The sequence below is a fragment of the Ruditapes philippinarum genome, unplaced genomic scaffold (assembly GCF_026571515.1).
Source record: "Ruditapes philippinarum isolate M1 unplaced genomic scaffold, ASM2657151v2 ctg1682_1_1_1_1, whole genome shotgun sequence".
NCBI classification, from domain to species: domain Eukaryota; kingdom Metazoa; phylum Mollusca; class Bivalvia; order Venerida; family Veneridae; genus Ruditapes; species Ruditapes philippinarum.
Window position 1 is genome coordinate 172989 of NW_026863983.1, and position 125655 is coordinate 298643.

Sequence of the window (125655 nt, forward strand, 5' to 3'; positions counted from 1 at the left end):
ATGTTTAACTGGGCAGTAGTTTTTATTATTCCCTGCGGTCTGGAGACCGCAGGGTATTGGTACGCGTTTAACTTTTGAGGCATGGAGGAGCACGTGACCTGTTTTCGGTACATGGAGGAGCATGTGATCTGTAAACCGTACATGATTGGTTAATTGACCTTTTCGAAAACCTGGCTAAATACCGTTTGCCGGTACGTTACGGATAATCCTCTAGGGAATAAGTCAGAATTACACCTAATTAAGAACAAAAAACTATTACGTGATATTTTTAATTTTCTATAATTATAATACCGTTTAAGGTGGAAAAACTTGAATGATGTGTTTGAAAATTATCAATGTTTCTTTAATATGTATCTCAAAATGTTACAAACAATAAATTGTTTATACTGAAAATCTACAAAATTAAAATATTCGTAGTGGCATCTGCCATAATAAATAGAGATGTTTTCTGCGAAAACTTGTGTGTTTGCTTTTTTTTTTGCTCGGAATTATTCATAAAATGGTAGGCCTATTTTCTTTAAAAGAAATAATTGTTTTATGTTCGACCTTCTCCGGTCATTAACGGTCACCAGTTTCCAAAGACCTTCTTCTATATTGATCGAGTATTGTCAACTATATTCCAGATACAAACGTTTATTTATCCACCCACCCAAACAATGTTAAAGATAGTTAAATGAAATATCTTTATATCATCAAAAATATTCCCCGCAGGAAACCATTTTACTTGTATGTTTAACTGGTCAGCAGTTTCTCGCACGACGTTGAATTTGATGACCATATAAAATAAGAAGGAAATTGTGGCAAAAATTATTTAAGCATTTTCTACTATATTTTTTTTCGGGAGATGTAGAATCTGCTTTATTTACTTATATTAAAACGTAATAAACAATTCACGACAACGCGCCATATTGCTTTATAACCTTAAATTGCAGTAATAATATCTACATCTACATGTTACTCCCGAACAATCAATTCTGACTATGACTGGGAGGCGCTTGTCAGGAAAACTGTGTTAAAAGAATTAGTGCATACTAAAACATGAATACTAGTAGTGCAAGATTAAAAACATACTCATTACTGTGGAGGGGACTAGGTGACTGTCACCAGCCTATCCTTGAAGGTATCTAGGCTGGGACTGGATTTGACCTGATATGGAAGGCTATTCCAATACCTGAGAGTTCTAGGGAAGTAGGAATTTAGATGATATTGGGTACGGGACTGGGGGATCAGGAAGTTCAGATTTCTAGTTGGGGTCAGATGGTTATGTTCAACATATACAAGTTTGTATTGGATTTTATAGAACACTACTAGAGAGGACTGGAGTCTGCGGCTTTCTAGGGAAGGCCACCCAAGTTCATTTAGCATTTGGGTTGAACTACTTTCGAAATTATAATTATTACAGACATATCTGGCCGCAGCTCGTTGGACACTTTCAATCTTATGACTTAGATGTTTCTGCCAGGGGTGCCATATGGTGGAACAATATTATAGTTGTGGTCGGACATAAGTAACATAGGCTGATGTTTTGAGTTGCCTGTTTTGGGTTTTAACGTTTCTCTGGATGAATCTTAGAGAATTTTTGGCCTTGGAGGTGATGTTATTTATGTGCTGTGTCCAGTTTAGATCTTTAGATATAGTTACTCCAAGGTATTTTGCAGATTCTGCTGATTTAAGAGTTTTATTATGAAGGGTGTATGGAAAGATGGTGGGGTTCTTTTTACGGGTGATCCTCAGCACCTCACACTTGTCTGGGTTGAACTCCATAGCCCAGTCCCGTTCCCAAACTTCAAGTTTATATAGGTCGTCCTGTAGTCTGTCAGCGTCAGTCTGGTCTTTAATTGTCAAGTAGACTATAGTGTCATCCGCAAATAACCTGGTTTTACTTTTGACAGTTTCTGGCAAATCATTGATATATGCCAGGAACAGACAGGGTCCTAGGACTGAGCCCTGAGGGACACCGGATAACACTGGTAGCTGGTCGGAGATTTGACCTTCCACTGCAACCCTTTGGCTACGGTGGCGAAGAAATGACCTGACCCAGGTGGATACCTTATGCTTATAACTACATGTATGATAATAAATTATTTTACATTTTAGAAGTATCATTATTTAAAATTCACGAAGTTGACCTCATCACGGATTTCCCGTAACCTCATACATCTTATTAGTATGTTCATTTTTAAACATAAAATATTGATACAACAAGTGCAAATAATACTGCAAAGACGGCAAAGGGAAAGCTCCGCAAAAAAACATTGCTTTTATATTTATTGCTATGTATATGATATTAGATTTTATGATAATCATTGTGATGTTAAAATAGCATTATTATACATGGAAAATGAAAGCAGACATTATATTGCGCGATGAATGTTAAAGGACAACAGAATGGCCATTATGTTCACCTTTAATCATACGAAAGGTTTTGTGACGTTAAAATAATTTATAAAGTATTGTTTTTTATATATATTTAAAGAAAACACAGACATATTAAATAGAAATGATTCCAATTTTTGACATGTATATACTTGTGACGGTGGGTGGACAGTATTGGAACTAAAATCCTCACAATATGAATAATACATCATATGATCAGTTCAGAATAAAATTAACGCATTTTCCTGTTGATGTTAATTGCAAAATTATTTTAGTGTCTTTTTTGCTTCAGTGTATTTAATCAAGTGAAAATGTTTTCCGACGACAGGAAACAAGCTCGATGGAGCAGACGACACTGTATTATATTTTTTAACTTTAAGGAAACAGTCGATTGACTTCGGAATAAATGTAATGTATTCTTTGAATTAAGTAAAAAAAAAGGGCCATAGATCTAGAGTACAAAACATTTTAAGCAGAGGTCAATATAAAGGCACTGGACATGACTTTGTGTGAGAAGAAAGGTAACTTCCATGTAAGCTGTCAAAAAATATTTAATGGTACAGTACATATATTTTCTTGTAGAAATTCAAAACATTAAATATAATATGAACTTTATATCCAAATTGAAATTAACAGTTAATTTTAAGAAGCTATTGAAACCCAAACCATATAAATCATTGAGTTACTATAAATCTCTGGTAGAGTGCACACACAAAATGCTCTCTGTATATTATTCTTTCATACTTTAATTTATTATTCTTGCATTTGGAGACAAGTGCGTTTCTGTTTCATAAATTTTTTGTTTGTAAACGACAATAATACTGATTTTCATATGCCGAAGGTGCATAGCACTGCAAGACGCCCGTATCAAATTCCCCCAAAATCAACAATGGACTATTCCAAAATGAAATCAGGACAATGCCATTATTAAAATTTAGGTATGTCGGTGAAAAAGAATTGACATTTCATGCATCGTTGCAAGCACTTTTCTTTAAAGGACAATTTTTTTACCACTGAATAAATTCCACTAGAATATCGCATTTCAATCTCGTATATTAAAAAAAAGGTTTTCACTTGTTATATGCCTACTTCCTGGCAATTTAGGTGGGCATACTCGATATGTTCAGATTCTCTCTAAATCTTGGATACGTTTGACTTCATGCATTATTTATACAACGTTTATATTTCTATAGAAGTGCTTAATAAATAACATGTCCATGACTTAATTTGACATTATATAACTAAGGGAAGGGCTACGAGAAATAATAGAACAATATTATATATGAGAAAATTGCAATTTAGTTATGTAATGTAATGTATTAAGGAAGATTAATACACCTATCAGTATTGTAAATAAAATGAAGTGGGTTAACTTTTAATTTATCTCTGAAATCTGACCAATCCCCTGCAATAAATTAATCAATGATAAAGCATCATACCCTTACTGCTCAATTTTATTATTTTCCATACTGAAATCCCTTACTCTACTAATGGACTATTCCAAAATTAAAGAACAGAACAGAACAGAAACTTTATTTTCAGACTTGTACAAAATACATCGTCTACACAATACAAACAATTAAATATATTTAAGTATAAGTCACATTACATAATACTATCATAGTCAAATGTTAGCAAAGCATATGTTTTTATTGCTTAATTTATAATTCCGTTAATACAAAACATATCAAAATATTATCAAAGCAAAATGTAATCTATATTTTAAGTTAGACATTATGCAATCAATACTTATTTATCTACGCTATGTTACACAGAGGATTAACCGTGAATTCGACGATGTGTAACTGATATTCTCATAGCCAATGCTTCTCGTATATAACAAGCAAGGTTACGTAAAATAATCTTATTATCACTATTTAATAATTCTAAGAATTTATACATACTAGGTCTAACGTAGTAAAATTTCTTAATATATTTCTTTCTAAGGTCATTGTAACAAGTGCAAACCAAAACAAAGTGGTACTCATCTTCAATATCATGTAAGCTACAGTATATACAAAAACGTTCATTTCTTGGTATCCTATTTGAACCATAACGACCAGACTGTATAAGTAACGGATGTGCTGATAATCTTATTCTACTAATATAATGCCTAAGGCTACTAGGTAATAAATCCAGATATTTTTCATACTGGAACACATTTTTTATATCCTTGTATAACAATAAAACAGGACTATTTACAATATCAGCATGCCAGCTTTGTACAAAGGAATCAATTAAACGCTGCTTGAATTCTAATAAAAACAATTTACTACATAAAACCCCTTGATTATGCCATACATACATAAAACCATACGACGATAATAAATCTTTAACACTTGAAAGCCAATTTTTCTTACCATTTATACAGTCTTCATAAGATATATTATAAATTTCTTTAAGAATGATATTGTCTGTTTGTAATAATTTAAGCCAAAACTTTACTATCCGTAAATATCTTGTAATGTATAAAGGATAACGAGCCAGCTCACCATAAACTGCTGCATTACATGTATTCATTTTAACATTAAGTATTCTTTTACAAAACTTAAGATGAATTCTTTCAATTTCTTTTGACTTACTATTTCCCCAAATTTCCGAGGCATAACAAAGAATGGATCCGACAAACGCATCAAATAACTGACATAATATTTTGGGATTAAGTTTATGCTTTTTAAAATTTATAAGTAGAACATTTAATGCTTTTAAGGCTTTTCCTATTATCTGTTCCTGATTTAAAACAAACGTACCCGTGTAATTAAAAACAACTCCAAGGTAATTAAAATTACTAACAATTTCGAGTTTTTCACCATTATACAAAAATTCCTCATTAGATAACAACCCACCACGTTTTCTAAAAACCATTGCTTTAAATTAGTTTTATCAATATTAACATTCAGACTCCATTTTTCACAATATGAATAGAGAAGATTTAAACTTTTGTTAATCTGTTCTGGTGAATCACCCAAAATTACCATGTCATCAGCAAAAAGTAGAAGCATAAGTATAATATCATTTAATTGAAGTCCACTGTTTATATCCTGCTCTAAGAATAACTCGACGTCATCAATAAACAGAGAAAACATTATCGGTGAAATTACCTCCCCTTGACGGAGACCTACAGCATATTCAAAAAAATCAGAATAACAATTACAATGTTTTATACAAGATTTAACCTTATCGTACATATCTCTAACAATACGTAGCAATTTACCTCTAATACCAATATTATATAACTTGAGCCATAGGGCATTTCTGTAAATACTATCAAAGGCCTTTTTGAAATCCACAAATACACAGTATAGACGCTTTTTCTCATTTAGGTATTTTTGAATAACAGACAATAAAATATACAGGGCATCTACAGTTGAATTCCCTTTCCGAAAACCAAACTGTGCATCAGACAACAAGTTATTTTGTTCACAATAATCCATAATCCTTTTATTTAAAATCGTTGTAAATAATTTAGACAAGCAACTAACTAGTGTAATACCTCTATAGTTATTAACATTATTTACGTCTCCCTTTTTATGCAGTGGGATAATAACACCCTCAGTCCAGGATTCGGGGAAAAAACCACTATCTAATATACAATTAAAAATATCGCAAATATGACACCCTAATATATCAATAGATTCAATGAAGTATTCATTTAAAAGAAAATCATTCCCAGGAGATTTATTCCTTTTCAATGTTTTAACAGCCGCTGTAATTTCTTCAATAGTAAAATGCCTATCTAAAATTTCATCACCATTGTCAGTATTATTAAAATCATACATTGTTTCAAAATTTTCAGATTCATCATTTGTTGACTGAAAAATGTCGTTTCCAATAGACGAAAAGTATTCAAAAAATTCATCCACTGAAATATTATTCTTCGAACTAGTGTTATGTTTAAAATATTTCCAAAATTCTCTAGGATTGGAAAAACGTAACTTTTCGATTTCACGCTCCTTTAAAGCAATATGACGTCGACGCTTTAATCTAACAGTATGTTTATAATTGCTTTTTAAAAGACAAAGCTCATCCCTATTTTCATAACTTTTTACTCTGTTAAAGTTACGTAAAGCATTTAAATATGCATGTTTTGCCTGCACACATTCTTGGTCAAACCAAACCTTATTTTTATCATTAAATGTATTACAAAAATCAACACTATTATTTACACAATAAGATTTACAAAACAAAGGGCTAGCTACATCTTGTATCAGACAGGTAAAATCAGAAACTAGCGCATTAATAGATAATTTACTACAAATATCTACATTATTTAACAACGTATTAAAAACCGGCAGTTTAGTTATTAACTTTGCTTTGAATTCCTCCCGTAGGTTATTTGACCAAACATATTTGCAAAAATTTTCCTTGCATTGGTTTTTTTAGCTCACCTGTCACAAAGTGACAGGGTGAGCTTTTGTGATCGCTTTTCGTCCGGCGTCCGTCCGTCGTCCGTCCGTAAACTTTTACTTTAAATGACATCTCCTCATAAACCACCAAGCCAATTTCATCCAAACTTCACAGGAATGTTCCTTTGGTGGTCACCTTTAAAAATTGTTCAAAGAATTTAATTCCATGCAGAACTCTGGTTGCCATGGCAACCGAAAGAAAAAACTTTAAATATCTTCTTTTAAAAAACCCAAAGAGCTAGAGCTTAGATATTTGGCATATAACATCTTCTAGTGAGTGTCTACCAAGTTTGTTCAAATAAATGCCCTGGGGTCAAAATTGGCCCCGCCCCAGGGGGTCATTGATTTTCCCTATATGCATATAGTAAAAACTTAAAAAATCTTCTTTTAAAGAACCCAAAGAGCTAGAGCTAAGATATTTAGCATGAAACATCTTCTAGTGAGTGTCTACCAAGTTTGTTCAAATAAAAGCCCTGGAGTCAAAATTGGCCCCGCCCCAGGGGGTCATTGATTTTCCCTATATGCACATAGTAAAAACTTAAAAATCTTTTTTTAAAGAACCCAAAGAGCTAGAGCTAAGATATTTAGCATGAAACATCTTCTCATGAGTGTCTACCAAGGTTGTTCAAATAAAAGCCCTGGGGTCAAAATTGGCCCCGCCCCAGAGGGTCATTGATTTTCCCTATATGCATATAGTAAAAACTTAACAAAATCTTCTTTTAAAGAACTCAAAGAGCTAGAGCTAAGATATTTAGCATGAAACATGTTCTGATGGGTGTCTACCAAGTTTGTTCAAATAAAAGCCCTGGGGTCAATATTGGCTCCGCCCCGGGGGTCATTGATTTTCCTTATATGTGTATAGCAAAAACTTAAAAAATCTTCTTTGAAAAAACGAAAATAGCTACAGTTTAGATATTAAGCATGAAACATCTTCTAGTGAGTGTCTACAAAGTTTGTTCAAATAAAAGCCCTAGGGTCAAAATTGGCCCCGCCCCGGGGGTCATTGATTTTCCTTATATGTGTATAGCAAAAACTTAAAAATCTTCTTTGAAAAAACCCAAATAGCTAGAGTTTAGATATTAAGCATGAAACATCTTCTACTAAGTGTCTACAAAGTTTGTTCAAATAAAAGCCCTGGGGTCAAAACTGGCCCCGCCCCAGGGGTGTCATTGTTTTTAACTATATGTGTATAGTAAAAAATTAAAAAATCTTCTTTTAAAAAACCCAATGAGCTAGAGCTTAGATGTTAAGCATGAAACATCTTCTTATAGGTGTCTACCAAGTTTGTTCAAATAAAAGCCCTTGGGTTAAAATTAGCCCTGCCAGGGGGGGGGGGGTCATTGTTTTTCATTATATCTATAGTAAAAACTTAACATCATGAAACATCTTCTAATGGGTGTCTTCCAAGTTTGTTCAAATAAAAGCCCTTGGGTTTAAACTGGCCTCGCTCCGGGGGCCTATATACAGGTGAGCGACCTCAGGGCCATCATGGCCCTCTTGTTCAATATTTTGTGATTTATTACAAAATAAATTAAAAGAAATAGGGCAGTGGTCACTCCATACCGTATAATCATGAACTGTAAAATTACTAATTCTGGAAAAATTACAATTCAAAGTAAGTAAGTAGTCAATACTGTCTCGAAATAAACGTAAAATTACCGTTACGATCGTGATCTATTCGACCGTTAATAATAAAGCAAGACAAGTCCATTACACAAATTCAGGATATCGTCAAGGATGATATTTTACTTACATTTTAGCAGATTTGTTAGTCAATTATTTATTGTAAAGATTACAACATAAATAGCGGAAACATAATTTGGTTTAGCTCAATTATGATGAAAACTTGGGATGTTAATTGAACCATTCTCGAAATAGATTCTTGGAACTAACCCGTGTTTGTGTCATAGGACAACCTTACCCAAGTAAGGTTGAAATCTACAAGCTAGGATTGAGAGGCAATCTCCACCACAACCCAACATGACAAAAATGGCTAGCAGAGAAAATTGCTTCGAAAAATTCACGTTGCAGGGTTATTAAGTAATTACCTTTCTGTCAATGTTACCACGACTGCTGTCATTGTTATCACAATTGCATTTAAACATTTTTGAAGCAAAAGGTTTCGTATTATGTTAAGCTTATAGACGGTAACTGCAGTGCAGGGAAACAATAAATTCAGTTACTTTCAACCCTTAACCTGCTAGAACAGAAAGTGATTAGCCTACGACACCAATATAGAGCCAGGCCAGCATGCACATCAATGCTGCAGTCTGGATTAACCTTTGACACCAGTATGCATGTGAGGCCATGCCAAGCTGTCTGACTAAGCTCTTTATTGCTGGTAGCTCTGTTTTTGCATTTTGGTACTTATATCCCATAAACTTTGGAAGGACAGTTCCAAAGTCAAACAGGGCTAATCAATGTCAGAAAATCTGCAGTTAAATTACAGACTATCAAACTGCATACAAGAATGTCAGTTATCTATATTGGTTTATATAACTGTTTATATGATAATTTTAATGGAATTTATTGCCTAGTAGCAAAAAAACTAGGATGAACTGTAAATGTAACTGCATCATGTCATGAGTATATAAACTATTTTAACCTATTTATGAGGCAAGATCAATAATATAGGGGTGTAACACTTAACTGAAAAAGCAATATAGTAAATACACTGTCCTCCAAAACATATAAAGTTGTTTAAATAAAATGTGATTGAACTTTAAATATTTGACATTACAAGTATATTGAAATCACTCTTCATCAGATATATTCAAGTTGCTTTTTTTTCATTTATTTATTTTTTATATTTTTTTTGTAAATGAAAGTATCTACCCATGCCCCATCCACTTTCTATTTGTTACAGCAATGTAAAATAATTATCAAACCATTCCCCTCCCACTTTCTTTTCTGTCATTGCAAGACTTACCCAAGCCATATTAAACACTATATATATTTAATAAAAGTGAGCTTTTCCATGACAAAACCAAGGTAATGCGTTTGCGACCAGCATGGATCCACACAAGCCTGTGCATCCGCGCAGTCTGATCAGGATCCATGATGTTCGCTATAAGTTTCTCAACTTGTTTTAGTGTTTGTAAGGGAACAGTATGGATCCTGATCAAACTGCGCAGATGCAGACTGGTCTGGACCCATGCTGGTTGCAAACACATTATGTTGGTTTTGTCATGGCTTGGCTCAAATAATTCTTTCCCATAAATTCTATAAATTACAGTACATTTAAAAAACAAGCAAATAAAATGATAAACAAGACATCGTGACATATAATAAATTCTGTTTAATTCCTCTGTTATAAAACAACATTATAAATAATATTATTATAACTAACAACGATTTTGTAAGTAAATAGAATCACTGGTGGAATTATAAACGTTAAATAATACATTCTGTTAAGTGATTTGTTACTGATAAGTTAGAAAAATAATTTGAATCATGCAGATCCCTAAAAAATATAATCTAAATTTAATGGTTTGACCGTTTCATACATATGCTTTATCAATGTCAACCTAATTTCACAATTTTAATGTTTAATTTTACTAACAGATCTGTCCTGTGTTGGGTTTTTTCCATCCTTAATCATAAATATTAAAGGTTAGACAAATACATTCTGGGAAGTAATTTGTTACTGGTAAGTTAGAAAATAATTTTTTATTGTGCATGCAATTCTCCAGAATATAATTTCAATTTATCAGTTTCATACATATGCTATGTTAATGTTGACAAAATTTCATTATTTCACTGTCGCTTTAATGTCACTAACAACTCTTTCATTGTGTTCTTTTTTCAACAAAGTTTGTATGTCCTTAAATCATAAATATTTAATGTAACACAATACATTTTAATAACATTAAATGTTAGACAATACGTTCTGATAAGTTATTTCTTACTTGAAAGTTAATAATTTGTTATTTAGTATGCCATTCCCCAGAACATAATTTGAAATCTAACAGCTTCATACATATGCTTTTCCAATGTTAACCAAAATTTCACTATTTCAATGTCTTTTTAATTTCACTAACAATTCTTTCCTATTTTTTCCGCCATCAGTTTGTATGTCCTACTCAAAGTAAGGTTTATCCTTGCTCCACAGCTCTTCAATTATGTTATCAACATCAGTGTTGGGGAATCTATCCACCCAGGATTGGATCAGACCCCCTGGACTGGCCTCGTAACTCGCCAGGCTGATGCTGCCATCTAAAATTATATAGGAAACATAACATATTACATACATTCATTAAAGCCGCGTCACGACAAAACCAACATAGTGCGTTTGCGACCAGCATGGATCCAGACCAGCCTGCGCATCCGTGCAGTCTGATCAGGATCCATGCTGTTCGCTTACCAACTCTATTACAAGTAGAGAAACTGATAGCGTACAGCATGGATCCTGATCAGACTGTGCAGATGCGCAGGCTGGTCTGGATCCATGCTGGTCGCAAACGCATTACGTTGGTTTTGTCATAACGCGGCTCATTTTATGGTTTATTTTCTAAATAGTTTTCAAATAAGCCACAATTTTCACAACTAAGCATTCTGTGTAATATAATGTAAAATGATGTTATCAGGAACTTGGCAATTGTGGGTTTTTCCTAGCTAATCTGTTGGTCCCGACAGGGACTTTGGATTCTTTCATGTGAGGAAGCTATCCAGCTAGCTTACCGAACGTTGGTGGTTCTACTCAGGTACCCATTGGTGCCTGAAATAATGCAGGGAAGGGCATCTGAGGTCTTCCTCCACCAGTAAAGCTGGAACATCGCAATATGACCTATACTGTGTCGGTGTGATGTAAAAACCAAATTAAACAAACAAACAAACAATCTGTAAGTACAAACAAACTTTTACCATTATAGCTTCACGGTGCACTTCCCGTCAAGATTATTCAGCCTGTCGCACTTATTTTTAAAGCTGTAACTGTAAAAGATTGTTTGTACCTATCCATTAGCTGGGAAAAACCCAAATATTCTAAATTCAGGAGTTGGTCTTCTGTAAACCTTGTTCTGTGAGTAATATACATTGTTAATTCAAACTATCTGAATAGTTGCAGCAGTGTTAAAATGTATTCCCTGTAAGAAGAACCCTATTACCAACATTTCATTTTTTTTTGCTCTGGTTTTTAGTTACAAAACACTTTCAAGGCAAATTTAACAGAAATGAGGTCAATTTTTCTTCTTTAGAAAGGGCAAACATGTGTCTTATTATGGTGTAATAAAGGATTTAGAGCATGTTAGATGTTTATCACCTTAATAAATTAGTGCTAAATGTGAAATAATTTACCGTAAAAATAGCAAAATGTAATTTAAGTGGTAAATTAACTTCCAAACCAAAAACTGAATCACTATAATGGTACTGATAACCAAAAAGCAATTGTATTTCAATGAAACAAATCTTGAAATGCCGTTGGCGATTTTACACAAACAAGATATGTTTGTAAAACATGTATGCCCCCTATCGGCAGCCAATTAGTCATGTGATCAGGTTATTATGCATGACTTCTGACCCAGTGAACAAACAATTAATAAGGGTTATCTAGTATCTACTGGTCATGACTAGTCACAAGGTAATAATTATTGTGACCCCATGGAGGTTGTGTGCAGCAATTTAAGTTATTACAAATCTTACCAAATGATATATGCATAAATTTTATGAATCATGTAGGCCTCATTAATGACAGCCAAGTTGTTATATTACATTAGACCTTCAAATGTGTATACCAATAGCATTTTTAGTTTAATATAAAAATATCAACCAAGGCAACTTGAGTTGTTGAGTTATTGGTCAGAAACCTTCATTAAGTACAATGTCAATATGACATTGACCCCTTGACCCAAAAATCAATAGGGGTCATCTACTGATCATGACCAATCACCATACCAAGTTAGAAGTTCCTAGGCCTAAGGGTTCTTTAGTTATTGATCGGAAACCGTTTTTGCTTACAAGGTCAATGTGACCTTGACCTTTGACCCCAAAATCATTAGGGGTCATCTACTGGTCATGACCAATGACCATACCAAGTTTGAAGTTCCTAGGCCTAAGGGTTCTTTAGTTATCACTCGGAGACCATTTGGTCTACAGACCAACGGACCGACAAGTGCAAAGCAATATACCCCCTCTTCTTCGAAGTGGGGGCATAAATATTACTGAACAGCAATAGCATACCTCAATTTGTCTTTTTTATTAAAGAATCATGGAATAAAATGAGTATAAAAACAACATGTGTTTTGGAAGAAGGTAGGAAAAAACAAAGGTAAAAGAAAATGCACTGAGAAAGCAAAAACTTCTTTAAAACACTTTTAATGTCCCACTGTGACATAATCAATATTACTGTGACAATTTCAAGGTCATTGTGAAGTTTCAAGTTCACTTTAACGGTCCCTTTGGAAGTTTCAAGGTCAACATTGCACTATCAAGGTCACAGTGACAATTTCAAGGTAACTGTAACCATGACAACCAAAATAAACAAACCTCCACATAATGATGTGTTGTGCTGCACAAACATTTTTCTAGGCTGCTTTCTGGCTAGAACTATTTCTCGGAGGGATATAAAATGTGGTTCATCACTATCATGTACATCAGAGTATCTGTCATACATTTCCTTGCCATTTTTAACGTCTGCTGTTGCTTTGTATACCTGTATAATTTATAAATGAGACATCATTGTTTTTTTTTATATAACAATACTTTAAAAGCCTTAGAAAAAATTTATTTTGATTCAATATAGACTATAAGCGATAAGTGTTACAAAGCAAATTCAAAAATTACCATTAAAGTAATGAAAACCGGAATGAGAAAGACCAAGTGGCTATGTAAATAATAAGGACATCATTATTTCTCCTGCTTTTTTCTCAGCGTTATCTATTCAAGCTTAAAATCAACATTTGCTAAATTCGTGAATATGGATAAAATATGTTGACACCTGTCAAAAAAGTAAAATTCATGATTTTCAGGTCCTACAAAATAGTGCTAAAAACTCACACAACTTATCCCCTGATTTTCATGAATCTTTTTGGTAGAAGCATTGACATAAAGTGAATCAAGAGAACAATACTACACACAAAGTTGGTAACAGTTGAGAAAAGTGTTATTTGTATAGAGATCTATGTACTTCATTTGAAGAAAATCCATTCAGTATAAAAGATGACATTCACAAAAAGAATCTAAATGGGGCTATTTTTTTGTTACTTTCAACCCTACATTTCAACCAAAAGACACATGGGTTTGCCACCCTGCGAAAGTACATTACAAATGTGATCCCAAGTAAGACAGCAAACAAAAAAACAATCAATTACAGAGTATAGGTACTCAGTATTACATTTAGTATATACCTACCTGCAGTTTTCTAAGGAAGTCACCAATTGCGGGTTTACCCACAGAGATGATCTTTGACCTATCTAAGGTTATACGAATGTCTGGATTACCATCTTCACCTTTTATCTTCTCAACTTTCACGAGGTCTTCACCGGCTTCCAACAGCACACGAAGTATCACAAACCTGTAACAGGTAATTTTGTTTGTCAGCTTACCCTTCTAAATTTATATAATGGATTTGCCCTGCTATGATTTGAAAGAGTATAATGCTAAGTAAACCCATAACCTGCTGAATATCTTAAATGGACTTGTCCAGCTTACATTTTTGCAATTGTCAATTATCAATTTTGGGGATATTAAGATGAAAATTTGAAGTTTGGCAGTAATGCATGAACGTGTAGGCTGGCCTGGATCTATACAGGTGGCAAAGGCTAATCCAGGATGGACAGAGTTATGGAAAGTAGTATATTATTACTAAATTTGTGTAAGAAATTTAATGGCCCAACAGAATTTATATACATGCTGGTTCTGCTTTTCTATTCTGTACTAATGCTTAAAAAGTTTAGTTTAAGATTTTATATTTCTTTAAACTCAAAAGTTAAACGAATAATTGTAACTTATAATTAACTCTTTTGAGTCTGTTTTTACAAGACCAAAAATGTTTCTGAGTCAGCAAAATTTAACAACCATGAAAATCATGGTAGAAATCAAAATATCATATGAAATCAAATATTACTGGGTTAGCAATATTTTACAACCATGACAATGAGACATTTCACATTAAAATGATTATTATCAACGGTTATTCACATATTATTAATATTATGATGAGTTGGCATGGCCAAGTAGTGAACATGTTATACCAGAAATCTTTGATTAACTAGATGCATTGGTTCAAACCCCATTAGTACAAGTCATTGTTTCCTTGATTCAGAATCTTTACACTCATTGCCTCCAACTATTTAATTTATACAAATTTATTTTAGTTTGATTGTGTTGGAAACTACATGTATAAGTTTATAGAAACACTCTAGAGTTAGTCCATGCCTGGAACCAACCCATACTAAGAAAAATGAATGTAAAGTTTCTAGCTCAAGAATACAATAGCTTGCCCCCAACTATTTTATCACTCTCATTAAAATCTTACCTCGCATTCATATGAGCTTGCCTCCATGCACGAGTCTCGGGAGAATAGAATTCCAGGGCTAGAAGTCCAGCACGTACCATGTTTAACCAGTTTATATAGACAATGTCATCCCCATCATCATCTTCATGACCAAATATCCTGTAATAAATAAAAGAAGAATGTTGGTGCAAAACATGTTGATGTATATTTTATGTTTCAGACAACCAAAGGCTTCAAACATCTTTCATCCAATTAAAGATTAAACATCTTAGCCTATATTATAAAGCATTGAAATATTAAACTTGGTCTTGATCTTATATTCTAAATGAACCTTTGTCCTATCGCTGTATGAAGAGATTACATGAAGAAAGTACATAGTTAACCTAACATGCTGCAGAGAAATCTGATTATGAATATTTAACTTAAATTAAATCTATAGCTTAAATCTTTATTGTAGAAAGTAAAAGCACAGTATACAAATATTTGCACCAAAAAATTTCTTTCATATTTTCATGCATCCATAAAACTAAAAGTTAAGATATTTTCCTTCTAATGTGTTTCATTGGAAAATGTAAGTGAATTTAATGCAAGAAACCCTATATTGCTCCCCTTAGTAAATGGCAAAGTATAATAAAAGTTTCTAAGAGCAAGGCCATCTTAGACCAACAGCATAATTAATACAGATTTGAAAAGGAGCCATGCCTACTAGATAAAGCCACATATCGTACATCTTAGCTTATGTTTAAGAAGAGAATACATGTAATTAAAAACATTCTTACTCCTATGTAAGTCTTCGTAACAACTGTTACCCAAGAACTTGATTACACATACTAATATTAACTTATATATTAAATAAAATGTTTAGAGCCTTTATTTTTATTACTCCACATAAATTGTGACCCCTAGGTAACAGACATTTTTCACCCCATGATTTACATAACTTGGAGATAACCACTTTGATTGCTTGATGCCTAACATCTGAGCACTAGGCAATAGAAAAGATTTTAATGTTTACTTTTATTTACATATCAAATCAATAAAAAATCAAACCTCCAAGGTGGGCTATTTTTGACAATAGGGTGGAATGATTAATATAAAACTTTGTTGAGGACCACTAAGCAATGATACATACTTAATACTTAAGATCTTGACCTTATATTTTCTGACAAGATTTTATTTGATCTTTAAATATATATCTTAGTTTCCATTAACAACTTATGTATAAGTCTTACACCATTTTATTAACTTTTGTACAGGATCATCTAGCAAGCATTCCTGAAAACACTGGTCAAAATCTACTACAATGTCTGGGAAAAGATGTTGTTTAAAGAAATTAAGAATACATGTTTCAACATGCAACTGACAAAATATTATCACAACAGCAGACTTGTGGGCACCTCATACTCGAGTGTACTACAAAAGGAACAAACAACAACAACAACAACACAAGAAATACCGCAGAGCTTCTGTAGCCAAGCACAAATAAATTCCAACACACTCAGCTCTGCATTCCTCATATGTGGGAGCAATAGTGGAAAACTGGCTTTCCCAAGTCTCGCCAGCCTTGTACCATTTATCTATCTGTGAAATATAAAGTATCAAAATTACCTCAGCGCATCTGTAGACAGACATAAATACAGTCCGACACATTCAGCCCTACACTCCTCATATGTCGACGCCACAGTAGAAAATTTACTGTCCCATGTTTCACCTGACTTGTACCAACTAGTAACCTGTGGTATTAGTGGCACATATGAGAAAATGTTGCAGAAATGAACATAACAACTTAATGGTCAGGTTGTTATATGCAAGTGTCCTAACAGTGTTTTGCAATGGTTCTATCCTGTTTTTTATTTAACAAGAAATTTAAGTACAAAAGGAATACAAATATAACAGCATTAAAAAACGTTGTATGGGTTGTTGTTTTTCTCCTCAAAATTACTCTAGCTTTGCAAAAAGACTGATCATGTAAGACCAGATGATTTTAGATGAATTTGTCCATCTAACAATCAAAACAAAACCATTCATTCATTTTTTTTCAGGAAAATTTCAAAATATGTACTGACTAAAAAGTGAACAGTGCTGACTGATTTTCAGTTGGGTAATGGCTAAAATGATCTCATCAGTGATGAGTGTTGTTGTATTTTTCTGGTCCTTTGGGATCATTGATTTGTTGAAATCTGAGTACCACTCAAGCCGTTGCTAGGGGCGTGAGCGATGCTGCACTCTTTCATTATACCTCATGTACAGACTCAAACCAAGTTTACAACGTCCAGAATTTTGAATGTTAATCGTAACTAGAAATAAACATTAAATAGTTACAAACCTTTCCACCTGTCTCTGTATGTGTCACTGAGTTAATGTCAAAATTAAACTTCCCATTCTCATCCTAAAATAACACAAATGATACTTCTGCCACTTTTCCATTTAAGAAATTATCTTTTAAAAAATACTGTTCTCATTAAAGTGTATGAAAGAATCTAATTTGCTAAGTTTTGCTTAAGTTCTTTCATGATTTAATATTTCAATATTTCAATCTCATTTGGCTTTAAGAAAAATTAGTAAAACATGTAAATTTTGGAGAAAGACCATTGAAAAGAAAATAGGAGTGGTCTTTACTGACAGGTAGACTCTAGTATAAAATTTAAGTCTGCACTATATTCAATCAAAAGATGTAAAATTTAGAATTTGATATCTTGCAATTTATAATCATAAAATGTGTATTGTTAAATTTTTACTTCTTGTGCATTTCATTGTTAACACTATATTGCTTTATTTGATATTTGTTGACCCAAAGCCTTTCACTGCAATAAATTTAAAAGTTTTTATCAACAAAACATCATTGCAATATGTTTTTTTTCTCTACAAAAATTAAACACGGAAAAGAGTTACTCAGCCAAAGATGTCTATGATAAAAAAAAGTACCTGATGAAAAAGTTTTCCACTTCCATGTCCCAGTAACTCGTGTAGTCCCACTTGAACTTCAAATGATGGTATCTTCAACTTGGTATACAACTCCTATATAAACAAAATGATATCCAGTTTAACGAGGGGTGATCAATAAATAATGAAAATACCTTATCTCTGATGTTTATTGTCTAATATTTACAAGACTATTTACATTATATACTGAACATCCCTGATAATAGAAGATGTAAGAATAAACTTACACTTGTTTTTTCTTTCAGTGACCATAAAATGCAACTAATGTAATAAAAATTTTGCCTTATTTTTTTTTTCGAGAGGGTAGAAAAGAGTGACAATGCTGTTCAGGTCATATATAGCAACTCTGTTTAATTCCAAAAACAAAATAATCATATTGTTTTCAAAGAATATTTAAAAAAAAAACCCACAAAAAACAACATTATTTAAACTACACAAGTATCATAAATTAACAGAATAAAACATTACTGTATGTAATATTCCATTGGTGTTATTTTAAGCAGTGTTTGTCAGTGATTCAATATATACATGTCATTCACTGTCACATAAAATTACAAACATTATTCTTAAATTATAGGTACTCTGGCATGATTCTTGCGTTATTTCTGGCACAAGCAGGTATATGAGTAGAACCAATGACTTTCCAAATTCCAAATGCTACCTTAATAGCTCTCATATGAAACAACAATCACTATGATACCCACCTTGTCAGCATCAGAGAGGAATGTAACTTTTGTATCCTTATAACCAGCTGTTAGTACATTTCCCAGAGATACATTCTTGAACCCTTCATCTTGACGAATTTCATTATCTGCAAGCAAGATAAAGTCATTCAGATTCTATTCTTATCATATGTAAAACTTTGTACCATCTCTACAAAACTCGTTTTAACTACTACATGCATATGGTCTAACTAGACTGCTTTGACAGATATCAAAAGCATTAAGAGTAGTCTTTTTGTAAACAATAATTAAGTGTTTGAAGCTTGTAATTTTTGGTATAGATAAATCTAATTTACCCATGGCATATTGCTTTTAATCATTACTTGTAAAACAGATGTTAGCTTACAAATGTTGGTATATCAATAAATCTTCAATCTTTTAAAATTTTAATAATTATTTGACAAAAAAAAATACAAGGGGAGTCACGTTTATCTGTTTAAATGGGTTTAGTTGGTTTATAACCAAAAACCAGTTAGAAAATTCAATAACCAATATTTGAGGTTAGTATAAGACAGCCAAAGAAGTTTAAAAAGTTTTATATATTACCTTTGTTTTACTATGATAAGATCAGACATTTTGTTTTTAATTAAGATGTACAGACATGTGTTTTCATTGTGTATGGTAAAGTCCTAGTGGAAAATAATTACTCTTTTGTAATCTTGATGAGCACAATAAAATCAGAACTAAATGTCATATCTTGTCATAAAGAAACAAAGTTAAAATGTTGTTTGTGTACGGTTAGTTTACCGTTTAAAATGGCTATTAGGTTCCATTTAAATGGTTAGCATTTTTGCTAACCTTGACACCTCTAAATTTATCTCAGAATTGTCACTGTTTAAACTATTAGCATTTTTGCTAACCTTGACACCCGTACATTAAACTTACAATTTGGTATGTTGATACCAGCTGGAATTCCTGATCCACCAAATGTTAGCACTTCCAAAGATGTAAAATCTGGTCTGAGAAACTTGTCTTTCTCGTAGGACTGTGGCCATGGTAACTTGGCCAGTAGATGTTCAGCATTTTCTACCAGTGCACCAAATTTCGCACTCATTTCCTTGTTCACAACAGCAACAAAGCCTGTAGAAAATATAGTTGTATTTATCTAACATTTAATAAGGTCAAAGGTCATAATTTATTTCTACAAGGTTGGAAGTCCTAACTTGGGATGGAATTTAGAAGTTAATAAACCAAAGTCCTCACTAAGGATGGCAGTGTGGCATCTACAAAAAAAATCCTGTCCATGCTAATATTTCTTGAACATTATCAAATTTAAGCATATAAACTTTACAAAATACTGCATTTTGTTGTTGTTGTTTTTTTTCTTTAATTTTTTAGCTTACTTGATCCAAGTCATATAACAACTTTTTAACTAGTGGTAGACAAGCATAGGTGACAACACACTTTATTTAGAAACATACAGGTTCCAGAGTAAAACCAAACAAGAGCCACCGCCGGGCGGGGGCAACGCTCGACTTTTTACTTTTTCTAAACGCAAACATAGAAAGGTTTGAACATATATTAACGTTTCCTTTTTATAAATTTAGTTTGTCTGTCTTGTCACATTAGTTTTCTTTATATATTTTGTATATATATGAATAGAAACATTAAGCATATTTCTAAAAATAGCAACAGTACGCAATTTCTTAAAATAGCAACATGACGCAATTTCTCAATATAGAAAAAATGACGCAATTTCTAAAAATACAAAAAATGACATAATTTCTAAAAATAAAAAAGTGATGCAATTTCTAAAAATAGCAACAATGATGCAATTTCTAAAAATAGAAAAATTGACGCAATTTCTAAAAATAGAAAAAATGAAGCAATTTCTAAAAAAAGAAAAAAATGACGCAATTTCTAGATATACTAAAATAGAAATTATGACGCAATATCTAAAAATAGAAATTATGACGCAATTTCTAAAAGTAGAAAAAATGACGCAATTTCTAAAAATAGCACCAATGACGCAATTTCTAAAAATAGAAATGATGACGCAATTTCTAAAAATAGAAATTATGACGCAATTTCTAAAAAATGACGCAATTTCTAAAAATAGCACCAATGACGCAATTTCTAAAAATAGAAAAAATGACGCAATTTCTAAAAATAGAAATTATGACGCAATTTCTAAAAATAGAAAAAATGACGCAATTTCTAAAAATAGCACCAATGACGCAATTTCTAAAAATAGAAATTATGACGCAATTTCTAAAAATAGAAAAAATGACGCAATTTCTAAAAATAGAAAAAATGACGCAATTTCTAAAAATAGAAATTATGACGCAATTTCTAAAAATAGAAATTATGACGCAATTTCTAAAAATAGAAAAAATGACACAATCTCTAAAATTAGAAACAATGACGCATTTTCTAAAAATAGCAACAATGACGCAAATTCTAAAAATAGCACCAATGATGCAATTTCTAAAAACAGAAATTATGACGCAATTTCTAAAAATAGCAAAAATGATGCAATCTCTAAAAATACTAAAAATAGAAATTATGACGCAATTTCTAAAAATAGAAAAAATGACGCAATATCTAAAAATAGCACCAATGACGCAATTTCTAAAAATAGAAATTACGACGCAATTTATAAAAATAGAAATTATGACACAGTTTCTAAAAATAGCACCAATGATGCAATTTCTAAAAATAGAAATTATGACGCAATTTCTAAAAATAGAAAAAATGATGCAATCTCTAAAAATACTAAAAATAGAAATTATGACGCAATTTCTAAAAATAGAAAAAATGACGCAATATCTAAAAATAGCACCAATGACGCAATTTCTAAAAATAGAAATTATGACGCAATTTCTAAAAATAGAAAAAATGACGCAATTTCTAAAAATAGCACCAATGACGCAATTTCTAAAAATAGAAATTATGACGCAATTTCTAAAAATAGAAATTATGACACAATTTCTAAAAATAGAAAAAATGATGCAATCTCTAAAAATACTAAAAATAGAAATTATGACGCAATATCTAAAAATAGAAAAAAATGATGCAATTTCTAAAAATAGAAATTATGATGCAATTTCTAAAAATAGAAAAAATGATGCAATCTCTAAAAATAGAAACAATGACGCATTTCTATAAAAAAACCCCAAAAAAACAATGACCCAATTTCTCTAAATAGAAACAATGACGCAATTCTATAAATAGAAACAATGACGCAATTCTATAAATAGAAACAATGACACAATTTTAGTTATTGTTGTTGTTGTTGTAAATATATATATATAGACACACACACACCAATAAATATTTAAATATGGTCATTTACTGCACAAATCTGAGAAAATTCAGTAATTTAACCTTCAAGGTCAAGGTCATTTAAGAGCCCAAGCAAAGTTGGGTTTGATAAACAACAAGGTCTGGTCCTTAAGAATGTTCTCTTATAATATGAAGTTGATCCCTTCAATAATAGCAAAGTTACAGTCAGTGACTGCCAAAACAATGAAAATTTCAATAATTTGACCTTCAAAGACAATGTCATTAATGTGTGAAGGTCAAGGTCTTTCGGTATATCTTTAACAGAAATCTTTGAAGATTATTATGTTCAAGTTTCAGGACAATCCATTCAAAAATAACAAACTTACAGCCAAAAAAAGCCAAAAAAATGAAAATTTCAATAATTTGACCTTCAAAGTCAAGGTCATTTATGAGTGAAGGTCAAGGTCTGGCTGGTTATTTTTAAGGGATATCCTTAAAGATTATTATGTTCAAGTTTGAAGACATTCCATTCAAAAATAACAAAGTTACAGCCAATAACAGCATGAACAAGCAAAAATTGGACTTTTAACCTTGAAGGTCAATGTCATTTATGGATGAAGGTCAAGGTTAGTGTGGTCTACTGAAAGGTCTTGTCCCAAGGGTTGTTGTGGCCAAGTATGAAGACAATACACAAAGAAATAAAAAAGTTATGATCCAGGTACAAGTTTTCAGACGGCAACGGCAACGGCAACGGCAACGCCGACCTGACTGTAGCAATACCTCTATTTTTTTTTCAAAAAAAAAAGTCGAGCTAAAAAACATCTGTTATATAGATTTTTGACATAACATAATTCAATGCTACTGTTAGGATGAAAACTCATAGACAGTGAGGGGAAATAAATCTGACATCAGAAAAGATGTAATAATTATACCTTCAAACTCTCCTCTCACACCAAAGGGATCTCTGTATGATTCAATAAAGCCAATGTACCTAAATATGACCCAAAAAAAAACAGTTATACTAAAATCAATACAAACAAAATCTTAAAACTCAAACATGGTTAAATATGCAAATTAAAAGTATTGTACACCTAACAGAAACTACCTTAAACTAGAACTATCACTAAATGTGATTAATACCCCCACAAGTCTGCTTCGGAAATGAGGATGTTGCTAGTAACAGAATACCTTGTAAAAGAATTGAAACATAGAGTTATGGTTGTGGGCAATTAAAGATAATTGTGGTTTATGTATGTTGCATTTCCTTTCAATGTGGTTGGCCATTGATGAAGTTTAATTGAATTACTCTGTAATAAGTCCAGAAAGACAAAGAAAAAGAACAAAGGGCAATAACTCTATAAATACTGAAGATAGAGTTATAGTTCTTGTGCACTGCACTTCCTCTTATTGTGCTTGACCATTGTATGAAGTTGTTTTGAATTCCAACCAGTACGTTTTAAGTTATGCTCCGGACAAGGAAAAGTATCAAAGGGCAGTAACTCTGTATTTTGTCAAAATGGAGTTATGGCTCTTGTGCACTGCACTTCCTTTGAATGTCCTTGACAACTGTATGAAGTTGTACTGAATTCCAAACAGTAGTTTTCAAGTTATGCTCTGGACAAGGAAAAGTAACAAAGGGCAATAACTCTGTAATTAGTCAAGATGAAGTTATGGTTCTTGTGCATTGCACTTCCCCTTATTGTGCTTGACCATTGTATGAAGTTGTTTTGAATTCCAACCAGTAGTTTTCAAGTCATGCTCTGGACAAGGTAAAGTAACAAAGGGCAGTTACTCTGTAATTAGTCAAGATGGAGTTATGGTTCTTATGCACTGCACTTTCTCTCAATGTGCTTGACCATTGTATGAAGTTATAATGAATTCCAACTATACGTCTTCAAGTTATGGTCCGGACAAAAGAAAGCAATGGAAAAGTAACACAGGGCAATAACTCTGTAATTAGTCAAGATGGAGTTATGGTTCTTGTGCACTGCAGTTCCCCTTATTGTGCTTGACCATTGTATGAAGTTGTTTTAAATTCCAACCAGTAGCTTTAAAGTCATGCTCTGGACAAGGAAAAGAAACAAAGGGCAGTAACTCTGTAATAAGTCAAAATGGAGTTATGGTTCTTGTGCACTGCACTTCCTCTCAATGTGCTGGACCATTGTATGAAGTTATAATGAATTCCAACAATTAGTCTTCAAGTTATGGTCCGGACAAAAGAAAGCAATGGAAAAGTAATAAAGGGCAATAACTCTGTAATTACTTTAGATAGAGTTATGGTTCTTATGCACTGCACTTCCTCTCAATGTGCTTGACCATTGTATGTAGTTATATTGAATTCCAACCATTAGTCTTCAAGTTATGCTCCGGACAAAAAAAAGAAGGCAATTGAAAAGCAACAAAGGGCAATAACTCTGTAATTACTTTAGATAGAGTTATGGTTCTTGTGCAATGCACTTCCCCTTATTGTGTTTGACAATTGTATGAAGTTGTTTTGAATTCCAACCAGTAGTTTTCAAGTTATGCCACGGACAAGGAAAAGTAACAAAGGGCAATAACTCTGTAATTAGTCAAGATAGAGTTATGTTTCTTACGCACTGCACTTCCTCTCAATGTGCTTGACCATTGTATGTAGTTATATTGAATTCCAACCATTAGTCTTCAAGTTATGCTCCGGACAAGGAAAATGCAACGGACAAAAAAAAAAGCAATGGAAAAGCAACAAAGGGCAATAACTCTGTAATTACTTAAGATAGAGTTATGGTTCTTGTGCAATGCACTTCCCCTTATTGTGTTTGACAATTGTATGAAGTTGTTTTGAATTCCAACCAGTAGTTTTCAAGTTATGCCCCGGACAAGGAAAAGTAACAAAGGGCAATAACTCTGTAATTAGTCAAGATAGAGTTATGGTTCTTGTGCACTGCACTTCCTCTCAATGTGCTTGACCATTGTATGTAGTTATATTGAATTCCAACCATTAGTTTTCAAGTTATGCTCTGGACAAGGAAAATGCAACGGACGCCTGGACCGACCGACCGACCGACCGCCCGACAGACAGACCACCGGGTGACTCCTATATACCCCCCCAAACTTCGTTTTTGGGGGTATAAAGAGTGTTGGCTATGATTTATTTTAGTTTTACAGGTAAGACAAGCAAATATGTTTTGCAACTCTTAATATGCCAACTTTTCAGCTTTGGAGGATGACCATCAGTTACCACTTCTTTTATGAACCATCAACCTTATGTAAGCAAACTAGATAGCTTCCTCCAATAGTTTTCAAAGACACTGACTGACAAGATTATAACTGACAGCATTGAGAGGAAAGTGATTTAAAGTCAGCAATGTTTACCCATGAACTCTTCCTCTTAAATGATTGATTGATATATCTTATCATAATGAAAACTAATATACTTACGTTTCGACTACAGGGCCTGTATTTCTAATCCAGTACCTTGAACCATCTTTGTGGGCAGGTATTGACCCCGTTTTAAAACTCTTTATATACTCTTCCAACATTTTTACCTCATTATCATTGGCAGCAGCACTCTAAAAATACATTATTTATATCACCTTTACACTATAGTTGATTTTTAATATTGCCTTTATGCTATTGATATGAAATAGCGAATATTATCTATCATTCGCTTTCTGTAAATTCATTTTAATACTGCACATTTGTAACATCAATTTAAAATGGATAACTGTGACCATTTTATCATTTATATGAATACTACACTCAATTTCTTTTAATCATCAAAAAAAGTTATTTCAAGACAAATTACCTTTGCTTTTTCCAAAGCTTGAGCTACATGGGCCATCAGTTTAGAGTAATCTCCCCTTGTAACATTGAATGTCACAGGAGTGGACCAGCCTTTTGGTGTAAACTTGTGACTGCCCAACATACCATCTGGACAACCAGGAAGGGGTCCATCTGTAAAATATATCCAAATAAATTACCTATAAAAGTTTATCAAGATTTAACATTATATCACAGGTTTTATTTTATATTTTGAAAATATTAAATATGAAGCCATGTTGTATCAATGCAAAAGTGGCCGCCTGCAGAGCATTTAACTCTTTACATGATCTTTCATATAGGGGCATGGCCAAGTGGTTAAGGCGTCAGACTAGTAATCTAATGATGGCTAGCCGCATGGGTTCAAACCCTATAAAGTAAAGGGCAGGACATTGTTTCCTTTACACTCATTGCTCAGTACTGGTTGGTTCCAGGAACGGATTTGAAAGTGTGTCTATAAGCTTAAAGCTTCCTACACAATCAAACTAAAATAAATTCTGTATAAACCAAACTCTTTACAACAACAGTACTGATTCTTCCTCAATTAAGATTTAACAGTAAATTCAACTTTTTTAGAGAAACATCTCCCAACTATAACAAATCTATGGTATGCAGAGGTTTTGACTAATTTCAAATGAGAAACAACATTGTTGATGATATCATATTCTTAGAATTAAGATTCTTTAGTAGCTTTCAGGTTGAGGTTATTTTATAAAAACATCTCATGTCTGTATTTTTTATAACTGTCTATGTTCTGCATGCTACGCTATTCTCAGTGCTTGATAGTGGAATAAGAGCAGGTTAAAGTAAAAAAGGAGGTAAATTTATGTAACCTTAACTACTAGTGGATATAAAAGTATTAAACCTTAAGTTTCATATCAATACCTCAATGGAGTCAGTGAAAAAGGTGCAATAGAAAAAATATAACTAAAGTGTTATGTTGATGTAAACACTGATGTCACAGTGACAGAGAGAAGAATAGCCCTTCCCTTTCTTTAGAAAATCAAGTGAATGGTGACTCCTTAAAAATGACTAAGCCAAAACTAACTATTCACTCATATACTTACTTTCTGTCTCTACTGAAGCCAGCCTAACTTCATATTCAACAGGGCCTGATCCCTGTGCACACTTTTTGAACAGTCTGGTATTATAGGCACTGAGATTCTTGGCAGTAAGGAATTCTTGAGCTACTTCTGCATCTTGTAAGTCACAGTTGCTTGAGAAATATGTGGTAGTTCCCTGTGAATAAACATTAATAATTCAGACGTATGTAATGATGAATAATACTCAATCAAGGTCATAAATGTACACTAACTGGACAATCTGAAGATATTTGTGAAGATGTATTTTTTAAAGATAATAAGAATTTAATACTATATTCAAATATTCACTTTCAAAGGTAATTTCAAAGAAAAATTCAATATAAACTAAAAGAAATTGGTATGATAAATCCATTTAGAGGAAAATATCAAATCCTATCGGAATATTAACAAAATTGGCTTTTTAAAGTAAGCTCAAGTTTTTACAATCACACAATTTTTTTTTAATTCTTCAAAAAAAAGCACAAAAATTACTGTTAAAGAACCTCGTTAAAATGACGTTATTTCGGAGCATTTTAGAATGGAACTATGTGCTAAGGATGACGTCATTTTGCTGTTGTTATTAAAGTTGTAAATTCATACACTACTGTAAGAAAATAGTTATGAATGAAATGAAATAAATTTCCATGAACAAATTATCTTATTGAGGTAAACTATTCTAAATATGAAAGAATATGGCAGAATAGGCACACAAAAAAATATCAGGCATATGTCTGTGATTCAGATCAGGAGATATCTGTCCCTCACATACCTGCCAATTGAGCATTAACAAGGCTTGCCAAATATTTCGATCCAAACCGTAACATATGACAGATATTATTAAATTCAAAATCACCTTTTCTCCAAGTCCAAGTTCTCTCTGCCTATTTTCCAAGGAATACAATCTATCAGATACAGCATTCCATAGCGCCTTCATCTTGTCTGGGTCAGATTTGCATGCAGCACTGCCAAGGACAACAGCTTCAAATTTTTCCTACACAAAGTTGTCAAATTTATATACAAAATGTATAGATTTTGTTTGTTTGTTTGTTTCATTTTACGCCTTTTCCCACAAAATGTATAGAAATAAATATTAAAAATATTTTATACTTTATCCAAAAAAGAAAAGAAAAAAAAGCTGTTTACTAGTACAAAAAAGTAAAGTTCAAGCTATGCAGCATGTTTTTTCATAGTAAAATTTTACGTCGCTCATCAATATTCTAGAATCAATTATCAAAGCAATTCTAAACCATAAACTTCTAAATAGGTTATACATGTTATCTTATTTCATGGCAGTATCATCACTTCATACCGTCAATACAATAGTTGTTAAGTGCTAATGAGTTTAAAACAATATACCTTTGGTAGATTAGGAATGAATTTGCTGTCACCAAATGACTTGTAGTTTCCCATATTAGCGTAGAAACCTGATGCATAGATTAAAATGGCCTGAAATAGGAAAAGGAACATGTTTATACATATTTAACTGTTAAATATCACAAAGCCATCTGGTTAGCTCAATAGGTAGTGTGTTGGACTATGAATCTGGCGGCCCAGGTTTGAATGACAGATAGTACAGGTCACTTTCGTTGTGACTGATCATGAAGTCCTTTCTATAGTCATTCCCACTGTAATTCTGCTCAGGCATGTACAGAAGTTTCAGTTCCTTGTGAAAGTAAAAGCAATCAGTACTAGCAAACTGCTTGACAGCTTGCCCATGAACAAAAAGGTGGCTGGTAAATTCAATGTGGACTACTGCCGTGATCCGGAGTGAAAACTACCAACACCACCACCACATCACAGAATAGGACCATGCTATTTCTTTTGGAGTGAGACTAAAAACAGGATTGGAGCACGACACTAAATACCGTGTTCCGGTATATACCGGGCAAGGCGCTTGAATCGTAAAATGCCAAAATCTTGCTTTTTCACGCAACGGAATGAACTTTAATAGGTCTAATTCATCTTTTCACACCGATTTAAGTATGATAACGAATGAAAAATGTAAAAATCAGCGAAAAAAACGATATTTGTCTATTTTGTGATCATGATTTCTGCAAGCGTCTAGAGGTACTGCTCCAATCCTGTATTGAGTTAAATCCTTTCTTTTGTACATTTATTATGATTCAATGAAAATCATAGATTGACTACTGATATTTTGTTATTAAAATCTGACTACCAGTTAGAGACAAAGTGCAGATGGCTCTATTAATTCTACAAGCAAACCAATTTGGATTATGAAAGTTTGATGTCCATCAAGTTACCTAAAAATGAGACAAAAACTGGAAAATAACAAAAGGTGACCAAATTTAAAATTGCCACCAAAATCAGATATTTTCAAAGACATTATAATACATTTTGTAAACATTTGGTTTTAGATTTATCAATTATTCTAAATAAAAGTCTCACATAACCCCCATTTCCTTACATCATTTTTATATATTTCACATATTTCAATTGCTAGATATTGCAGGAATTATTAATAAATTTTAAATCATTTATCATCATTAGACTAAAACTCACATCAAACTCTTCAGGTGAGAGCCCAAGTTCAGTTGTTGCCAATGTTTTAAGCTCATCTACAGACTGAGCTCTGAACATTTTCTGCAGAAGAAGGAATATGCCAGGTGACTCGGGGGATGTCTGAAATAAAATTGAAATTATAAAAACAAAATATTTATCACAGATATTTATGTTTTTAATGGACCATTTGGCATTCAGTTCAGCAAATATTCATCTTTGAAACATGTATTGTGCTTAATTACAAAAATCTAATTTCAATTTAGAATCTGGAAAAAAAAAACATTGATATAAAAAAAACTAAAATTGAATGCCAGCATGAGAAAACAACACTTTAATAACGCCATTCGCTATATTCTTTTTAAATTGACATTTTGAGCTCTTTAAGTTATTCTATTCTTTAGCTCATAAATTTTTTTTTTAAACTTCTGAAATTTGCTTATCATTACCTTTTTATATCTATTTTTAACATTTCAAGGGTAATTCACTTTTTTATTTTTAACGTCTTTGACAATGTTAATGTCTTTTGACGTCATTTTGGCATTCATTATTATTTTATTTTGATAAATATGAATCATCCTGAGTGTGGATTGTAATTGTAAAAGTATGACTAAACCATTACCTGTACAAGTACAATAAGTCCCCCATACCATGCTGCCTGTGACACATGATGGGCATATCTCTTCTCTTGGTCTGTGAGATTCTTGAATGCTGTCATACAGTCTAACAGACAAACATCTGTACTGTTTGGTAGTGTGTACTGAGACAAGTCTGCCATTTTTGCTGAAAGATATTAATCACATGTTTAATGTTTATTTTTTAAAAAAAAGAGAACATACCTGTTGTTAAAAAACAACAACAACAAGAACTGTCACCAAAGTGATGAATGCCCCCGAAAAGGTTTCTTAAGCATGCAGGTATTATGAAAAGAAAAGAGAATGAAAGTAACTAATTGCTTAATATTGTTCTTTGTATTATTGTACCTGTAATCTCTAATTGTGATAGAGTGAACCTTCAAAATATAAGTGTGACCTTGACCTTTGAAGAAGGGACGTGGTTCCTGGACACGACAGAATGTTGTTAAGAGATAGACATTTGTGCAAAGTTATTTCAAAATCCCTCAATGCATGACAAAGCTACAATCTGGACATGATTGTTGTGTAAGTCACTAGTGGAGACACACGGATGGACAGACGGACATAAGCCTTAGACACACTGTCTTGATGTGGTAGACATTTGTGCCAAGTTATTTTAAAATCCTTCCATGCATGACAAAGTTACAGTCCGGACATGAATGTGTATTTTCAAACTCTTCTCGAGAGAATAAGTACCTTCAAACTATAAGTGTGACCTTGACCTTGAAGGTAGGGATATGGGTCTTAGTCGTGACATGTTGCCTTGATGTGGTAGACATTTATGCCTAGTTATTTTAAAATCCTTCAATGCATGACAAAGTTACAGTCCGGACACGGATGTGTGTACCTATAAACTCTAATTGTGATAAAGTGAACTTCAAAATGGCAGTGTGACCTTGACCATTGAGGAAGGTATGTGATTATTGGACGTGACACATTGTCTTGATGTGGCTGACATTTATGCCAAGTTATTCTAAAATCCTTCAATGTATGACGAAGTTACAATCCGGACACAAATATATGTACCTATAAACTCTAATTGTGATAAAGTGAAACTTCAAAATGTTAGTGTGACCTTGACCTTTGAGGAATGGTTGTAATTCTTGGACACGACACATCCTTTTGATGTGGTAGACATTTATGCCTAGTTATTTTAAAATCATTCAATGCATGACAAAGTGACAGTCCGGACACGAATGTGTGTACCATTTTACTCTTATTGGGATAATGTGAAACTTCAAAATGATAGTGTGACCTTGACCTTTGAAGTAGGGACAAGGTTCTTAGATGCTACACATTGTCTTGATGTGGTTGACATATGTGCCAAGTTATTTCAAAATCCCTCAATGTATGACAAAGTTACAGTCCGGATACGAATGAAGTGGGGACGCACAGACGATTAGTTCTAACAGGAGAGTAATAATGTGGCTACTCTATTGTTCATTTTAGCCACACAAAAGAAAATAGCCACATAAAAGCATTACGGAATGAATGACATCAAAGAGAAAGAACAGTTACCTATTGTCCCTCTGGCCACATAATTACTGTCCTGTGAGTGCGGACAGACAGACAGACATGTTCTAACAGGACAGTAATAATGTGGCTACTCTATAGACCCTTTCATTTAAGACCATATTCAAGTTGTCGCCCTTGGATGACGTCATTGGGGGATACGGTGGACAATGCCGATACGATAAAGTACAATAATAGAGGGATATAAAGATCTTAATCATTTCTCTTGTAAGGTTGGCAGATTGAAATTGCCAAAATTTGTGTAATTGAATAAGATATTACATAAAAAGGATGGTGAAATGAATAAAAATGTTTACTTTAATAAGGTTAACGATTTGTTTTAATAGTAGACCATATTGCTGGGTAACTGACCATTTTCGTTAGATTCTTAATAATGAAAATTTTTCCAGGCAATTAATCGTACTAACTTTTCCAGAGATATAGATAATGTATCTATGTCTCTGCTAATATACAATACCCAAAAGAGTTTCAAAAATGTAAGGATTCTGTGGTTTCGAAAAACGGCTGCGTAATACTTAAATGCAAGATACTGGTTTATTAAAAATCATTTTGATTCAAGCATGACTTAGACAAAGAAAAACAACAATATTATTTTTTGTAATTTAAAAAAAAAAATCAAAAGGCATAAAAATTAAAAATTCTTTTGAATGTACATGACTGTATACTATTTGTGTCGGCAAAAAATGCACTCTAAAAAATCGTACATCCCACCAATATATTTAAGCTGCTAAAGTGATATTTTCAAATTGATACTTTTTAATTCATATTCTGCTTATCAAATATTCAAAAAAATAATAATAATTTTACGTATTTTTGACTGTGCCAGTTGGTAGGACTCTGGATCGAGTGTCAAATCGGTAAGGCATGACCTATAAAGTCCCTAGGATGATCCATAACAAAACTCGGACTATAAAAATTTTGACAACTAACAAAAGTGACGTAATCTGATGTAATGTTATAACTCTAAAAAATGCACCCTGGTGATTTATGATATCACAGGCAAGTGCCGCTTGTATATACAACATATGCACCCTTTTAATTAATATGTTACGGCCCAGTGGCGCTTATATATACACATCTATATATCTATGAAATAAGTTACTAGGAAAAGGTCTTTATTTTTATAACCATAAGAATAATTTTTAATATCAAAATTATCTTATTATCGTCTGTTGCGAATCTAAAATTATAAAAGTCAATGCCTCATGGTTTTCGTTCTTCCCAGACTATTTATAAAATTATATCCTTCACTGGTTCTTTGAAATATTTTTATACGGCATAGGCCTAATGAAAAAGAATCAGTAACTATCGACAGAATGAATTCTGTTGTTGTTCTATTAAAGCTTGAAAAACAGGACATTGGCAATCTTATTTTCATGTTTGTCACAAATACGCCAGAATTTTCTAAATGGCAGAAAATATCACAGAAAACTAGAAAATGGCCATTTAAATTTATAATAGGCAATTTCAGTGCGTATGGGTGTTTATAAAATATCAAAATTTGTTTTAGTTACTAGCTTTTTATCCTGGCATTAGAGAAAATCTAGATCTTATTAATAAATATACTGTATTCACTATGAAATTTCACTGTTTCACTCCGTAGCGAGAATTAATCTCAATCTTTGTTTTTGTATTTTTTTTCTATTGTCTTGATATTGAATATATGTATGCATGCGTAAATTTTTACATGTTATAATCATAATTGAACGATCAGTATTTACGCATTTAACTTTTCAATAAGCTAACATTCTATGCGGCCTGCATAGTTTTATCCCCCATTTACGTCACATCCGGTAAGGGAAGTGACTCTTCCCTGACTGTTATCGCTTAAATGAAAGGGTCTATTGTTCTCTCTATTTTTCTTTTTAGCCACAGAAAAGAAAATAGCCACATAAAAGCATTACGGAATGAATGACATCAAAGAGAAAGAACAGTTACCTTATGTCCCTCTAGCCACATTATTACTGTCCCGTGAGAGCGGACAGACGGATGAACAGACAGAGAGTGCGATTTTAATATGCCTCCCTTCTGGGGCATAAAAACACAGAATTTGAGCATGTCATAGTTAGATTTTAATGTACTCTTGTTAAGTTCCTCTACAATCTTTTGATTATAAACATGTACATATGTATGATGGAGAGAAAATCTGTAGACAGAGAGCTGTCTCTAACTATCCAAACTGATGTAAACATAAATTAAGGTGTAATGACAGTAGAACTGAGTATTCTGGTCAAACAAAACAGTTATTTGATTAATGTTTAACCTTTACTGTACTTAATATCTTAACGGACTTGTCCATCTTCCATTCTTGACTTAAACCATTTTAAGGATAATTTTCAAAATATGGTTAGCCTGAAAAGCGAACAGTTTAGAATGTGATCTGATGGCACAGCTGTTGGCAGTTGATCTTAGTCTGTTCTGGTTGAATGCACAGAAACAGGTGCCAAAGCAAGTGTTCAAATTATCAATTTATAGACTCATAGGATCATCTTAATGATATTTGTGACTATGGGAAGTATGCTTTGAAATACTTTTTTGTCGAGTTTAAAGTCAGGCCAACTATGTCATGTCTGATAATTACTTTCTTAAATTAATGTTGGAAAAAGATTTAAGTCATTTGGTGGATTATTGTCAGCATAACAGACATGGCACCATTGGTAGAACCACTGACCTTACATACATGTAGCTAGATAATTTGATAGCATCTCCAAAAGAAAAGATTCCAAATCCAGTGCAATAATCAAGCCCACAGTGTAAGTTGCAACTGGTTAAAAATCAGTGATCTTTACTATTCTTAATCATACAGCTAAAAAGGTCCACCAGATAAAAAAATGTTAACAAATTAATATCTATATAGTATAATTATTTACTTGTTTATTTAACTATTGTCATAGTTTGCGGATAAAAAAACAATGATATCAGACAGGAGCACTACATGCTGTGTCAACGCTTATTTGTTAAAGGCAACAACTATCAAAAACCAATTTTCTAAAATATTAAAGTTAAAAAAGGACATGAAAAGGTCAGTATTTACAAATAATAAAATCTTTGTACTGTTAGTTACAATGTAGTAACGTTTTCTTTCTGTTACATAAAAATAGTAAGACATAAAGCTCAGCTGATATCTAGGTCCCCTAAAAGGGGTTTTGACAGTTTGGCAGTTGTATATATGCTCTACACATTTTTAATGTTTAAATGTATCATAACTGACAGAAATGTAATGTTATGGGCTTTGTTAAGGAATTAAAACCAAAGAGAAATTCAGGTCATAAAACATGAATAACAATATGTACTTAAATTGTACATTAGTAAGTAATAAGACGTTTAGAACAGTAAAAAGATAGATATGATGTAAAAAGATTCAAGTAATAATTTACATGTGTGCGATTAATGACTTACTGCAGTATTTATCACCAAATTTCTAATGCGTGACTAACGAAGTAAAGGCTATTTTTCACATATTTTGACTTTTGTAGTTATTTATGTGGATTGTAACTGCAATGTGTAAACTGGGACATAGTTATCTTATGTCCCAGGTGTAAATTACTTCCTTTGATTACTTCACTTATGCAAAGAATAGCCTTTACTTTTAAATATATTCTCGGAATACCATTCCAGTTTCCACAGCTCTACTGACTGAGCCATTTGGCCACTTACACATTTTTCTCCCTGTAAAAGTGAACAGTTCTGAACTGTGACACTACTTTAATGTTCTGATACCCGGTCTGGTTTTTCCATGTTATAGTGGGGAAATTCTAAATTTTGAAAGAGAAACTGTTAACAAAATCACACTCATTCTGGTATTGTTGCATGATTTACTTGGTTTCAAAATAAAACGGACATCAACTTAATCAAATAACATATTAAAACAAGTTCAAATATGTGTGAAAATAAAAAAGAGAATGATTAAATTTAATAATGAAAGTAATTGTTTACCAGCTTATACTTTTTGTTTTCCTTGCCCGGCGTATCAGCAAGACGCTTGTGTTGATGCGTCGAAATCCAAGCGTCTATAGTCACACTGGTTTCCGTTTTCTTAGAAAGAAGTATATTAGACACCGGGAATAAGTCGAGATAAATAACATTTGTACATGTTCTGATATTTCCATTGACGTGGTACATTACAAAACATGTTGAATGTCAAAACTCATATTTTCGAGAATGTTTATGAGGGGTCAGTATGGTGACATGACAGCATGAGCAATCCATCAAGCATTTGATATGAAAGTTATTCTGCCAGCTAAATTTTCACAAACCGTAATCAGTTTTTGCAACATATTCCATGTGATGCAATTTTGTAAAAACTGCTGTTGACTGGTTGACTGTCCTGTTTGATGAACTTTACATTTACTACAGAAAAACCTGTTTGTCAGGTGGCTTATTTTTTTTGTGAAATTTTGATTTGAACTTTTCAAAGTTTATCATAACCAGCAAAATGTATGTAACACTTTTATCAAAAGGGTTCTATCGTTCAGGGGTGACATGTTACAGTTTCAAACAAGGACTGATTCTTCAAACAAAGGCATGTTTGAGGGAATCCTTATTTAAAAGAAACTTTGTGACAACACGCTCTAGATTTTGCAAAAATGGGGAAAGAGCTAAAACTGATACAAAGTCTACAAAAAGTGTCCCAAAAGTTTCTGAATTGAGAAGATTATTCAAAGCTGCATATCCAGAACGATGGAAAATAGCAGGTACATATAATTTGGATCTGATATATGCGCACATATGTTAAATTTTATGATGGATAATGCATTATTTCATTGCGGTTATATATGTTATGTATTCATTCAAAGGTAATGGCATAAGATAAACAATTAATAATGCTTTGCAAAAACAATATTGAAAGTTATTTATGATACAGTACTGTCATTTCCACACCATATTAGGATTAAAAATCATGTAACTTGGGTTTGAATTATATATCATATGGCTGCTTTTGCACTCTCACATTACTGCAGCTAGATGAAGGAGCAAAACTTAGATATAATGTTTTCTGTTAAAAACATTATATATATTTCATCAGCTGGTAGTCCAACTGATTGGAATATGCGATGAGATATTGTGCTATTTTGTGTATCCATGGGCAATATTTCCTCTGTAGAAGCGAGAACAAAAATATCTCAGAATCTAGTTTTGGCATGTCAAAATATTTTGACTATTCAGCTGGATGGTTAGCCTTGTTCATGATTTTTGCCTTTAAATGCCTGGCAGTATTAAGTCTTCAAATTCTATTTTGATTGCTTTGAAAAACATATTTGTTTTATTTATAATCTTTAGGGTGCAACAATAATATGCCCTTAATGTATTATGCAATACAAGGACCAGGGTTAAAATGTTAATTTGGATAGCATATTTTAACACAGCTTTAATTACAAAGCAGTGCTTTGAAGGATGGCTTACTAATTTTTGAACTTAATTAGATAAATATAGTTAACCTAATTATATTGCAAATTATGATTATCTTACACAGGTGCTGTTGGTTTTCTGGTGATCTCAAGTTCTGTAACTCTTGCAGTTCCATTCTGTATGGGTAAAGTGATAGACGTAATAAACACATCAGCAAAGGATGGAACTATAATGGAGAAACTGACATCTATTTGTTCTGTTCTGTTAGTTGTGTTTGTGATAGGAGGTCTAGCAAATTTTGGAAGATTTTATTTGATGCAAATATCAGGTATAATAGAATATGATATAACTTTGTTAAATCTTTATAAATCATGAATGTTACATTCTTATTTCTTGCTATATTTCCTTTTGAAAATAACCATTAATTTACATCATGAATATAAGCATGCTTCATTAAGAAATTCTTATCTCTCACTTCATTGTCTTATTCATTTCCACATTTTTCAATCTAGCATGCTGGATGTCCATTATTTCATTTAAGCCCATCTCACACAAAACACGGGTGGGCACACGGTTCCCATACGGTATACTCGGTTATACACGGATTGACTGGTACGAGTATTTAGCTCCAACCGTGCCTGGGGATTAGTTGGTAGGAGTTAGACTCGAATGAAGCACGAGCACGTACGAATAAAGGACGGATATACTCGGTCAAGCAAGGTTTGAACACGATTTGCATACGAATACATACGATTGTTGCACGGTTCCAAGTACGGTCTAGTACGGCCTGGTACGATTAAACACGACTTTACTCGATTTACTCGACTTTCACAGGGTTTACATAGGGTCCCGCCGACTTTTGTTCGAGTTATGCTCGAATTATCACATATTTGTGTATGTTTTGATATAAATTGACCCATTCTGATGGCTTGGCTTCATAAATTTTCGAACTTTCAACGAAGAACACCTATATATGTGAATATTGGTTATATAAAACAATGCCAGATGCAACAGATGACAGGATAAGGGAATTAGAAATCATGATAAGACTGATAGACATTGGTGGGTCCCCCTGCTCATCAGGCTCGGCAGGGTCAGAAGGTTGGAGTGGTCGGCGGGCCTGGATGGCCCTTCTTGCATTCCTTCTGTGCGTGGGAACCTTCTTCTTTGGATACATTCTAGTATGATGCAGCAAGTACTCTGGGTAGATCTAGCAATTGAGGGTGGCAGCAGGTAGTTGTGGTTTTCGTTGTTAAGTTAATATTGAGGTAGAGGCTGTGTAAGACCGTAAGAGGCCGTGTGAGACCGTGTTTACCCGTACTATACCGTGTCTGCCATGTATGATTCGTACTTAAACCATATTGGTCGTATGGCGATCGTATGAAACCGTGTGTGCACTCGAGTGAATCGTTCCGGTATCGTGTGACATTCGGGTGTTAATCGGGTGTTGGATGTAGGACTTGGGGACGGTCTCGTACGATTCCATACGATTTATATACGATTTTGGCACGGCCAGGCTCACTCGTGGAGTGTTCTTCAAATACGGTCGTATATACGGTCTCATACGGTCTCACACGGTCTCTTACGGTCTTGTACGGTCGTTTATACGATCTTACACGGACATTACATCCGTACCAGTTTTTTAAAAGTTTTAAAAATCATACACGGCTTACACGGATACACTCGAATGGCCCGAGTGTAACTCGGTTAAACTCACGGTTAGTTCGGTTGTATGTACGGTTTACACGGGTGGCCAACCGTATAAGCCGTGTGTCCTGTGTGAGATGGGCTTAAGGAAAGTTTATTATTATCTATTTGCCCCCCTCTGACAGTTAAGCTGAAATTTCTCCATATGGCAATAGCAGTGGCATTGTGAGTTAAAACCCAAATACTTGGTCTTGTTGATTTATTTCAAAGAACTCTGTTTTTAAAAGCCTTGTTGACAAGAGAAAATATTGATTATGTTGATTAAGTGAAACCTCTTTGGACAATTTATCATATGTATATAATGCATCTCTTTCATAATTATCTTTTTTTTTTCTGTTTTAAGAACAGAGAATAGTTCTGCAGATTAGGGAAAAACTATTTTCGTCCATCATGAAACAAGAAATAGGATTTTTTGATAAGACTAAAACAGGGGAGATAATAAGTCGTCTGTCGTCTGATGCTACAATGATAGGTAACTCTGTAACTTTCAACATATCTGATGGTCTGAGAGCTTTTGCACAGGCTGGAGGTTCTATAGGAATGATGGTAAGACATTGAAAATATTAGATCTCATAATGTATTCTAAAGTTGCCATGGATATATACTATAGGGGTTCTCTTTAGCCAAGAGTTTAAGGAAATTTATTTAGAATCATTCACCACTGTGAGTTTGATTTCAGTTAGGATCACAAATCCTTTATGTGCGGAACTGAGCTTGCAGACGGGCTTTCGTTCTACAAAGGTGTTCAGCTGAAATGATTCATACAGTGTGCTGTTAGTAACAATGTATAATACATGCTCTGCCTATATATTATTATTAACCAGGTTTTCCGAAGGAAAAAACTGGTTATTAGATTGAGGTATGTCGGCGGGCGGGCGGATGGGCGGACGGGCGGGCGTAAACAATTTCTTCTGTGCGCAACTCCTCCTACATTTCTCAACGGATTTTGACCAAACTTTCACAGAAGCTTTGTCATCAAGTGCCCTGGCGCATATTGTCAGGGTTTTGCGATTAGATAATATTTGACCTAATTATGGCCCTTTGTTTTTTTTCCTTATATAAAATATATAGTGAACAATTTCTTCTGTGCGCAACTCCTCCTACATTTCTCAACGGATTTTGACCAAACTTTCTCAGAAGCTTTGTCATCAAGTGCCCTGTCACAGATTGCCAGGGTTTTGCATATGGTATATATTTGACCTAATTATGGCCCTTTGTTTTTTTTCCTTATATAGAATATATAGTGAACAATTTCTTCTGTGCGCAACTCCTCCTACATTTCTCAACGGATTTTGACCAAACTTTCTTAGAAGCTTTGTTATCAAGTGCCTGGCACATATTGTCGGGGTTTTGTGATTGGATAATATTTGACCGAATTATGGCCCTTTGTATATTTTTTCCTTATACAGAATATATAGAGAACAATTTCTTCTGTGCTCAACTCCTCCTACATTTCTCAACGGATTTTGACCAAACTTTCTTAGAAGCTTTGTTATCAAGTGCCTGGCACATATTGTCGGGGTTTTGTGATTGGATAATATTTGACCGAATTATGGCCCTTTGTATATTTTTTCCTTATACAGAATATATAGTGAACAATTTCTACAGTGCGCAACTTCTCCTACATTTCTCAATGGATTTTGACCAAACTTTCACAGAAGCTTTGTCATCAAGTGCCCAGGCGCTCACTAAATTCCCATGTTTCTTCCAAGACATCATTCAAGTATTTTTTTAAAATTGTGAACATACTTTTCTTGATATCGCACAAAACACCACACGCCAATATTGTTGACAAAAGAAAATGACAAGAGACGCAAAAATGCAAAAATTAAGCAAAAATAAAGTACTGTTTACCTTTCTAAAATATTTGGGGAAAAAAGGCGAATAGACAACATAAAATTTCTCAATCATTTTTGTTTGAGGAATATTAAAAAAGCCATAATTCCTCCTAAAAGTTCAATTAAAAACAAATGCCCCTTCATGACAAAGCTTCTGTGAAATATTTTGCTGAAAACCTGGTTGCATCGCATTGCGATGTTCCTTGTTATATATATTATTGGAAATAAGCTTTTAGCTTAATGGGCAATCCTAGGGTTACATAGAACATACTCATTAATTAATCTTATAATTATTTTTGTTGCATTTATGTGTGTGTTTTTATATATATGCAAGTTGATATATGAGATAACATTGTATGTGTATATGTCTATTCCCTGAATAAATCGATACGATATGTTACTGTACATTTATATATACATGTACATGTATATTGCACATGCTCAGTAACATGTCTAGCCAGTGTTTGATGTTAAGGATTTTAGGAAAATTAATTTTCATCTTGTAGAGTATTCACATGTATTAAATCAATATTTTATGAAGTCTACTTGATTAATATATGATAATTTCCAATAACAAAATAATTTTCTTTTGATTTCAGTTATATGTTTCCCCAAAGCTTGCAATGGTTGCCTTAGGGATAGTACCACCTATTGCTGTGATGTCTATTATTTATGGAAGATATGTTAAAAAAATTACAAGAAAAGTGCAAGATTCCTTGGCAGGTGCTACCTCTGTAAGTCACAGTCTTCTTACAACATTATGATTCCAGGGTAACAATATACAAGTCATAAGTTTATATACTTTACTTTTTCATTCTTGATATTTGTAAAAATAGTATCAAACTTTATGTGAGTAAATGATTTAAAAACTTTTTTTTCTTTGACTTTTCTAATATGTTTTGATTTTAAGACATGATATACATTGTACTTTCACCATAAATCTTAATCAATAATATGGCCATTTAAGACAATTGGAAAAAATACCTTCATATATTTTTATAATTTATGATATATGTATAATTATAGAATATTATGTACTTTTATGTAGTCAAGTATGTAAAGGGAGATAATATTATCAAGAATAAACTCTTTATATTCTTGGTATCTTACAAGAAGTACAGTTCCGTAAGCATCTAGGGGAGTTTTCAAATATTTCTGCTTTATGAAATGACTAAGAATATATTAATATTTATTTTTTTTGTTGTTTTAAAGAAAAATCATTGAAAATCATAACTCACAATACATATTGTTGAAGTCTTGACATGTTATATTATAAGATCATCAAAATCTGAACAATAGGATACAATATTTATTATGTTTGTCAGACAATATGAGACAGAAATCAAATTTTCACAAAGAGCTCTTGAAGAAATAAATGTATTCTAACTGTTTACCTCATAGTCGGGCAAATTTATGATACGTAACATGGTATTTTCTTTATTTTTATGAACATACAGGTTGCAGAAGAGAAGATAAGCAATATTCGAACTGTGAGATCTTTCACAAAGGAAGATTTGGAGATAGCTACTTACAATAGTTCCCTAGATAAAGTTCTACAGTTGGCATATAAACAGGCTCTAGCTGGGGCTGTGTTCTGGGGATCTGTAAGTTTATTATTGAGTTATCTAAAAGGACTGATAAGAGATTAATACACAGCAGAGTGGGGCCTGAGGGTGATAATCCGCCCAAAAAATGAATAATGGACCCAATGGCTTCAGTCGAGGGCATTATTCATTTCAGGACTGATTATCACCGCAAACTCATGATCGGTCATGTGAAACTCATAATCAGTTGAAATGATAAGCAATTTTGTTACTAGATATAGAAACAAGTGTATTAAATAACTTTACAAGTTTGATTTACAATAGCTATTTAACTCTGAATGTAAAAAGCAATAATAATTTTCCTGTCCCACGGATATATTTAGTAAAGGCAACCTGCTTTCCTGTGCAGTCTAACCAGACTCTATATTTTTGCCTGATCAATTTTTGGGTTTTTGATATTTGAACCCCTTCATATGATAATGGATAGTTCAAAATTTGAAGCAGGGGAAAGTCCATAATGCAAGTTAGCATGGGTTGAATTGGTATTTACTTTACATTAGCGATTTTCTTCAAGGCATTTATTAGAATGTTAAATCAAACTTTCTTAGATTTTGTATTTTCACTTATCTTTATCCCACAAATAACAAGCCATTCGCCTCCATGGTCGAGGGGTTAGAGTCGATGGCTTCTAATCCAGTTACCTCTCTGGCGTGGGTTCGATCCCCGGGAGATGCTTCGGCAGTTAAGCACGGAGGAAGGTACTCTAGTACTTGTGTAACTCTCCAGGAACGATGGTTAGGAAACTACCCGCCTATATGACTGAAATACCGTTAGGAAAAGGCGTAAAATGAAACAAACAAACAAACAAACATTCAAAATTATGAAAAAAGATTGAAAATCTGTATTACGATTGTTTGTGAAGTATATACATGTATAAGTGGTATTTTTAATTTCGAGTTGTAATAAAATGATTTCTGTCATTTTTTAGACTGGTTTATCAGGAAATGTGATTGTATTATCTGTGTTCTATGGAGGAGGATATATGATGAGCCAGTCTATGTTAACTATTGGCGACTTGTCCGCATTTATTCTCTATGCAGCTTATGTTGGTGTTGCCATGGGAGGTAACTCTATTTTATAAATATGTTGTTTTTTTGTTGTTTTTTTGGGGGGGTTAAAGAAAATTATGTGTTTAAAAAGTCAAAATATAAATTGTTTGTGTGTAAAGTCAATGAATGTTTAGGATATGTTGCAGGATTGTGGTTCAATATTTAATTTAAGTTTAATTTTGAAGTAAAAAAGACAGTGGTATAAATAAAGGGAAAAAAAGTTATATTCATTGACTTTCATTGACTTTTAATCAATATGTAAGATTCAGCTCACAAATGAAAAGCTTGTAAAAGTAAATATTATTTAACTACTAAGCCATGTTTTATAAGGTGTATTCTTATCATTTACACTATTTAGTTAGTTAATAAAGTTAGTGCCATGATTTCTAAACAATGTTATATCTGCTAAGATTAAATTAAAGGTAAAACTTTTTGTATTCATATTCGCAAATAAAGGAAAAAGAATATCTTAAGGTGAAATATATTCATGAAAGCACTTTGTAATATACAGTTTTGTGTATGTTTTGTGTGTGTTGTTCATGTTATTTCTCTGTTATATCTTAAGGTATGACATCATTTTACTCTGAATTAATGAAAGGACTTGGTGCATCAACAAGAATTTGGGAACTGACCGATAGAACCCCTCTAGTGCCGTTCTCAGGTAAACTTCAAACTGTGTAGTAATACAAGTTATTGAAAGGGCTTCCCATAGCTAAGTATATAAGGACTTGACTTCAAATCTCTTAATCCTGACAGCCTGCTCAGGTACAATGTGGGTGGTGAACTGCGCTGTGGTAAATTCAGTGTGGCTTTCTGCCATGATCCAGAGGTTAAACTACCAACACCACCAACTCTTTCCCTCCAGCTATTGGAATCAAAACCAACCAGTATAATTAGAAATTAACTGTAAGAGCAATAGATTTTGGGGACAAAAAGTAAAAAAAAAAGAAGAAATTTGGGCAATTGTGAGTTTATACATGAAAATAATGAAACCATGCAGTTGTCATTTATTAGTTTGAAACAATGAATAATTTTTGAAACATTTTTGATTAATAGTATTCTACAGAAGTTATCTTTGTCATTTTAGCGTGAAAGGTCAAGTATATTTTGAATGTTTCATACGATGTCATTATCTGGAGGAAGTTTAGGTAGAAATTGCTTTATCTTGAAAGATTGATATTTCTTGATATTTCTTGATAGTTAAGTCTATGTTTTATTTACATCCAGGTGGTTTAAAACCACAGAGCCCTGTTCAAGGTGAGATTGAATTTCGAGATGTAAATTTCAACTACCCCACCAGACAAGAAGCAAAGGTGCTGTCAGGTTTGAACCTCAGTATACCAGCAGGTACAGTGACAGCTGTGGTTGGTTCTAGTGGCTCAGGGAAGTCAACCATTGGTACCCTGCTCTTAAGGTTTTATGATCCAGATGCTGGTAAGTAAAATAAGTTGGTAAGTGACAGTCAACATGTAGAAATGTGTCAGTATTAGGGCACATTACTCATATACTGCAAAATCATTTTTATTCATGGGGCACTAATTTTTGCGGTTTTTGTGCATAGGTCAATCCATGAATTCTAGATCAAACAAAATTGTATTGCATGCCATATGATTATTGTTATAATAGTATTTGCATGATTTAGTTTGTACAAAAACAGAAAATCCACAAATTTAAGAACCGGCAGAAATGATGATTATGTCCATTTTGACAAAACCATGAAATTCCATGCACACAAAATTAAGTGAATTGACGGTACCTTCCAATACAAGAACAGAAGTAACAATTACATTGCTATCAGTATACTGCCAGGCATTTATCTTTTGTGAGCAAGGTTATGTTTTGTAAATGTCTGTTTCAAATGATAAAAAGTTAAATTAAGGAACTGTAATGTTTTGTCCAGTAACCTTTACTGAATTATCTCTAAGCAACCATTAGTTTTGTGTGCTTTACTCTGTGATGGTTCGGATAACTAACAATTGAGAAAGTTTAAATGATGGAAAAAAAAATTAGATCAAAATCTCATGCTCATAGGGCATTACATTGAAATATCTTATTTTATACTAAAGATTAATGTTATGATTTCAGGGTCAGTATATTTGGATGGACAGGATATTAAAAGTATAGATCCAGGCTGGCTCAGAAATCAGATAGGAGTGGTTAGTCAGGTAAATAAAATCAAAATTTCATTTGATTATGTCTACATACAGTTCTCGTGTATGTAAAATTTCATTTGATTATGTCTACATACAGTTCTCGTATATGTAAAATTTCATTTGATTATGTTTACATACCGTTCTTGTGTATGTAAAATTTCATTTGATTATGTCTACATACAGTTCTTATGTATATAAAATCTCATCAGATTATGTCTACATACAGTACTCATGTACTTTGCTAAAAGTTTTCACTTGAAACTTGTCTTTAGGATCATTATCAGGTTTCTTGTTGTAGGCCCATATTTTGACTGAATTATAACCTTTTGTGAACACAGAAAATTATTGGTTAAAGTTTTACATGAATTATTAATCTTCAAAAGAACTGAAGGTATCCAATATGTTTTTGAGATCATTATTACTGCAAGTAAAAAAATACTGAATAATCATCATAGTTATAACATTGTCTAATGGGTGTCTTAAAGTTGAATGATACCAAAAAATGTTTTACAAACCTAATAGGAATCTTTTGTCATCTGCAGGAACCAGCCTTATTTTCATGTTCAATAGCAGACAACATTAAATACGGAGCCAGTGATCCTAGCACAGTTACCATGGAGATGATAGAAGATGCTGCACGGAAAGCTAATGCCTATATGTTTATCAGAAACTTTCCTCAACAATTTGACACACTTGTTGGTGAACGAGGACTTTCATTGTCAGGTATGATAACTTGTATAAACTATCAATATCATTTAATGCATTTTAAATCATTGAATTACAAGTGCTTGGTAATAATGATTCTTCATTTTTGTCAAAGAATATAAGTGTATGCTAGAGAACTATTTGAAAAATACATGTCCAATACTGTTTTTAACGTTTTTATGTTTGTAAGATTTTATAGAACATACATTATTAAATGAAAGTTTTAGAGCAAAATTTTGTGACTGGTTGGGTTTCTTGTACTGGAGTAGATAATATGCCATATTTGAATGAATTGCTATTTCTGATCCTCCTCCAATGAAGCCTGTTATCAAGCATGCCTAGCTTCAATACCTACTGCATTTACAAATCTAGTTATATAACTTGCAGTTACATTGTATATTCTATGATGTAAACCATAATTATATTTTCCAGGAGGGCAAAAACAAAGGATAGCCTTAGCTAGAGCTATCATAAAGGTAAGTTATATATTTTATTTATACTTTCTGAAATTTTCTTATAAATCCCCAAGTAAGTGGTTGGCCATTCCATCCTTCTGTCGGACTTAGTCTTCTCTCATAGTAGTTTTATCATTGCAGTTTTTAGCTCGACTATACAAAGTATATGGAGAGCTGTCCTACTCGCCCCGGCGTCGGCGTCCAGATTTTAGATTAAAGTTTTGGTGCAGTAAAATATTTTTCACTATAACTTTGTCATTTCTAAAGGTATCAACTTCAAACTTCAAATATATGTTCCTTATCATCAACCACATCTTATGTGACAAGGTTCATAACTCTAGCACCAATATTTTCAGATTTATCTCCCCTTGAACTTAGAATTTTTCTTAAAATATACTATTTTTTAATGTTACTTCTTTATTTCTTTGGGGATCAACCTCATACTTCAAATATATGTACCTTATCATCATCCCCATCTTATGTGACAAGGTTCATAACTCTAGCACCAATATTTTCAGATTTATTTCCCCTTGAACTTAGAATTTTCCTCAAAAAGTACTATTTCTTACTGTTTCTTCTTTATTATACCCCCACCACAAAATGTGGGGGGGGCTATAATGGATTTGCTTTGTCGCGTCGGTCGGTCGGTCGGTCCGTCCGTCGGTCGGTCGGTCCGTCCGTCCGTCTCCACTTTCGTGTCCGCTCTATAACTCCTATACCAATTGAAGGATTTTCTTCAAACTTGGCTCAAATGTTCACCTCAACAAGGGGATGTGCAGAACCCATATTGCCCATGTGTCAGTTCAAGGTCAAGGTCACAATTGAAGGTCAAATATCAAACACTATCAAATATTACACAGTATGTCGTGTCCGCTCTGTAAGTCCTACACTACTTGAAAGATTTTCTTTAAACTTGGCTCAAATGTTTACCTCAACAAGGGGATGTGCAGAACCCATGTTGCCCATGTGCCAGCTCAAGGTCAAGGTCACAAGGTCAAATATCAAACACTATCAAATATTTCACAGTATGTTGTGTCCGCTCTGTAAGTCCTACACTACTTGAAAGATTTTCTTCAAACTTGGCTCAAATGTTCACCTCAACAAGGGGATGTGCAGAACCCATGTCGCCCATGTGTCAGCTCAAGGTCAAGGTCACAATTGAAGGTCAAATATCAAACAATTAAATATTACACAGTATGTCATGTCCGCTCTGTAAGTCCTACACTTCTTGAAAGATTTTCTTCAAACTTGGCTCAAATGTTCACCTCAACAAGGGGATGTGCAGAACCCATGTTGCCTATGTGCCAGTTCAAGGTCAAGGTCACAATTGAAGGTCAAATATCAAACACTATCAAATATTACACAGTATGTCGTGTCCGCTCTGTAAGACCTACACTAATTGAAAGATTTTCTTCCAACTTGGCTCAAATATTCACCTCAACAAGGGGATGTGCAGAATCCATGTTGCCCATGTGTCAGCTCATGGTCAAGGTCACAATTGAAGGTCAAATATCAAACAATCTAATATTACACAGTATGTCATGTCCGCTCTGTAAGTCCTACATTAATTGAAAGATTTTCTTCAATCTTGGCTCAAATGTTCATCTCAACCAAGGGATGTGCAGAACTTATGTCACTCTTTTGCTGGCTTAAGGTCAAGGTCACACTTTAAGGTTTAAAAATTGACTTAGAAAATATTCTTAAATTTTAACATTTATTTGAATATTTCTAAATCTAGATATTTTTGAGGGGTCACAATTCCGATATGCTGTACGTTCAAGTTTCATAACTCTGTATTGCATTTTACCAAAGTTACGCCCCTTTTTAAGTCTTCAAATTTACATACAATTAAATATTAGACAATATGTTGTGTCTGCATTATAAATCCTATACTAATGGAAGAATTTTCTTCAAACTTTACTCAAATTTTCACCTCAACAAGGTTATGTGCAGAATCCATGTCACCTTTGTGCCGGCTAAATATCAAGGTCACACTTGAAAGTCAAAAATTGACTTAGAAAATGTTCTTAAATTTTAACATGTACTTGAATAATTCTGAAACTAGCGCAGGCATTTGCTTGAAACTTAAAAGATATATGAGGTGTGGCAAATAAGATATGCAGGTCAAGTTTCATTATTCTGTATTGCATTTTGACAAAGTTATGCCCCTTTTTAAGTCTTCAAATTTACATACAACCAATACTAGACAATATATTGTGTCTACTCTATAAATTCTATACTATTGGAAGGATTTTCTTCAAACTTTGTCTTTACTCAAATGTTCAACCAAACTGGGTGATGTGCAAAACCCATCTTACCCTTGTGCCAGATTAAGGTCAAGGCCACACTTGAAGGTCAAAAATTGACTTATAAATAAAATGTTTAATACATTGGGAAAATGAAAGGTTATTTGTAACTGTTTCGAACATGATTTGATAATATATATTTATACTATTACCTGTACAATTGGTCTTTTTTTCACCAGAGATAATTTCTTTTTATGTATTTGTGCCACATAAGTTATTCCCTTAACCACCTTTCCAAGTGGTCTTCTGTCAAGGACATTGGTGGGGGTATGAATCGCATTCAGCGATAGTTCTAGTTTCTTAAGGGATCAACCTCATACTTCAAATATATTTATGTTATCATCATCCCCATCTTATGTGACAAGGTTCATAACTCTAGCACCAATATTTTCAGATTTATCTCCCTTTGAACTTAGAATTTTCCATAAAAAATATTATTTTTTACTGTTACTTATTTATTTCTAAAGGGATCAACTTCATACTTCAAATATATTTACGTTATCATCATCCACATCTTATGTGACAAGGTTCATAACTCTAGCACCAATATTGCAAGAATTATCTCCCCATAAACTTAGATTTTTTTACTAGAAAAATGTTATTTTTTATTATAACTTTTTTATTTTTAAAGGTATCTACCTCAAACTTCAAATACTTATTCCTTATCATCAATTACATTTTATGTGACAATGTTCATAACTCTTGAAGCAATATTTACACATTTATCTCTCTTTGAACTTAGGATTTTCTTTAAGAAATATAATAACTTCTTTACTTTTTAAGGTATCTACTTCAAACTTCAAATATATATTTCTTATCATTACACAAATGTTGTGTGACAAGGTCAAAAACTCTAGCATGACTATTTCTAGAATTATTCCCCTTGATCTTGGAATTTATGTTAACAAATATAATTTTTTACTATAACTTAATACATAATTATACATAATTGATTTTTCTTTCATAGTTTTGTCCTCCTTACTGCGTCCAGTATTTTATTAGTCGAGCTTGGCTGTCTCCTGTGACAGCTCTTGTTAACCAGGTTTTCCGAAGGAAAAATCTGGTTATTAGATTGAGGTATGTCGGCGGGCGGGCGGATGGGCGGATGGGCGGGCGTAAACAATTTCTTCTGTGCGCAACTCCTCCTACGTTTCTCAACGGATTTTGACCAAACTTTCACAGAAGCTTTGTCATCAAGTGCCCTGGTGCATATTGTCAGGGTTTTGTGATTGAATAATATTTGACCTAATTATGGCCCTTTGTTTTTTTCCCTTATAAAGAATATATAGTGAACAATTTCTTCTGTGCGCAACTTCTTCTAAATTTCTCAAAGGATTTTGTTCAAACTTTTACAGAAGCTTTGTCATAAAGTGTCCTGATGCATACTGTTGGGGTTTTGTGATTGGATAATTTTTGACCTAATTATGGCCCTTTGTGTTTTTTCTTATACAGAATATATAGTGAACAATTTCTTCTGTTGCCCAACTGCTTCTACATTCTCAAAGGATTTTATTCAAATTTTCACAGATTAGCTTTATCTCCAAGTGCCCTGATGTGTATTGTCAGGGTTTTATGATTAGTTTTTACCTTATTTTGGCCCTTTGTTTTGCCATAAAATTTAATTATTAGTGTAATATATCTAATTGATTACAACAAACTTTATTTAGTTATAAAACAGAAACTTATAATCTAGGTTGTTGCATGCCTGCCAGCTCATCTGCCTGTTTTTGGGTCCTGTAGAGTCAAGGTCATTGTTGCTAAAAATAGAAAATCTGTTTCCAGTCAGGTCACTGTTACTAAAAATAGAAAATAGGTTTCCGGTCAATAACTAGTTTGGAATAAGATATTTTTATGAAATTTGGTATAAAGCAAGTTTCTATGAAGACCTCACTTGGGATGGCGTTTTGGCCTCCTAGGGTCAAGGTTACAGTTACTAAAAATAGAAAATTCATTATTCATGATTTACATTGCACATAGTTACATTGTTTGTTGCTTGTATTTGTATTTCAGCTACTACATATTTATCTACAATGGTGATAATTGAAAACCTGGTTTCGTGGCATTGCCATGTTTCTTGTATCATAATTGTTTTATCATAGCAGTTTTGTTTATAGATGGATATCTTAAATATTTGTTTTTGGGTACATTCTGTGGACCTCTACAATTAAATTGTGCTAAGGTTGATAGGTTGTATTTTTAGCCGTATTTTTAGAGAAAATCGAAAGTAATAGTCACTGTGAATTTACTGAGGTTATTTTATTAATGCCTCTATTTTTTTTTATTAATGCCTCTGGTTTTGTGCGAGTAAGGGAATTTGTATTTTAAGATTATTTGTTATCTGTTTTCAGGACCCCAAAATTTTATTGCTGGATGAAGCAACAAGGTAAGTTAATTAACCTAATTAACCGACCATCCTATATATCTTAAATGGACTTTTCCATATATCAATCTGGACAAAACCATTAATCATTTTAGGGAAAATTTCAAAATAAGTACTTACTGAACAGGGAACAGTGCAGACAATGATCAGACACTGATGAGCTGGCTGATCGTGGTCTGCACTGGTCACATAAGTAGAAACTGTTGATTCCAGCAGGCTACAATTTTAACGTAATCTCAACATTACTTATACAAATTTTAAGGTTAACATCCTGATGTTATATGACATGCATGCAAATCATCTAGATCGAGATTGTATATTGAAAAACTTAATCTATATGGCATCGTCATATTTTCCAGTTTGATAATAACAGTGCAGAATTACATGTCTGTTGAGACCACAGCTCTAAATGTATGTGTGTCTACACAACTTGTTTTGTTCTTGAAACTAATAGTTAATAAAGATAATAGTAATTACTAAAATTGCAAGAATTTAAGCTAATGTTAGGTTATTTTCCTTATTTAGTGCACTAGATTCGGAGAGTGAATATTATGTAAAGGAAGCCTTGAATCGACTTATGGTCGGCAGAACTGTTATAACAATAGCACATCGACTGTCAACAATCAAAACGGCCAATCAGATCGCAGTACTCGACCATGGACGTGTTCTTGAACTCGGATCTTATGAACAGCTTGCAGCAATGGATGATGGCATTTTTAGAAAACTTGTAGAAAAGCAGACTATAATGTCTTGATGTTAATAAACGGGTATAAATATTGGCATTATACACAGCTGTTTTATTTAAATTACTTTCATAATCAAAATTTAAAGATCATTCCATTTTGTTCAAGTTATGAGCCAGTAACAGTGGTGCTACTTCTGGTGAAATGAATGACTGATATTGTGTATGTGCCATTTGTTTCATTTCAAGCATTTCATACATGATGCCATACTTAAAATTTAAGTAAAACGTAATTGTTGATATTGAAAAATTAAGGGTGTAATATTTAATGACATTAGATTAAATTTGTTTTGAAAGAGGAGTAGGAACATAATTATTAAAGTGTCTGTCTTTCAACACAGGGCTAGTTCAATAATTTAATTGGGTTCACAACTATATTTCCACATTTTATGCAAGTCCATGAATTAGACAATAATTATTATCAGAGTTTCATATTTGAACTTAAGGGTTGTAAAGTTATACTCGACTGATTTGTATTGTGAGGAGAAAGTAATAATTACCTAGATGTCTTTCATGCTATTAATTGTAAATATGGTGGTAGTATGAATTATTGTTTTTAATTATGTGTATAATTTAATATTTGGGTTCTTTCATGTGAGGAAGCTATAGAGCTAGCTTACAGGTGGGTGGTTCTACTTAAAGGCTCACTCCTGCCTGAATTATTGTACAAAGGGGCACCAGAGGTCTTGCTCCACCATTAAAGCTGGAAAGTTACCATATGAACGTATGGTGTTGGTGCAACTTAAAACCCAATTAAGGAAAAACTATCATAGATTTAAGTTGCATAGTATCTTACATGCATAGTTTAAGATGAATTATTGGAAAGGTGAACAGAGGTTGTAAAGCAAGTCGAAAGAGGATCTTTTTTTCAGGAGAACCTGTTAAAAATTTAAGTTAATTGTACTTTGTGTAATGTGGCATTATTTAACAATCTTGATATTAAATTAGCAGTACATGTGTATATACATGTACATGTATGATTCACACAATGTTAAGGGTTGTTGGTCTTTTTTTCAGCTTGGTTATTCGAGGGCCATCTTATTCACTTCTTACCTGGAGTGACACTTGCCTTTAAGGTTTTGTGAATAACTTCATATCTCACTAACAACTTGATTTAATAAATACACAAATGTTCTTTGAATTGGATTAATTGCCTTTGTAAACTTAAAAAGATCCTGTTCATTGTAAAAGTTCTTGTTTCACTATCAAGCATTTAATATAGTTGAAAGCATTGGTTTTCTTGCTGTTCTTGTATAGTACTAAATATGATATACTATCACAAGTCAATTTAGACTATACGTGTTGAGAATTTAGCTGTGTGAACCAGTTTGAATAATTTTATATAATGGTTCATAATTATAAATAAGTGACTTGGTGTAAGATTTGTTAATTTTCATACAGGTAGCTTAGCTAATGACTGCCAAAACATCTTTAGATATACATTTTAATGTTACATATGATAAAGTTGATGTTTTTCGAAATTTTATATTTTGATTTCATGACTTGTAAAAATAAAATGGATGAATTATATTATGTTTTAATATGTTTCAATTTTCCTTACAATCCTTGGCTAGAAATTAATAAAATCAAATAAAACAAAAGATAATTAGAACCAAGTCTCGTTTTATCATTTTTAATTTTTATCAATTTTTATTTGCTTATTACCATCAAGTTATGACCTCCATGTTTACTAGAGTTATGGGTATTACCTGTCTGCTCACTGAAGCACTTTTCTTTTACATTGCACTTTTGCTCTTCTTGACATCAAAAGACCAGCAGTAAATTTAAGTCTTAATAAAAGATTATTATGTATCAAAGCTTGTTGTTTATATAGTTTAAACATTTATTGCTTTGTACAAAATAGACTTGCTTTGCTATGAGCTTGGAAATTCCAGTAGTATTGGTTAAGGATTTGGTATCGAAACTGAGCAGTCAATAGTATATTCTGGTTGGACTGCAAAGGTGAACAAGCTGCTTGTGGCACAGGTAAGTTGTTAAAATTGCTAGCTGTTGGTGCAGAAGAAGACTAATTTTAGAAATATAAGTGACAAAGCAATCTGTCGTATGTGCTATGGGTGACGACATAAATTTCATGAACAACTAAAGTAAATCCCTTAAGTTATCAAAAAGGTAGGGAAAAATGATACAAGAGAAACCAGAGTTACAAACCTTGAGTTAGACTTAAGGAACAGCTACATAAAGTTAAATTCTGTAGAAATAAAGAAGAAACAGTAAAAATTTGTAAAATATTTTACTATACATAATCATAAATCTGGAAGCGGATGTCATGGTGAGTAAGACAACACTCATATACTTTGTATAGCTGCTGAACAATATGATACCATACTGCATAAAAACTTCATCTACAAGTATGAACGAAGACACAGACACTGACGTGGGGATGTGGACAGGTCTCCATTTTATAGAACCAAGCCAATAAGTCACAGACTGTCTATCATTCCTCTGGGAGAGGATCAAAGCCAACCGGGCTATGGGAACAGTGTTTATTTAATATAGCAAGAAATTTAAATCTTTCTCCCATCTGTTCAGGATTTGTTAACATGTTGAAGGCAGACAAGAGATCTTTCTTTCCATCCGCATCAGCTTTCTCGTACAACATCTGAAGAAGATAGAAAATTATATACTATTATATTTTATGGAGTTTTAAAGTGACATTATGCCCATCCAAGGATATTTAGTGACAGAACAGGTGAGAGTGAAAATAACTTGGCATTTTGCCATAATTCCTTTTAATTTTATAAATTATTTTGCATCGATGATAAATAACTTGGGTGGCCAAAATAATTTTTTGTAAATATCCATTGAAATTTACCTGTAAAGTTCAATTTATAAAAAGAGCAGGGCAGTCTTTTTATATTTTAGGCAGATATATACTTTTTCCTCCAGATGTAACTGCTGGTCAATCATCATTATAACTGTCAATCTTTTCAAATATACATGAGCCACGTCACTACAAAACCAACATAATGGGTTTGTGACCAGCATCCGCGCAGTCTGATCAGGATCTATGCTGTTCGCTTACCAACTCTATTACAAGTAGAGAAACTGATAGCAAACAGCATGGATCCTGATCAGACTGCGCGGATGCGCAGGCTGGTCTGGATCCATGCTGGTCGCAAACGCACTATGTTGGCTTTGTCATGACGCGGCTCAGTCATGTGTACACAGTCAATTCTACCAAACTTCACAATGAGAATAATGTAACTTAAAGTCACTGTCACATGACCTTCCAGTAGAACTATCAGAAAATCAAGTCTATATCACTACCATATATTGTTTGATTTCCCACATAAATTTATTCAACAACTGAGTTTCAAAGCTTTGCTTCTTAAAACTGTTTTTCCTTCAACAATATGAGTTCATTTTTGGACAATGAGTGCCATTTACACAACAAACACAAAATAATGCCTCATCTAGAGATAAATTAAATTGTTGATCAAAGCTTTTTGTACTACATATGGTATCATTGACATGATTGTTTCCAACCAATCCAGTATCAATGCAGGTGAAATTATACAATTTCAAGTAAACAATTAGCAACCTATTCAAAGGAAGAAATGGTGACCTTTTAATATTTATTAATATTTACTTATACAAAGAAAACTGAAAAATAGCAGCTCATTAAGTCTTAAAAGACATGTATATTACCTTTAATCTGTAGGCTATACCCATATTTTGTAAGAAATGTGATTGTGTTACAGGTCCAAATGATTTAACTGAAACAAAAAGAAATCTTGTGTTAACTGATTCTGCCAAAAAAATAAAAATAATAGTTAGAGTAAGATTTATTTTGTTTTAATATAGCAAAAACAAAGTTATTTGCTATTCAACAATGGCCATAAATATAGATCTACAATCCGAACAATTTGACAGACAAGCTAGTTTCATCATCCAATGCTAGAATGTTTCTGGAATAGGTAATATTGCAAGTATCAAAGATACAAGGTCCTGTTATTGCAAGATCTGATCAGTAATGATAGTAATAGCTCTTTCTCAATAAAGTATGTAATGTATTATTCAAAGATCTTGTACAGAAGGTAAGCATATAACTGTCCTATCATTTAAAATTACTTGTATCAATGTGCAAAATGGTATGTTTCGTAAAAAAAAAAAATCAAACTCACCCCTATCCCCTGCTTGTTTTTTGATGTATGAAAAGTCAACATCTGCTGTTAGATCTGCAGTTCCTGGGTCTTCCAGCACGTCATGTAACTCATGATTACGAAAACCCTAAAAGTTGTACAAGAACCTTCATTCAGTAAACATCTAATAATCTGAAGCTGTTGAACTTTATGTTTGTTACTTGTTTGATATGGTCAGTGGTCACCTATGAAGCAGATGCAAGAGTCCTTTACTAAGGCAAAGTTATAGACAAATAAATTGAAATCAAAAATTCAATTTCAGCAAAATGATTTGACCAATGCAGGAGGGAAAAGTTTGGCTCAAAGGCCATGACTAATTAAAATATGACCTAAAACACTAGGCTTTGTTGCATGGAAAATTATCAAGTGCTTCCTATGTATATTTATGAAATAGAAAATCAACTCTTAATTTGGACACCCTGTCCATGATTTCAGCACATCTGTTACAGGCTCACTAGGTCATATTTGTAATAAAATCGAGTTGAATATTAGTTATAATCAAGGATATGGGTTTAATATTACATGTAGTGTTACCAAAAGGGTCACTTGCTTTTATAATAAAGATTTGCACACGAAATAAACTTCAGTTTTTTATACCTTAAAACTTTGCATATATTGGATATACAAGTTACTCACCCTAAAAGTATCTTCTTTTGTGCCATCATGCCCATAGTCTATAAGTAACGCAGATCCACCATGATTGTCTAATACATCAACTATATGTTGAACTGTTACACCAGTACCAGGACTAACTTCAATATGCTCTCTCTTATCATCTGCTGATACCTGATACAATATAAGTATATAGTTCATCTTTAATTACAAGACTATTGGTCAACATTGAATTTTCAGTTCTGACAAGCTTGCACTGCTTTCATAAAAAATTTCAGTATATTTTCAAGCATAACATTATTAACTTTTTTTTAGAGATCTAAATTCACATTAAGGAACGTGCCTTTGCAAAGAACATACAAAACAACTACTACCGTATAAGTGGTTTTTTCTGCGGGCTCCAAATTCTGCGGTTTTTCCAAATTTTGGCATGTTTTTATTTCTGCGGACTTTATTTCTGCGGCACTTTCTTTGGACAAAACGTGATTAAAATTCTGCGACTCGTCTTATCAAGAGACTATGAGACTATAATAAAGAATAAATATATATCAAAGTCTAAGGCACATTACCCTATCTATTATATTTGCATGTACACGTTCGCATTTGTTTATTGTCGTCACCGCAAAACTGTATAGTAATTACAAACAATTATATTGTTTGCTTGCAAACAAAGATAATGCACAACAATAGAAAGGTATACATCTTTGATCAGCGTGAAGTGACGTGTGAAAAATATACCCCGGTAGTATCTTTAATTTAATAAAATTGAAATAAATTAACCGTGAATCAGATGACAATTAAAGTATACAACGATTATTTAGCAGTATAAGGGTTGAAATCGTTTGAAATATTTTCATTCTTAGATTAGCATAATTAGCAATAAGTACATTCTTACAAACACAGATTACATACTTAGCCGTCAGCAATTTTATACAATTCGAAAACCCGCTAACCGTTATAATCTGTTAGTCGTTATTACTTTAGACGAAACAGGTCACAATGTAGGATACATATCGTAGCAGGTAAGAGAAATATTCTGCGGTTTTTATTTCTGCGGTGCCGAAACTGACCGCAGAAAACGCAGAAATAAAGTCACCGCAGAAAAAACCACTTATACGGTATGTCATATACTGTTCCATAAATGGGTGTTTTTAAAGATAAGTACAGAAATCTATTAATACCAATAGTGATAACATATCCAGAGACCTAAAGGGGTCATATACCTTATGTCATTATGTGGCTGATCAAATTGATAAATTATAAGGCTTTAGGTCATGAAACTGGACAAAAGAAACTAATTTTTACATAGTCCCACCCTGACAGATCAATAGACTGGGCAAATACAATGTCTCTCCAAGAAAGATGGATATACATACACTTGTAATAAACTAACCTTGAGATAAACTTTAGAAGCAGCAGTTTCACCAGGAGCTAACACATACCTCAGTTTGTTGTCTGCGGCTGGATCTATATCAACTAGAATTTCCCGCCATCCTTTGTCTACTTTCTGAAATAAGAATATACATGTACTTAAGTTGATGAAACCCTAAGGAGTATGTGCTAAAATAAATTGCATGTAAAATTTGCAGTTCATATCAGGAAGTAGGAGTAACAAAAATATATTTGTAATGACACTAAATATAACTATGATGTATTTCTGTGTATTGTACACTAGAAGAATATATAACTTCGGCTATGTTAGTAGCATTTCTCTAATTTATACATGTATATAAATCATACTTTTTGTTGATTTCAAAACAAATTCAAAATAAAACAAAACGAATCATTAGATTTTACAATTATCTTGATTGTAAATTTTACCTCCAATTACTTGTTTAACTTTAATTTATATTCTTAAATATGCTTTGTAATCTTTAACTAATATATAACCCTTGTAAATTAAAGCACCTTCTTATACATGTGTATTAATAAATATTTTCACAAGTATGAAAATGATCTATTGTGAAAATAATATACTAAAATAATATAGAGGCCAGGCTTACTTACTTGAAATTTATGTATAGGTAAAGCATCAAAGAATTCATGTGCCACAAACATAGTATACCCCGCTGGAATCTCACTTATATCTCTATACCAGTAAACATTAGGACCATGTTTTGATTTACAACTTTTATAGTGGGGATCATTTTCAGAACAAGCAATAGTTGAATTATCTCCACCAGCTGACAACTTCTCCTCTTGCATTTCACTTAATTTTTCACTTATCTCCACCAAATGTAATGACAGGGCTTTTTTCAGTTCAGGAAAATTTGAAAATGCCTGAAAGAAAAACAAAAAGCAACATTTTAACATGTATAACTGGTAAAAGAACATTTTTTTTTAATTAAAAACATTTCATTCTAACACGACCCACATTTTTCCCTATTGAACATTGAAAGACCAAAAGTGTGTGTTATTATGCAACAAAATCACTGTTGACATTCTATATTTAGACATGTGACGTAACCATTTGACATAATGAAGTAACCATTAAAAATGTGATGCACTGAAAATATGTACCGAAACAAATCAGAGGCAATGCAGATTTATATCAGGTTTGGCAGCAGTTTTTTGTTAATATCGTGTTAGAATCGAAATAATATATCCAAATCAGTGATTTTATCGATTGATATAATGATGCATATCTGAACGACAAACAATGATTTATTTAGCGATAGATAAAATCACTGTTTGGGACATATTATTTCTTAAATATATATTACTTGCATTTGAGAATTTCTGAAGTAAATACATTTCAAAATTTTAATAAACATTTGCTAGTTAAATAAATAACAGAGATGAAATTTTGGATACAACGCAATTTCCGACATATATAAAATGTATTTATTCACCATAGCTATAAATTCACAAGAAAGTTGATTTGCAAATATTAGTGAAAAAAAAAAATCTAACATGTATAAAACCAGTTCAAAAGTATAAAAACATCTTTAACAATTCCATACCCTTAACATATCATCAGCCATGGTTCCACGTCCTGGGCCAAGTTCTACTAGCTTGATATCTTCTGGGGAACCAGCCATCATCCATTCATTAACAAACCATAATGCAACAAGCTGAAGTGTAGAAACTACAAGTATAACCAATAATGAATAACTGTTGCAAATACATACTTATTCTTATGACAAGCTACCATATTTAAAAAGGCATAGCTGGTAACTCCGAACTGGTATACAGTGAAACATTGCAAATATTTTCAAAACATAGTAACAGTTTTAGAAATCCTCTTATCAGGTGTAGAATATACTTGTGGCCCTGGCTTAGTGGACTTCTCTCAGAGCCTTTGTTTATTAAAGGTTTTTGTTATGTAGATACATGTATCATATAGACACGGATCTCTACACTTACGCGGCATTTGAGGTAACTATGGTCAAAGGTCAACAAGCTTAAAATGTGATTTCTACCTTCTTATAAACTAAAGCTATGATAGCATCAAATAACACCAAATCATTGATTGCCATTACTGTGATGTCATGTAACCATCAAACTCCATACTAACCTCTCCAAACATCTGACTGATCTCTGGTGAAGTTGTAAAATCTCCATCTTTTCCAAATACATCTCTGTGTATATAATAACCCTGCATGATAAAAGTTCATTATTATCATAGCCAAGAATGAATTACTTAAAACAAAATAAACAAGAGATGTCAGTTTATGCTCTACCCCCATAATGTTCAAAGGTGAAATTGAGCTAAAAATAGGACCTTATAAAATCGTTATTTGAACAAAGAACATAGAACCAAGTTTAAGGAGACTTACTTATAGTTGAAGTGATGTTCATATTAAAGTACAAAAGAAGGTTTTTATTAACCCCTAACCAGCTAGAATTTAGCTTTTGCCATTAGCATAGAGCCAGGCCATCTGGAAGCTTAACTTTTTTATTTTTAATATTGAAATCTCTTAAACTTTGAACACACTCTTCCTTATTCAAAGCAGGTCACATCCATTACATAAATTTAGCAGGTAATGGTTCAACAATGGATAAATGGTATTGTACCTCTGTGCAATTTGTTAATGCTTCTTTCATATAATCTGCTACAGTTAAAGGCCCATTGAATTTAATCTTAGCCTGCAGCTGTGACATCAACTGTCCTGAATATTCTCTTGAACAAAGTCTATGCTGACTGTTTGTCAAATTTCCTGTAAATAAATGAATATTTCATATTTTGAATGTGATTTATAAAATATCAAAAGACAGAATATTTGTAGAAGTGTATAATGGAGACTCTCCATTATATATTACAATTAGTTTATATTAATTTAATAACAGTCTAAATGACATGATGTTTATTATAATAATTTTTTAACATTTGAATACAGTTTTTGAATACAGTTGTCACAGTTCAGAACTGTTCACTATTTAGAGGAGAAGATGTGTAAGGGGTCAGATACATGTAGCTCAGTTGGTAGAGCCACAGTATTCCGTGGGTCCTAGGTTTGAGTCCCAGTCAGGCTGCACATTTTTCTCACCCTAATTGTACTACATTGAGATATTACGTTATTTTGTGTATGACCAATATCTTTCCTCTAAAGCCAGATTCTGACCAAATACAAAAATATTTCAGAATCTTGCTTTGACACATTAAAACATTTTGACTAAGATATTATAAGCATAATTACATCGTTTTTGGTCCAGCAAAGATGATTTCATAATTCCAAGGCAGATTATTGAAACGATTTATATCTAAATTATTTTACATACTATGTTATTACGGAAAGTTAAAAGACCTAACTTGGTCCTCCTGCAATTCTGTGGTCTCTTTGAGGGGACAGACTATTTTTGTACTGTGGTACGAATCGCTTTGAGGACGAAAATCTTGCAATGAATATCTTATCATTTCGACTTCTAACGTTGCTTTATACAATAATTATTATCAAGTGCAAACATAAAATATTCTTACTATGCTTCAAAGCATCAAATATCTGACGCCTGCAAAACTGTCGCAAAACATTCATCCCTTTCGCCTCTCCTTTAGTGAATATCACATGCGTGTTATTTTTACGCTGCAGCTTGTGAATTCGCTCTAGTAGCTATTCGAAACATAACGTTTCGTCCCAGTTAAAAAACGTCCTTCTCACTAAAACAAGTTGTCGATAGGTCGGCATGCTCTTCTATCTTCAGTGCATGTGGTAAATAAGAGCCTGGATAATGTTGAATTTTCTTAGGTTAAAAAGGGCCATAATTCTGTCAAAATCCATGTTAGAGTTTTGGGCCTAAGGCAGTGACACACTATAAATATTCTACCAAATAAGTGTGTCAAGTTTCAACCCTTTCCTTTCTGTAGCTATGGAGATACCAGCTAACATGTGAAACTTCAACCAATAATTTGTAAGTAAAAAAAGAAGCATAAATATGCAAAAATGCAAATCAGAGTTATGGGACTTATATCAATAATGTTAGATGTTCACAGAGAATAAGCGTGCAAATTTTCAATCCATTCCCATCAGTAGTAATGAAGATACCAGCTAACATGTGAAACTTCAACCAATAATTTGTAAGTCAAAAAAGAAGCATAAATATGCACAAAAGCAAACCAGAGTTATCGGACTTAAGTCAATCATGTGAGATAATCACAGAGGACAACCATGTGAAGTTTCAACTCATTCCCTTCAGAACTTTTGGAGATACCACCTTGTATGCAACCAAATTGTGACACAGACAGGCATCTTTTACACTTAATTCAGTTTGACATTCGGCTTTCTTTTTCTTTTTTACCAAATGGGTAACATATAAACCAAGCAAGAGTCTTTTAATACATGAAGTATATGATTTGTCAGCATCAAAAAATGATTCAAACATAATTCAACTGTTTCAAACTTGTGTTGTTCATAGAACAGTGGTGCAATAAAAAAGAAGGCGATACTGTATTTATTTTCTATATTATATATTGTGATGCAAAGACAGTAACATAAACAAAGTTAACATGTAACACATTCAATGTACTATACATTTTTAAGATTCATTTGAAAAACTTTCATAACATACTCCACTACAAATCACAGTTCATACACAAAAGCTGAAGATTTATAAAAATAAAAATGCCATAATGCTATTTTATTGCTCAAATCATGTACTTTAAATTTAATTCAAAATGTTTCGATCTGACCTAATTAATGCTATGCTATATGTAAAACATAAGATCTGATCTTTAATCAAACTTGTTTTGTTTAATATTCTTGAGAAACATGAGTTGCAGTTTGCTTTATTCAAAGACTTGTCAAAAAGATTATTCCTCGACTTCTTGAGTTGTCAATTGAGTTATCCATGAAGAGAAAAAAATATGCCAAGTGTGGCCAAAATTTAATAGTATTTTACAGAATAATAACATTTTATTTCTTTATCTGTTTCTTTTAAAGCATGATCAGTATAATAAATAACAAGAAACATGGCAATGCCACGAAACCAGGTTTTCAATTATCACCATTGTAGATAAGTATGTTATAGTTGAAATACAAATAAAAGCAACAAACAATGTAACTATGTGCAATGTAAATCATGAATAATGAATTTTCCATTTTAATAATTGTAACCTTGACCCTGAAGGCCCAAAAGCCATCCCAAGTGAGGTCTTTATAAAAACTTGCTTTACACCAAATTTCATAAAAATATCTTATTCCAAACTAGTTATTGACTGGAAACCTATTTTCTATTTTTATTAACAGTGACCTGACTGGAAACAGATATTCTATTTTTAGCAACAATGACCTTGACTCTACAGGACCCAAAAGCAGGCAGATGAGCTGACATTGAGAAATGTAGAAGGAGTTGCCCACAAGAAATTGTTCACGCCCGCCGGCCGACATACCTCAATCTAATAACCAGTTTTTCCTTCGGAAAACCTGGTTAAATTTAGTAAATTTGTTGATATAATAGTTTTAAATCTCTATGAATAGGTTTGCTTCCAAAAACATACTTCCATTGAAATGGTCTTTAAGAGGGCAATAAGGTTCCATCAATGTCTTTGCTTCAAATTTTGCAACATGATTAATAATAAGATGAAAATTCATTCAATTCCAATCAACCCGAAGGTAACTGACACCATAACATAATAAAGCTGTGTAAGTCACTAGCTCAAAGTGAAGATGTGATTTCCTTACAGAACATCTTAGATAAATTAATAGCCTTATAGAACGTCATAAAATGTGATAACATGACAGCCTTAAAGAACATCTTAAAACAGGATATCCTTCATATAGAAAGTATTAAAACGTGAAAACATGATAGCCTTAATGAACTTTTCAACTTATAGATTATCTAGCAATGCGATAACATGATAGGCGTGATACAATGAGAGCCTTATAGAACAAGAGCTGTCCGTAAGACAGCGCGCTCGACTTTTTTATTGCTTGCCAATAAAAAAAGTTTTTGCAGTAAAAGGCAATACAAGAATCTCTGTATTTTTAAAGTGAACAATGGCCATGAGCATTAAGATATTTAGTGAAGAATTATTATGAACCAAGAATACACTTTTATCAAACTGTCAAACTAGATTATCTTGTCTAATGAGTATATAACAGTATTAAGTGCCATTTAGGGTACGAAATACAAGTACAATGAGAGCCCCTTTTATAGAAATACTTATAAATGTGATAACATGATTTCCTTACAGAATATCATACAACATGATAGCCTTAATATAGAAAGTCTTAAAATGTGATAACATGATAATCTTATAGAACATCTTAGAAAACACACTTTCCTATTACAACATCTTAAGACATGATAACATGATGGCCACAAAGAGCATCTTAAAACATGATGACCTTATAGAACATCTTAAAATGTGATAACATGATAGCCTAACACAACATGATAGCCTTATTGAACAACTTAGGATGTGAAAACATGTAAGCCTTATTAACTAAAGACATGATAACATGACGATATTGAAGGCCTAAAAACAGTTGTGTTTGTATTTGTAAAAACTGCATAGCACACTTAACAAAAAAAAAACCCAGAAACTATGTATAGTCATAGGCTTAACAATTATATTTTTTACTTGATCTGGGACTATACATTGTTTATAGACTTTTAATAGTACCGATTCAATACCATAAAAGACAACTGCCCGTAAAACAGCATGCTCAACTATTGTCAGTGCTTGACAATAAGAAAAGGGGCATAACTCTGAGCTAAGGTAACTCAGAGTCAAAGGACATGTGCCCATCTTGTTAGATAATTACAAGAGAACAAGTTTGTGAGTTTTCAATCTATCTACTGCAGCAGTTTTGGACATACAACTTGCAGGTAAAAACTTAACCAAAGTGTGATGGGTTAGTACAACAGCTATTGCTATGCTTTCAATAATAAATCTACAAATGTAAAAGTGAATGGTCCAAGGACTGACTTTCTAAGTTTCTAGTAAAAATTTCTTGTAACTTCCAATAATAGTTCATTTTTTTTTATAGTAAATTACATAAAGCAAATATAACAACAAATAACATCTTGAATGTGTCGACATATCGTCACCCAAGTGCAGTAACAGGTTAAGTCCTTCTAAATTTAATAGGAGTTAAGCAGTTATTGCATTAAGGTGACAATATCAAATGTTTAATATCATGCTGGGTACAACATGATCTTTCTCATATAATAATAATTGAGCCGCGTCACGACAAAACCAACATAATGGGTTTGCGACCAGCATGGATCCAGACCAGCCTGCGCATCCGCGCAGTCTGATCAGGATCCATGCTGTTCGCTATCAGTTTCTCTACATGTTATAGGGTTTGTAAGCAAACAGAATGGATCCTGATCAGACTGCGCTATGTTGGTTTTGTCGTGATGCGGCTCATAATATAATGCCCTATAACTTCAATGACTTGGTATACTCAAGTCTTAAATAGGGGTACAGCAAAGCGCTTATTTGATCACAAGAAAATTTTTTACATTCATTGCAGCAGGGTTTAAAGGTTAATGCATACTATAATACATTGTAATTGAGAATACATAACATAGATCAGTAATTAAATCAACAAAAAAATAGCACATTCACTGCAACAGGACTAAAAATTTAGGTTGGTATGTAAATTAATGTAGACTACATGTACCTTAATTCATTTAACCGGTTGTGCTGAAATCATTACAAGATCATTTTTACTGTCTGTAAATTATAATTAAATTGACACCATCAAAATTTATGATAATATGGTTCATACCTTTAACAAGAAATTTAGTGATTCAGAGGGTATTGTTTGGTTGATAGAATACACAACATCCAATGTAACATCATCACCTGAGTGCAATAACTGTTTAACTCCTATTAAATCTAGAATTAACCTGTTACTGCACTAAGGTGACAATATGACACATTAAAAGAAACTGTAATAGTTTACAGTTAAAAAATTACTATCATGCAACAAGACCTACACTTAAGTGACTATGACCGAACATAAACACATGTCATGACTTGAAGTACATTTGAATTGATGTGTAGGCCAGCCTGGTTCTATGCCGTTGGCATTGACAAGTCATTATAGCCACTGGTGTTCAAACTTTCAAAAAAATCATTTTGTATATTTAATCCGATAAAGGAAATAAATGTATCAAGCTATTCAAGATGTAGAATTAATTACCCCTGAGCCTAAAGGTAACAGCAGATTCTACCCATAGGACCAGTGCATAATAAGATCCGCCTGCATGTCCCTGGCATACTATTCAGTCATTACATATTTTGTAATTTCCCTAAAATGACAATTGGTTTTGTCCAGATTGGAAGATGGACAAGTTCATTTCCAGATATTTAACATGGTAAGGGGAAATTAAGAACTATACAGTGTATTTATTTTACTTTCTTGGGAAATTTTGTTTAAATATTAGATTGAGTATACTTAAAAGCTGTTTAAAAAAAGCTGTTAAAAAAAAAGAAGAAGAAGCTCATTTGTAGACAGTGACATGCAGTTCTTCAAATTGTACAAAACATATGACAAGTACAAATTTTAATGGTCAATGAAAGTTTTAACACAGTAATGTTATAGCTACAAATATTGTCTATTTCACACTTTCTTTCTTAACAATGAAAAGAAACAGCTGGGAAGTATCTTCAAAAGAAGGATATCACTTTAACTTATTTAATTAAAATCCACTAAAACATGCATATTTTAGTGAAGTATTCATTTCTTAAACCTCGCAAGCAAAATTAATTAATCATTTACAAGTATTTTACGTACTTCATTTCTATTTTAAACAAGGTCATGCCACATTCAATTTAAAAGAGTTCACATGGTATAGTGAGATATTAAAAAAAAAACAGGAATGTATACCCGTTGCTAGTGATTTTATTAAATTTTCCAAATCTTTTCATTGTGCACTTCTTATTAATGGTACAAATAGTGATTTTCAATTAAAATGTGTGAAAAATAAATATGTTATATGTATAGTTGAGGTAACAAATGGTCACAAATGTGTTATCTTATCATTAAAATAACATGCACATTTCATAAAATATCTTTTTTAAAATGATCATTTAATACCTTTTGAGAGAAAATCACAATCAGGGGCAACAACTCAGTTCATGCTATGTTGATTAATAATTGTTAATCTTTAGTCAAAACAAGCACCTAAATTAGGCTTCAAAAGAATGGAAATTATCTTTTTTTTTCTCTCGATAAGTTAAAAATTACACAAACAGTGATAATGTTGTTTTACTGGAGGAGAAAGACTCCAATGCATGTTTGTGCATTGGTTTGATTTATACCGATTTTTTGTTTGTTCTACGATAAGGAAGCTGTAACCTTTCTAGACTCACACTCTAGTATATTCCTGAAACCAACCACTTTGAAGCAATGAGATTAAAGTTCTTTGGTCAAGGATATAATGGGCTTCCCCCTCACATGGTTTGAACACACATACAGCCAGCAACATGCATTAGTTTGTTTATGGTTGGCCACCTACATAGAGCCAGAATGAGAATTGATTTACTATGCTATAAATGTAGTGAATAACATGCTTATTTATACTTCATACATGGGGGGGATTAAATGTTAAAATGGAAAAGTTAATGGCTTGAAACAATTTAGACACAATTTTATGACTGTAAACTGCTTGAAATAACAATAAAAACACACACATATCCATCACACTGAATACTAGAAACTTATAACATGCACTTAGTGCAAAACTTTTATATCTTAATAGCAATAATATATTAAAATTAGATATTTTCAATTTTCCAGAACTTTAAGCATCCATTCATTCTTATAATGTTTGACAAGATACATTGTTCTAGATCTTAGTATGGCATTTAAACAAAAACTCTCCACTCAAATCAAATTAAAATTAGGGGCTTTTGTACACTAACTAAGGGGCCTTTGTTTGTGTTGCAATTTCTATTGAGGGGCTTTTGGGTGTTATTTTTGGGGGGGTTTTTTTTTTCAATAAATTAACTGAAAGGCTTTTGAAAATTTTTCAACAAATAAAATGAGGGTTTTTTAGTCAAAGGAGATGTCCTATACTCATTCTTAATACCTAAAAATAACGATATTCAATGGCTGACGAGCCCTATTTCAATATAAAACTAAAAAGAATTAGTACCAAGCGGAAGAATATGATGCCTAATAAATGTAACAAAATTACTTCACAATTCGTAAGAGTAAATGAACTTACATAACCATTTTTACTAACTTATCTTTCATTTTGTTCAATAATAGAAGTTAACCCTTAACCTGCTGAATTTTTGTAATGAAATTGCCCCGTTTTTTAATTGGGAACAGTCCATTCAAAGTTTAAGGGATATCAGTATCGAAACTGAATTACCAAAAATATACTGACCAGACTGCATGGCTGTGACTAATGACCTGTCCTGACTCTATTCAAGTGACATAGAATTATCGCTTTTGGTACCAGCAGGTTGTTTAATACTTATAAATAATATAGCTTTTATAAAACTATCTTCTTTACAGGGATTAAAGAAAGCACAGCCATTAGCATTGCAAAAAAGTGTCAATAAAAGAGACATAAACAATAAACCTTGAAAAAAACTTTTAATTCATGCACATTTAGCCAGAAAAAAAAAACAACATAAGATAGCACTGTAATGCACAGAAGACAATGTTATCTATAACAAATAAAATGTACAGTAAAACAATATGATCATATCAGTCTATTAAACTATTCTATGAGTTATACATGGTCAAAGCTGAAGGAATGCAATTAATCTTACATAATAAGTTACAATGTTGCAATGATCTGCCATTTTTTCTATATACTTAATTTGATTTACAGAATATTAAGATTTTATTTAGAACATTAATATTATCCTTTACAGATGCCTTAAGCATCTCGAATATCTACAATTCCTAAAAGAAAAGCAGAAATCTTTCTTAAGTACTGGATATAAAGAGAAAATAGAGGCTAACCTGAGCAAAACTACTATAAGCATTACATTTGTCGACTTTATCATGCATGACCATTTTGTTACCATTTAATAACCATAGTTTTATGCAATCCTAGCTATTCTTTTTTATTTTAACTCAGAGCAGGATAACTTGTTTCGCTGCAACAAATTCAAGACTTATCTAACCACAGGGTCAATTAACTGTACTGCATTATATATGTGGCAGAAGACATTAACAGACATACTATAAAACTCTACTCCATTAACAAGGCTAAAATAATAATAAAATCACGACCAATGAATTCAGCACAAGAATCATCTAACAATACTGTTTAAATTGCATCTGACACTCCTTCATCTACAACATGATCAGCTCTCTAAAATTATGCATCTTCATAATATTAAACTTGTCAAAACCCAACAATAACCAGAATATATTCAAATTGTACCTTACACCTGAAATGTATAACTTATAAAATCTCAACTCTCTAAATATCCCAGACTTTATTCATTATTTGGCCTTCTTGCAACTCAATAAACAGTTACATAAAACGCTGTCGAGATAGAATCGTTTACAACCCCTTTGTGGACAATGCACAGTGATAATGATAAAACCTAATTTACATTACGTTCCATTACCGGTACATTTATTATTTCATTTATTACTCTAGAAGACAAAATATTTTCTATAAAGCAAAATCAGCAGAATACAATGTATATATTACAGATCAAAAACTCTTATGAGCAAAGATGTAATAAAGATAGAATCACTCTCAATAAAATGCTTGCATCCAAAACAAACCTCTAGAAAACAAAATTTTATATAACTGACAATTAACCAGTTCTCAAATTGATGTTTTTCAAAACATTCTTTCTCCAATCTTTTATTCATCAAAAAATATATAATTCTTCATTCATACTACTATTAGTACAAATGTACCTATTTTCTTCACTTTCAAACAAACATTATTTGAGCCGCGTCATGACAAAACCAACATAGTGCATTTGCGACCAGCATGGATCAAGACCAGCCTGCGCATCCGCGCAGTCTGATCAAGATCCATGCCGTTCGCTATCAGTTTCTCTACTTGTAAGCAAACAGCATGGATCCTGACCAGTCTGCGCGGATGCACAGGCTGGTTTGGATCCATGCTGATCGCAAATGCATTACGTTGGTTTTGTCGTGACGCGGCTCATTTTTCTTTTTATTTATAAATCTATGTAAAACAACATCGCTTTCATCTCCAGCCTGACTCATTAAATACTGAAGCCTACAAGCAAAAAGCATGAGAAACATTCATTAATAGTACTTAGTCTGAAATCAAGCTGCATTTCAGTGAAATAGTTAAGCCAAAGTGTGTAACTGGAACTTTAATTTCTACTTAGAACTATGGTGAATTTGTATATTATTTATGCTAATATAGCACTTGAATTTTCACCTTATCAAAACAAGGTATACTAAGCATAATGTTACAAAATATAGTCCCTAAAGTACTTTATATCAGATAAAAAATCTAATTCACAAAAGTTTGAATCTTTCTAAAATGCGGGTGACCATGGAATTCACAATAGCCTGTCATTCATGTATATGTACCTGTATAAGCAAATCGTCATTAACGCTTCACGGTTTGGTCATTATATATCTATACATGTAAGTATTTACATGAAATCCAGACATTGTAAAAGCCACAGTACATGTATTTCACTGTTACTAATACATAATTTCTATAACATTAAAGAAATATAGTATATCTAAATTTTAGATATAAAACACTAACAACAGTAATGGATAAAGAACATCTACTGATTTCCATAATAATGCCAGTTGTGTTTTAAGATATTAAACTATTTCAAACTATATATCTTAACGCAGATTTTTAATGAAATTTACTGGTACAGTAAACTCTTCAGTAAAAGCCAGCAACTTCAAACTTGAGAAGTATTGATAAATGCTAGGCGTAGAATTCATTAAAAGGGTTATTCTAATAGAAACATGTAAAGTCTAATCATCATCATCAAGGTTAAAGGTTGGTAGTTGTAGTGTACAGTATCCTACTCCAGTCAAACTACGTGGTAGTCCACCTATAGTCTCCCATATACCACTATACACATCGTACCGGGACACCAATTTCTGCCCCGTTTTGGTTTGAACGTTATATCCACCAAGCACATAAATTTGATCATTGTATACAACACACGATGCCTCTTTGTGCGATATCGACAATGGTGCTATGATTGTCCACTGATCAGCCTCCGGATCGTAGCATTCCGACTGCACAACAGGCTGTGCCTGCTGATTTACATTCAGATTGCATCCCCCGAATACGAACAACTTATCCTGTGCCGTGCACATAACATGCCAGCCCCTAGGGGTCAGCATTGGTGCCATATCCTCCCATTGGTTTGTGTCGGGATCATAGCGCTGCATGTCTGGCGTGAAATGATTATTGCTATACCCTCCGGAGACAAATATGTGACCAGCATATACGGCTCCTGCATGCGCGTGATAAGACATCGGCATATTTGCAATATGATCCCATGTATTTTCTGCTGGATCGTACACTTCAGCCGTAGCTAAGCTACCATCTTTAAACTTTCCACCCACAGCATATATTTTATTGTTCAACACACCAGCAAAGAAATACGCTCTTTTATTCATCATTGAGGCAACCTGAAACCAGGCATCAAACCTTGGATCGTAACGTAGCACTGAGTTAACAGCAGATTCTCCATGTGCACACTGTGTGGTACAACCGCCTAGCACATAGAGGAAATTGTTAAATACTACTACTTGCATATGACTTAAAGCACTTGGTAAAGTCGCTACTTCACTTCTATTTAATAAACTATTTGCTGTAATTTTACTGTCAAATACTAGAATCTCATCATGTAGGCAAGGATTTGGGTGAATTTCCCTACCTCCTACACTGATCAACCTTACAGTGAAGGAACGTAACTGCGTGGAGAGATTATTTAACAAAGGTTGTGAATGGGGCACAACATGATAATTCAGGGCTGACAGCACCATTTCCCGTAACTCTGGTAGCGTCATCATCGCCTCTACTTGCTGGACTTGCTGCACGAGATCTCGAGGGTTAATCAGCGGGAATCTGATAAGTTTCATAAGAAACACGCCATGCTCTTCACGAAACACATCTTGTTTAAGCCAGTCCCAGGTAATTTTGAAAATGTCTATCTCACGAATACATAGTTTATCATTCTTCAAACAGTTTATCATTTGATCGTAAGTCAAAAGTGAAAGGGTTCCGTCTTTCGATATCTGCATCAGGTTTTTAGCAATAAATACATCAATTTGTTTAAGAGCATTGTTCATACTATACAACTTAGCTGTATTGATGAAGTCATAGAAATTAGTGGTTGTCATCCCACTTAAAAAGTTTCTCTCACAAAATTCTATCACAGGTGTCACTTGGAGGTGTGTTGCCGCGGCAATGACGTCAAATATATCATCACCCTCTAGTGTCGTAGTTGATGTGTAGATGATTTCAAGGACCTTTTCAAGGCCCTTGCTTGTAATGCCTTTCAACTCTATCTCACGCTGGTGACTCTCTCTCATACCGGATGTAAACATGGATCTAAAATAATCCGAGGCCGATACCAGGATAACTCTGTGTGCCTCAAACTTTTTACCTGTAAGTATAATATCACTGTTAAAATATGTGAAAATACATAATTATACATTATAATTCAAAAGCTATATTAATGAACATTTTTTTTAGTTTAATATTTCAAGACAATGGTATAAGTGAAACAGATGTTATCCTGAACTTGGCCAATGTGGGTTTTTCCAAACTAATCCCCAGGTACAAACTTTTACCTTTATAACTTCACAATGTACTACTGGTCACAATAGATTAAATCAACCTGTTGTGCTAATTTTCGAAGCTGTCACTGTAAAAGTTTGTTTATACCCCTTGCATTAGCTGGGAAAAAACCTAAAATATTCCAGAGTAAGCCTATTACTGTATTAGTGTAGAGGTTAACATTAAATTTTGCAACACTTTGCATTTCGTCATTTAACAATTTATGGAGTGTGCAATCAAAGATCATGATTATATACTATATATTTGGATTCCAAAATCTAAACACTTACACAAATAAACCTAAAACCATTTCTATATTTAAGAATTGATGAACCCTGTAATTTATTACTTTTTTCTGTAACTAGAAGGAAAACTGGCAAAAGAAAAGAATAAAATTTATTCTAAAGTAATTAAGACACTCTAAGTTCTAACACAAATCTATAGCAACTTTCTACATTGCATTCAAAAAGAAATAAGATTCTAGAAACTCTTCTTTGCATTATTTTGGACTCAAACAGGCAACTGAGTGTATTACACCAACCTTTCTAAATATACCCCCTTATGCAATGGCTAACACTATAGTGTTCACGAAATAAAAATTTTTCTTACTTTCAGCAATAAGTGTGACATCACAGAGTATCTTATCCGTTTTCAGTTTGTTAAGAGCGTGCAATATTCGCATGCCGTGTTCCGGTCTCTCCTCCACCCGGTACACCTCATTACTGCAACCAGCACCGTTCCCTTTACTTGGACTGTGGTAGGACTCCGACTCTGCCATCTTTACCAAGCAAAGAACGTTTCACACTGTGTTTCAAGTCATTGTTTTTGTTAAGATTTTTTACTCTAAACCTGAAAATATATATGTACGCATTCGCAATATGTTAAGGAGACATACTTAAGAGTATCTTAATAGTAGATTAATGCTGGTTTTACATTGTAAATAGCAATGGTACTTATTACATTATTGTGGTACCATGCTGCTTTTCTGTTATGCAGAATGTAACTAAATTAAATGTCCAAATAGAGAGCATTTGAATTTGTAATTAAATACAAAATGTAGCTTTAAAATTTCAGAAATATTATTAATAGAATAATAATATAAGAATCAGCTTCAAAAAGAGGGGACCTTGAATATCATTTCTATGCCATTAACAATATGATTTTTGCTCTGTTTGCTTGTTTGGTTTTACACTAATTTCAGCACATTTCTGGTCATATCTAATCTATCAGTTCACCTAACTGTCTTTCCAGGAAAACTGACCAGTATTTAGCAATTTCTCTGCAAGTGACGGACTACCAAGCCCACATTTTCTGAATCAGAGATTTCATACAAATGACAGTATAAATGTAATTAAAAAGCCATACCAAATATTACACACTTTATTACTTAGATGGTTTATTCTAAACAACACTTTATATTTATTTAATCAAGTTTTATAAAGATATTAATGATAAATTCAATAAGAATTTAGTTTATACCTGGGAATTCAATCTTGTTCTAATACTAATTTTTTATATAACATTCTACACTAATTTAGTTTACGCTTAAACGATTTAACTTCATGTTTATTTATGCTATCAGAATCTTTGCATTATTTTCTGTACTTCCTGGTCATGTTGTCATAATACATTTTGTACATGTATGGTCAATTATAACTTAATTTCAAGTATTATTAACATATACTTTTTATTCCTTACTTTTAAAAAGATTTTGATTCTTGTTCATATAAAGAATAAAAATATAGTTATAAACAAATGTAAATGCTCATAAAAAGACATTAAACAAGTCTTTGTTTTGTTTCTTTTCACTCATACTTAGATAGCAGCAATTCAATCACATGTACTTTTATTTTCTTTTAATGTGTTATTTGTGCATGACTAGTGTTTCATTTTAAACTTGTTTTGCATATTAAGATCAATTGTAATTTACTATCATAAAGTATTGTCCACTTTCCACCTAGTTGTAAAAAGGAGTATTTTATAGACCAAATCATGTTAACTGTTGAAATAAATATGTAAATAAAATAAAAAATGAGCATGATGCATTAAATAATAGTAAACAAATTCAAATAAATGAATGAAAGGGAAGAAAAATGAATAACCACAAGCAATAAACCTAATGAATTCATAAACATTGATAATAAAATGTACCTATCAAGTCCAGAAAGATACTAATATTTTTCTGTTTTAGCCTCAATTTCAAAAGATCTTAAATTACATAATGCAATTCAATTGAAAACTTTTAATTTGTTTCTTGTTCATTAAATGTCTATAAAATTACATTATACTTTCTAGACATTGTCCACATAAAATGTAATTTAAGATAATAAAAATATGTAAAACTCAAATATTTGTGATATACCGGTTTAATAGCACAAATAAACACATTAATAGATAATTAATGTTATCATGTAACAGTAAGTAAACATGGAAGCTAAGAATTTAACAATAGTGCTTAGCCCTACTTTTATGGTTCTATATCTAAACTTTAAAAGAGAGAGAGAGCTACTTCTTATACTACAGGTATTGACTAGTCTATATATATATATCCAGATAATAACAAATGTACAAGCTATCATCTGAATAAGATAAAACCATTTTCTATCATTTTTCTGAGGGTCTTGGGGTTATTTATTTACAGGGGCTATTGATAACTCGAGTGACATTTATTATGTAATTGGAAACATAACATGATAAACTAGAAATGTGTCATCATGCCACGGATGCCCCCGCATGCAGCCAAAATTTCAGATGGTGCATTAATTATTTTTTTCATTTTAAGTTCAAAAGCCCTTAAAACTTTTCAATGTTAACACAAACCATTTTCATACAATGTTCAAGGCACTGAAATTATTCAGTCTTAACCTTTTAAAAATAGCATATTGCATATTTGTAGCCAAAATAATGGCTAAAAGTATGAGTGCTGAAACTGAAAGTTCAAAAGTTTTCCAACATTCAGGAAAGATAAGTTTGTCTAAAATCATTGAACCACAACCAAATTCAAACCTAAACTGCTTATTCCTAAGATGTATCTATATTATTTTCAAAGTGAAAGGGACATAACTCTGCCAAAAAATCATCAAACCATGACCAAATTCCAACTTGACCTGCCCATTCCTTTGACATATCCATATGTCAAATTTAAGTTGAATATGTAACACTGTTGGGTAGATAATGAACAGAAACTGTAAATTTCATATTATTTTCAAAGTGAAAAGGGGCATTACTCTGCCAAAAATCATTGAACCATGACCAAATCTGAACTTGACCTGCGCATTCCTTTGACGTATCCATATGTCAAGTTTGAGTTGAATGTGTTGTACCTTTGGGGAGATAATGAATGGAAACTGAAAATTTCATATTATTTTCAAAGTAAAAGGGGCATAACTCTGCCAAAAATCATCGAACCATGACCAAATTCGAACTTGACCTGTATTTTCTCATGACATATCCATATGTCAAGTTGGAGTTGAATGTGTTGTACCGTTGGGGAGATAATGAACGGAAACTGAAAATTTCATATTATTTTCAAAGTAAAAGGGGCATAACTCTGCCAAAAATCATCGAACCATGACCAAATTCGAACATGACCTGTATTTTCTCATGACATATCCATATGTCAAGTTTGAGTTGAATGTGTTGTACCTTTGGGGAGATAATGAACGGAAACTGAAATTTCATATTATTTTCAAAGTAAAAGGGGCATAACTCTGCCAAAAATCATCGAACCATGACCAAATTCGAACTTGACCTGTATTTTCTCATGACATATCCATATGTCAAATTTGAGTTGAATGTGTGCAACCATTCTTAAGATAATGAACGGAAACTGATGATGACGGAATGACAGAAGGACGGAATGACGGAACAGGGTAACACTATATGCCCCGGCCATTACATGGCGGGGGCATAAAAATACAGCTTAGTTATCTTAATGTTACAGGAACACTTACAATGTTCCCTTTACTCTTGAACTTTAATCAAGAACAACACTTCTTGCTATATACATGTGTTGCATGCTTAAAGGGACTCCACTGAGGTTTTTTTACATGACGGGACTGGAAATATTTTTTGAGATTATTACTCCATTTGATGAAGATCTATACTAATAACTTATGTGCAAAATTTCAGATCAATAGCTCGCTCGGTTTTTCCAGAATAATTATTATGATTGAGAATAGCACAAACATATGCTTTTCAATGCATTTCTTGTATATTTCTTAGTTAAATTTAATTTATATTTCTGTTTAAAGTGCTCATGTTTATCTATGTGAAAAATTAAAATGTTATGTTTTTAGGCTTATAAACCTCAGTGGAGTTCCTTTAATAACAGATAAATACCTTTAATGTTACCATGCAAAATGTTTGTTTTTCAGATATGTTTTAGAATAAGCATTAAAGAAAGCCTAATATTCTTAAGTTATCTCATCATAATTATGTCATTGTCTATCACAAAATAGAAACTTTGAAACCTTTATTTTTCATGTAGATAATAATGGACAAAAATTATAGTCACTGTTCCTTGGCAGTTGCTCTAACACTTAACAAATGATTTACAAAAAAATGTACATCAATTGAAACAAGGAAATAAATTCCAATTTAAACCAAGATGACCCAAAATTATTTATCACTTAAAAAAGAGCCAGTTATCATATTCAAAGATCATGAAAAGGTTAAAACAATTCTAACATATAGTTAAAATTCTTCTAATTGTCTATATATCAAATGACCCTTCCTTATACCTTTAACGCCCGTTATGTCCTAGAAATGCTATTATTCTTATTTCTTAAAATCATTTTCATATTTCATTTTATATTAATTGGCCTGTTACAGTTTCAAAAAAGTTACTCATTGGCCAATTAAATGAACCATATTTGGCTTCTGTTTCTTTCAGGCAATTAGTACAGTTAAATTACAGGGATTCAATATTTTGAATGTAAGTTACTTTGTTTATATTTTACTACCTTTTATCACAAATAATCTTTCGCAAACCATTATTTAAACATTGTAAAATGCTTCCCCTTTCTAAAGAATGAAAAAATTATTCATTTTTGAGAAATAATGTTAAATAAGGACAAAATAATTATAAGAATTTCAACTTTGTTGTTTATTGTTAATAACCCAGAATTTACAGCAGTTACCATAAACTCTTAAATAAAAAAAAAACATTTTTTTTTCTATAAGGTCTATATATTTTATCTGATCATAATACATCAGGGTCTTTCAAATAGAATGGTCTGGAGTCCGACCAATTTTATAAAAAAAAGATGTCTCGGCTGAGTCACATGATTAGGTTATCTATACCGCGTAATCTGGCATAGTATATCATTCTAGTTAAAAAATAAATTATAAAATAATGTTTTGTTATACTGATAAAAAAATTACTGTAAAATAATCCTGGCTTCATTACAATATCAGTTTTTACTTTAACAAGAGCTGTCTGTAGGACAGCACGCTCGACTATTCTAAGTGCTTGATAGTAAAAGAGCCTTGCATGATAATGTTAAATTTTTTAAGTTTACAAAAGGGCTAATTTTTTTATAAATTCTTGTTATAGGCCTTAGAGAGAGTCTAATTAAACAGTATTGGCTTGACTATTCGGAAGGTAATGTCACAAGGGTGTTTTATTGAGTATAATAATACTAATTACCTATGAATACATAAATTTGACAGAAAAGGTACAAAGGCTTGTTATTAAGATGTTTTATCAAGTAAATCACTGCTTTATTATTATGAATGCATAAAATTGTCCCAAAAAAGGCACAAACCCTTCAGTAATTATTGAGATAACAGCTTACAAGCAAAACTTTACCATGAATTTCTAAATTGAAAAAGGGGAGAAAAATCAGCCTAAATGCAAGATAGAATTATGGATCTTTGTCAGTGACCTACAATTATGACCCTAAATGCATATGTGAAGTTTTAAATAAATATCTTTAATAGTTATTGAGATATGTAAAACTTGCATGTAAACATTAACCAAGAGACTAAGTAGAAAAGGGGATATGAATCAGCTTTAACGCAAGATAGAGTTATGGAACTTGGTCAGTGACATACAATTATGACCCTCCAATTATGACCCTAAGTGTATGTGTAAAGTTTCAAGTAAATATCTTTGAAGACCTTTAACCTTTAACCACATTCTAAGTTTCAAAGGGGCAAATAATTCTGCAAATATTACAGGCAGAGTTATGCAATTTTGCAAACTGATGTACATTGTTACTATAAAAAAGTATTTTAATTTTCAATTAAATATCTCAAGCAATAATTGAGATATTTGACTTTACAAAAAAACTTAAACCAAAATTTCTAAGTTCCAAAGGGGCAAAATTCTGTCAATATTGTAGGCAGAGTTATCCAACTTGTCAATCTGATGTACCTTGTCACTATAAATAAGTATTGTAAGTTTCAATTGAATATCTCAAGCAATAATTGAGATATTTGACTTTACAAAAAACTTTAACCAAAATTTCTAAGTTAAAAAGGGGCATAATTCTGTCAATATTGTAGGCAGAGTTATCCAACTTGTCAATCTGATGTACCTTGTTACTATAAATAAGTATTGTAAGTTTCAATTGAATATCTCAAGCAATAATTGAGATATTTGACTGTACAAAAAACTTTAACCAAAATTTCTAAGTTAAAAAGGGGCATAATTCTGTCAATATTGTAGGCAGAGTTATCAAACTTGTCTATCTGATGTACCTTGTTACTATAAATAAGTATTGTAAGTTTCAATTGAATATCTCAAGTAATAATTGAGATATTTGACTTTACAAAAAACTTTAACCAACGCAGACGCCGACGCGGACGCTGACGCCGACGCCGGGGCGACTACAATAGCTCTCATATTCTTCGAATAGTCGAGCTAAAAAGTAACAATTTTATAGATTTGCCTTGAAATTAGGAATTTTTTTTGTTCCCGGTGTCAAGGTAAAAATCTACTGCTCATATTTGCAAAATAGGTCCCAGTTTCATAAGCTTTTTTTAAATTTATGCATTGTTCAACGACAAAATAGAAATTGATTTTACAGAGAAAAAAAGTTATTTTATCGTATCATGTAAAGAATTTGTAATATTTCACGATGTTATTTACAAATATTTGATGTTTCATTTGGTGTATTTTCAAAATGTTGCTGTTTATTGGCAAATATTATGACCAAGCAACAGATCATAGCTTTAAAAACATTATTTTTTGAAATATTTATCTTTTTTTCACAAGATTAAATTTTAAAGAACATCGATCATGTTGTTCGAATTTTCATTTTTGCTCTTGTATTTAATTTTCGCCGTTTTGTTTAACAGTTACATAATTTGCTTATAGTAAATTATAATGAGTTATACCGAGACATGTTTAATTGTAGCGTGAAGATTTTAAATAGCGTGTTTCCAGACCATTCTATTTGAAAGACCCTTATAAATACATTGAATCATTAAAAATGTCTCAACATTATCTCTGAAATGATTTGAAAAATAATATAGACCTAATTATATTCATATGGAATGTAATTAAAACATGCAAGTTATTTTGAACTTCAAAACTTATTTTTTTTCATTTTCATTGCTATCAATATTACGCTTACAAAAACGGCTAGCCATTCTTCCCTGTGTAGTGTGGTTATAAGGATAGTTGAAATTGGAAACCATACAAATTTAGCCTCTTTTTTCCATTTTTTTAAAAAAAAAAAATCCTTTCAAATTTAACTGTTTTTAGTGTTATCATTGATCAAATGCACCAGAACCTTGTACCCAAACATCATATTACAAAATATGATATATATGCTGATAAAATGCTACTTAAATGCCTTGGTTATATGTTATAAAAGGCTGCCAAAAGTACAGTTATATATAAACACTTTCAAAATTAAGATCAAAAATAATTTTCATATTTCCATAATTTCTAACATGCATAATTATACTGAACATCAACTAAAGGACGTTCATTGCAATGATTCAAAATGACAAAGAGACTTTTACTTAACTAACAAACACACTGGAAACTGCACAAGTCTCTGCCAAACCACAATTATGAATATGATCACGATTTATCTCCCTTTGTAAAATAAACTTATGTTTCACAACGGTAATGGTGAAAATCAAGGTAAGTATGTGTAAATTTTAAATAAAAGGACCTTGAAATATCAAGTCATTGATACTTGAACTCGTATAAAACTTGTCTTCACCATCTGTGTAATGAAAAACCAAAGAAATTACCAAATCCAATTTTTTAGCATTCTCACTATTTCCCGGGAAGAAATTGTACATTCCCTTTGGCATGCGCTACGGGGAATTTCGTCGTTTTTACATCTTGTTTGATTACTTGGATTGTTCAAATTTAGCGGGGTTTTTTTGCTTTTTTTAACCAAAGGGAGATTATTTTTTCATTGACCTGAAAGAAATTCTAATTATTTTTTGCATTTACAATTTATGTAGAACTGAACCTGCTTCGTTCATTTAAATATTTGTTGGTTAAATTTTTAAATTTTTTCGATTTTTAATTTTTGGGCGTTGTACGAGAATAAAAGAAAAACACGTGTCAAAATGACTTTTAATTTAAAATTGAAGAATTTTAGCTTTTTTTATTGACCCGGGGCCAGGGGGTTAAAAGTGTTATTTTTTGGGGTCTTGGGTGGAAGGACCCTGTTGGGGTGAGTTCAAATCATGAAGATGGCTGTTCTTTTTTTTTCTTTCAATATTTTCTTTTTTCATAATTATCAATATTAAAGCAGTGATTCCATCTGACCTGCTTATTTTATTACTGAACATTTTTTAACAAATAACTTGGACAAAAATAATAGTTTTTTTCATAATAATTATCGTTGAGTTGTCCTAGCTTAATTAATTTGAGTCTGAGACTGATTCCCTGAATGTCAACTGAACAAAAATTCTATTTCTGTCCCATGGTCTTGTCAGATGTCTTTCAAGAAAGGAATCAGTGTGATATTTATAAACGTCAAAGTGAGTTTTTTGTAGATCTCTGAATGCATAATTACTTTAGTACTGTGCTGTATAGCAGTTTGAATTATAATAGAAAATATAAGCCATATAAATGTATCATTTTAGCTAGAACTGTAAAAATATTTAGGATGCAGTAAAGTGTCATGGGCCAGTGTGAATTATAGTCATTTTAATTGTTGTTAAAGAAGGTTAGCTTTTAATCTACATTTTTTTTTAGAAATTGATTTAAAATATTTTTTAGTACATTTTACTTCAATTTTTTTTTTCCATTAGCATAATTGGAAACATTTATCGATACATTTGAAGTAAAAAATCACATAGGAAGTTCTTGTTGTTTGTTAATGACCGGACATCTCTCATACTCTTATGTTAGAAAAAACAACATTGTCTATAGTAGCTGTTATTTAGTATTCAGTACAGAAGTTGCCAGAATCAATGTTCCCATCTCAGAACCTAAGATAAAGAGACAGATAAAGAGTTAACATGGAATTTTATGGATAAATTATCATTTGTTTACTGAATATCTTTTAATAATAAATTATAAAATTATATAGTAATAATATAGATACAAGTCATAAAAATCAGACAGTCAATTCTTTTTCCTATTTTTATTTTATGAAATCTTCCATAATTTTCCTTGTACCTTTTATACAGTTTTTACAGTTTTATGTAATTTTATATTATATCATAAGTATTGTAGCTCAAAGAATATTTTGTCTATGAATATGGATAAGTTCTAGCTATCCCGTAATTGCATAGTGCCATGCAACTTAATAAGAAGTCACTTGACAATGCATGCTGGATCTTTGTGATATATGAAATCAGTGCCACAAGAATTATTGAAAACCTGTAGCCAGTCATCAAGGTACATGTACCGGCATGCATGGCAAAGGTGTACTATTTTGTTATTCCTAGCTTAGTGTGCAATAAACTTACTGTAAAACACTTATTTTTCGCGAGAACCTTATTTCGCAAATTTGAGGCAAAATGTCCAAAATAATTGTTTCGCGTCAACATGAATTCGCGTCTTCCAGTAAAACCTGAAACAAAATGTAGAAATACCATTAAAAATTGTTGAGACGCATTAATTTGTTTATACTTAATTCTAGTGCAAGTCACAGTTACCTTCCTTGACATGGGTAATACGCAGCGAAGAAGTTTTTTTTCCAATTCCTCAATAATACCAAATTGTTACAGGTAAATATTTCATACTAGTAATCTGTACGATGTGTATATGCTGCAACACTTGAATAGCTACATGATGTAACTAGAACTGGTTTCGATACTTTCCCGCAGATATATATCCATGTGTACGCATTTTTGGATAGTGTTCATTTTCGGACAAGTGTATAGACAAAATGAAATATTCGCGAGAAATATGAATTCGCGTCTTAGAAAACTCGCGAATATTAGCGAAAATTAGAGCTGTCATCGATATCGACAATATCGATGTATCGTTGATATTTTTTGTCGATCAATAATCGATACACATTTTGAAAAATCAATACTTTTGACTAATAAATTAAATGTCTAGAAATTATAAAATTCACCAAAAATATATACAGAAGCAGTAATTTATATCTAATGTTATGCTTTTGTTATATAGTGGAATTATTTCATAGCAATGGTGACAAAAATATTGTCTGGAAAAAATCATGCAGTGGACAAGACACTGTACAGAACATGTTTTTGACTGAAATCATTGAAACAGGTATGAAAGTGAATGACAGACAAGTGAGTATAGGATATTATCGATATATCGGTGTATCGTTGATTTTAGTCACTTGATATCGATATCGTTGATATGCTTTGCACTGAATCAATGACAGCACTAGCGAAAATAAATTTCTCGCGAATAATAAGTGTTTTACAGTATTTCCAAGATTCCAAGAACAGCAGGACAACCAATTGATTTGCTCTCACTAATCAATTTGATACTGAATTTACTTAAGAATTATAATCAATTTGTCAAGTTGTTAAGACTGCTTTTTCCAGAATGATATTTTTTAATACTTTCATATTCAAACATTCAGAGAAAAATATTATGTCTTAGATATGAAAATTTTTGTTTCAATAAAAAAAACTCAATTTAGCAAGAGATGTATAATTTTATTAATGAAGATTTTTTTTTTTTAGTGCAAAGAAGACAATAAGCAAAAGAAAATGTCAAGTCGTATGTGCAACCAGTGTGGTTGCACTGACATTGATATAGACTCAACAAGAGGGGATGCAGTATGTACAGGCTGTGGTTCCGTTCTGGAAGATCAGATCATCGTGTCAGAGGTCCAGTTCCAGGAAAACTCTGGCGGTGGTTCATCATTGATTGGACAGTTTGTATCTTCAGAAGGTAGATTGATTTGAGCTGCTCCATGACAAAACCAGCATAGTGCGTTTGTGACCAGCATGGATCCTGCGCGTCCACCCAGTCTGATCAGGATCCATGCTGTTCACTTACCAACTCTATTACAAGTAGAGAAACTGATAGCGAACAGCATGGATCCTGATCAGACTGCGCGGATGCGCAGGCTGGTCTGGATCCATGCTGGTCACAAACGCACTATGTTGGTTTTGTGATAGCGCGGCTCAAATTTGTTTGTTTTTCAGCTCATCATTAAAGCAGCATGCCTCCAGATTCATGCTATATTTTATGAAAATTTTTAAAATGTATATTTAAATGTAAAATACTGTCAAGTAAACAAAGAAAGTAATTTAAATTAAAAAACATTAAATTAATTACCCTTAAAGGTAGAAAATGTGAAAAAAAGGCCCCTTTCTGTGTTAGTGCGCCCAAATTTTTAATAAGTATTTTTTGTAAAAACAGTATAAAAAAATAATGTAGGGTTTTCGGGGGGGTATTCGGGTCCCCGGTACCTGTTTTTTACAGCTGCGCAAAAAATCAGAGAAGGTTCAGTCGTTAAATTTTTCCGGGGACGCATAAAAATTACCGATTTTTTCAACCAAAATACAAATGCTTCGGGGCGTGTCGTCTTGGGAGGGCGGTCCATGCCTGACCCCTGAAAACAAATTGCCAAAACCATAAATTTCCCGCAAATTTTTATCAGACTAATTATACAGCGCTGTACAGTACTACACGAGGTATAAATTTTTTTATCTTTGATCAAAAATTTTATTGGAAATTAGCAAATTTTACCGACAAAAGGATAAAATTATCGACTATTTACGCCGCAAGTTTAAAGACTGTTTTCTCAAATTACAAATGAGTGTAATTTTGAATGATTGTCGAATATTTTCGGCATTTTCTAGGCACAATTTTGCTTTAGTTTCATTCTTGCAAAAACTTTCGATAAGACTATTAAGAATTTAAGATATTGTGCCGAAATGCCAGGACAACAAACCAAAATACACATACGCTTTTCTTTAATATTTATATTCTATCCGAAAACTGATCCCGAAAATCGGCGATTTCACGTTCGCCAGAAACCCTAAAATTTCGCAAAAATTTCTCGGTTTCCAAGCCAAACATGCGAATGAATTGTTCCTTTATTATTCAATCAACATTAAATCTTTAAATATCGATCTTCAATTTGCCCCTTTTGAAGATATTTGCTAAAATAATTGTCGATCGGATGAATCTCTTACACACTGTTTGAAGCTGTACACGATTTTCCTATTCATTCCGCTAAACGCTGCCTATACTGGTATACATTTACGGGTTTTTTTTACAAATATAAACTTTTTGTCTTTAGAGTGGACTTATTTAACCAGAATAAAATTTGATTTGGTATAAAAGTGAAAAAAAAAAAAACGATTTCCATGTGTTGATGCATTATAATGAAATAATTTCATAATAAATATCAACAACAAAACAATAATTATACTATGTAGTTCAGAGTTTCTTTTGAATAACTATACATTTTGGAAGTCTCTTGAAGATTCAATATATCAGCAATGCTATTGTTAGCATTGAATGACTAATCTGTAAACATATTAATTGCGACGCGCTTTTGGACTCCAACTTTTTCAGGGTTGGGAGTCCATGGACTCCATGTTTTAAAGTCCTAGTGAGAACCCTGCATGTATAACATGTACATTATTTCTTGAATCTTTTTACTTTTCCTGAAAAAAAAATCTTAGTACATAAAAGTCATTTTTCTCAAGTTGGATATTTTTGTACAATGTTTTGGCTCACCTGGAGACATGCAGCTTTAATGTGATTGAAAGTCCAAATATAGATCTAATTGTTATAAATTTTGATTAAAAGCGTTGGTAGCAGTAGTTAGAAGGATATAATAGATAAACATGTATACAATTTTTATAAGAACTAGGATACAATAAATATTTTACTTTGTATAGAGTTATTTATGGAGCAGGTGATTATATATTTACCTTTTACAAAAAAAATGTAACTGTTTGCTGTCTTTTAACTCATATGCAAATGGGTACAAATCATACAGGCAATAATACATATATCTGATAAAATTAAATATGATTTTGTCTTTGAAATAAGTTTTCTAGATAGAAAAAGAAATTGACAGTGGATGGTTTTTTTCAGGACCAGGTAAATCATTCTCCATTGGAGGAAGTTTTCCACATGGAATGCAAAAAGAATCAAGGACAGTAACTCTTCAGAATGGTAAGGCATTTTTCTAATTTCACGAATTTTGATCTTCATTTATGAAATAATATCTTTAATGTGACAGTTTCGTTATATTGCATCTCAAGTGTTATGAAGGCTCTGTGTATAGGTAGGAATACAAGTTTTTTACAGCCAATTAAAGTGATAGAAAGCATGCAATACTCCCTGTATAAATATTCAGCTGTATGTTACATGCAGAATACTGTAATTGTTTCAACCATGATAAGAATAATTCTAAAAGACCTTTATTGAAAGAATGGTGTTTGTAAATGTTGATGAAAGTGTGTGTTGAATGCTCAGAATCATAGTTAAAGTGACATTATGCTCATATTTTCATAGTGAAGTTGTGCTGAATTGACTTTATATTTCAAAAGATTGACTGTCAAAATGGTGTTTGACCAACAGTTGATATTGGAAAATGTTTAGGATAAAATTATAAATCTGCCTAAAATTTAAAAAGACTGCCCCACTCTTTTTATAAACTAAGCGTTATACGTAAATTCTAACGGACATTTACAGAAATTTCATTCGGATCTGTATGTTATTTATTGTTTATGCGAACTTAATTATTAAATTAAAAGGGATTATGGCAAAATGAAAACATATTTTGATCTTCACCCGTTCACTCACTATATACCCTTGGATGGGCATAATGTCACTTTAAACTGCTGAAAATAGATGTGAGAGCACTGATAGCTATGCAGTATGGAATAGTGCTTTTTAAAGTTATTTTTATATCCTGTTTAAATTTAATATTCATGTATGTCCTAAATAACAGGCTTTCTTTGAGGAATGACTTTTATGTTTGAAGCAGTGTGATTTTATAAATTTTGAATACTTAATTCACTATTTTGTCACTTGTAACTTATTCACCTATAAAGTGTTAAATATAATGAAAAATGAATCGTATTTTTCAGGCAAGAAAAGAATACAACAGCTAGCCAGTCAAATGAATCTGAATCAGCACTGTATTGATACTGCATTTAATTTCTTTAAAATGGCAGTGTCGAAACGTATGACACGGGGTCGTAAAACATCAAACGTGATAGCGGCCTGTTTGTATCTGGTTTGTCGATCAGAAAGAACACCTCGTATCCTTAAATCATTTAATTTGACATATAAGATTTGAGGTTTAAACCCAGTCTGTTAATATTTTATATTCTTTACTGTATGATGCTGGCAGACATATTGATATCATTGACTTTGAATCACTCTACACTCACTATATTTGGTTTGAATCACACCAAGGATGCTGTAATTCATTCATATAGGGAAACTGTCCAGCTAACTAATAGAAGTTGGTGGTACTTCCTATGTACCTTCTTAAATCTTTACTATAAATACTTTTTGAGTTGCCCTCGTATTAATGATATGATTCACTTAAATTTCCAGTTTTGACATATTCAAATAATATGTTAACTTTGCTTAAAGTAGATATAAGCTGCGTTAATAAATACATGTATATAAAATTTGTAACTGAATTTATTTTAGGATAATTTCCTTGATTGATAACTTTATCAGATATGCTACTAGACTTCAGTGATGCATTACAGGTAGGTCAGCTGAATTTTTTTATAGCTTAAGAGTGCTTAGTTCACAACCAATGATGAATAAACATTCTATACATTTTTTCTTTGAATCTATTTTTTACATGGTATACAGCATTTTTTTTAAAGTAATTGAATAGTGGTTTATGGAAGATGGTAAATTTTGACAAAAGGCCTTGTGAAGAAACTGTTTATGGTCTGTCAGTGGTTTTTTGCTCACTTAATAGAGAAGAGGCTATGGCTTCTTGATTTTAGGGAAAAATGTCAATAAAATTGCTTATTTGGAAAGCAAAAAATATGTATTTTGGAAAAACTGTATGATTTTGGAAAGAGGCATTTTATAGGCCTCGGTTATATCAGGTAAAAAATCACTGGGCCTTGTGATTCATTTGAGGAAGCTTTCCAACTATCATTAACCTAAAATAATTAGGACTTATTTTCCTCCACCATAAAATATTCAAGTCACCACATGACCATATATGATAGAAACCCTGACAAGAATTTTTGATAAACAAGAAAAAGATAAACATGTGTATACATAATTGTAGAAAACAATCTCGTTACAGGTTATGCCTTTTTTCTTCAAGTTCTTAATGTTAAAGATTTCCCTCTACATAGCTTGAAAATGTGAGACTTTATCCTAATTTTTTGTAATTTCATATCTGCACATAGCTTTGATTTTGAGTAAAAATGGTTACTTTACATTAAGACAAAGTTATTTTATTTCTGGTAAGTCTGTATGAAACTTAGAATTTCTTTGAAATGACCTAAAAAGTTTAAAACATGTAAAAAAATTCAAAATACATGGTATGACCCTATCTTGTCATTCATATATCATAGACTTGCATTTTAGCAAATTCAACCATACATGTATATTACACATGTTTTTTTTTCCAGGTGAATGTCTACAGTTTAGGAAGGACGTATCTTCATCTGTCTAGAGAACTATGTATCAACTTGCCAGATATTGGTGAGTTTTTTTGTCATTAATGTAGGAAAAACGCAGCAAAAATTATGAATTTATAGATTTATAGTGTTCTATTGTTGATAAAAAGGTGAGATATTTTTTTTTTTTGTAAAATCATTTAACATTTTTTGCTTGTGTACATTTGACAATGGCATTCATTTTAGAGTGGTTAAGGCCAATGACTTGCATGTACCTTGGAAAACAAAATTATGCCATGTTTTGTGTTTTGTTGGGTTTTTTTCGGTGGGGGGGGGGGGGGGGGGGGGGGGGGGGGGTGTTTGCGTGCTAGTATAAGATTGATATATAATGCAAGAAAAAATAAAAGTCAGTACAGTTATTGGATGTGCACAGTATTTTATAAAGAATTCTAGCAACATCGCCACAGAGAATTTCTATATATTCTTTGTAGCAAGGGAGATAAATGTAATTTTGGTTCTCAAAAAGAGGTTATATTTTTGCACATTTGTGTTGAAAATAGGTTTTTATCAACTTGATCAAGTTGTCTGCCAGTCAACCTAGGGGTCATGGTTTTGAACTTCCAGATTGGTTCAGTGGTTAAGTTGAGCTAAAACTTAAATTAATGTTCGGTTTATAAAAACATTGGGGGACTCTTTATATTTTGGGCAGTTGTTATATTTTATCCATAATATTTTTCATTATTGATTACAGATCAATGACCATTATAAATAGACCAAAGGCTAATTAATATTATATTTTATTTGTACAAAATAATTGTAAACAGTACATGGTATTATTAAACTACATGAAAACAATCAAGCTTATATCTTTATTATAATTGCACCTATTAATTGTTCAACACAATACTTGTTTAAACTGAGGGAAATTTCTTTTTGAAAAAGCTAACAGCAATAGTTACTGGCATGATAAATATCACAAATAAAGAATTGGACCAGCTTGGAAGTTGGTCATAAATTTTAGTATTTTGCATTCATTATCACAGCAAATGATAGTAAATTACTTGATTAAAGCAAGGAAATGCAATTATACAAGTTTAAGCACTGTATAAGTTGATACATATATTAATATTGTTGCTTGCTTGATATTTTAAAGGGACTCCACTGAGGTTTTTTTTAGACACGAAGGGACTGGCAATCATTTTCCAAAATTAATGTTCCATTTGATACATATATTAATATTGTTGCTTGCTGTAACAAAATTCAGATCATGCCCTTGCTCCATATTTCCAGAATAATTATTCTAATTAACTGTGAAAACTGATCAAAAATTGAAAAGGTTAGACTTTTCAATAAAATCGGGCGAAGAATAGCACTAATATTCGATTTTCAATTTATTTCTGAGTATATTTCTTAACTATCCTTTGCATATATTTCTGTTTTAAATGCCACAGATGATCTTTGTAAGAAATTCAAATCTTTCTGACCTCAGTCAGTCAGTGGAGTTCCTTTAACATATACCCAAAATAACATATGGACAATTACAAATTTAAAGCTTAGGAAGTTCCTTATACAATACAGCAGAGCATGCTTATAGTGAGTTATTATGAACCCTCAATTAAGAAACTGAAATGATGTCAAGAGTAAATTCCCACTAAATGTTTCCCATTTCTTATGAAGATGTTATAATAAATGTGATGCATTTTATAGCATAAAAAGATATTTACATTGTATAGTAAATTCAGATATAAAACAGACTAAACAGTTTTACTGACATAACAATACAGTAACTGTTGTCTGTCTTAAATTATCATATAAAAATACAATATACCAGTACATTGGTTTAAAATATTAATATTCAAAGTATATAGTTTTGTGTAATATGGGATTTTAAAGATGAAAATTGAACACTTTCTAGGAGTTAGTATTATGTGAAAAGGATAGCATTTTCTTTTAATAATGCTTGAGAGGAATTGTCAGTTCAATGCTTTGAAGTGTATAAAGATTTTAGGAGTAGAAAATAATTTCTGGAATTTGCCCTCCTTGCACACCTGTGCCATTTGTACTGTCAGATGAACACTGGAATTGAAATGTCACTTTTCCACACTGTATCTCTGCCATCCCTTCTTGTCCAAAATAGCTGAGCTCTGGTCCGTCTAGAATTGCGCTAGCAGTGTAGAATGTTTCTGGCTCCACTTGAATTGGATTATCAAACATGACTGGAAATGTATTACTGGAACCGTCTGAGAAAAATCTTAAGAAACTCTGCCCTAAAATTATGCCGTCCTTTTTGAGTTCAACTTTCACCTGGTATTCCATTGCACCATTGCTAGAACCATAGAGTCCAAACCCAGCAATGAATACCCTGCGGTCAACAGCAAATTGTATACTGTCACAACGACCCCTGTAACGCCATTGATTGCTGCGATAGGCAGATGATTGAAATCTGTGACATTTTTGTGGTAACAGGCCAGATCTCGACTTGCGTTTAAATGGAAGTTCAGGTTTATTGTTTGCGGTAAAGTAGAGAAATATATCTGTAGTCTCCTTATGGGAAAGGATCCCAGACTGGGCTGGGCCGTTAGCAAATTCTTCCAATGACATGGAAGGAATTCTTATCAAATTGAAAGACTCTCCAAGAACTTTCCTCTTGTTTTCTGCAGAAGGTTCAACTTCGCGTCTACGGCACTGTGCTTCTGCCCATCGACAAGCTGCATTGAAAACTGTAACTTCCCGTGCATTGAGAGTTTCGCGTAATAATACACTTTCCAGAGTGCTAAAGTCAATGTCAACAAAACCATCTGAAGCAAGCGCTTCTTCTGCCTGAGCATCAATCACTTCCCAGCATTGTTCCATGAGTTCTTGCTCCTCAAACAGTCTTCCCTGACACAGTAGAATGCATGCATTCCTTGCACTGAGGCTTGTCTCCAGATACTGTACACAGGCACGGGCTAGGAATGGAACTATGTACTTTTTAGCAACATACAATGTAGATAAAACATTGTCAGCTGCCAAGTTTATCTCATCACAATAAAGGTACCTGAAAACAGAAAAGTGACATATATTTATTCAAGTGAAAAAAGCTTAATTCAAACAAAACAAAATAAAAGACATGAGGATTAAAAATTTTTAAAGTTGTCAGTAGACTCAAAAAAAAATTCAACAAGGATCAGGTACAAATTTATATTTGTGTGTGTCAGTTTCTCTTTGAAAGACAAACCTTGATATGGATTGGTGACCAATAGACCCCTTAATGACAGGTTTGTCTGTTATTGAGGTCTTACAAAATTTGAAAGTGGTTTGACTTTAAATTTCATTCAGTTGACTATAAAATTTTGACCTGGTATGTCGGATTTATTTCTGTAAAAAGTATACAATGTAACTTTGAACAGTTCTGGTTTTTACGTATACTGTAAAAAATATTAAAATGATATTTAGTTTTGATTAAAAAATTATAGATTATAAATACCTAAGAAGATTTTGGAAAGCTACAGGTTCAACATCCGGTAAATCAATGTCATCCTTCTGATCTGCCAGTCCACCATAAAACATGGCATAGAACACAGAGCTACCAGTGGCTAGCACATACTTGTGTGCAGCAATTCTCTGCTTGTTGTTGCCAGATCCAACTGTGAAATAAACATCGGCCATAAGTGGATTGTTGTACATGACAGAATTTTTCTCCCTCACTGAGGTCATGTTACCCTGCCAGTTGTATTCTCGGCTTGCTTGTGAAGTTGGCAAGGAGATCTGAGGTGGTGCTGGGGGATTCCGCGGAGTCTTCCAGACCGGGTCTGTCATGGACCGAGGTGCACGCTGGATGGGTTTCTGGGCAGTCTGGTTCCCAGCATAGTTTGAGGGAACCTCCTGGTTAACTTCTTCATCAGAATCACTTCTGAATTTGGGGACACAACTTTTTGTAGCCATTCTAAATGCACTCTGCATATTTCTTGTGATTACATCTTAATGTTTTGTTCTGGAAGAGAAGCAGACATTTCTCAATATGGATTAATTAAGAAAATATGCAAAAATAACTTAAATTTAATGTAATATTAATTAGTGATTATATTTCTTTACAATTTCATCACAGTGAATCACCATTTTTTCTATGAAATTTATCCACAGTAAATTGCTTTTTGCATATGTTGAACTGTTGATTGTATATTCAAATAAATATTAACTATTTAAAGCAAGGTTAAATTTTTACATTCCTATACTGACACAGTGCTCTGAGTGCAAATGAACAAAAGTTGCAGGATAGTCATACGAATTAACTGTTACTTCTACCAAACCATGATAAATGAAAGATAAACGCTATGCGACTAACATATCAACTGGTTACTTTAAAATTTACAGAGAGCAGTGTGCTATTAAACCTTGTATTTCACATTTTCCAATAAAAAAATTGCACTATTGTGAATCTGGAGGCTTGTATTACAATGAAATTGAGCTTATATTGCAGCAATCTGCTATGTTATCATTTGCTAGTAAAAATGTTCAGGAATAAGAATAGAAAAATCATGGTTGGTCTAGTAAATATCAGAGCCAAATGATAATATAGTTAGGCCTAATTTATTTATAGCTCATGTGATTTGACACTTGAATGAATTTTTTATGCAAAACATATTATAATTATCAATAGTTAACTTTATGAACATAATTATAGCGGACAATAGAAACTTAACAATAGTATAAAAATATATTCAGCAACTGTCAAAATGCAAACCAATATGTATAACAAAAGTTTAAAAAAAATAATATTTTTTTTTATTTTCCCCACCCACTCTATGATCCACAAATGGCTGAGAATAAACTGTTTCTACACTGTTATAACATTGCTTTTTAATGTGTTGCATAGTTTCAATAGTTTCATGTTGTTGCAATAATTTCACAATTTAAACTTACATGATAATGTTTTTTTAAACTGCTCAAATGCTATAGTTTTCACATATTTCCTGCACTTTGTTTTCTTGACATATTTCCCACAATGCCTATTGTTAACTGGGTCACAAGAAGAGAAACAACTGTGTATAGAATCAAAATGAAATATATTGATTTACAAGAGTTGTTTCCCTTGTGAATGTATCTTTCATGAAAATATGCTATACTGTATTTCAGTCTTGAAATGATTTCAGTTCCCAATCAATACAGTCAGACATTTTTTATAGAAAAAATATTGTTCTGCATGTTCAACACTGCTCATATTCTTACCATAATCAACATAACTATGTTATTTACTTTACCACAAGTGACATTAATTTTGTAATTTATTCCCAACAAAATGAAGTTTACTAAGTATGTTCTGAGTACACAATGTACAAGTGGAACAAACAGTCAACTTAAGGTTTGTTTAATGATGTTCAACGATGTTTCAACTCTCCATAGGTCTTCATAGGGTTATGAATATTTTTCTCTACTTTAAACATAACAGCCTCTGTTAGTTTTGTGAAAATATTTATTTCTTAGAAATATTCAAGTATCATGTTTTATAAAATATGTTTATTATTTCAGATCCAGCATTGTACATATCGAGGTTTGCCCATAATCTAGAGTTTGGAGAGAAGACTCATGAAGTATCCATGACTGCTATGAGACTTGTACAGCGGATGAAGCGTGACTGGATGTCCACTGGTAGACGACCCAGTGGTCTCTGCGGCGCAGGTATTATAGCCCATTGCTGTCAATGAATGAGAAAATATTCAAATTAGTTTTTAAAACACACTGGTAAAAAAGATAATTTTGGCAAAATTCAGTTGTTCATTCATAATTGCTATCTTGTTTTATTAATGAGCATCTTATGTAAGTAAGATTTGGCTTATTATTTTTGCTGACACATTGTCTTACTTGCTGGTATTTAATTTGAAATAATATTGTTTTAGCTGCAGTCTTCTTACATGATTACTGGTAAACAGAAAATTAAGATTAAATATGAACAAAAAACCCGTCTTCAAATTGTTTAAGACTTTAATCCCTCATTTGTTTTAGCTTGACAAAAATAACTTATAAATTGTACATGTAGTTAATAGCGAGTTTGAATGCCTTGTTTACTTAAACTTATTCACTGTTAATATGGTAATGACAAGTTACTTTTGGCACCAACAATACAATAATGAATATCATGGCTGTTCAGATTTACTGAATGTAAAAGGGATTTCATGTACATGTATGTGTATAATATGAAATGAATATAAACTTCAGATAAAACTGATATTGTTTCAGCATTGTTAGTGGCTGCCAGAATTCATGATTTCTCCCGGTCTATTAAGGAGATTATAAAGGTGGTGAAAGTATGTCAGTCAACATTAAGGAAAAGGTACACACTAATTCACTTTCCTGTTTATTTTGCTTTTATTCGACACATGATAAGAATATGTCTGAGGCCATTTATTCTAGGTCAGAGTATTTATATTGAGAAAGTGGGGGTTACTTGTGGGAAATCAGAATCTTGCAGCAGTTGTTGAATTATTGCAAAACTGACATTTGATAAATTCAACTGTGACCTTGACCGTCAATGTCAAATATTAAATTTGAGTTATGTTTTGTATAAAAGTATAATGTTTTCCAGGAGTATTTTTCACTACAATATTCTTGTAACAGTGGCATCATTGACTTTAGAAATAAGAAAAAGTCAAGAATGGCATCTGCTATGCCTGTGGCCTTTGTTTTAATATTTGACAAGGTCAAGCTTAAATGCACCTTACATATACTATCCTCTAGTCTGCTGCCAGTGACTGAATCTACACATGCAACCAGTGCAGACCATGATCAGCCCACATATTTGTGCCATCTGATTCTGGTCTGCACTTTTCACTATTTTGTCAGTAATATTTTGAAATCTTCCCTAAAAATATTGAATAGTCCAAATTGAAAAATAGGTAGAGTTAAAGGCTGTTTTTATAAAGACATGTTTGTTTGTTTGTACAAAGGAAATTATGAAGATTTACATTGTTTTGAAAGCTATGATTTTCAACTTTTAATGTTTGAATGTTTTAGATTGGTTGAGTTTGAAGAGACACCTTCAAGTCAGTTGACAATTGAAGAATTCCAGACTATAGATTTAGAACAAGAAGCAGATCCACCATCATTTACTGAGGGAAAACGTAGAGCAAAAAAGGTTGGTATGTTTAAGTAATTCTACCATTCAATAATGTTTGCTCACATTTTATACAGTTGCATCATCTATATATTCAGGTGCTAACAGAACATCATCTACAGGCTATTTGAAATGATGAATACATTGTATTGGTATTGTTTTAGTCGAAAAAAAATAATTATTCATCTGGACAAATCCAGCTTTAAGTACTGACAGACAAATCAATCGTAATTTTATTATTTTTGGCAAAAGAAAAATTATTCACTCATAGATAGATAATCTTGTATTTACACTGTTGTAAAAATATGTTAGAATTGATTAAGTTAACCATATTGAATTATATATCAGATACAGGAACAAAGCAAGCTGCCAGAGTATGCATCAGAAGTTTCCAAGCTTCAGGAGGAGATAGAGCAAACATTACTTAATCAAAAACCAAGAGGAATATGGGCACATTATGCTAGTGAGTAATCTGTCCGCTGAATCTTTTAACTAACTATGTTTAAGTTATATGATGGTGGACTTGCCAGCATTATAATATTAGTTATAAAGATTTTTGACAGGTTAAATGGCCCTATATAAGCGGTTGATTGGAAATATGTCAGGAATGTTTATGGTAAGTATATAATACAGCAAACTTTCTCTTTGAGTAAGAAAAATTTCTTCATACATGTATGTCAATATTGACAGCAGCCTTGTATATAAAACTATATAGATGTCACGATTATCCAATGAAAAGCAACCTTACAAATGTGCAGTATTATAAAGATTGATCAGATTGCACAGCAATCCAGGTTTGCCTGACTTTATACTGGTGTCAAAGAAAAGTTGTTATTGCTGCTAGCATTCTAAGAGGATACTTATACAGTGGCCATTTTAAAAACAGGAATAGCTGTGCAATTACATGTACTCAGTTGTTTGGTTAAGTTTAGACAATGTTAATGCCAGTCTGTACTGATAGATTAATTAAATAATGTAAATATATGTTGCCTTGGTGATGTTAAAAAATATCTATTACCTGTATTATTTATGTTATAGAAATGGCAGATGATTGTGGCTCTGTGGACTCGGAAGCATCTCGACTGAGTGACCTCACAGAATCTGAAGAGAGCATTAATGAAGCCAAGAGAAACTCTAGCCTAGACTCTCTCTCAGATCTAAGTACTGGTAAAAATGAAATAATTAAATCAGAATCTCCTCAAGAACCTAAAACAGAAAACTCCACTCAAGAAGTGTTTGATAGTGGAGGGCCAAAATTAGAAAACTCCACTCAAGAGGTGTTTGATAGTGGAGGGACAAAAAACAGTGAAACAGATGATTTACAATCTGATGATCTCGTAGAAACAAGTAAATTAACAGCAGATACTATTGGTAATGAGTTAGTTATTGGAAGTGATTTAAATGTACTCGATGATAAGAATGTGAAGGAGGTAACTGGAGCTCTAGGTGTGCCAGCTATAGGAACAGAGATGGAGACACTAGTCAGTGATTGTATGAAGGAAGGAAGTGAAAATTCTAGGGATAGTGTTGTGGATGAGGAACTTGATCTAACTGGTATTGATGATGCTGAGATTAATAAGGTATGTGTACTTGTTTCTGCAGTCATGCTTAGGTATTAACAGGGTTGATATGAATTGATAGGTGACTGTTTTGCTCCATATTCTTAAAAATGGATTTGATATTTGTTCAGGTTTGTTAATGGTAATGAAATGGAAGAGCTGTTTTTTTTTGCCCAAAATTTTAGAAAAGAATTGAATGCTCTTAAAGGAAGATGTGACTTATTATTGATAAAATATAGTAGAATGTTGTTGGCGATCCTATTTTTTCTTACATTTCACATTTATTTGCATTTGAGATAAGATTCCTCTGTTATTGTGTTATTGCAAAAGACAAAGATGGTAATACTTGTTCAGATTATCTTGTACAAAATGACAAAAAATTATCAAATTAATTACCAAGTATTTCAAGTCAAATACCCATTACATATAACTCAATTTAGTAGCTAACATAGATGGAATTAACAAGTAAATCAAGAGAAGGAGAGAACACACATCAAACATCAGGATGGTTTGTAACTGGTTTATTCAAGGATCTACCAGTTTCAGTCTTTCAAAACCTTCATCGTGATGGAATTAGTTCAGTATTCTATATGTGCAACTGTCCTTACATGTTTCTCCAGGAATAAAAAAAAACAACTTGTAAAAATATTTGATGTAAATAAGTAACAGATTTACTGAATTCAGCTCAACTTGACAATGAAAAAAAGGAGCATAATGTCACTTAAATTTTCAATGGAAATGACATGTATATAGTATTTAAATTTACATGATTGTGTTTTTTGTCATCACTAATTATATATCAGTAGTTCTAATATGATTGATATACATGTAATAGTTTTCTTTTATCATTCAGTACTTATTGGCAGACAAAGAGGTATTACTGAAAACTAGGATCTGGATGGCAGAAAATGCTGAATTCCTTGAAGAAATGAGATGTAAGTGTTTTAAGTTAATCTTTGCAGACCATGAGATACTGTTATTATCATTTGCAATCCTTGGAATTGGTTAAAACATCATATCTGAGGTGAACATAATCAATACCAATATGACCAATTTCTGTTCATTGCATCCCACCCCTATATTTTACAATGGACTTGTCCTGCTTTGAATTTTAAATTGTCCTTTTATAATGTTACAGACTTGGATTTTGCTGGTCATTTTCCTAGCTTAGTACTGGTGGTTCTATCTTGGTTAGAAAAAAATGCAGGCCATACACCACATGGTTTTTATGATATGAGAACTTACATACTAAATATCTTACTTGTGGTTTGTTTCAGTAAAAGAAGAAAAGAAAGCAAAAGAGGCTGAAGAAGAAGCTAAGAAACCACCAGAAAAAAGAGTAGGTTTTAACTTAATTTGTAGGGGGGGGGGGGGGGGTAAATGTTTTTTGAGGAGGGTAAATGTTTTTAGAGGAATTCCTTCATCTGAAGATCTTTGGTTTTACCAAGTTGGCAGCTACATCACTCATGCTTTCAAACTAGAAGTTTACCTGGTCCCGCACTAGGGTGACAATGTGTGTGTATAATATAAAGCAGGAATATGACATGTGATCATGATAAGATTTATTATTTTTATGTAAAATTAACTTATGCTTCTTCTAAAAAAGTTTGATAGTCCAAATGACTTCTAGACAACACTTAAGAGCTGAGCAAGAAAAGGACACTGTGTCTTGAAAATGGTTATGCAAATTAACATACACTTTCATTTTAAGATATAAGACACTATTTTAAATTTAGTCTGCAGTATGTTTTCCATGCTGCCTTTATAGCACTAGGTTTTAAGAGTTAAAAGCTTTTTTTACAAATTTATGAACATTACATATTATATTTTTTCCAAATTTTTAGTAAAATAGTATTGTCATAGTCTTACAAATATATTACTGTGTATTGTAGAAAAAATATACTAAGAGGAAGAGGAAAGCACCAATGCAAGAGGCAGCCACTGCTCAAGAGGCAATACAGAAAATTATGCAAGAGAAGAAAATATCGTGTAAAATTAACTATGATGTATTGAACGATTTAAATGTTAAGTCTACATTAACTACAAACAGTCCAGTGAAGGGAGAGAACAGTGTTTTAGGTAGTGCACAAGATAACAGTGCTCTGATATCGAGATTTAGAAAACCAAGTGTCAGTTTGGATTTTAGACCAGCAGAGGTATGTGTATTATTTCTTCCTTTTAAGGTTCACTTTGGAAGATGTAATGTACCAAGATCATAAAAAATGCATTGTGGCTCTCCATTAGTAGAAAGATCCAATGAATGTTTAACAATTAATATTCCAAACAATGATTTTAACAACAAACAGTGAATAGTCAAGCAATAAAATCACTGCTTGGGAAATATTATTTTGATTCTAACACAACATCAACAAAAGATACTGCTGTAACAGAACCAAGCTAAATTGTGTCTTATTTGTTTCCGTACCATGCATCATACATGGTTATGTCATATGTCTAAGAATATTTGTCAATGGTGATTTACGCACACTTTCGATCTTCAATAGGGAAAAATTTCATGTCATGTTAGAATGATCATTTATTGTTCATAATTATAAAATTTATAGCCAGCTCTTCTTCTTCTTCTTAATATAAATAATATAGTTTAATGTTTATTGTAAAGACAAAGTGTGAACAATGAGGTTTTCTTTTTTTATTTACATTCTTTAAAGATCAATCAACAACATATTACAATAATGATACATTTCATAAAGAATATTCAAGTACACTTTCATTTCTGTAAGCACATTCATAGATATATTGTCTGTCTATAACTCCCTGGTCATGGGAAAGTCTTCAAAGCCAGAGTCAAGAAAGTTCCTATAAAAAATGTTCATATCTGGAAATGTTGGACTTCCTGGTGGTGATGGGACTAAATCCTCCAAGTCTCTAATTGGTGTGAGCACTGATGGAATCATGTGAATACTAATATCGTCATCTGACCACTCCATATCACTAAATGTCTCGGAACTGTCTGACATAGATGGGGACCGTACATCTCCGTAGATGATCTCCTCTAGAGATATTGCGCTCTGTTTCTGTAACTGTGTCCATTTCTGATCCCTGTACTGTTCATACATGTGAATCACTCCCTCTAGTGTGCTGATCTTGAACTGGATATAATCAAACTCAGACTGGTTACCATTCATTGACATCTGCTTCTGTTTCTCTAGAAGTTCTCTAAGTTTTGATTCTGTAAAGTAGAAAAAACATACAGTTATTTTACATAATAAAAACATTTTATGAAACAATACAATCTAAAGAACAGTTATTTTACATAATAAAAACATTTTATGAAATAATACAATCTAAAGAATTGAATTTCAGAAATAACTTAAACTTTAATGTTTTCAGCCTTTTCTTGAATTCTTGACGTGTGTGGCATGTTTATGAGGATAAATGTCTTGAAATTGTCTCTCAGTTAATTAACTTGATTAAAATTTCACTGTATTAGAACACAGAATTATTTACATTTTGATAAAACCTTCGTTTTGCCTCTTTAAATAAAGTGGATAAATTTCTTTAAATAGGACTTGAATAAAACATATTTTGCAGTATACTGAATAGATAAATGTTTTACTTCTGAATAAATATATACTTTACCTAGAACTTCAATTTGAACTTGAGCCTGATCATATAGATTCCTAAGTTCCATCAAATCCATTTCTGATTTTACTATTTTGTTATTATACAAGTTTATGTAAATGTAATACAAGATTTTTTTTTCTATTTGAAACAGGTAATTTTTTATCAGTGCTATTTTACTTTCAATTCTAAGAAATGCAATAGTAATATGTCTGAAATTTGAAAATTGTCTAATATATATATGAAATTTTATTGACATGATATACTCAAATTAATTAAGCAAACTGTAACACTTTAATTGTATTAATTAAAGATTAAGAATTACAAACTTTAGGGTAACAATAGATAATAATCACACCATTTTAATGTTGTTTGAAATTTCCTTTAATCAGGGTAGATCAATTTAATTAATTTTAAAAAGGTGTTAATTATCTAATCCTTTGAAGTTGTTTTAATATATTTGATTGTTTGATTGGTTTATAACACTTTTCTCTGATTAAAAAGTTGCTTTGATCATGTATTTATTTGGTTTGATAAACATATTTTTTTGTATTAATTACATGAAAAAATTAAGGTAAATAATCTTTCTTTCTTTTATAATGTATATACATGTATATGATACATAATAAAATATGATATATAATATAATGCCCAGTGACAATTTCAAGGCCAAAATTAATTCTTTAACATATTACACTGAAAAACTTGAGGAAAGCAAGTATGCAATTATTGGTTTTATCAAATGTTATGTACTTATAAATATAATGGGCATTTTATGGGACAGATTATGGATAGCAAAATGGACATGAATTATTTTTATTTTTTCTAGGCCTATAGGTAGAATATTTGGTTGACATTAAATGCTGTTGATATTTTGGTAAATTACATTAAAAACATTGATAATTATATTTCCAGACAAAACCAGTTGTAAAGAAGGCAAAGAAGGCAGATCTTGCCCCACCACCCATGCTACCTCAAATGGATGAGAAATCCAAGGTTGATGTTGTTGTAGAATCGGGACCAGTGCAATATGACCAGAAAGGTTTGTTAGAGATATATTTGATAGTCCGACCATCATTTTGATATGATTATTTTATAGAACAAGAGAGATTACTTTGTCTTTTATTCCCATTTCATTGATCGCTTTTTTTCTGTTTTCCTTAGTTTATTGTGTCGCCTTGAAAAGGTGACATATAGGGGTTACTTTTGTCGGCGGCGTCGTTGTCGGCGTCCCCTAAAGCTTGTCCGGAGCATAACTCAGTCACTATAAGTCTGATTGACTTCAAACTTGGTATGCATGCTTCTTTCAATAACCCAGTGCACAAGGACCGGTACTCTGCAGTTCTTATTTTTTGAGTTATTGCCCTTTGTTAATTTTCATACTTTAATTTTGTCCAGGCCATTTCTCTTCAACTAAAAAAGCTATGGACTTGAAACTTCATAGGATGATAGATCTTATTAAGAAGAAGTGCAGTGCACAAGAACCGGTACTCTGCACTTCCTAATTTTTGAGTTATTGCCCTTTGTTAATTTTCATACTTTATTTTTGTCCGGGCCATTTCTCCTAATGTATAAAAGCCATGGACTTGAAACTTCATAGGATGATAGGTCTCATTAAGAAGAAGTGCAGTGCACAAGAACAGGTACTCTGCATTTCTTATTTTTTGAGTTATTGCCCTTTGTTTATTTTCATACTTTAATTTTGTCCGGGCCATTTCTCCTTAAGTATAAAAGCTATGGACTTGAAACTTCATAGGATGATAGATCTCATTAAGAAGAAGTGCAGTGTACAAGAACCAGTACTCTGCATTTCTTAATTTTTGAGTAATGGCCCTTTGTTAATTTTCATACTTAATTTTTGTCCAGGCCATTTCTTCAAAAGTATAAAAGTTATGGACTTGAAACTTCATAGGATGATAGATCTCATTAAGAAAAAGTGCAGTGCATAAGAACTGATACTCTGCATTTCTTATTTTTAGCTCACCTGTCACAAAGTGACAGGGTGAGCTTTTGTGATCGCTTTTCGTCCGGCGTCCGTCCGTCGTCCGTCCGTCGGTCGTCCGTCCGTAAACTTTTACTTTAAATGACATCTCCTCATAAACCACTAAGCCAATTTCATCCAAACTTCACAGGAATGTTCCTTTGGTGGTCACCTTTAAAAATTGTTCAAAGAATTTAATTCCATGCAGAACTCTGGTTGCCATGGCAACCAAAAGAAAAAACTTTAAATATCTTCTTTTAAAAAACCCAAAGAGCTAGAGCTTAGATATTTGGCATGAAACATCTTCTAGTGAGTGTCTACCAAGTTTGTTCAAATAACAGCCCTGGGGTCAAAATTGGTCCCGCCCCAGTGGGTCATTGATTTTCCCTATATGCATATAGTAAAAACTTAAAAAATCTTCTTTTAAAGAACCCATAGAGCTAGAGCTAAGATATTTAGCATGAAACATCTTCTAATGGGTGTCTACAAAGTTTGTTCAAATAAAAGCCCTGGGGTAAAAATTGGCCCATCCCCAGGGGGTCATTGATTTTCCCTATATGCATATAGTAAAAACTTAAAAAATCTTCTTTTAAAGAACCCAAAGAGCTAGAGCTAAGATATTTAGCATGAAACATGTTCTAATGGGTGTCTACAAAGTTTGTTCAAATAAAAGCCCTGGGGTCAAAATTGGCCCCGCCCCGGGGGTCATTGATTTTCCTTATATGTGTATAGCAAAAACTTAAAAAATCTTCTTTGAAAAAACCCATATAGCTAGAGTTTAGATATTAAGCATGAAACATCTTCTAGTGAGTGTCTACAAAGTTTGTTCAAATAAAAGCCCTGGGGTCAAAATTGGCCCCGCCCCAGGGGGTCATTGATTTTCCCTATATGCAATATAGTAAAAACTTAAAAAATCTTCTTTAAGAGCTAGAGCTAAGATATTTAGCATGAAACATGTTCTAATGGTTGTCTACAAAGTTTGTTCAAATAAAAGCTCTGGGGTCAAAATTGGCCCCGCCCCGGGGGTCATTGATTTTCCTTATATGTGTATAGCAAAAACTTAAAAAATCTTCTTTGAAAAAACCCAAATAGCTAGAGTTTAGATATTAAGCATGAAACATCTTCTAGTGAGTGTCTACCAAGTTTGTTCAAATAAAAGCCATGGGGTCAAAATTGGCCCCGCCCCAGGGGGTCATTGATTTTCCCTATATGCATATAGTAAAAACTTAAAAAATCTTCTTTTAAAGAACCCATAGAGGTAGAGCTAAGATATTTAGCATGAAACATGTTCTAATGGGTGTCTACAAAGTTTGTTCAAATAAAAGCCCTGGGGTCAAAATTGGCCCCGCCCCAGGGGGTCATTGATTTTCCTTATATGTGTATGGCAAAAACTTAAAAATCTTCTTTGAAAAAACCCAAATAGCTAGAGTTTAGATATTAAGAATGAAATGTCTTCTAGTAAGTGTCTACAAAGTTTGTTCAAATAAAAGCCCTGGGGTTAAAACTGGCCCCACCCCAGAGGTGTCATTGTTTTTTAACTATATGTGTATAGTAAAAACTTAAAAAATCTTCTTTTAAAAAACTCAATGAGCTAGAGGTTAGATTTTAAGCAGGAAACATCTTTTTGTTGGTGTCTACCAAGTTTGTCCAAATAAAAGCCCTTGGGTTTAAATTGGCCCTGCCAAAGGGGGGGGGGGACGGAGGTCATTGTTTTTCATTATATGTGTGTAGTAAAAACTTAACATCATGAAACATCTTCTAATGGGTTTCTTCCAAGTTTGCTCAAATAAAAGCCCTGGGGTTTAAACTGGCCCCGCTCCGGGGGCCTATATACAGGTGAGCGACCTCAGGGCTATCATGGCCCTCTCGTTTGAGTTATTGCCCTTTGTTGATTTTCTTACTTTATTTTTGTCCTGGTCATTTCTCCTAAAGTATAAAAGCTATGGACTTGAAACATCATAGAATGATAGATCTTAATGATAAGAAGTGCAGTGCACAGAAACTGCTGCTCTGCACTTATTATTTTTTAGTTATTGCCCTTTGTTATTTTTCATATTTCATTTTTGTCCTGGCCATTTCTCCTAAACTACATTGTTTACAAGGCGACACATCCGACTCGCGGAGTTCTAGTTTAGAATTTAAGTGGCAGCATAACCAAGTGGTTGACACATCAGACTAGTGATCTAATGATCGAGCAAGAAACTTGACACTCATTGCTCAGTACTGTTTGGTTTCAGGAACAAATTCAAAGTGTGTCTATTAGTTTATAGCTTCCTACACAATGGAACTAAAATAAATTCTGTAGAAACCAAATTTTACATTAAGTACTTACATAGTTAAACAAAAATGACCAAGTTAAACAACAAGCAAGGATTCTTCATCAATTTTGTGTCTGGTCAAACCGTGTAATGTCATTTTAACAGGACCGTTGTAAGTAAGTCAGATACATGATGTAATAGATTTAATGTTACAGATGATGTATATGATGAAGAGGAGGCAGAAGATTACTTTGAGGAAGAAGAACATCATCTTAGTGCAGCACGCTTGTTTGGAAATACAGGTATACCCTACAATACTGCAAAATCATTATTATGCGTAGGGCACTTATTTCCCCTGTATCACATTATTAACATTTTACCTTTTGGAAAAATAAATGTTCCACTTGAAAAAATTTTGTGACATATCTGCATAATTTCATGCCCACTAAATTAAGTGAATCTATTGAAACATCTTAATGTTAGGCTACCAAGAATTAAAAGTTTTTATAATTTAATTGAAATTTTTTTAAGAAAATGAGAAAAATGTTGCTGTTTGACTCTTTGTTGATTATATATTTATTTTGTGTAAGAGATTTCTTTTCCTGATGATCCTTAACCCTTGGTCTGCTTACAGCAACTGAATCTACCCATAACCTACACTGTTGGCTATTCAGTCAGTACTTATTCTTAAATTTCCCCCAAAAAGATGAATGATTTTGTCCAGATAGATTGACCATTTATGATATTAAGAGTGGTAAAAGTTAAATTAACAAAAAAAAGGGACAGAATATAGCTTGTTTTAAGTCTGAATTGCAATTCTTCTGGACATATAAATAAGGAAAACACATGTGATGTATTGTTATCAAATATATGTTATCTTTAACATGTATGTTAACAAATAGATATGGTTGCTAACAATGAATTACTTGCCTTCTTTTTTGCTGGAAGTTTAAATCCCACAGTGGATATTGAATTCATTAATGTCAAGAACTATCAAGGTAGATTTTGGAACACGCCACAGATTTGACGTCAATGGGACCGAAAAACACAAACAAAACATCAACAAAAAAACGTTGTAAAAAAGATACATGTCAGTAAATAAATTGGAATATTGAATTTATTTTTCAGGTGTGGAGGTAGAGGAGTATGATTATGACATGGACTGAACAGTCGACATAAGATCCTATTTTTATAGTGAATCCAAGTAAACCATGAGAAATGTCTACTATCACGCCATAGTTACAATATACTACATTGTACATACTAAAATACAGTGCCAAACTTTAAATATAAACATTTTGTATTAGATTACTCTGTACTCTTGAAATCTTACAATAATTATTATAATGTATTTTCAGAGAATATTGCGAGAGACAATTTATGTTCTTAAATTATGATTATGATTTCTTTGTCATAGTGATATTGAACAGTTTAACAAATCCATTACAATGATTTTTTAAAAGATAACTGGTTAAATTAATAAGAAAGAGTTGCATAATGAAATTATTTGTCCAAACATACTATGTATTCTATTACACATGTACATGTTAACAATTATTTATAGAAAGGTGTTCATTTTATAATTTAAATGGCAGTTTTTTTGCTTGCATTTTAAGTACTACTTATTATGTGTCTCGAACTGTTTATATAAGTAATAAGGTCTCTGACATTTGTGTACTTACCCTTGTTTATGATAGAATGTACTTTTTAGTCAAAAGTTTTGTCTGTGAGTAAAATTTGATAGTTTCAGGATAAGGAGTATGAAAAATATATAATATACAATGTATGTATAAAGCATGCTAAATTTCTATTGGATGTTTATATTGTTAAATGGTTTGAATGTTAAGCTGCAGTAATAGTTTGACTGTATCACCAGTATAGAAACAGGCTACAGTCTGAACATCAGTGGAATTTTACAAAGACTATACTTTTACCAACTCATACATAGAATTTTGAAACAAACTTAAATATCACAACATGAAATAACCATGTCAAAGTGGTATGGCTGTTATACAAATTCACCAGGGAAATGAAATTATATTCAATTTGGTGCAGTGCAGCTATATCTAAAAATTAAAGAAAAAGAATGATCCCTCGGAGGAATTTATCACATGAAAATTGCAGACTCGGTTTGATTGAGAAAATCAAGTAAAATATTATGTTAAAAACTATATTGTTAATAAGTAAGTCAAATTGTGAAATTATCACCATGAATTTATTGTCTTATTTACAAACAGGGTGCATATACATGCAATTATTCAGATATTAGGTTACATGGTAATAATTTAATTTTCATCAAATATTCTTAAATCAAAGTAAAGCTTTAGCTTTATTAAAAAATTCTTTATCTTTCCTCATTTAAAGCATCAAGTATTTATGAGGGGAAAAACCTAAGAGAACAATATTACGGAAACAACAGATGAGTTATGTTGACACAATGAAATTGTTGACCAAATCACTGGTTTTGGCAGCATTTATTTACAAACATGTAAAATGTAATAATCCCATTTTTGTTTTAATATAATTGAACAAAAAGCACATTTTATTTAATTTTGGGATATCAAACAACTTTTTGTTACTGGTATTAGTAACTTTAAAAACTGCAGCAAACTTCTTGATAGCATGTGACCATTGTGCCAGGGTAAAATTGACATTTGTTTAAAATTCTTAATTGTAAAAAGTTATTCCAAAGAGTGGAGAAGGGCAAATTGTTTAACAAATATACCTAGAAGTTATTCTAGGTTTTAATAATTCCAGCTATTTATTTATATTCTCAGGAATACATTTGACTTTAATCATGTAAATACCCAAGTTTTCATGTTTTAAATGAAGAATGAAAGATGATTTTAAGATAAATTGTTAAGTTTTATGTTTCCAACAATCTATAAAAGGGCATTATCTTTTCTTGGCATCTTTTATTTACTTGAAACAGTTTGTGTATTTGATGACAGGTTGAATGTAAACAATTTATTTATTGTATTTATACATGTGAATGTCTCACCTTAATGAAGATTAGCTTGAAATAAAGAGCAGAAAAAAATATTGTGTTGTTTTGTTATGACATTGCTAATTGTTACATCTGAATGATGAATAAGTTTAGATGCTTATTCTGTTCAGCACGTAGCAATTGTTATAAGGGAACAAGAAATGCCAAGTACCAGGCAGGTATAAGACTGGTCCTTGGTTTTCACATCTTTGATAAAAGATTGGTTCTCAGTTTTCAATTTTTGATAACAGACTGGTACTCACATCCATGACTTTCCTTCTACAAATCCCTCCAGAGGTGTGCACATCACGGAGAAGGCACACAGCAGGTCAAGGTCAAGTCATTTCAAGTACCAGAGATGATTGGTTGACCTGTCGTGACTAACTGGAGGGTGGCGTTAACAAGGGTAGTTTTTGTTACCATTTGTTGGAAAGATGATGATGCCTTGGCAGTATTGTTGTCTCCTTCACCACCATCGAAGGAAAAACAGGCTCCAGGAAGATTCGTTATGAAAAAGACGTCCCCGAAGCAACTACATAGTGGACCGGAACTGATGCTAATAATCTCAAACATATGGTTATTCTGGAGCCGAGTATCAACAAACTTAAACACACATGACATGGCTAAATTTTAAACCAACAAACTTGTACGCTGAAAGCACGCAGTCTTTAAGTAAGCACTAGAGCTAGTTTGATTTGATTATATAAAAGTGATTTTGATACTTTCAGCTTCATTAAGTGGTGTCTAACATGAAATCCAACTTAGCGTGAAATTATTTGTAGTATGATCTTAAGGGACATCATTGGGGGTGCAAAAACAACAATACATTAAGATTAATTTGGCAAAATATTTTATTCCAATTTGGAAGAAAAGATTATCTCTTGTTAAAACAAAACTAGCAAACCTCCAATTGATACTGTTTAACAAGTAAATGAGTACTAGTTCATTATAATATACATGGTAACAACACAGCACAAATATTAGTTTTATAAGTATAAGCAACATATAAATACATAACATACCTGTGTAATATAAATAAATCTACATTATCGTATATATATTAATCTGCATAATGTTAAATCAGAAAAAATCTTTTAAATGTAGAATTCAGCATCATTTTCTAGCTCTAGCCTTAAATTTATTTGGGGTGAAAATTGAAAAGGGGTATGTTCGTAGGTAAGAAAAAAAACAAGCAATTATCATAGTATTGCAAGCAATCCATAAGTCCCCTACCGGTTAGAACCCCAGCAACATTCTGAAGGGCCATTGGCCATTCACTTATGTTTCTATTTTAAGTAAATTTGTTGAAAAAGTTCTTTAAAAGTGATCACAGGAAACAATTTTATGTACAGACGGACTGAAGGACACTCTAAAGTTATTTTTTAAACATCCCTGTTATCAAAATATAACATTTTAAAAGCAAAATTTTTAAAAAGGAGATAACTCTTGAAATAAAGATGCAAGATGTCATACATGATGTGAGTGTAACAAAGAACAATTAGAAATGAAGGTATGAATAATGAATGTTTATTTTGAATTTGAAGTAAATGAAAGTTAAAAGAACGAATAGGAAAAATTAAAAGTTTAAGGAGGAGAAAATTCTGGAAATATGGATGCTAGATTTATAAGCCTTGTCATATTATTATTATGATGTGGGAGTTTGAAGAAAATCCTATCATGATTGAAGAAGTTGGAGTAAAAATTACCAATTTCTCAAAAAAAAGTCCAAGTTCAAAAGGGGCATAATTCTGGAAATAGTCTTGCTAGAGTATTGAACTTTCTCACAAATGTTGAGTGATAATAAGAAACATTTATATGAAGTTTGAAGTAGATACATTCAGAAAAAAAGAAGTTATTAAAAAAAACAATATTTTTTTCATGAAAATTTTAAGTTCAAGGGAGGTAATTCTGATAAATTTTGTGCTAGAGTTGTAAACCTTGTCACATATGATGTGGTTGATGACTAGCAACTTATATTTAAAGTTTGAAGAAAATACCTTAAGAAATAAAGAACTTATAGTGAAAAAACTTAAAAACTAGAATCAGAAATCTTAAAATTCAGTCTATTTGTTGCCATAGCAACCAGAATTTTCAACATAGGAAGATAAGAAAAGGATGTGCATAATTTCATTACTGCCATCTACCCATATGTCAAGTTTCATAAAAATATTTTCAGTACTTTTTGCGTTATCACTGGATCCAGGTTATGTGTAAAATTTGCCATATTTTCAGTCTATTTGTTGCCATAGCAACCAGAATTTTCAACATAGGAAGAAAAGAAAAAGACGTGCATAATCTCCATAATGTCATCTATCCATATATCAAGTTTCATAAAAATATTTTTAGTACTTTTTGCGTTATCGCGGGATCCAGGTTATGTGTAAAATTTGCCATATTTTCAGTCTATTTGTTGCCATAGCAACCAGAATTTTCAACATAGGAAGAAAAGAAAAAGACGTGCATAATTTCCATACTGCCATCTATCCATATATCTAGTTTCATTAAAATATTTTCAGTACTTTTTGCGTTATCGCGGGATCCAGTTTTGTGGACTGACGGACGGACATACCAAAATTTGATGTTTATGAGGCAAATGAGCTCATAAACACCACCTGGACCAACGTCCATAAGCAAAATAAGCTCATAAAAACAAAAAATAGCTCTTAATTTTAAATTTTATGAGTTTATGTTCTTTATTTAACTACGGACTGAAGCTCATAATAATCAAATGTTGGCTCGGTCAGACTGACGGACGGACAGACGGACGGAGGGTAAACCTAAAGTCCCCTCCGGTAAACCGGTAGGGGACTAAAAATTGGTTTGGCTCCATATTGGTAGGCTATCTAGCATTCATAATAATAGATAAACATAAAAATTTCATAGCAAAAAACCTTTAATACTTGTGCTTGTTGCATTTATCCCAGTTTCTTTATTTCCATATATTATAAATTCTATCAAAATAGCAGTCTATACAAAGATATATTAAGAGTTAAACTGTCAAATTAAGGAAAATATATTTTTGTTCAGCTGACCCTTAGAAAAAGATTTGTCTATGCCACCAGCATACAGCCAGAACTGCAGTTTAGTCCGGGTCTTTATTGTTTGACTATAAAGAATTTATTTTTGTTGGACTGTGTAGAAGCTAAAAGCTTATAGAAACACTAGAATCTGTTTCTTGAACAGACCAGTACTGAGCAATGAGTGCAAAGTTTCTTGCTAAAGTAAAGGATGGCTTCCCCTTGATGGGGGTTGAAGTTGAATCCACATGGCTAGCCATCCTTAGATTACTAGTCTGATGTTTTAACAACTAGGCCAAAATTTTTCGCCAGTCTTAACTGTTAGAGTCAGGCTGCTCAATTTTATCTCTCTGACATTAAAAACTTTCAACTTTACAATAAACGGATCCAAATTCAAAGCCATACAAGTACATTACACACATACAGCAGTGGAAAGGATAAGTCTCTTATTGTACATTACACAAATCTAAAACGCTAAACATAATATGGGTATCTTTTGTCTTATAGCAGGTATGCATAAAATTAATGTAATGAAATACAAAATGTATGAAAATGCAAGATCAAAATGTACAGTATTATGCAGTCTGGCAGGAATTCAGTATAAACTGTTATAGCGTCTGAATAGGCCTATATAAAAACATTAAATTTTCTATACATGCTTGTTAAAATTAAGTCCATTATTAACAATATAGAGATCTAAGACTGAGAATATGAGATGTATTTCTTCTCTAATCTCTTACAATGATAAGGACTAACCTTGCCAAGCCAGTCACTATATCTTTGCAGTCTAACATACAGGTCCTATACATGTTTAAACTGTATATAAAATAAATTAAATGATATTATATCTATTAAATGGACATTAACCAGTTCCAACTTTTAGACTGTGAGCACAAGTCTAATACATAAATTTAGCATGAAACTGTTCAACAGCAACTTTTCATATAATCACCTTTCCATTAAATTAATTTTGCTGATTTGCTAATAAAAATGAAATGAAATAACAGGTATTTTTTCCTCTTTATATAGATTAAAACAAAGACTATTAACTCTTCAAGCATACCCATGATAGGGGTTCTGCTTGATTTATATACATGCAAAATTTTTATGAATGTCAATTAGGTGTTTGCAGTAAAAGGTAAAAAGAGATTCAAGAACACAGATAATTGAAAAATATGTAAGGAATACAACTTTCTAGCTTAAAAATATGCAATATTTCTTTTATTCCCATCATGTTTCTATCAACCAAATCACTTGTAAATATTGATTTTTATGAAATTAAGAAAACAACACAAAAATATACTCTGTGACAGTAAGAAAATACGTTAATGATTCTTTAGATACTGTCAACCCCTTTATAAACACCCATTATTTTTATCCACTAATTTCTTTGGATTTATAATAAACTGCTATCATGTTGGTAACTCAGTTATCTTTTTCTTTTTTCTGTCAACTGTCAAAAGTGGGAGGGGTGTTTATTATGTAAAACTAGAACTATCACTAAATGTGATTAATACCCCCACAAGTCTGCTTCGGAAATGAGGATGTTACTAGTAACAGAATACCTTGTAATAGAATTGAAACATAGAGTTATGGTTGTGGGCAATTAAAGATAATTGTGGTTCATGTATGTTGCATTTCCTTTCAATGTGGTTGGCCATTGATGAAGTTTAATTGAATTACTCTGTAATAAGTCCAGAAAGACAAAGAAAAAGAACAAAGGGCAATAACTCTATAAATACTGAAGATAGAGTTATAGTTCTTGTGCACTGCACTTCCTCTTATTGTGCTTGACCATTGTATGAAGTTGTTTTGAATTCCAACCAGTACATTTTAAGTTATGCTCCGGACAAGGAAAAGTATCAAAGGGCAGTAACTCTGTATTTTGTCAAAATGGAGTTATGACTCTTGTGCACTGCACTTCCTTTTAATGTCCTTGACAACTGTATGAAGTTGTACTGAATTCCAAACAGGAGTTTTCAAGTTATGCTCTGGACAAGGAAAAGTAACAAAGGGCAATAACTTTGTAATTAGTCAAGATGGAGTTATGGTTTTTGTGCACTGCACTTCCCCTTATTGTGCTTGACCATTGTATGAAGTTGTTTTGAATTCCAACCAGTAGTTTTCAAGTCATGCTCTGGACAAGGAAAAGTAACAAAGGGCAGTAACTCTGTAATTAGTCAAGATGGAGTTATGGTTCTTATGCACTGCACTTCCTTTCAATGTGCTTGACCATTGTATGAAGTTATATTGAATTCCAACAATGAGGCTTCAAGTTATGGTCCGGACAAAAGAAAGCAATGGAAAAGTAACAAAGGGCAATAACTCTGTAATTAGTCAAGATGGAGTTATGGTTCATGTGCACTGCACTTCCCCTTATTGTGCTTGGCCATTGTATGAAGTTGTTTTGAATTCCAACCAGTAGTTTTAAAGTCATGCTCTGGACAAGGAAAAGAAACAAAGGGCAGTAACTCTGTAATAAGTCAAAATGGAGTTATGGTTCTTGTGCACTGCACTTTCTCTCAATGTGCTGGACCATTGTATGAAATTATAATGAATTGCAACAATTAGTCTTCAAGTTATGGTCCGGACAAAAGAAAGCAATGGAAAAGTAATAAAGGGCAATAACTCTGTAATTACTTTAGATAGAGTTATGGTTCTTATGCACTGCACCTCCTCTCAATGTGCTTGACCATTGTATGTAGTAATATTGAATTCCAACCATTAGTCTTCAAGTTATGGTCCGGACAAAAAAAAAGAAGGCAATGGAAAAGCAACAAAGGGCAATAACTCTGTAATTACTTTAGATAGAGTTATGGTTCTTGTGCACTGCACTTCCCCTTATTGTGTTTGACAATTGTATGAAGTTGTTTTGAATTCCAACCAGTAGTTTTCAAGTTATGCCACGGACAAGGAAAAGTAACAAAGGGCAATAACTCTGTAATTAGTCAAGATAGATTTATGTTTCTTACGCACTGCACTTCCTCTCAATGTGCTTGACCATTGTATGTAGTTATATTGAATTCCAACCATTAGTCTTCAAGTTATGCTCCGGACAAGGAAAATGCAATGGACAAAAAAAAAAGCAATGGAAAAGCAACAAAGGGCAATAACTCTGTAATTATTTTAGATAGAGTTATGGTTCTTGTGCACTGCACTTCCCCTTATTGTGTTTGACAATTGTATGAAGTTGTTTTGAATTCCAACCAGTAGTTTTCAAGTTATGCCCTGGACAAGGAAAAGTAACAAAGGGCAATAACTCTGTAATTAGTCAAGATAGAGTTATGGTTCTTGTGCACTGCACTTCCTCTCAATGTGCTTGACCATTGTATGTAGTTATATTGAATTCCAACCATTAGTTTTCAAGTTATGCTCCGGACAAGGAAAATGCAACGGACGTCTGGACCGACCGACCGACCGACCGACCACCGGGTGACTCCTATATACCCCCCCAAACTTCGTTTTTGGGGTTATAAAAAGAGAGGGGAATTTATTATGTCAAAAGCAGGAGGGGCCTTTATAAGAGAAACTAGAATATATGGCATAAAGAATTAGAATCCTGTTACAAATGCTTTCCTATAATTATACCAAAATGATATGCTGAGTTTGTTTATATACATGTTAATTTCACCATTGTGAATTTAATGTGTTCAGACATATACATAGAATTTAAGAACAAAAATTTATATGTTTTGTATTAAAACAATATATATTAATTTTTGTCTAAATACGGTATATAACATAACAAAAAGAGAATTAAAGAAGACATGACCACAAACACAGCTTTTAAAGATGTGTCGCAAACAAAGGGAGATAACTTTAAAATGAGACCAGACAGAATTTTACTAATCAATACATGTAAATGTGTTGTTTTCCTCTCCTCTAAGCTAATGTAATCAATGTACAAAATATAAAGCGAACTATACATGTAAATGTTGTATGTAAATAACTTGAGCAAAATGAAAATGGAATGATAAAAAAGGATAAAAATAGGGAAAATATACATAAAAATTTGCTCGCTATAGTGAAGCATTAAGTAAATGTCAAGTAAACTCATCTTAACATGTCTTAAATTCAAAACAAAAATATTATCAACAGTTATGTATACTCCTTGACCCTGCTAACACTGATGAATTGCACTGCCAAATTTAGGTATATAAGGTTAATAAATTTTAGCCTTATTTATCTTTTAACCTTATTGACTTTTATCCTATAAACTTTAAACTCTGTCAAACAGTAAATATCCATACAATGTAACTGTTTATCTAATGTCTAAACTTAAGCCAGTCAAAGAAGGCTCTATGAGAAAAAGTAGAAAAATATATTTTCCCCACCCACTAATTTCAAACACCATCCATGGATGGAGATCCATGCCAAGTATCTACATTCAAAATATCTAAGATATAAGTCAATAAATGAATAAGATGTAAGAACTTGCAGTTAAATGGAGACAAAACAGCAACTGCTAGTAAATGCTCCCCTGAATTTTGTGTCTGGAAGTATTAAAACACAAGTCAATAGGCCAATTGAGAGAGAAATTCTGTACTGCACAGTGTAAATATTCAATGAACATTGTAAATGTGACAAAATGATCCACTGAAATGACTAATGTAAAGAAAGATTTACATACTAAATTTATATACTGACAACCATTGATCACAATATATTACTGATGTTAAATTAATACCAGCTGCTGTTACATGTGCAAACATTCATGTTAGGAAGACAATCATGTTTTTCGTTGTATTAAATTTCCTTATCAAGTGATATATTGAAAACCAATATAACACATGCATCTACAAAGGTGTCAGCTTTTTTTCTTATTACCCCAATAATGCTGTAGAAGATTAAATAGGTTCTTCATTTGTAAGTAAATATGGTTTAACATAAAGAAAAGATTCATTTAAAAACATTAAAAATTTTAAGTACGAAAAAAACTAATACAAAAAAAACATTTTAAAAGTCCTCTTGCATTAAATTTTAACCGAAAAAGGGCCTTGTCTTAATATGCATAAAAAAATTTTCAAAAACCAAAATTTTTTGTAAATACAAAAAAACATGCAAGGGATCAAATTACAAAAAAATTGGGTTAATTTTAAGAAATTATTAATTTAAAATAACAAGGTCCCCCCTATTTATCATGTTTAAAGTAAAAGGTACAAATGTACAGTAAAGCATTTTTAATGAATAAAAAATAATTTAAATCTTTAAAATAAAAGGGAACATATCCAATGCATTTTTTTCAAAAAGTATCACTTATTTCACTGACACAAAAATCTCGTAAGCAACCAAAAAAAAAAGAAAAATTTTTTCAATACACCCAAAAACCCTTTTACCCCCGATTAACCCTTGCAAATGATAAAGGTTTTAAAATTTTCAACATTGACAAAATGTACAGTTATGAGCAAATCTAAATGTTAATATGGTTATAATTATTATAATAGCACCATATGATAATTACATGGGCAATGGATGATTGGATGATCCACGTGCAATAAATGAATATAATTCGCCAACCACTAGCCTAGTCTAGCAGTAAGAAAACCAATAACACTAGATATTGCATACTCACAATGTAATAACACTGATATATGCATACTCACAATTAATAACACTGATATAGCATACTCACAATGTAAAAACACTGATATTGCAATACTCACAATGTAATTAAACACTGATATAGCATACTCACAATGGTAATAACACTGATATAGCATAACTCACAATGTAAATAACACTGATATAGCATACTCACAATGTAATAACACTGATATAGCATACTCACAATGTAATAACACTGATATAGCATACCTCACAATGTAGTGACATGATATAGCATACTCATTTTATAACTTTAAAATATTTGTTCTTGCATTCTTGTATTTTCACAAGCTTTTCTTAACAAATTGCTTTACATCATGCAAATAAGCTCACAACGTATCATATTTTATAATTTAAGCAAATCCCAACCAAAAAAATGGCCCAACAAGCGTATAATCTGACAAATACAAAATCAAAAAATTTTTGTAAATTTGATTTAAAGTACTTTACCCATCCAGTTATTAAATGTAGTACACATAAAATAAAAATTTACATACTTTTTTCCATATTTTTCCCCTTTTTGATTTATATAAAATTAATTAAAATCACTACCAAGTTTTCAAAATAAATAACTTTCAAATGTACTAATAAATTTTTCAAAAAGTTTGTTGTTTTTTTTCATTTAGGATTTTTTATATTTCATCCTAAACTTTTTTTAAATAATTTGGTCATCACGTACCAATAAAACCCCATGAAATAATTACAAATTTAATTTTCATTTTACACAGCAAAAAAAATAGCATAATGTCACTGTTAAAAAAATCTTGGTCATATACTGTACATAATTCATCCAAAAAATATGAGTCCCTTTATTTTGTTATGATATTAAAAGAGTTTCACAAAACATTTTTAATAATACCTATAAATGGTTACCCTACTACTCTTATATAACAATATATATATCCAAATCTTGTTCAATCATGGCTGCAAATTAATATATTCTAAAAATTCATATTTGATCTATTTGATGTGTGTAAACAGTACATTCAAATTAATTATATTTTTCTGTCCTGACTTGTACGTTTCAATTTCAAAATTTAATGATTTGTTCTACGTGACTGAGCAGTCAATGTTAAAAAATTATATTTTGTTCAATGTGACAATTAACAATATTTAAAATTTTAATTTGTTTTACTAAACTGTGAACAGTATATTCAAAATGGTATACTGTTAATTAATATGACCATGCAACAATATACCGGTATTCAAAAATTATATTGTTCTATTTGATTTGTGCAACAATTTTAATTAAACTTATATTTGTTCTATATGAGGTGCAACAATATATTCAAAATTTATATTCTCTAGCACTTGAAATGTCTTTTCAAACACATACATAAAAATTTTTTACTAGATATGTAAATAATGGAACAAACATTTGGAGAAAAACATTTTAAAAACAAAATCACCAACCATGATTGTTCTTTATATAAAAGCAAATTAATATACATCATGTATTACAAATAAAAACATACTACCTTATCACAATCAGTAGCTATTAGAGTATAAATCATAGGTTAAACTTCACATGTACAATGTACATAAATTCAAGGTGTTTTTTCCCTACCTATGAAAGAAACTAACCCTTAGCCTGATAACATAAAAACAAGAGCTGTCAGAAAGACGCAAGCTCGACTATTCTAAGTCTTGATAGTAAAAAGACCTTGATAAGTTAAATTTTTTAAGTTCACTAAAAAGGGCTCATTTTTTTTTAAAATTTCACGGTTATAGGCCTTAGAAAAAAGTCTTATTATACAGATTGTCTTGACTATTCGGGGGTAATTGTCACAAGGGTGTATTAAAAACTTAAAATTACCATGAATACAGTAAATTTACAGAAAAGGTACAAAGCTTTTATAAATGTTTTATCAGAGTAAATCACTACTTAATTAAATATGAAATGCATTAAAAATTGTCCAAAAAAAAAGGACAAACCCTTCAGTATTAATGAAGATAACAGCTTACAAGAAAACTTTAACCAGAATTTCAAAGTTGAAAAGGGGAGAAAAATCACCTAAATGCAAGAACAATTAATGGTTTTCCAGTGACCTACAATTATGACCCTAAATGCATATGTGAAGTTTTAAAATTAATATCTTTAATAGTTATTGAGATAACATAAAACTTGCATGTAAAACATTAACCAAGAGACTAAGTAGAAAAGGGATATGAATCAGCCTTAATGCAATACAGTTTATGGGGAACTTGGTCAGTAACAACAATTAACTGACCCTCCAATTATGAAACTCTCTAAGTGCATGGGTTAAGTTTCAAGTAAATATCTTTGAAGACCTTTTAACCTTTTCCAAAAAATTTTTCTAAGTTTCAAAGGGGCCAAAAATAATTCTGCAAAATAATTGCAGGCAGAATATGCAATTTTGCAAACTGAGTGTACATTTTTACTATAAAAAAGTATTTAAATTTCAATTGAATATCTCAAGCAAATAATGAGAATATTTGACTTTACAAAAAAAACTTAACCAAAAATTTCTAATTCCAAAAGGGGCATAATTCTGTAATATTGTTGGCAGAGTTATCCAACTGTCAATCTGATGAACCTTTTACTATAAATAAGTAAAAAGTATTATTTTATTGTAATTTCAATTGAATTTCTAAAGCATATTAAAGCAACTAATTGAGATATTTGACATTACAAACAAAACTATTCAAACCAAAATTTCATAAGTTAAAAGGGGCATAATTCTGTCAATATTGAAGGCAGAGTTACCAACTTGTCAATCTGAAATGTACCTGTTACTATAATTTAAATAAGTATTGTAAATTCAATTGAATATCTCAAGCAATAATTGAAAAATTGACTTAAAAAAAAACTTTAACCAAAAATTTCATAAGTTAAAAAAGGGCATAATTCTGTCAATATTGTAAGGCAGAGTTACCAACTTGTCATCTGATGTACCTTGTTACTATAAATAAGTATTGTAAGTTTCAAATTGAATATCCAGTAATAATTGAGATATTTTGGACTTTACAAAAAAACTTTTAACCCAACGCAGAACGCCGAGACGCGAAGCCGAGCCGACGCCCGGGGCGAACTACAATAGCCTCATATTCTTCGAATAGTCGAGCTAAAAATGCCCACATGCAACCAAGTGCAGACCAAGATCTCCATATGGACAATGGTCCTGCCACTGTTGGCTATTTTAGTCAATATCTATTTTTAAATTTTCCCCTCATGATGAAATGGGGGGTTTGTTCCCAGGTAATAAAGATGGAAAAGTCCACTTTATAATAATTTAGCATGGTAAAAGTTAGGCAAATTTCATTAAGTCAGTGAATTGTAATGATCATAATGCATGTATTTTATAGTATTAATTTTGTATAATATTATTTACTGATGTCATGCTCTGATACATAATAAATTAAAAGATGCCCACGAGGACTTAAAGCGTGAAAAACAAAAAATTTAAAATTTTAGCATAAAAATCAACAAGTTGTTTGTATAGACCTACCATACATTAATAAAAAAAAATTCTCAAAAAAAAAAAATTGTCCTGTTCTCAAAAAAAATCCCCAGTCGAGTCCCTTTTAACTTCTCCCTAATACAATTTTCTTCTGTGATTTACCGTTAAGTTATTTTTAATTATCAATTGTAGCTTTGAATTACAGACATCATATATGTTTTTGCTAATAAAAATCTTTGACTTGGACTTGTGGTTTTTGACATAAAATTTGGAAATGTTTTAACAAACTAATTGGAAAAACCTTTAATCTATGTTGACTACAGATAGTGATCAATGAAAACCATATCCAAAGAAAAAACCTTTAAATCACTATCATCTTCAACGTAAATATTAACAAAAATATATTTACATATTAAAATCAATGAATATTTCTCCCTTTACATCATATATAATTTCAAACTTTTATAAAATAACGATGAAATAAATGAATTTTACGCACAATCATTCATAAAGTATGGTTTGAAGAGGGAGACAAAAATTTTAACATAAACTTTAATGGGACTATTTCTTTTTGATTTGAATGATAAATATGTAGTTATATTGTCCCTAAAAGTGACATCCATACTTACACTAAGTCTGAAACCTGAAATTCTGCTGTAAATTAAATACATAGGAATGATTGTCAAAATATAAAACAAAATCATTGGCAAATAAGTAATCAAAAAAAAATGAATAAGATGAAAAATGAAAACAGTCTATGATTAATTTAATCTACCTTACCATAAAAACTGTAAAGTTTTGAGTATAGATTATTTAAATTCTTGGTCATATTATTAGTTATAAGGATTTTTGATATTTTTAATGCCCTATATAAACGGTTTTTGGAATAAAACTTGAGCCACTACCGAGGGTTATGTTGTAAACAACCCTTTTGTATACAGTCATATGACCTGAGTCAGGAATATTTATAAAATCTATAATACAGCAAACTTCTTTTTTGAAGAAAAAAAGGAAGATTTCTTCACAAGTTGACAGCAGCCATGTTAATACCTAAATATATAAATGTCAATAAATAACCACTGAAAAGCGACGTTTACAAACATGCAATAATTTATCAAAAAAAGTTTTTAATCTAAAGCTTATGGATAAGAACCAGGAAATGTCACTGTTAAAAATTTGATATACCACCCTATGTCACTTCAGTTACTTAGATTTATGTTTCAATCAACAGAACAAGGAGGAGATTTATATGATAACATCGACGAACTTGTTGCTTACAATCGAGGGCCAAGGACAATTCATCTGTAGAACTTTTAATATGTGTAAAAACAAAAGCCTGGTCAGTTAGACAGTCTGCTGGACTATCAAATGCTTGATAGTAAAACAAGAGCTTGAATAATGTAGAAATTTGACCATAATTCTGTTCAAAATCCCTGTTAGAGTTTATGCCCCTTGGGATAGTGGGCCATCTATTGTGCCTAAAAAGTTGTTAATTTTTGATATATTTCCTTCAGTCGGGTTTTTTGAGATACCAACTGGCACAAGAACCAAAGTGTACATGCCAAGGCCTGGGTGTGTAACATATAGCTCTTTTCCTTTTTGTTCTATTGACGGTCTAGCTAAAACGAAGCAAGGCTGCTGAATGGCTGTTCCTAATTGTGAAATGTTTTTTTTTAAAAATACACCTTTTGTGCAGTAACTTCTATTAAATTATAAAGGATTTAATCTGTCACTGCAATAGGTGAGCAAAATACAGACTGAAGTTTAATATAAATCTAAGTTTCCATGATTCAAGTCCTTAGCCTTTCTAAATTACATTAACACAATATCCCTTTCAATACCACTGATAAAAATTCCATTTCTATCCTAACATATAGAACAGAAAAGAAAATCCCAGCAACAATATGAGACATAGCAGTTTTGAACAATACTATTATGTACTTTAAGTGCCATTTTTATCAATTAAGCAATAAAAAAAAGGTTTAGAAAATCAATTCGTTTGTTAATAAAAAAAAAAACAACTATTCCCTTGAAACACATAACAGAAAACAAATTTTTACATTTGCTATAAGTGCGAATGTATCAAAGAAATAAATTTTCTTATATTATTTATTAGAAAAATAATTTTTGAACAATAGACCTGAGAACCGTTAAGCCATGGGAGGGGCAATATGACCCCTTTTAAGCAACCAGGTAAGGTTATATAATTTAGAAACCAAATTGATTAGGTTACTTTACTGGCAGCCACGGGCAAATATTCTTCAATTTAACGGGAACATATAGTAACTGTGTATATTGATCACTGCAGGGAACCTGTCTTTTAAACCTTTAATCTTTGACGCTAGAAATTTCTTACTACACATTGGTTTAAATCACCTGCTATTTTAACATTTATTCATGCTTTTTCCAGTGTTTTATGCAATATATTTGATGATTTTTATTCTGATAAACCAAATAGTGAAATGTATAAAAAAATAAATTTCATGTAGCCGACTTAGATCTGAAGCGATGAAAAAGAATATCAAACTAAAAGAATAACTTGCAAGATAAAATTACTGTCATATGTAATTTTTGCTCCTTATAAAAAAAGTTGATTGTTATTCAACATCAAGTAAAAAATTAACAAAATTATGATTTAAACAGAACTATATTTTCAAAATGATGATGATAAAGGATAATTGCACATTTACGCTGGCAAAAATTTCAGTCAAAAAATCATAAAAGTCACTTAAAAAGCAGAAATAAAAAAGAAAATTTATTTGTTTTACATATACCCTGGATTGAAAATAATATTTCAATTTGTGAACACCAGCCTAATATTTTACTCGTGGGCTTAAACGCCCACTCCATAACAAATTGCATCTGGTGTTCACTCAGTGAAATATATTTCAACCTTACATGCAAAAACAAACAAATATCCTCTATATATTATTGGATATACCTAGAAATTTTCTAATAGATGGTTTGAAGCAGCATGCCTCAAGATACATGCCAATTGTCATGTTTGAAAAATATATCTAAATGAAAAAATTGTTAAATCGGACAAAAGAATAATTTACCTTTACGAAAAAAAAAGAGGTCAAAATATGCAAAAAATACTTATTGCCGAACTAACACAGTAGCAAAATAATGGAGCACTTAAATCAAACAACAAAGTAAAAACTGCTCAGGAAATGGAAATTCCAGAATTTATTAGTGCAGGGAAACTCAGTCCCGATAGCAATTTAAAGTACAAAAAAAATTGGCAATGGGCCTTAAAGTTTTTTCAAAAAAGTAAGAATTGCAGACCTTTTCTAACCACAATCTAAACAATCAAAATGAAATTTTAAAAATGAAAAATACTACTGGATAAGGTAAAACTATAAATTAAATCATTTTACCATCATAAAAAATAATTTTGTAACAAATGAATATGCAATGAATAACAAATGCCCTTTAATCTCGTTTTAAAATACTGAAAAAAACCCTTTTAAGATATACTAAATTCTCTTAATATACTTATCCTAAGTAAAGCCAAGAAGAAGTAATTTGAAAAAATAATTGTAAAAAATTAATACTCAAAAAATCATAAAAAAAAAACCATAGTTGGATCAAAAACAAAATCAAAACTATTTAACTAAAGTTAAAAGGGAAGCCTTCATAAATTTTAAGACTGAATCATCTACAAATGGGCTCACAACAAAATACGGAATGTTATTATTGTACTTTCAATACACATTCACTCACCCAACTAACACAATTTTTTTGATACCATGAGTTTTTTAAATATTTACGATAGCATATCAACAAATATAAACTGTCACGCAGAACGATATCATTTAACAATGAACATATGTAAGTAATAACAAAAATTTTCCACCATCCGTCGACTGTCACATGTGTGAACAGCAAAATTTACCAGTGTAAGTACGGGAATGATACAAAATTAGGGTCAGTAGGTCAACAAACTGTAATTTTAGATCAACAAAAATTAAGGTCAATCAGTTTCTGGAATTCAGAAACACCTTCAGTTGAAGTATATACTCGGTAAAATGATGTATTACCTGTTATAAAGAATTAAAAACCGAAAATTAAAACGGTAATAAAAATATTACTGTATTAAGTGATTACCGGATAAATTATTAACTGGTATTAATGAATTACCGGTAAATGATTACCGGTAATATAAAAATGGCAAATATAACCTGCCTCATGTATAACATTATATTTTCAATTCAGTTTTTCAAAAACCATAACACTGTCACTAAGCTTAATTTTATAAACATTTCCATTGTTCAACAATTTCTACTTCCCCTAACCACTTAATAAGACTTGTCCCATAGTTTTTTTTTTTGACTGGTTATCATTCCCCTCTTTTGGACTCATTACATTTTTGCCTCTTTGACTGTGCGTTTCTGGCTCTGTCTTTCCAGGAACAGATTTGAAGCTTGGATTTTTTTCCCTGTTAAATAGGGTTCCCTTCGGTATGAACAGTTCCATTTGTTGTACTAAATGTGTGACTGGTGCCTGGAAACTGTCCCCCCGTTCGTCCTGCATTCAAAACCTGAAAAACATCAGTAGAGTGTTTCTACATATGAATGTAGATCAATATCAAAAGGAATATCTAATAAATGTGTTGCTAAAAATTATGTACATAATATAAAAAAAAGTGGTATGTTATTAAATTTATTGTGTGACAAAATTCTAAACAGTGATAGTAACAATAATTGACGAAAAAAAAAAGAATCTATGTGTCAGAATTTTTAAAAAGTGATGGAAAAAAATTTTAAAAAAAAACAGAGCGCTCTGTTACAATTCTGAACAAGTGACGAAAAAAACAATCAATACAGTGAGAATCTTTGGTTTCCATTAAAAAAAAAAAGTAACTAATTAGTTTCACAATTTGTTTGTTGCATTAATGGGTAATTACTAATCAATATACATGTATATTCCCAAGTGTAATTAAATTGTATAGAAGGGTTTTTGAATTTCCCCGTAGCAAAAAAATACAAAGTTAATTCAAATACAACAATTTTCCAGTGAAATAATTTTAAAAAGTTGTTTAAGCAAAATCTCATAGACCTTGGGTTTTACTTAATATTATTGGAATTTTTTAAAAACCCAGGGGAAAAAAAAAAAAAGTTTTAAAAAAAAGAGATTAATTATGTTCTGCAAACATTAAAATTTCAATGTAATTTCTCTATTACACAATTGGGGGATAATTTTTTAAAAACATATTTTATAAAAAAAAAATTTTAATCC

The 125655-nt window shown here is 32.0% G+C and overlaps 6 protein-coding genes across 10 annotated transcripts; 2 read left to right on the top strand and 4 right to left on the bottom strand.

Annotated features, from left to right (window-relative positions):
* Positions 1-10103: 10103 nt before the first annotated feature.
* Positions 10104-35769, bottom strand: LOC132723999 (dipeptidyl peptidase 3-like). Of its 4 annotated transcripts, none has more exons than XM_060708811.1 (18): positions 35636-35769; positions 30144-30304; positions 29525-29644; positions 28361-28450; positions 27858-27995; positions 26990-27161; positions 25909-26057; positions 25542-25672; positions 23057-23115; positions 19785-19979; positions 18882-18988; positions 18160-18252; positions 17561-17623; positions 16843-16967; positions 15256-15393; positions 14130-14292; positions 13266-13431; positions 10104-10997 (listed from the first exon to the last, which is right to left on the bottom strand). In XM_060708811.1, the coding sequence occupies exons 2-18, from the start codon at positions 30297-30299 to the stop codon at positions 10861-10863; spliced, it is 2202 nt and encodes a 733-aa protein (XP_060564794.1). In that variant the 5' UTR covers positions 30300-30304; positions 35636-35769; the 3' UTR covers positions 10104-10860. The 4 variants fall into 4 exon arrangements, with proteins under 4 accessions (XP_060564794.1, XP_060564792.1, XP_060564791.1 ...); XM_060708809.1 differs by lacking the exons at positions 16843-16967; positions 35636-35769 and adding exons at positions 16691-16815; positions 35347-35503; XM_060708808.1 differs by lacking the exon at positions 35636-35769 and adding an exon at positions 35347-35503.
* Positions 35770-35782: 13 nt separating this feature from the next.
* On the top strand, positions 35783-53510 carry LOC132724002 (ATP-binding cassette sub-family B member 10, mitochondrial-like). Its single transcript, XM_060708813.1, has 13 exons — positions 35783-36383; positions 37163-37366; positions 39089-39291; positions 41183-41317; positions 42041-42187; positions 43116-43251; positions 43802-43897; positions 44464-44670; positions 45322-45401; positions 45932-46112; positions 46527-46570; positions 51204-51238; positions 51761-53510. The coding sequence occupies exons 1-13, from the start codon at positions 36125-36127 to the stop codon at positions 51987-51989; spliced, it is 1956 nt and encodes a 651-aa protein (XP_060564796.1). The 5' UTR covers positions 35783-36124; the 3' UTR covers positions 51990-53510.
* Positions 53511-54213: 703 nt separating this feature from the next.
* Positions 54214-61816, bottom strand: LOC132724001 (protein arginine methyltransferase NDUFAF7, mitochondrial-like). Its single transcript, XM_060708812.1, has 10 exons — positions 61674-61816; positions 60770-60912; positions 60270-60350; positions 59716-59826; positions 58760-59032; positions 58146-58259; positions 56777-56926; positions 56123-56228; positions 55647-55714; positions 54214-54597 (listed from the first exon to the last, which is right to left on the bottom strand). The coding sequence occupies exons 1-10, from the start codon at positions 61726-61728 to the stop codon at positions 54433-54435; spliced, it is 1266 nt and encodes a 421-aa protein (XP_060564795.1). The 5' UTR covers positions 61729-61816; the 3' UTR covers positions 54214-54432.
* Positions 61817-70226: 8410 nt separating this feature from the next.
* Positions 70227-81159, bottom strand: LOC132724003 (kelch-like protein 13). Of its 2 annotated transcripts, none has more exons than XM_060708815.1 (3): positions 81143-81159; positions 73538-73777; positions 70227-72755 (listed from the first exon to the last, which is right to left on the bottom strand). In XM_060708815.1, exons 2-3 carry the CDS (start codon positions 73704-73706, stop codon positions 71107-71109), a joined length of 1818 nt encoding a protein of 605 aa, XP_060564798.1. In that variant the 5' UTR covers positions 73707-73777; positions 81143-81159; the 3' UTR covers positions 70227-71106. The 2 variants fall into 2 exon arrangements, with proteins under 2 accessions (XP_060564798.1, XP_060564799.1); XM_060708816.1 differs by having other exon boundaries at positions 81061-81144.
* Positions 81160-83995: 2836 nt separating this feature from the next.
* Positions 83996-107711, top strand: LOC132724004 (transcription factor IIIB 90 kDa subunit-like). The gene is made up of 16 exons (XM_060708817.1): positions 83996-84233; positions 86400-86480; positions 87401-87574; positions 88005-88036; positions 88928-89000; positions 94424-94573; positions 95132-95225; positions 95906-96026; positions 96354-96468; positions 97044-97585; positions 98418-98499; positions 98842-98903; positions 99457-99720; positions 102062-102188; positions 105601-105687; positions 106514-107711. The coding sequence occupies exons 1-16, from the start codon at positions 84050-84052 to the stop codon at positions 106549-106551; spliced, it is 2226 nt and encodes a 741-aa protein (XP_060564800.1). The 5' UTR covers positions 83996-84049; the 3' UTR covers positions 106552-107711.
* LOC132723998 (BTB/POZ domain-containing protein 3-like) lies at positions 89700-93963 on the bottom strand. Its single transcript, XM_060708807.1, has 3 exons — positions 93818-93963; positions 92382-92888; positions 89700-91952 (listed from the first exon to the last, which is right to left on the bottom strand). Exons 2-3 carry the CDS (start codon positions 92855-92857, stop codon positions 90920-90922), a joined length of 1509 nt encoding a protein of 502 aa, XP_060564790.1. The 5' UTR covers positions 92858-92888; positions 93818-93963; the 3' UTR covers positions 89700-90919.
* Positions 107712-125655: the final 17944 nt, after the last annotated feature.

Coding starts and splice junctions, on each gene's coding strand:
- LOC132723999 (XM_060708809.1), bottom strand. Junction 18,989..19,784: donor TGGTATCAACATACCAAATT/GTAAGTTTAATG, acceptor TCTTGCTTGCAG/ATAATGAAATTCGTCAAGAT. Junction 13,432..14,129: donor ACTTCCTTAGAAAACTGCAG/GTAGGTATATAC, acceptor TAAATTATACAG/GTATACAAAGCAACAGCAGA.
- LOC132724002 (XM_060708813.1), top strand. CDS start 36,125: ATGTATGTAACACTTTTATCAAAAGGGTTCTATCGTTCAGGGGTGACA. Junction 43,252..43,801: donor TGTTGGTGTTGCCATGGGAG/GTAACTCTATTT, acceptor TTATATCTTAAG/GTATGACATCATTTTACTCT. Junction 45,402..45,931: donor AGATAGGAGTGGTTAGTCAG/GTAAATAAAATC, acceptor TGTCATCTGCAG/GAACCAGCCTTATTTTCATG.
- LOC132724001 (XM_060708812.1), bottom strand. CDS start 61,728: ATGAATGTTTTGCGACAGTTTTGCAGGCGTCAGATATTTGATGCTTTG. Junction 60,913..61,673: donor ATTTGATGCTTTGAAGCATA/GTAAGAATATTT, acceptor ATTTATTTACAG/GAAATTTGACAAACAGTCAG. Junction 56,927..58,145: donor CTTCTAAAGTTTATCTCAAG/GTTAGTTTATTA, acceptor ATATTGTATCAG/GTATCAGCAGATGATAAGAG.
- LOC132724003 (XM_060708815.1), bottom strand. CDS start 73,706: ATGGCAGAGTCGGAGTCCTACCACAGTCCAAGTAAAGGGAACGGTGCT. Junction 72,756..73,537: donor TGTCACACTTATTGCTGAAA/GTAAGAAAAATT, acceptor TTATACTTACAG/GTAAAAAGTTTGAGGCACAC.
- LOC132724004 (XM_060708817.1), top strand. CDS start 84,050: ATGTCAAGTCGTATGTGCAACCAGTGTGGTTGCACTGACATTGATATA. Junction 84,234..86,399: donor ACAGTTTGTATCTTCAGAAG/GTAGATTGATTT, acceptor GGTTTTTTTCAG/GACCAGGTAAATCATTCTCC. Junction 102,189..105,600: donor AGTGCAATATGACCAGAAAG/GTTTGTTAGAGA, acceptor TTAATGTTACAG/ATGATGTATATGATGAAGAG.
- LOC132723998 (XM_060708807.1), bottom strand. CDS start 92,857: ATGCAGAGTGCATTTAGAATGGCTACAAAAAGTTGTGTCCCCAAATTC. Junction 91,953..92,381: donor GCTTTCCAAAATCTTCTTAG/GTATTTATAATC, acceptor TTCTGTTTTCAG/GTACCTTTATTGTGATGAGA.